The sequence below is a fragment of the Ovis canadensis genome, chromosome 22, assembly GCF_042477335.2.
Source record: "Ovis canadensis isolate MfBH-ARS-UI-01 breed Bighorn chromosome 22, ARS-UI_OviCan_v2, whole genome shotgun sequence".
NCBI lineage: Eukaryota > Metazoa > Chordata > Mammalia > Artiodactyla > Bovidae > Ovis > Ovis canadensis.
Window position 1 is genome coordinate 3,517,285 of NC_091266.1, and position 142,004 is coordinate 3,659,288.

The window sequence follows — 142,004 nt, forward strand, 5'->3', positions numbered from 1 at the left end:
GAACTTCCAAAGGGTCCTTCACACCCTTGCTGCAACTCAAGAAGTTCCCCGACATACCCGTCTCCACTCGAGAGGAAGCACGTGGGGTCCCGCACACATCCAGGGGAGCCCCGTTTCGCCTCCTAGCTCGAGATGAGGGATCCTTTCCCTGTTTCGTAGGGAAAGAATTCCCGGCGTTCCCGTCGCATCTCAAGAGGAGGCGCTCTCCACAGGAAAGGCGAGAGGAACTCCATGGTCGTGCCACCATTCCAAGAGTCCCCCAGATGTGTCAGTCCATTCCAGAGGAACCTGTTTTCCCTGCACTGCCTTGACGTTCAATCAGAGGATCGACTCCCACCATGTGTGCACGTGTGACAGCCCTGTGGGAAAGCCTCGTGGGAAAGCCTCGTGGGAAAGACTCGAGGGAAAACCATAGATCCTTTGATCCACGCGGCGGACTGCGTGACACTGCTGCTACCGCTCTGGAGGAAAGCGCAAGTGCATGCCCGCATTCGAGACGAGGACTGACTCCCCTGGGGAGACTCCAGAAGTACCCCAAGATCCATGTCAGCACTGGAGAGGAATCCTCAGTTTCCGGCCCCGACTCCACACAAGGTCTTAGGCCCTGGCATCGACGGGAGAGGAATCCCGAGAGGCCCCCCGAGGAACTCGCATGGGGACTGGCCTTTCCTGAGGCCACCAGAGCGGGTCCCTGAGGTCCCCGTCGTAAGTCGAGAGCACCTGCCGCAACTCGAGAAAATCCAGGAGGTTTTGCCCTCCAGGCGAGATGAGGCCCATTTCCGCTGAGGCTTCTCGAGGCCAATCACATCTAACCACTGGAACTTCCAAAGGGTCCTTCACACCATTGCTGCAACTCAAGAAGTTCCCCGACATACCCGTCTCCACTCGAGAGGAAGAACGTGGGTCCCGCACACATCCAGGGGAGCCCCGTTTCCGCTTCCTAGCTCGAGATGAGGGATCCTTTCCCTGTTTCGTAGGGAAAGAATTCCCGGCGTTCCCGTCGCATCTCAAGAGGAGGCGCTCTCCACAGGAAAGGCGAGAGGAACTCCAGGGTCGTGCCACCATTCCAAGAGTCCCCCAGATGTGTCAGTCCATTCCAGAGGAACCTGTTTTCCCTGCACTGCCTTGACGTTCAAGCCGAGGATCGACTCCCACCACGTGTGCACGTGGGACAGCCCTGTGGGAAAGCCTCGTGGGAAAGCCTCGTGGGAAAGACTCGAGGGAAAACCATAGATCCTTTGATCCACGCGGCGGACTGCGTGACACTGCTGCTACCGCTCTGGAGGAAAGCGCAAGTGCATGCCCGCATTCCAGACGAGGACTGACTCCCCTGGGGAGACTCCAGAAGTACCCCAAGATCCATGTCAGCACTGGAGAGGAATCCTCAGGTTCCGGCCCCGACTCCACACAAGGTCTTAGGCCCCGGCATCGACGGGAGAGGAATCCCCAGAGGCCCCCGAGGAACTCGCATGGGGACTGGCCTTTCCTGAGGCCACCAGAGCGGGTCCCTGAGGTCCCCGTCGAAAGTCGAGAGCACCTGCCGCAACTCGAGAAAATCCAGGAGGTTTTGCCCTCCAGGCGAGATGAGGCCCATTTCCGCTGAGGCTTCTCGAGGCCAATCACATCTAACCACTGGAACTTCCAAAGGGTCCTTCACACCATTGCTGTAACTCAAGAAGTTCCCCGACATAACCGTCTGCACTCGAGAGGAAGCACGTGGTGTCCCGCACACATCCAGGGGAGCCCCGTTTCCGCCTCCTAGCTCGAGATGAGGGATCCTTTCCCTGTTTCGTAGGGAAAGAATTCCCGGCGTTCCCGTCGCATCTCAAGAGGAGGCGCTCTCCACAGGAAAGGCGAGAGGAACTCCAGGGTCGTGACACCATTCCAAGAGTCCCCCAGATGTGTCAGTCCATTTCAGAGGAACCTGTTTTCCCTGCACTGCCTTGACGTTCAAGCCGAGGATCCACTCCCACCACGTGTGCACGTGGGACACCCCTGCGGGAAAGCCTCGTGGGAAAGCCTCGTGGGAAAGACTCGAGGGAAAACCATAGATCCTTTGATCCACGCGGAGGACTGCGTGACACTGCTGCTACCGCTCTGGAGGAAAGCGCAAGTGCATGCCCCCATTCGAGACGAGGACTGACTCCCCTGGGGAGACTCCAGAAGTACCCCAAGATCCATGTCAGCACTGGAGAGGAATCCTCAGGTTCCGGCCCCGACTCCACACAAGGTCTTAGGCCCCGGCATCGACGGGAGAGGAATCCCCAGAGGAACTCGCATGGGGACTGGCCTTTCCTGAGGCCACCAGAGCGGGTCCCTGAGGTCCCCGTCGAAAGTCGAGAGCACCTGCTGCAACTCGAGAAAATCCAGGAGGTTTTGCCCTCCAGGCGAGATGAGGCCCATTTCCGCTGAGGCTTCTCGAGGCTAATCACGTCTAAATACTGGAACGTCCAACGGGTCCTTCACACCCTTGCTGCAACTCAAGAAGTTCCCCGACATACCCGTCTCCACTCGAGAGGAAGCACGTGGGGTCCCGCACACATCCAGGGGAGACCCGTTTCCGATTCCTAGCTCGAGATGAGCGATCCTTTCCCTGTTTCGTAGGGAAAGAATTCCCGGCGTTCCCGTCGCATCTCAAGAGGAGGCGCTCTCCACAGGAAAGGCGAGAGGAACTCCGGGGTCGTGCCACCATTCCAAGAGTCCCCAGGATGTGTCAGTCCATTCCAGAGGAACCTGTTTTCCCTGCACTGCCTTGACGTTCAAACCGAGGATCGACTCTCACCACGTGTGCACGTGGGACAGCCCTGTGGGAAAGCCTCGTGGGAAAGACTCGAGGGAAAACCATAGATCCTTTGATCCACGCGGCGGACTGCGTGACACTGCTGCTACCGCTCAGGAGGAAAGCGCAAGTGCATGCCCGCATTCGAGACGAGGACTGACTCCCCTGGGGAGACTCCAGAAGTACCCCAAGATCCATGTCAGCACTGGAGAGGAATCCTCAGGTTCCGGCCCCGACTCCACACAAGGTCTTAGGCCCCGGCATCAATGGGAGAGGAATCCCGAGAGGCCCCCGAGGAACTCGCATGGGGACTGGCCTTTCCTGAGGCCACCAGAGCGGGTCCCTGAGGTCCCCGTCGTAAGTCGAGAGCACCTGCCGCAACTCGAGAAAATCCAGGAGGTTTTGCCCTCCAGGCGAGATGAGGCCCATTTCCGCTGAGGCTTCTCGAGGCTAATCACCTCTAAATACTGGAACTTCCAACTGGTCCTTCACACCCTTGCTGCAACTCAAGAAGTTCCCCAACATACCCGTCTCCACTCCAGAGGAAGCACGTGGGGTCCCGCACACATCCAGGGGAGCACCGTTTCCGCCTCCTAGCTCGAGATGAGGGATCCTTTCCCTGTTTCATAGGGAAAGAATTCCCGGCGTTCCCGTCGCATCTCAAGAGGAGGTGCTCTCCACAGGAAAGGGGAGAGGAACTCCAGGGTCATGCCACCATTACAAGAGACCCCCAGATATGTCAGTCCATTACAGAGGAACCTGTTTTCCCTGCACTGCCTTGACGTTCAAGCCGAGGATCGACTCCCACCACGTGTGCACGTGGGACAGCCCTGTGGGAAAGCCTCGTGGGAAAACCTCGTGGGAAAGACTCCAGGGAAAAACATAGATCCGTTGATCCACGCGGCGGACTGCGTGACACTGCTGCTACTGCTCTGGAGGAAAGCGCAAATGCATGCCCGCATTCGAGACGAGGACTGATTCCCCTGGGGAGACTCCCAAAGTACCCCAAGATCCATATCAGTACTGGAGAGGAATCCTCAGGTTCCGGCCCCGACTCCACACAAGGTCTTAGGCCCCGGCATCCACGGGAGAGGAATCCCGAAAGGCCCCCGAGGAACTCGCATGGGGACCGGCCTTTCCTGAGGCCACCAGAGCGGGTCCCTGAGGTCCTCGTCGTAAGTCGAGAGCACCTGCCGCAACTCGAGAAAATCCAGGAGGTTTTGCCCTCCAGGCGAGATGAGGCCCATTTCCGCTGAGGCTTCTCGAGGCTAATCACGTCTAAATACTGGAACGTCCAACGGGTCCTTCACACCCTTGCTGCAACTCAAGAAGTTCCCCGACATACCTGTCTCCACTCGAGAGGAAGCACGTGGGGCCCCGCACACATCCAGGGGATCCCCGTTTCCGCCTCCTAGCTCGAGATGAGGGATCCTTTCCCTGTTTCTTAGGGAAAGAATTCACGGCGTTCCCGTCGCATCTCAAGAGGAGGCGCTCTCCACAGGAAAGTTGAGAGGAACTCCAGGGTCGTGCCACCATTCCAAGAGTCCCCCAGATGTGTCAGTCCATTCCAGAGGAACCTGTTTTCCCTGCACTGCCTTGACTTTCAAGCCAAGGATCGACTCCCACCACGTGTGCACGTGGGACAGCCCTGTGGGAAAGCCGCGTGGGAAAGACTCGAGGGAAAACCATAGATCCTTTGATCCACGCGGCGGACTGCGTGACACTGCTGCTACCGCTCTGGAGGAAAGCGCAAGTGCATGCCCGCATTCGAGACGAGGACTGACTCCCCTGGGGAGACTCCAGAAGTACCCCAAGATCCATGTCAGCACTGGAGAGGAATCCTCAGGTTCCGGCCCCGACTCCACACAAGGTCTTAGGCCCCGGCATCGACGGGAGAGGAATCCCGAGAGGCCCCCGAGGAACTCGCATGGGGACTGGCCTTTCCTGAGGCCACCAGAGCGGGTCCCTGAGGTCCCCGTCGAAAGTCGAGAGCACCTGCCGCAACTCGAGAAAATCCAGGAGGTTTTGCCCTCCAGGCGAGATGAGGCCCATTTCCGCTGAGGCTTCTCGAGGCCAATCACATCGAACCACTGGAACTTCCAAAGGGTCCTTCACACCCTTGCTGCAGCTCAAGAAGTTCCCCGACATACCCGTCTCCACTCGAGAGGAAGCACGTGGTGTCCCGCACACATCCAGGGGAGCCCCGTTTCGCCTCCTAGCTCGAGATGAGGGATCCTTTCCCTGTTTCGTAGGGAAAGAATTCCCGGCGTTCCCGTCGCATCTCAAGAGGAGGCGCTCTCCACAGGAAAGGGGAGAGGAACTGAAGGGTCGTGCCACCATTCCAAGAGACCCCCAGATGTGTCAGTCCATTACAGAGGAACCTGTTTTCCCTGCACTGCCTTGACTTTCAAGCCGAGGATCGACTCCCACCACGTGTGCACGTGGGACAGCCCTGTGGGAAAGCCTCGTGGGAAAGCCTAGTGGGAAAGACTCGAGGGAAAACCATAGATCCTTTGATCCACGCGGCGGGCTCCGTGACACTGCTGCTACGGCTCTGGAGGAAAGCGCAAGTGCATGCCCGCATTCGAGACGTGGACTGACTCCCCTGGGGAGACTCCAGAAGTACCCCAAGATCCATGTCAGCACTGGAGAGGAATCCTCAGGTTCCGGCCCCGACTCCCACAAGGACTTAGGCCCCGGCATCGACGGGAGAGGGATCCCGAGAGGCCCCCGAGGAACTCGCATGGGGACTGGCTTTTCCTGAGGCCACCAGAGCGGGTCCCTGAAGTCCCCGTCGTAAGTCGAGATCACCTGCCGCAACTCGAGAAAATCCAGGCGGTTTTGCCCTCCAGGCGAGATGAAGCCCATTTCCGCTGAGGCTTCTCGAGGCCAATCACATCTAACCACTGGAAATTCCAAAGGGTCCTTCACACCCTTGCTGCAACTCAAGAAGTTCCCCGACATACCCGTCTCCACTCGAGAGGAAGCACGTGGAGTCCGGCACACATCCAGGGGAGCCCCTTTTCCGCCTCCTAGCTCGAGATGAGGGATCCTTTCCCTGTTTCGTAGGGAAAGAATTCCCGGCGTTCCCATCGCATCTCAAGAGGTGGCGCTCTCCACAGGAAAGGCGAGAGGAACTCCAGGGTCGTGCCACCATTCCAAGAGTCCCCCAGATGTGTCAGTCCATTCCAGAGGAACCTGTTTTCCCTGCACTGCCTTGACGTTCAAGCCGAGGATCGACTCTCACCACGTATGCACGTGGGACAGCCCTGTGGGAAAGCCTCGTGGGAAAGCCTCGTGGGAAAGACTCGAGGGAAAACCATAGATCCTTTGATCCACGCGGCGGACTGCGTGAGACTGCTGCTACCGCTCTGGAGGAAAGCGCAAGTGCATGCCCGCATTCGAGACGAGGACTGACTCCCCTGGGGAGACTCCAGAAGTACCCCAAGATCCATGTCAGCACTGGAGAGGAATCCTCAGGTTCCGGCCCCGACTCCACACAAGGTCTTAGGCCCCGGCATCGACGGGAGAGGAATCCCGAGAGGCCCCCGAGGAACTCGCATGGGGACTGGCCTTTCCTGAGGCCACCAGAGCGGGTCCCTGTGTTCCCCGTCGTAAGTCGAGAGCACCTGCCGCAACTCGAGAAAATCCAGGAGGTTTTGCCCTCCAGGCGAGATGAGGCCCATTTCCGCTGAGGCTTCTCGAGGCTAATCACATCTAACCACTGGAACTTCCAAAGGGTCCTTCACACCCTTGCTGCAGCTCAAGAAGTTCCCCGACATACCCGTCTCCACTCGAGAGGAAGCACGTGGTGTCCCGCACACATCCAGGGGAGCCCCGTTTCGCCTCCTAGCTCGAGATGAGGGATCCTTTCCCTGTTTCGTAGGGAAAGAATTCCCGGCGTTCCCGTCGCATCTCAAGAGGAGGCGCTCTCCACAGGAAAGGGGAGAGGAACTCCAGGGTCGTGCCACCATTCCAAGAGACCCCCAGATGTGTCAGTCCATTACAGAGGAACCTGTTTTCCCTGCACTGCCTTGACTTTCAAGCCGAGGATCGACTCCCACCACGTGTGCACGTGGGACAGCCCTGTGGGAAAGCCTCGTGGGAAAGCCTAGTGGGAAAGACTCGAGGGAAAACCATAGATCCTTTGATCCACGCGGCGGGCTCCGTGACACTGCTGCTACGGCTCTGGAGGAAAGCGCAAGTGCATGCCCGCATTCGAGACGAGGACTGACTCCCCTGGGGAGACTCCAGAAGTACCCCAAGATCCATGTCAGCACTGGAGAGGAATCCTCAGGTTCCGGCCCCGAGTCCACACAAGGACTTAGGCCCCGGCATCGACGGGAGAGGGATCCCGAGAGGCCCCCGAGGAACTCGCATGGGGACTGGCTTTTCCTGAGGCCACCAGAGCGGGTCCCTGAGGTCCCCGTCGTAAGTCGAGATCACCTGCCGCAACTCGAGAAAATCCAGGCGGTTTTGCCCTCCAGGCGAGATGAGGCTCATTTCCGCAGAGGTTTTCGAGGCTAATCACGTCTAAACACTGGAACTTCCAAAGGGTCCTTCACACCCTTGCTGCAACTCAAGAAGTTCCCCGACATACCCGTCTCCACTCGAAAGGAAGCACGTGGGGTCCCGCACACATCCAGGGGAGCCCCGTTTCCGCCTCCTAGCTCGAGATGAGGGATCCTTTCCCTGTTTCGTAGAGAAAGAATTCCCGGCGTTCCCGTCGCATCTCAAGAGGAGGCGCTCTCCACAGGAAAGGCGAGAGGAACTCCAGGGTCGTGCCACCATTCCAAGAGTCCCCCAGATGTGTTAGTCCATTCCAGAGGAACCTGTTTTCCCTGCACTGCCTTGACGTTCAAGCCGAGGATCGACTCCCACCACGTGTGCACGTGGCACAGCCCTGAGGGAAAGCCTCGTGGGAAAGCCTCGTGGGAAAGCCTCGAGGGAAAACCATAGATCCTTTGATCCATTGGGAGGACTGGGTGACACTGCTGCTACCGCTCTGGAGGAAAGCGCAAGTGCATGCCCGCATTCGAGACGAGGACTGACTCCCCTGGGGAGACTCCAGAAGTACCCCAAGATCCATGTCAGCACTGGAGAGGAATCCTCAGGTTCCGGCCCCGACTTCACACAAGGTCTTAGGCCCCGGCATCGACGGGAGAGGAATCCCCAGAGGAACTCGCATGCGGACTGGCCTTTCCTGAGGCCACCAGACCGGGTCCCTGAGGTCCTCGTCGTAAGTCGAGAGCACCTGCCGCAACTCGAGAAAATCCAGGCGGTTTTGCCCTCCAGGCGAGATGAAGCCCATTTCCGCTGAGGCTTCTCGAGGCCAATCACATCTAACCACTGGAACTTCCAAAGGGTCCTTCACACCCTTGCTGCAACTCAAGAAGTTCCCCGACATACCCGTCTCCACTCGAGAGGAAGCACGTGGGGTCCGGCACACATCCAGGGGAGCCCCTTTTCCGCCTCCTAGCTCGAGATGAGGGATCCTTTCCCTGTTTCGTAGGGAAAGAATTCCCGGCGTTCCCGTCGCATCTCAAGAGGAGGCGCTCTCCACAGGAAAGGCGAGAGGAACTCCAGGGTCGTGCCACCATTCCAAGAGTCCCCCAGATGTGTCAGTCCATTCCAGAGGAACCTGTTTTCCCTGCACTGCCTTGACGTTCAAGCCGAGGATCCACTCCCACCACGTGTGCACGTGGGACAGCCCTGCGGGAAAGCCTCGTGGGAAAGCCTCGTGGGAAAGACTCGTGGGAAAGACTCGAGGGAAAACCATAGATCCTTTGATCCACGCGGCGGACTGCGTGACACTGCTGCTACCGCTCTGGAGGAAAGCGCAAGTGCATGCCCGCATTCGAGACGAGGACTGACTCCCCTGGGGAGACTCCAGAAGTACCCCAAGATCCATGTCAGCACTGGAGAGGAATCCTCAGGTTCCGGCCCCGTCTCCACACAAGGTCTTAGGCCCCGGCATCGACGGGAGAGGAATCCCGAGAGGCCCCCGAGGAACTCGCATGGGGACTGGCCTTTCCTGAGGCCACCAGAGCGGGTCCCTGAGGTCCCCGTCGTAAGTCGAGAGCACCTGCCGCAACTCGAGAAAATCCAGGAGGTTTTGCCCTCCAGGCGAGATGAGGCCCATTTCCGCTGAGGCTTCTGGAGCCTAATCACGTCTAACCACTGGAACTTCCAAAGGGTCCTTCACACCCTTGTTGCAACTCAAGAATTTCCACGACATACACGTCTCCACTCGAGAGGAAGCACGTGGGGTCCCGCACACATCCAGGGGAGCCCCGTTTCCGCCTCCTAGCTCGAGATGAGGGATCCTTTCCCTGTTTCGTAGGGAAAGAATTCCCGGCGTTCCCGTCGCATCTCAAGAGGAGGCGCTCTCCACAGGAAAGGCGAGAGGAACTCCAGGGTCGTGCCACCATTCCAAGAGTCCCCCAGATGTGTCAGTCCATTCCAGAGGAACCTGTTTTCCCTTCACTGCCTTGACGTTCAAGCCGAGGATCGACTCCCACCACGTGTGCACGTGGGACAGCCCTGTGGGAAAGCCTCGTGGGAAAGCCTCGTGGGAAAGACTCGAGGGAAAACCATAGATCCTTTGATCCACGCGGCGGACTGCGTGACACTGCTGCTACCGCTCTGGAGGAAAGTGCAAGTGCATGCCCGCATTCGAGACGAGGACTGACTCCCCTGGGGAGGCTCCAGAAGTACCCCAAGATCCATGTCAGCACTGGAGAGGAATCCTCAGGTTCCGGCCCCGACTCCACACAAGGTCTTAGGCCCCGGCATCGACGGGAGAGGAATGCCGAGAGGCCCCCGAGGAACTCGCATGGGGACTGGCCTTTCCTGAGGCCACCAGAGCGGGTCCCTGAGGTCCCCATCTTAAGTCGAGAGCACCTGCCACAACTCGAGAAAATCCAGGAGGTTTTGCCCTCCAGGCGAGATGAGGCCCATTTCCGCTGAGGCTTCTCGAGGCTAATCACGTCTAACCACTGGAACTTCCATAGGGTCCTTCACACCCTTGCTGTATCTCAAGAAGTTCCCCGACATACCCGTCTCCACTCGAGAGGAAGCACGTGGGGTCCCGCACACATCCAGGGGAGCCCCGTTTCCGCCTCCTAGCTCGAGATGAGGGATCCTTTCCCTGTTTCGTAGGGAAAGAATTCCCGGCGTTCTCGTCGCATCTCAAGAGGAGGCGCTCTCCACAGGAAAGGCGAGAGGAACTCCAGGGTCGTGCCACCATTCCAAGAGTCGCCCAGATGTGTCAGTCCATTCCAGAGGAACCTGTTTTCCCTGCACTGTCTTGACGTTCAAGCCGAGGATCGACTCCCACCACGTGTGCACGTGGGACAGCCCTGTGGGAAAGCCTCGTGGGAAAGCCTCGTGGGAAAGACTCGAGGGAAAACCATAGAACCTTTGATCCACGCGGCGGACTGCGTGACACTGCTGCTACGGCTCTGGAGGAAAGCGCAAGTGCATGCCCGCATTCGAGACGAGGACTGACTCCCCTGGGGAGACTCCCGAAGTACCCCAAGATCCATGTCAGCACTGGAGAGGAATCCTCAGGTTCCGGCCCCGACTCCACACAAGGTCTTAGGCCCCGGCATCGACGGGAGAGGAATGCCGAGAGGCCCCCGAGGAACTCGCATGGGGACTGGCCTTTCCTGAGGCCACCAAAGCGGTCCCTGAGGTCCCCGTCGTAAGTCGAGAGCACCTGCCGCAACTCGAGAAAATCCAGGAGGTTTTGCCCTCCAGGCGAGATGAGGCCCATTTCCGCTGAGGCTTCTCGAGGCTAATCACGTCTAACCACTGGAACTTCCAAAGGGTCCTTCACGCCCTTGCTGCAACTCAAGAAGTTCCCCGACATACCCGTCTCCACTCGAGAGGAAGCACGTGGGGTCCCGCACACATCCAGGGGAGCCCCGTTTCCGCCTCCTAGCTCGAGATGAGGGATCCTTTCCCTGTTTCGTAGGGAAAGAATTCCCGGCGTTCCCGTCGCATCTCAAGAGGAGGCGCTCTCCACAGGAAAGGCGAGAGGAACTCCAGGGTCGTGCCACCATTCCAAGAGTCCCCCAGATGTGTCAGTTCATTCCAGAGGAACCTGTTTTCCCTGCACTGCCTTGACGTTCAAGCCGAGGATCGACTCCCACCTCGTGTGCACGTGGGACAGCCCTGTGGGAAAGCCTCGTGGGAAAGCCTCGTGGGAAAGACTCGAGGGAAAACCATAGATCCTTTGATCCACGCGGCGGACTGCGTGACACTGCTGCTACCGCTCTGGAGGAAAGCGCAAGTGCATGCCCGCATTCGAGACGAGGACTGACTCCCCTGGGGAGACTCCAGAAGTACCCCAAGATCCATGTCAGCACTGGAGAGGAATCCTCAGGTTCCGGCCCCGACTCCACACAAGGTCTTAGGCCCCGGCATCGACGGGAGAGGAATCCCGAGAGGCCCCCGAGGAACTCGCATGGGGACTGGCCTTTCCTGAGGCCACCAGAGCGGGTCCCTGAGGTCCCCGTCGTAAGTCGAGAGCACCTGCCGCAACTCGAGAAAATCCAGGAGGTTTTGCCCTCCAGGCGAGATGAGGCCCATTTCCGCTGAGGCTTCTCGAGGCTAATCACGTCTAACCACTGGAACTTCCATAGGGTCCTTCACACCCTTGCTGCATCTCAAGAAGTTCCCCGACATACCCGTCTCCACTCGAGAGGAAGCACGTGGGGTCCCGCACACATCCAGGGGAGCCCCGTTTCCGCCTCCTAGCTCGAGATGAGGGATCCTTTCCCTGTTTCCTAGGGAAAAAATTCCCGGCGTTCTCGTCGCATCTCAAGAGGAGGCGCTCTCCACAGGAAAGGCGAGAGGAACTCCAGGGTCGTGCCACCATTCCAAGAGTCGCCCAGATGTGTCAGTCCATTCCAGAGGAACCTGTTTTCCCTGCACTGTCTTGACGTTCAAGCCGAGGATCGACTCCCACCACGTGTGCACGTGGGACAGCCCTGTGGGAAAGCCTCGTGGGAAAGCCTCGTGGGAAAGACTCGAGGGAAAACCATAGATCCTTTGATCCACGCGGCGGACTGCGTGACACTGCTGCTACCGCTCTGGAGGAAAGCGCAAGTGCATGCCCGCATTCGAGACGAGGACTGACTCCCCTGGGGAGACTCCCGAAGTACCCCAAGATCCATGTCAGCACTGGAGAGGAATCCTCAGGTTCCGGCCCCGACTCCACACAAGGTCTTAGGCCCCGGCATCGACGGGAGAGGAATGCCGAGAGGCCCCCGAGGAACTCGCATGGGGACTGGCCTTTCCTGAGGCCACCAGAGCGGTCCCTGAGGTCCCCGTCGTAAGTCGAGAGCACCTGCCGCAACTCGAGAAAATCCAGGAGGTTTTGCCCTCCAGGCGAGATGAGGCCCATTTCCGCTGAGGCTTCTCGAGGCTAATCACGTCTAACCACTGGAACTTCCAAAGGGTCCTTCACACCCTTGCTGCAACACAAGAAGTTCCCCGACATACCCGTCTCCACTCGAGAGGAAGCACGTGGGGTCCCGCACACATCCAGGGGAGCCCCGTTTCCGCCTCCTAGCTCGAGATGAGGGATCCTTTCCCTGTTTCGTAGGGAAAGAATTCCCGGCGTTCCCGTCGCATCTCAAGAGGAGGCGCTCTCCACAGGAAAGGCGAGAGGAACTCCAGGGTCGTGCCACCATTCCAAGAGTACCCCAGATGTGTCAGTTCATTCCAGAGGAACCTGTTTTCCCTGCACTGCCTTGACGTTCAAGCCGAGGATCGACTCCCACCTCGTGTGCACGTGGGACAGCCCTGTGGGAAAGCCTCGTGGGAAAGCCTCGTGGGAAAGACTCGAGGGAAAACCATAGATCCTTTGATCCACGCGGCGGACTGCGTGACACTGCTGCTACCGCTCTGGAGGAAAGCGCAAGTGCATGCCCGCATTCGAGAAGAGGAATGACTCCCCTGGGGAGACTCCAGAAGTACCCCAAGATCCATGTCAGCACTGGAGAGGAATCCTCAGGTTCCGGCCCCGACTCCACACAAGGTCTTAGGCCCCGGCATCGACGGGAGAGTAATCCCGAGAGGCCCCCGAGGAACTCGCATGGGGACTGCCCTTTCCTGAGGCCACCAGAGCGGGTCCCTGAGGTCCCCGTCGTAAGTCGAGAGCAACTGCCGCAACTCGAGAAAATCCAGGAGGTTTTGCCTTCCAGGCGAGATGAGGCCCATTTCCGCTGAGGCTTCTCGAGGCTAATCACGTCTAACCACTGGAACTTCCAAAGGTCCTTCACACCCTTGCTGCAGCTCAAGAAGTTCCACGACATACCCGTCTCCACTCGAGAGGAAGCACGTGGGGTCCCGCACACATCCAGGGGAGCCCCGTTTCCGCCTCCTAGCTCGAGATGAGGGATCCTTTCCCTGTTTCGTAGGGAAAGAATTCCCGGGTTTCCCGTCGCATCTCAAGAGGAGGCGCTCTCCACAGGAAAGGCGAGAGGAACTCCAGGGTCGTGCCACCATTCCAAGAGTCCCTCAGATGTGTCAGTCCATTCCAGAGGAACCTGTTTTCCCTGCACTGCCTTGACGTTCAAGCCGAGGATCCACTCCCACCACGTGTGCACGTGGGACAGCCCTGTGGGAAAGCCTCGTGGGAAAGCCTCGTGGGAAAGACTCGAGGGAAAACCATAGATCCTTTGATCCACGCGGCGGACTGCGTAACACTGCTGCTACCGCTCTGGAGGAAAGCGCAAGTGCATGCCCGCATTCGAGACGAGGACTGACTCCCCTGGGGAGACTCCAGAAGTACCCCAAGATCCATGTCAGCACTGGAGAGGAATCCTCAGGTTCCGGCCCCGACTCCACACAAGGTCTTAGGCCCCGGCATCGACGGGAGAGGAATCCCGAGAGGCCCCCGAGGAACTCGCATGGGGACTGGCCTTTCCTGAGGCCACCAGAGCGGGTCCCTGAGGTCCCCGTCGAAAGTCGAGAGCACCTGCCGCAACTCGAGAAAATCCAGGAGGTTTTGCCCTCCAGGCGAGATGAGGCCCATTTCCGCTGAGGCTTCTCGAGGCCAATCACATCGAACCACTGGAACTTCCAAAGGGTCCTTCACACCCTTGCTGCAGCTCAAGAAGTTCCCCGACATACCCGTCTCCACTCGAGAGGAAGCACGTGGTGTCCCGCACACATCCAGGGGAGCCCCGTTTCGCCTCCTAGCTCGAGATGAGGGATCCTTTCCCTGTTTCGTAGGGAAAGAATTCCCGGCGTTCCCGTCGCATCTCAAGAGGAGGCGCTCTCCACAGGAAAGGGGAGAGGAACTGAAGGGTCGTGCCACCATTCCAAGAGACCCCCAGATGTGTCAGTCCATTACAGAGGAACCTGTTTTCCCTGCACTGCCTTGACTTTCAAGCCGAGGATCGACTCCCACCACGTGTGCACGTGGGACAGCCCTGTGGGAAAGCCTCGTGGGAAAGCCTAGTGGGAAAGACTCGAGGGAAAACCATAGATCCTTTGATCCACGCGGCGGGCTCCGTGACACTGCTGCTACGGCTCTGGAGGAAAGCGCAAGTGCATGCCCGCATTCGAGACGTGGACTGACTCCCCTGGGGAGACTCCAGAAGTACCCCAAGATCCATGTCAGCACTGGAGAGGAATCCTCAGGTTCCGGCCCCGACTCCCACAAGGACTTAGGCCCCGGCATCGACGGGAGAGGGATCCCGAGAGGCCCCCGAGGAACTCGCATGGGGACTGGCTTTTCCTGAGGCCACCAGAGCGGGTCCCTGAAGTCCCCGTCGTAAGTCGAGATCACCTGCCGCAACTCGAGAAAATCCAGGCGGTTTTGCCCTCCAGGCGAGATGAAGCCCATTTCCGCTGAGGCTTCTCGAGGCCAATCACATCTAACCACTGGAAATTCCAAAGGGTCCTTCACACCCTTGCTGCAACTCAAGAAGTTCCCCGACATACCCGTCTCCACTCGAGAGGAAGCACGTGGAGTCCGGCACACATCCAGGGGAGCCCCTTTTCCGCCTCCTAGCTCGAGATGAGGGATCCTTTCCCTGTTTCGTAGGGAAAGAATTCCCGGCGTTCCCATCGCATCTCAAGAGGTGGCGCTCTCCACAGGAAAGGCGAGAGGAACTCCAGGGTCGTGCCACCATTCCAAGAGTCCCCCAGATGTGTCAGTCCATTCCAGAGGAACCTGTTTTCCCTGCACTGCCTTGACGTTCAAGCCGAGGATCGACTCTCACCACGTATGCACGTGGGACAGCCCTGTGGGAAAGCCTCGTGGGAAAGCCTCGTGGGAAAGACTCGAGGGAAAACCATAGATCCTTTGATCCACGCGGCGGACTGCGTGAGACTGCTGCTACCGCTCTGGAGGAAAGCGCAAGTGCATGCCCGCATTCGAGACGAGGACTGACTCCCCTGGGGAGACTCCAGAAGTACCCCAAGATCCATGTCAGCACTGGAGAGGAATCCTCAGGTTCCGGCCCCGACTCCACACAAGGTCTTAGGCCCCGGCATCGACGGGAGAGGAATCCCGAGAGGCCCCCGAGGAACTCGCATGGGGACTGGCCTTTCCTGAGGCCACCAGAGCGGGTCCCTGTGTTCCCCGTCGTAAGTCGAGAGCACCTGCCGCAACTCGAGAAAATCCAGGAGGTTTTGCCCTCCAGGCGAGATGAGGCCCATTTCCGCTGAGGCTTCTCGAGGCTAATCACATCTAACCACTGGAACTTCCAAAGGGTCCTTCACACCCTTGCTGCAGCTCAAGAAGTTCCCCGACATACCCGTCTCCACTCGAGAGGAAGCACGTGGTGTCCCGCACACATCCAGGGGAGCCCCGTTTCGCCTCCTAGCTCGAGATGAGGGATCCTTTCCCTGTTTCGTAGGGAAAGAATTCCCGGCGTTCCCGTCGCATCTCAAGAGGAGGCGCTCTCCACAGGAAAGGGGAGAGGAACTCCAGGGTCGTGCCACCATTCCAAGAGACCCCCAGATGTGTCAGTCCATTACAGAGGAACCTGTTTTCCCTGCACTGCCTTGACTTTCAAGCCGAGGATCGACTCCCACCACGTGTGCACGTGGGACAGCCCTGTGGGAAAGCCTCGTGGGAAAGCCTAGTGGGAAAGACTCGAGGGAAAACCATAGATCCTTTGATCCACGCGGCGGGCTCCGTGACACTGCTGCTACGGCTCTGGAGGAAAGCGCAAGTGCATGCCCGCATTCGAGACGAGGACTGACTCCCCTGGGGAGACTCCAGAAGTACCCCAAGATCCATGTCAGCACTGGAGAGGAATCCTCAGGTTCCGGCCCCGAGTCCACACAAGGACTTAGGCCCCGGCATCGACGGGAGAGGGATCCCGAGAGGCCCCCGAGGAACTCGCATGGGGACTGGCTTTTCCTGAGGCCACCAGAGCGGGTCCCTGAGGTCCCCGTCGTAAGTCGAGATCACCTGCCGCAACTCGAGAAAATCCAGGCGGTTTTGCCCTCCAGGCGAGATGAGGCTCATTTCCGCAGAGGTTTTCGAGGCTAATCACGTCTAAACACTGGAACTTCCAAAGGGTCCTTCACACCCTTGCTGCAACTCAAGAAGTTCCCCGACATACCCGTCTCCACTCGAAAGGAAGCACGTGGGGTCCCGCACACATCCAGGGGAGCCCCGTTTCCGCCTCCTAGCTCGAGATGAGGGATCCTTTCCCTGTTTCGTAGAGAAAGAATTCCCGGCGTTCCCGTCGCATCTCAAGAGGAGGCGCTCTCCACAGGAAAGGCGAGAGGAACTCCAGGGTCGTGCCACCATTCCAAGAGTCCCCCAGATGTGTTAGTCCATTCCAGAGGAACCTGTTTTCCCTGCACTGCCTTGACGTTCAAGCCGAGGATCGACTCCCACCACGTGTGCACGTGGCACAGCCCTGAGGGAAAGCCTCGTGGGAAAGCCTCGTGGGAAAGCCTCGAGGGAAAACCATAGATCCTTTGATCCATTGGGAGGACTGGGTGACACTGCTGCTACCGCTCTGGAGGAAAGCGCAAGTGCATGCCCGCATTCGAGACGAGGACTGACTCCCCTGGGGAGACTCCAGAAGTACCCCAAGATCCATGTCAGCACTGGAGAGGAATCCTCAGGTTCCGGCCCCGACTTCACACAAGGTCTTAGGCCCCGGCATCGACGGGAGAGGAATCCCCAGAGGAACTCGCATGGGGACTGGCCTTTCCTGAGGCCACCAGACCGGGTCCCTGAGGTCCTCGTCGTAAGTCGAGAGCACCTGCCGCAACTCGAGAAAATCCAGGCGGTTTTGCCCTCCAGGCGAGATGAAGCCCATTTCCGCTGAGGCTTCTCGAGGCCAATCACATCTAACCACTGGAACTTCCAAAGGGTCCTTCACACCCTTGCTGCAACTCAAGAAGTTCCCCGACATACCCGTCTCCACTCGAGAGGAAGCACGTGGGGTCCGGCACACATCCAGGGGAGCCCCTTTTCCGCCTCCTAGCTCGAGATGAGGGATCCTTTCCCTGTTTCGTAGGGAAAGAATTCCCGGCGTTCCCGTCGCATCTCAAGAGGAGGCGCTCTCCACAGGAAAGGCGAGAGGAACTCCAGGGTCGTGCCACCATTCCAAGAGTCCCCCAGATGTGTCAGTCCATTCCAGAGGAACCTGTTTTCCCTGCACTGCCTTGACGTTCAAGCCGAGGATCCACTCCCACCACGTGTGCACGTGGGACAGCCCTGCGGGAAAGCCTCGTGGGAAAGCCTCGTGGGAAAGACTCGTGGGAAAGACTCGAGGGAAAACCATAGATCCTTTGATCCACGCGGCGGACTGCGTGACACTGCTGCTACCCCTCTGGAGGAAAGCGCAAGTGCATGCCCGCATTCGAGACGAGGACTGACTCCCCTGGGGAGACTCCAGAAGTACCCCAAGATCCATGTCAGCACTGGAGAGGAATCCTCAGGTTCCGGCCCCGTCTCCACACAAGGTCTTAGGCCCCGGCATCGACGGGAGAGGAATCCCGAGAGGCCCCCGAGGAACTCGCATGGGGACTGGCCTTTCCTGAGGCCACCAGAGCGGGTCCCTGAGGTCCCCGTCGTAAGTCGAGAGCACCTGCCGCAACTCGAGAAAATCCAGGAGGTTTTGCCCTCCAGGCGAGATGAGGCCCATTTCCGCTGAGGCTTCTGGAGCCTAATCACGTCTAACCACTGGAACTTCCAAAGGGTCCTTCACACCCTTGTTGCAACTCAAGAATTTCCACGACATACACGTCTCCACTCGAGAGGAAGCACGTGGGGTCCCGCACACATCCAGGGGAGCCCCGTTTCCGCCTCCTAGCTCGAGATGAGGGATCCTTTCCCTGTTTCGTAGGGAAAGAATTCCCGGCGTTCCCGTCGCATCTCAAGAGGAGGCGCTCTCCACAGGAAAGGCGAGAGGAACTCCAGGGTCGTGCCACCATTCCAAGAGTCCCCCAGATGTGTCAGTCCATTCCAGAGGAACCTGTTTTCCCTTCACTGCCTTGACGTTCAAGCCGAGGATCGACTCCCACCACGTGTGCACGTGGGACAGCCCTGTGGGAAAGCCTCGTGGGAAAGCCTCGTGGGAAAGACTCGAGGGAAAACCATAGATCCTTTGATCCACGCGGCGGACTGCGTGACACTGCTGCTACCGCTCTGGAGGAAAGTGCAAGTGCATGCCCGCATTCGAGACGAGGACTGACTCCCCTGGGGAGGCTCCAGAAGTACCCCAAGATCCATGTCAGCACTGGAGAGGAATCCTCAGGTTCCGGCCCCGACTCCACACAAGGTCTTAGGCCCCGGCATCGACGGGAGAGGAATGCCGAGAGGCCCCCGAGGAACTCGCATGGGGACTGGCCTTTCCTGAGGCCACCAGAGCGGGTCCCTGAGGTCCCCATCTTAAGTCGAGAGCACCTGCCACAACTCGAGAAAATCCAGGAGGTTTTGCCCTCCAGGCGAGATGAGGCCCATTTCCGCTGAGGCTTCTCGAGGCTAATCACGTCTAACCACTGGAACTTCCATAGGGTCCTTCACACCCTTGCTGTATCTCAAGAAGTTCCCCGACATACCCGTCTCCACTCGAGAGGAAGCACGTGGGGTCCCGCACACATCCAGGGGAGCCCCGTTTCCGCCTCCTAGCTCGAGATGAGGGATCCTTTCCCTGTTTCGTAGGGAAAGAATTCCCGGCGTTCTCGTCGCATCTCAAGAGGAGGCGCTCTCCACAGGAAAGGCGAGAGGAACTCCAGGGTCGTGCCACCATTCCAAGAGTCGCCCAGATGTGTCAGTCCATTCCAGAGGAACCTGTTTTCCCTGCACTGTCTTGACGTTCAAGCCGAGGATCGACTCCCACCACGTGTGCACGTGGGACAGCCCTGTGGGAAAGCCTCGTGGGAAAGCCTCGTGGGAAAGACTCGAGGGAAAACCATAGAACCTTTGATCCACGCGGCGGACTGCGTGACACTGCTGCTACGGCTCTGGAGGAAAGCGCAAGTGCATGCCCGCATTCGAGACGAGGACTGACTCCCCTGGGGAGACTCCCGAAGTACCCCAAGATCCATGTCAGCACTGGAGAGGAATCCTCAGGTTCCGGCCCCGACTCCACACAAGGTCTTAGGCCCCGGCATCGACGGGAGAGGAATGCCGAGAGGCCCCCGAGGAACTCGCATGGGGACTGGCCTTTCCTGAGGCCACCAAAGCGGTCCCTGAGGTCCCCGTCGTAAGTCGAGAGCACCTGCCGCAACTCGAGAAAATCCAGGAGGTTTTGCCCTCCAGGCGAGATGAGGCCCATTTCCGCTGAGGCTTCTCGAGGCTAATCACGTCTAACCACTGGAACTTCCAAAGGGTCCTTCACGCCCTTGCTGCAACTCAAGAAGTTCCCCGACATACCCGTCTCCACTCGAGAGGAAGCACGTGGGGTCCCGCACACATCCAGGGGAGCCCCTTTTCCGCCTCGTAGCTCGAGATGAGGGATCCTTTCCCTGTTTCGTAGGGAAAGAATTCCCGGCGTTCCCGTCGCATCTCAAGAGGAGGCGCTCTCCACAGGAAAGGCGAGAGGAACTCCAGGGTCGTGCCACCATTCCAAGAGTCCCCCAGATGTGTCAGTCCATCCCAGAGGAACCTGTTTTCCCTGCACTGCCTTGACGTTCAAGCCGAGGATCCACTCCCACCACGTGTGCACGTGGGACAGCCCTGTGGGAAAGCCTCGTGGGAACGCCTCGTGGGAAAGACTCGAGGGAAAACCATAGATCCTTTGATCCACGCGGCGGACTGCGTGACACTGCTGCTACCGCTCTGGAGGAAAGCGCAAGTACATGCCCGCATTCGAGACGAGGACTGACTCCCCTGGGGAGACTCCAGAAGTACCCCATGATCCATGTCAGCACTGGAGAGGAATACTCAGGTTCCGGCCCCGACTCGACACAAGGTCTTAGGCCCCGGCATCAATGGGAGAGGAATCCCGAGAGGCCCCCGAGGAACTCGCATGGGGACTGGCCTTTCCTGAGGTCACCAGAGCGGGTCACTGATGTCCCCGTCGTAAGTCGAGAGCACATGCCGCAACTCGAGAAAATCCAGGAGGTTTTGCCCTCCAGGCGAGATGAGGCCCATTTCCGCTGAGGCTTCTCGAGGCTAATCACATCTAACCACTGGAACTTCCAAAGGGTCCTTCACACCCTTGCTGCAACTCAAGAAGTTCCCCGACATACCCGTCTCCACTCGAGAGGAAGCACGTGGGGTCCCGCACACATCCAGGGGTGCCCCTTTTCCGCCTCCTAGCTCGAGATGAGGGATCCTTTCCCTGTTTCTTAGGGAAAGAATTCCCGGCGTTCCCGTCGCATCTCAAGAGGAGGCGCTCTCCACAGGAGAGGCGAGAGGAGCTCCAGGGTCGTGCCACCATTCCAAGAGACGCCCAGATGGGTCAGTCCATTCCAGAGGAACCTGTTTTCCCTGCACTGCCTTGACGTTCAAGCCGAGGATCGACTCCCACCACCTGTGCACGTGGGACAGCCCTGTGGGAAAGCCTCGTGGGAAAGCCTCGTGGGAAAGACTCGAGGGAAAACCATAGATCCTTTGATCCACGCGGCGGACTGCGTGACACTGCTGCTACCGCTTTGGAGGAAAGCGCAAGTGCATGCCCGCATTCGAGACGAGGACTGACTCCCCTGGGGAGACTCCAGAAGTACCCCAAGATCCATGTCAGCACTGGAGAGGAATCCTCAGGTTCCGGCCCCGACTCCACACAAGGTCTTAGGCCCCGGCATCGACGGGAGAGCAATCCCGAGAGGCCCCCGAGGAACTCGCATGGGGACTGGCCTTTCCTGAGGCCACCAGAGCTGGTCCCTGAGGTCCCCGTCGTAAGTCGAGAGCACCTGCCGCAACTCGAGAAAATCCAGGAGGTTTTGCCCTCCAGGCGAGATGAGGCCCATTTCCGCTGAGGCTTCTCGAGGCTAATCACATCTAACCACTGGAACTTCCAAAGGGTCCTTCACACCCTTGCTGCAACTCAAGAAGTTCCCCGACATACCCGTCTCCACTCGAGAGGAAGCACGTGGGGTCCCGCACACATCCAGGGGAGCCCCGTTTCCGCCTCCTAGCTCGAGATGAGGGATCCTTTCCCTGTTTCTTAGGGAAAGAATTCCCGGCGTTCCCGTCGCATCTCAAGAGGAGGCGCTCTCCACAGGAGAGGCGAGAGGAACTCCAGGGTCGTGCCACCATTCCAAGAGACGCCCAGATGGGTCAGTCCATTCCAGAGGAACCTGTTTTCCCTGCACTGCCTTGACGTTCAAGCCGAGGATCGACTCCCACCACCTGTGCACGTGGGACAGCCCTGTGGGAAAGCCTCGTGGGAAAGCCTCGTGGGAAAGACTCGAGGGAAAACCATAGATCCTTTGATCCACGCGGCGGACTGCGTGACACTGCTGCTACCGCTCTGGAGGAAAGCGCAAGTGCATGCCCGCATTCGAGACGAGGACTGACTCCCCTGGGGAGACTCCAGAAGTACCCCAAGATCCATGTCAGCACTGGAGAGGAATCCTCAGGTTCCAGCCCCGACTCCACACAAGGTCTTAGGCCCCGGCATCGACGGGAGAGGAATCCCGAGAGGCCCCCGAGGAACTCGCATGGGGACTGGCCTTTCCTGAGGCCACCAGAGCGGGTCCCTGAGGTCCCCGTCGTAAGTCGAGTGCACCTGCCGTAACTCGAGAAAATCCAGGAGGTTTTGCCCTCCAGGCGAGATGAGGCACATTTCCGCTGAGGCTTCTCGAGGCCAATCACATCTAACCACTGGAACTTCCAAAGGGTCCTTCACACCCTTGCTGCTACTCAAGAAGTTCAACCGACATACCCGTCTCCACTCGATAGGAAGCACGTGGGGTCCCGCACACATCCAGGGGAGCCCCGTTTCCGCCTCCTAGCTCGAGATGAGGGATCCTTTCCCTGTTTCGTAGGGAAAGAATTCCCGGCGTTCCCGTCGCATCTCAAGAGGAGGCGCTCTCCACAGGAAAGGCGAGAGGAACTCCAGGGTCGTGCCACCATTCCAAGAGTCCCCCAGATGTGTCAGTCCATTCCAGAGGAACCTGTTTTCCCTGCACTGCCTTGACGTTCAAGCCGAGGATCGACTCCCACCACGTGTGCACGTGGGACAGCCCTGTGGGAAAGCCTCGTGGGAAAGCCTCGTGGGAAAGACTCGAAGGAAAACCATAGATCCTTTGATCCACGCGGCGGACTGCGTGACACTGCTTCTACCGCTCTGGAGGAAAGCGCAAGTACATGCCCGCATTCGAGACGAGGACTGACTCCCCTGGGGAGACTCCAGAAGTACCCCATGATCCATGTCAGTACTGGAGAGGAATCCTCAGGTTCCGGCCCCCACTCCACACAAGGTCTTAGGCCCCGGCATCAATGGGAGAGGAATCCCGAGAGGCCCCCGAGGAACTCGCATGGGGACTGGCCTTTCCTGAGGTCACCAGAGCGGGTCACTGAGGTCCCCGTCGTAAATCGAGAGCACATGCCGCAACTCGAGAAAATCCAGGAGGTTTTGCCCTCCAGGCGAGATGAGGCCCATTTCCGCTGAGGCTTCTCGAGGCTAATCACATCTAACCACTGGAACTTCCAAAGGGTCCTTCACACCCTTGCTGCAACTCAAGAAGTTCCCCGACATACCCGTCTCCACTCGAGAGGAAGCACGTGGGGTCCCGCACACATCCAGGGGAGCCCCGTTTCCGCCTCCTAGCTCGAGATGAGGGATCCTTTCCCTGTTTCTTAGGGAAAGAATTCCCGGCGTTCCCGTCGCATCTCAAGAGGAGGCGCTCTCCACAGGAGAGGCGAGAGGAACTCCAGGGTCGGGCCACCATTCCAAGAGACGCCCAGATGTGTCAGTCCATTCCAGAGGAACCTGTTTTCCCTGCACTGCCTTGATGTTCAAGCCGAGGATCGACTCCCACCACCTGTGCACGTGGGACAGCCCTGTGGGAAAGCCTCGTGGGAAAGCCTCGTGGGAAAGACTTGAGGGAAAAACATAGATCCTTTGATCCACGCGGCGGACTGCGTGACACTGCTGCTACCGCTCTGGAGGAAAGGGCAAGTGCATGCCCGCATTCGAGACGAGGACTGACTCCCCTGGGGAGACTCCAGAAGTACCCCAAGATCCATGTCAGCACTGGAGAGGAATCCTCAGGTTCCGGCCCCGACTCCACACAAGGTCTTAGGCCCCGGCATCGACGGGAGAGGAATCCCGAGAGGCCCCCGAGGAACTCGCATGGGGACTGGCTTTTCCTGAGGCCACCAGAGCGGGTCCCTGAGGTCCCCGTCGTAAGTCGAGAGCACCTGCCGCAACTCGAGAAAATCCAGGAGGTTTTGCCCTCCAGGCGAGATGAGGCCCATTTCCGCTGAGTCTTCTCGAGGCTAATCACGTCTAACCACTGGAACTTCCAAAGGGTCCTTCACACCCTTGCTGCAACTCAAGAAGTTCCCCGACATACCCGTCTCCACTCGAGAGGAAGCACGTGGGGTCCCGCACACATCCAGGGGAGCCCCGTTTCCGCCTCCTAGCTCGAGATGAGGGATCCTTTCCCTGTTTCGTAGGGAAAGAATTCCCGGCGTTCCCGTCGCATCTCAAGAGGAGGCGCTCTCCACAGGAAAGGCGAGAGGAACTCCAGGGTCGTGCCACCATTCCAAGAGTCCCCCAGATGTGTCAGTCCATTCCAGAGGAACCTGTTTTCCCTGCACTGCCTTGACGTTCAAGCCGAGGATCGACTCCCACCACCTGTGCACGTGGGACAGCCCTGTGGGAAAGCCTCGTGGGAAAGCCTCGTGGGAAAGACTCGAGGGAAAACCATAGATCCTTTGATCCACGCGGCGGACTGCGTGACACTGCTGCTACCGCTCTGGAGGAAAGCGCAAGTGCATGCCCGCATTCGAGACGAGGACTGACTCCCCTGGGGAGACTCCAGAAGTACCCCAAGATCCATGTCAGCACTGGAGAGGAATCCTCAGGTTCCGGCCCCGACTCCACACAAGGTCTTAGGCCCCGGCATCGACGGGAGAGGAATCCCGAGAGGCCCCCGAGGAACTCGCACGGGGACTGGCCTTTCCTGAGGCCACCAGAGCGGGTCCCTGAGGTCCCGGTCGTAAGTCGAGAGCACCAGCCGTAACTCGAGAAAATCCAGGAGGTTTTGCCCTCCAGGCGAGATGAGGCCCATTTCCGCTGAGGCTTCTCGAGGCCAATCACATCTAACCACTGGAACTTCCAAAGGGTCCTTCACACCCTTGCTGCTACTCAAGAAGCTCCCCGACATACCCGTCTCCACTCGATAGGAAGCACGTGGTATCCCGCACACATCCAGCGGAGCCCCGTTTCCGCCTCCTAGCTCGAGATGAGGGATCCTTTCACTGTTTCGTAGGGAAAGAATTCCCGGCGTTCCCGTCGCATCTCAAGAGGAGGCGCTCTCCACAGGAAAGGCGAGAGGAACTCCAGGGTCGTGCCACCATTCCAAGAGTCCCCCAGATGTGTCAGTCCATTCCAGAGGAACCTGTTTTCCCTGCACTTCCTTGACGTTCAAGCCGAGGATCCACTCCCACCACGTGTGCACGTGGGACAGCCCTGTGGGAAAGCCTCGTGGGAAAGCCTCGTGGGAAAGACTCGAGGGAAAACCATAGATCCTTTGATCCACGCGGCGGACTGCGTGACACTGCTGCTACCGCTCTGGAGGAAAGCGCAAGTGCATGCCCGCATTCGAGACGAGGACTGACTCCCCTGGGGAGGCTCCAGAAGTACCCCAAGATCCATGTCAGCACTGGAGAGGAATCCTCAGGTTCCGGCCCCGACTCCACACAAGGTCTTAGGCCCCGGCATCAATGGGAGAGGAATGCCGAGGGGCCCCCGAGGAACTCGCATGGGGACTGGCCTTTCCTGAGGTCACCTGAGCGGGTCCCTGAGGTCCCCGTCGTAAGTCGAGAGCACATGCCGCAACTCGAGAAAATCCAGGAGGTTTTGCCCTCCAGGCGAGATGAGGCCCATTTCCGCTGAGGCTTCTCGAGGCTAATCACATCTAACCAATGGAACTTCCAAAGGGTCCTTCACACCCTTGCTGCAACTCAAGAAGTTCCCCGACATACCCGTCTCCACTCGAGAGGAAGCACGTGGGGTCCCGCACACATCCAGGGGAGCCCCGTTTCCGCCTCCTAGCTCGAGATGAGGGATCCTTTCCCTGTTTCTTAGGGAAAGAATTCCCGGCGTTCCCGTCGCATCTCAAGAGGAGGCGCTCTCCACAGGAGAGGCGAGAGGAACTCCAGTGTCGTGCCACCATTCCAAGAGACGCCCAGATGGGTCAGTCCATTCCAGAGGAACCTGTTTTCCCTGCACTGCCTTGACGTTCAAGCCGAGGATCGACTCCCAGCACGTGTGCACGTGGGACAGCCCTGTGGGAAAGCCTCGTGGGAAAGCCTCGTGGGAAAGACTCGAGGGAAAACCATAGATCCTTTGATCCACGCGGCGGACTGCGTGACACTGCTGCTACCGCACTGGAGGAAAGCGCAAGTGCATGCCCGCATTCGAGACGAGGACTGACTCCCCTGGGGAGACTCCAGAAGTACCCCAAGATCCATGTCAGCACTGGAGAGGAATCCTCAGGTTCCGGCCCCAACTCCACACAAGGTCTTAGGCCCCGGCAACGACGGGAGAGGAATCCCGAGAGGCCCCCGAGGAACTCGCATGGGGACTGGCCTTTCCTGAGGCCACCAGAGCGGGTCCCTGAGGTCCCCGTCGTAAGTCGAGAGCACCTGCCGCAACTCGAGAAAATCCAGGAGGTTTTGCCCTCCAGGCGAGATGAGGCCCATTTCCGCTGAGGCTTCTCGAGGCTAATCACGTCTAACCACTGGAACTTCCAAAGGGTCCTTCACACCCTTGCTGCTACTCAAGAAGTTCAACCGACATACCCGTCTCCACTCGATAGGAAGCACGTGGGGTCCCGCACACATCCAGGGGAGCCCCGTTTCCGCCTCCTAGCTCGAGATGAGGGATCCTTTCCCTGTTTCGTAGGGAAAGAATTCCCGGCGTTCCCGTCGCATCTCAAGAGGAGGCGCTCTCCACAGGAAAGGCGAGAGGAACTCCAGGGTCGTGCCACCATTCCAAGAGTCCCCCAGATGTGTCAGTCCATTCCAGAGGAACCTGTTTTCCCTGCACTGCCTTGACGTTCAAGCCGAGGATCGACTCCCACCACGTGTGCACGTGGGACAGCCCTGTGGGAAAGCCTCGTGGGAAAGCCTCGTGGGAAAGACTCGAAGGAAAACCATAGATCCTTTGATCCACGCGGCGGACTGCGTGACACTGCTTCTACCGCTCTGGAGGAAAGCGCAAGTACATGCCCGCATTCGAGACGAGGACTGACTCCCCTGGGGAGACTCCAGAAGTACCCCATGATACATGTCAGCACTGGAGAGGAATCCTCAGGTTCCGGCCCCCACTCCACACAAGGTCTTAGGCCCCGGCATCAATGGGAGAGGAATCCCGAGAGGCCCCCGAGGAACTCGCATGGGGACTGGCTTTTCCTGAGGCCACCAGAGCGGGTCCCTGAGGTCCCCGTCGTAAGTCGAGAGCACCTGCCGCAACTCGAGAAAATCCAGGAGGTTTTGCCCTCCAGGCGAGATGAGGCCCATTTCCGCTGAGTCTTCTCGAGGCTAATCACGTCTAACCACTGGAACTTCCAAAGGGTCCTTCACACCCTTGCTGCAACTCAAGAAGTTCCCCGACATACCCGTCTCCACTCGAGAGGAAGCACGTTGGGTCCCGCACACATCCAGGGGAGCCCCGTTTCCGCCTCCTAGCTCGAGATGAGGGATCCTTTCCCTGTTTCGTAGGGAAAGAATTCCCGGCGTTCCCGTCGCATCTCAAGAGGAGGCGCTCTCCACAGGAAAGGCGAGAGGAACTCCAGGGTCGTGCCACCATTCCAAGAGTCCCCCAGATGTGTCAGTCCATTCCAGAGGAACCTGTTTTCCCTGCACTGCCTTGACGTTCAAGCCGAGGATCGACTCCCACCACCTGTGCACGTGGGACAGCCCTGTGGGAAAGCCTCGTGGGAAAGCCTCGTGGGAAAGACTCGAGGGAAAACCATAGATCCTTTGATCCACGCGGCGGACTGCGTGACACTGCTGCTACCGCTCTGGAGGAAAGCGCAAGTGCATGCCCGCATTCGAGACGAGGACTGACTCCCCTGGGGAGACTCCAGAAGTACCCCAAGATCCATGTCAGCACTGGAGAGGAATCCTCAGGTTCCGGCCCCGACTCCACACAAGGTCTTAGGCCCCGGCATCGACGGGAGAGGAATCCCGAGAGGCCCCTGAGGAACTCGCACGGGGACTGGCCTTTCCTGAGGCCACCAGAGCGGGTCCCTGAGGTCCCGGTCGTAAGTCGAGAGCACCTGCCGTAACTCGAGAAAATCCAGGAGGTTTTGCCCTCCAGGCGAGATGAGGCCCATTTCCGCTGAGGCTTCTCGAGGCCAATCACGTCTAACCACTGGAACTTCCAAAGGGTCCTTCACACCCTTGCTGCTACTCAAGAAGTTCCCCGACATACCCGTCTCCACTCGATAGGAAGCACGTGGTATCCCGCACACATCCAGGGGAGCCCCGTTTCCGCCTCCTAGCTCGAGATGAGGGATCCTTTCACTGTTTCGTAGGGAAAGAATTCCCGGCGTTCCCGTCGCATCTCAAGAGGAGGCGCTCTCCACAGGAAAGGCGAGAGGAACTCCAGGGTCGTGCCACCATTCCAAGAGTCCCCCAGATGTGTCAGTCCATTCCAGAGGAACCTGTTTTCCCTGCACTTCCTTGACGTTCAAGCCGAGGATCCACTCCCACCACGTGTGCACGTGGGACAGCCCTGTGGGAAAGCCTCGTGGGAAAGCCTCGTGGGAAAGACTCGAGGGAAAACCATAGATCCTTTGATCCACGCGGCGGACTGCGTGACACTGCTGCTACCGCTCTGGAGGAAAGCGCAAGTGCATGCCCGCATTCGAGACGAGGACTGACTCCCCTGGGGAGGCTCCAGAAGTACCCCAAGATCCATGTCAGCACTGGAGAGGAATCCTCAGGTTCCGGCCCCGACTCCACACAAGGTCTTAGGCCCCGGCATCAATGGGAGAGGAATGCCGAGGGGCCCCCGAGGAACTCGCATGGGGACTGGCCTTTCCTGAGGTCACCTGAGCGGGTCCCTGAGGTCCCCGTCGTAAGTCGAGAGCACATGCCGCAACTCGAGAAAATCCAGGAGGTTTTGCCCTCCAGGCGAGATGAGGCCCATTTCCGCTGAGGCTTCTCGAGGCTAATCACATCTAACCAATGGAACTTCCAAAGGGTCCTTCACACCCTTGCTGCAACTCAAGAAGTTCCCCAACATACCCGTCTCCACTCGAGAGGAAGCACGTGGGGTCCCGCACACATCCAGGGGAGCCCCGTTTCCGCCTCCTAGCTCGAGATGAGGGATCCTTTCCCTGTTTCTTAGGGAAAGAATTCCCGGCGTTCCCGTCGCATCTCAAGAGGAGGCGCTCTCCACAGGAGAGGCGAGAGGAACTCCAGGGTCGTGCCACCATTCCAAGAGACGCCCAGATGGGTCAGTCCATTCCAGAGGAACCTGTTTTCCCTGCACTGCCTTGACGTTCAAGCCGAGGATCGACTCCCACCACGTGTGCACGTGGGACAGCCCTGTGGGAAAGCCTCGTGGGAAAGCCTCGTGGGAAAGACTCGAGGGAAAACCATAGATCCTTTGATCCACGCGGCGGACTGCGTGACACTGCTGCTACCGCACTGGAGGAAAGCGCAAGTGCATGCCCGCATTCGAGACGAGGACTGACTCCCCTGGGGAGACTCCAGAAGTACCCCAAGATCCATGTCAGCACTGGAGAGGAATCCTCAGGTTCCGGCCCCGACTCCACACAAGGTCTTAGGCCCCGGCATCGACGGGAGAGGAATCCCGAGAGGCTCCCGAGGAACTCGCATGGGGACTGGCCTTTCCTGAGGCCACCAGAGCGGGTCCCTGAGGTCCCCGTCGTAAGTCGAGAGCACCTGCCGCAACTCGAGAAAATCCAGGAGGTTTTGCCCTCCAGGCGAGATGAGGCCCATTTCCGCTGAGGCTTCTCGAGGCTAATCACGTCTAACCACTGGAACTTCCAAAGGGTCCTTCACACCCTTGCTGCAACTCAAGATGTTCCCCGACATACCCGTCTCCACTGGAGAGGAAGCACGTGGGGTCCCGCACACATCCAGGGGAGCCCCGTTTCCGCCTCCTAGCTCGAGATGAGGGATCCTTTCCCTGTTTCGTAGGTAAAGAATTCCCGGCGTTCCCGTCGCATCTCAAGAGGAGGCGCTCTCCACAGGAAAGGCGAGAGGAACTCCAGGGTCGTGCCACCATTCCAAGAGTCCCACAGATGTGTCAGTCCATTCCAGAGGAACCTGTTTTCCCTGCACTGCCTTGACGTTCAAGCCGAGGATCGACTCCCACCACGTGTGCACGTGGGACAGCCCTGTGGGAAAGCCTCGTGGGAAAGCCTCGTGGGAAAGACTCGAGGGAAAACCATAGATCCTTTGATCCACGCGGCGGACTGCGTGACACTGCTGCTACCGCTCTGGAGGAAAGCGCAAGTGCATGCCCGCATTCGAGACGAGGACTGACTCCCCTGGGGAGACTCCAGAAGTACCCCAAGATCCATGTCAGCACTGGAGAGGAATCCTCAGGTTCCGGCCCCGACTCCACACAAGGTCTTAGGCCCCGGCAACGACGGGAGAGGAATCCCGAGATGCCCCCGAGGAACTCGCATGGGGACTGGCCTTTCCTGAGACCACCAGAGAGGGTCCCTGAGGTCCCCGTCGTAAGTCGAGGGCACCTGCCGCAACTCGAGAAAATCCAGGAGGTTTTGCCCTCCAGGCGAGATGAGGCCCATTTCCGCTGAGGCTTCTCGAGGCTAATCACGTCTAACCACTGGAACTTCCAAAGGGTCCTTCACACCCTTGCTGCAACTCAAGAAGTTCCCCGACATACTCGTCTCCACTCGAGAGGAAGCACGTGGGTTCCCGCACACATCCAGGGGAGCCCCGTTTCCGCCTCCTAGCTCGAGATGAGGGATCCTTTCCCTGTTTCGTAGGGAAAGAATTCCCGGCGTTCCCGTCGCATCTCAAGAGGAGGCGCTCTCCACAGGAAAGGCGAGAGGAACTCCAGGGTTGTGCCACCATTCCAAGAGTCCCCCAGATGTGTCAGTCCATTCCAGTGGAACCTGTTTTCCCTGCACTGCCTTGACGTTCAAGCCGAGGATCGACTCCCACCACGTGTGCACGTGGGACAGCCCTGTGGGAAAGCCTCGTGGGAAAGCCTCGTGGGAAAGACTCGAGGGAAAACCATAGATCCTTTGATCCACGCGGCGGACTCTGTGACACTGCTGCTACCGCTCTGGAGGAAAGCCCAAGTGCATGCCCGCATTCGAGACGAGGACTGACTCCCCTGGGGAGACTCCAGAAGTACCCCAAGATCCATGTCAGCACTGGAGAGGAATCCTCAGGTTCCGGCCCCGACTCCACACAAGGTCTTAGGCCCCGGCATCGACGGGAGAGGAATCCCGAGAGGCCCCCGAGGAACTCGCATGGGGACTGGCCTTTCCTGAGGCCACCAGAGCGGGTCTCTGAGGTCCCCGTCGTAAGTCGAGAGCACCTGCCGCAACTCGAGAAAATCCAGGAGGTTTTGCCCTCCAGGCGAGATGAGGCCCATTTCCGCTGAGGCTTCTCGAGGCTAATCACGTCTAACCACTGGAACTTCCAAAGGGTCCTTCACACCCTTGCTGCAACTCAAGAAGTTCCCCGACATACCCGTCTCCACTCGAGAGGAAGCACGTGGGGTCCCGCACACATCCAGGGGAGCCCCGTTTCCGCCTCCTAGCTCGAGATGAGGGATCCTTTCCCTGTTTCGTAGGGAAAGAATTCCCGGCATTCCCGTCGCATCTCAAGAGGAGGCGCTCTCCACAGGAAAGGCGAGAGGAACTCCAGGGTCGTGCCACCATTCCAAGAGTCCCCCAGATGTGTCAGTCCATTCCAGAGGAACCTGTTTTCCCTGCACTGCCTTGACGTTCAAGCCGAGGATCGACTCCCACCACGTGTGCACGTGGGACAGCCCTGTGGGAAAGCCTCGTGGGAAAGCCTCGTGGGAAAGACTCGAGGGAAAACCATAGATCCTTTGATCCACGCGGCGGACTGCGTGACACTGCTGCTACCGCTCTGGAGGAAAGCCCAAGTGCATGCCCGCATTCGAGACGAGGACTGACTCCCCTGGGGAGACTCCAGAAGTACCCCAAGATCCATGTCAGCACTGGAGAGGAATCCTCAGGTTCCGGCCCCGACTCCACACAAGGTCTTAGGCCCCGGCATCAATGGGAGAGGAATCCCGAGAGGCCCCCGAGGAACTCGCATGGGGACTGGCCTTTCCTGAGGCCACCAGAGCGGGTCCCTGAGGTCCCGGTCGTAAGTCGAGAGCACCTGCCGTAACTCGAGAAAATCCAGGAGGTTTTGCCCTCCAGGCGAGATGAGGCCCATTTCCGCTGAGGCTTCTCGAGGCCAATCACATCTAACCACTGGAACTTCCAAAGGGTCCTTCACACCCTTGCTGCTACTCAAGAAGTTCCCCGACATACCCGTCTCCACTCGATAGGAAGCACGTGGTATCCCGCACACATCCAGGGGAGCCCCGTTTCCGCCTCCTAGCTCGAGATGAGGGATCCTTTCACTGTTTCGTAGGGAAAGAATTCCCGGCGTTCCCGTCGCATCTCAAGAGGAGGCGCTCTCCACAGGAAAGGCGAGAGGAACTCCAGGGTCGTGCCACCATTCCAAGAGTCCCCCAGATGTGTCAGTCCATTCCAGAGGAACCTGTTTTCCCTGCACTTCCTTGACGTTCAAGCCGAGGATCCACTCCCACCACGTGTGCACGTGGGACAGCCCTGTGGGAAAGCCTCGTGGGAAAGCCTCGTGGGAAAGACTCGAGGGAAAACCATAGATCCTTTGATCCACGCGGCGGACTGCGTGACACTGCTGCTACCGCTCTGGAGGAAAGCGCAAGTGCATGCCCGCATTCGAGACGAGGACTGACTCCCCTGGGGAGGCTCCAGAAGTACCCCAAGATCCATGTCAGCACTGGAGAGGAATCCTCAGGTTCCGGCCCCGACTCCACACAAGGTCTTAGGCCCCGGCATCAATGGGAGAGGAATGCCGAGGGGCCCCCGAGGAACTCGCATGGGGACTGGCCTTTCCTGAGGTCACCTGAGCGGGTCCCTGAGGTCCCCGTCGTAAGTCGAGAGCACATGCCGCAACTCGAGAAAATCCAGGAGGTTTTGCCCTCCAGGCGAGATGAGGCCCATTTCCGCTGAGGCTTCTCGAGGCTAATCACATCTAACCAATGGAACTTCCAAAGGGTCCTTCACACCCTTGCTGCAACTCAAGAAGTTCCCCGACATACCCGTCTCCACTCGAGAGGAAGCACGTGGGGTCCCGCACACATCCAGGGGAGCCCCGTTTCCGCCTCCTAGCTCGAGATGAGGGATCCTTTCCCTGTTTCTTAGGGAAAGAATTCCCGGCGTTCCCGTCGCATCTCAAGAGGAGGCGCTCTCCACAGGAGAGGCGAGAGGAACTCCAGGGTCGTGCCACCATTCCAAGAGACGCCCAGATGGGTCAGTCCATTCCAGAGGAACCTGTTTTCCCTGCACTGCCTTGACGTTCAAGCCGAGGATCGACTCCCACCACGTGTGCACGTGGGACAGCCCTGTGGGAAAGCCTCGTGGGAAAGCCTCGTGGGAAAGACTCGAGGGAAAACCATAGATCCTTTGATCCACGCGGCGGACTGCGTGACACTGCTGCTACCGCACTGGAGGAAAGCGCAAGTGCATGCCCGCATTCGAGACGAGGACTGACTCCCCTGGGGAGACTCCAGAAGTACCCCAAGATCCATGTCAGCACTGGAGAGGAATCCTCAGGTTCCGGCCCCGACTCCACACAAGGTCTTAGGCCCCGGCATCGACGGGAGAGGAATCCCGAGAGGCTCCCGAGGAACTCGCATGGGGACTGGCCTTTCCTGAGGCCACCAGAGCGGGTCCCTGAGGTCCCCGTCGTAAGTCGAGAGCACCTGCCGCAACTCGAGAAAATCCAGGAGGTTTTGCCCTCCAGGCGAGATGAGGCCCATTTCCGCTGAGGCTTCTGGAGGCTAATCACGTCTAACCACTGGAACTTCCAAAGGGTCCTTCACACCCTTGCTGCAACTCAAGATGTTCCCCGACATCCCCGTCTCCACTGGAGAGGAAGCACGTGGGGTCCCGCACACATCCAGGGGAGCCCCGTTTCCGCCTCCTAGCTCGAGATGAGGGATCCTTTCCCTGTTTCGTAGGTAAAGAATTCCCGGCGTTCCCGTCGCATCTCAAGAGGAGGCGCTCTCCACAGGAAAGGCGAGAGGAACTCCAGGGTCGTGCCACCATTCCAAGAGTCCCACAGATGTGTCAGTCCATTCCAGAGGAACCTGTTTTCCCTGCACTGCCTTGACGTTCAAGCCGAGGATCGACTCCCACCACGTGTGCACGTGGGACAGCCCTGTGGGAAAGCCTCGTGGGAAAGCCTCGTGGGAAAGACTCGAGGGAAAACCATAGATCCTTTGATCCACGCGGCGGACTGCGTGACACTGCTGCTACCGCTCTGGAGGAAAGCGCAAGTGCATGCCCGCATTCGAGACGAGGACTGACTCCCCTGGGGAGACTCCAGAAGTACCCCAAGATCCATGTCAGCACTGGAGAGGAATCCTCAGGTTCCGGCCCCGACTCCACACAAGGTCTTAGGCCCCGGCAACGACGGGAGAGGAATCCCGAGATGCCCCCGAGGAACTCGCATGGGGACTGGCCTTTCCTGAGGCCACCAGAGAGGGTCCCTGAGGTCCCCGTCGTAAGTCGAGGGCACCTGCCGCAACTCGAGAAAATCCAGGAGGTTTTGCCCTCCAGGCGAGATGAGGCCCATTTCCGCTGAGGCTTCTCGAGGCTAATCACGTCTAACCACTGGAACTTCCAAAGGGTCCTTCACACCCTTGCTGCAACTCAAGAAGTTCCCCGACATACTCGTCTCCACTCGAGAGGAAGCACGTGGGTTCCCGCACACATCCAGGGGAGCCCCGTTTCCGCCTCCTAGCTCGAGATGAGGGATCCTTTCCCTGTTTCGTAGGGAAAGAATTCCCGGCGTTCCCGTCGCATCTCAAGAGGAGGCGCTCTCCACAGGAAAGGCGAGAGGAACTCCAGGGTCGTGCCACCATTCCAAGAGTCCCCCAGATGTGTCAGTCCATTCCAGTGGAACCTGTTTTCCCTGCACTGCCTTGACGTTCAAGCCGAGGATCGACTCCCACCACGTGTGCACGTGGGACAGCCCTGTGGGAAAGCCTCGTGGGAAAGCCTCGTGGGAAAGACTCGAGGGAAAACCATAGATCCTTTGATCCACGCGGCGGACTCTGTGACACTGCTGCTACCGCTCTGGAGGAAAGCCCAAGTGCATGCCCGCATTCGAGACGAGGACTGACTCCCCTGGGGAGACTCCAGAAGTACCCCAAGATCCATGTCAGCACTGGAGAGGAATCCTCAGGTTCCGGCCCCGACTCCACACAAGGTCTTAGGCCCCGGCATCGACGGGAGAGGAATCCCGAGAGGCCCCCGAGGAACTCGCATGGGGACTGGCCTTTCCTGAGGCCACCAGAGCGGGTCTCTGAGGTCCCCGTCGTAAGTCGAGAGCACCTGCCGCAACTCGAGAAAATCCAGGAGGTTTTGCCCTCCAGGCGAGATGAGGCCCATTTCCGCTGAGGCTTCTCGAGGCTAATCACGTCTAACCACTGGAACTTCCAAAGGGTCCTTCACACCCTTGCTGCAACTCAAGAAGTTCCCCGACATACCCGTCTCCACTCGAGAGGAAGCACGTGGGGTCCCGCACACATCCAGGGGAGCCCCGTTTCCGCCTCCTAGCTCGAGATGAGGGATCCTTTCCCTGTTTCGTAGGGAAAGAATTCCCGGCATTCCCGTCGCATCTCAAGAGGAGGCGCTCTCCACAGGAAAGGCGAGAGGAACTCCAGGGTCGTGCCACCATTCCAAGAGTCCCCCAGATGTGTCAGTCCATTCCAGAGGAACCTGTTTTCCCTGCACTGCCTTGACGTTCAAGCCGAGGATCGACTCCCACCACGTGTGCACGTGGGACAGCCCTGTGGGAAAGCCTCGTGGGAAAGCCTCGTGGGAAAGACTCGAGGGAAAACCATAGATCCTTTGATCCACGCGGCGGACTGCGTGACACTGCTGCTACCGCTCTGGAGGAAAGCCCAAGTGCATGCCCGCATTCGAGACGAGGACTGACTCCCCTGGGGAGACTCCAGAAGTACCCCAAGATCCATGTCAGCACTGGAGCGGAATCCTCAGGTTCCGGCCCCGACTCCACACAAGGTCTTAGGCCCCGGCATCGACGGGAGAGGAATCCCGAGAGGCCCCCGAGGAACTCGCATGGGGACTGGCCTTTCCTGAGGCCACCAGAGCGGGTCCCTGAGGTCCCCGTCGTAAGTCGAGAGCACCTGCCGCAACTCGAGAAAATCCAGGAGGTTTTGCCCTCCAGGCGAGATGAGGCCCATTTCCGCTGAGGCTTCTCGAGGCTAATCACGTCTAACCACTGGAACTTCCAAAGGGTCCTTCACACCCTTGCTGCAACTCAAGAAGTTCCCCGACATACCCGTCTCCACTCGAGAGGAAGCACATGGGGTCCCGCACACATCCAGGGGAGCCCCGTTTCCGCCTCCTAGCTCGAGATGAGGGATCCTTTCCCTGTTTCGTAGGGAAAGAATTCCCGGCGTTCCCGTCGCATCTCAAGAGGAGGCGCTCTCCACAGGAAAGGCGAGAGGAACTCCAGGGTCGTGCCACCATTCCAAGAGTCCCCCAGATGTGTCAGTCCATTCCAGAGGAACCTGTTTTCCCTGCACTGCCTTGACGTTCAAGCCGAGGATCGACTCCCACCACGTGTGCACGTGGGACAGCCCTGTGGGAAAGCCTCGTGGGAAAGCCTCGTGGGAAAGACTCGAGGGAAAACCATAGATCCTTTGATCCACGCGGCGGACTGCGTGACACTGCTGCTACCGCTCTGGAGGAAAGCGCAAGTACATGCCGGCATTCGAGACGAGGACTGACTCCCCTGGGGAGACTCCAGAAGTACCCCATGATCCATGTCAGCACTGGAGAGGAATCCTCAGGTTCCGGCCCCGACTCCACACAAGGTCTTAGGCCCCGGCATCAATGGGAGAGGAATCCCGAGAGGCCCCCGAGGAACTCGCATGGGGACTGGCCTTTCCTGAGGTCACCAGAGCGGGTCCCTGAGGTCCCCGTCGTAAGTCGAGAGCACCTGCCGCAACTCGAGAAAATCCAGGAGGTTTTGCCCTCCAGGCGAGATGAGGCCCATTTCCGCTGAGGCTTCTCGAGGCTAATCACGTCTAACCACTGGAACTTCCAAAGGGTCCTTCACACCCTTGCTGCAACTCAAGAAGTTCCCCGACATACCCGTCTCCACTCGAGAGGAAGCACGTGGGGTCCCGCACACATCCAGGGGAGCCCCGTTTCCACCTCCTAGCTCGAGATTAGGGATCCTTTCCCTGTTTCGTAGGGAAAGAATTCCCGGCGTTCCCGTCGCATCTCAAGAGGAGGCGCTCTCCACAGGAAAGGCGAGAGGAACTCCAGGGTCGTGCCACCATTCCAAGAGTCCCCCAGATGTGTCAGTCCATTCCAGAGGAACCTGTTTTCCCTGCACTGCCTTGACGTTCAAGCCGAGGATCGACTCCCACCACGTGTGCACGTGGGACAGCCCTGTGGGAAAGCCTCGTGGGAAAGCCTCGTGGGAAAGACTCGAGGGAAAACCATAGATCCTTTGATCCACACGGCGGACTGCGTGACACTGCTGCTACCGCTCTGGAGGAAAGCCCAAGTGCATGCCCGCATTCGAGACGAGGACTGACTCCCCTGGGGAGACTCCAGAAGTACCCCAAGATCCATGTCAGCACTGGAGAGGAATCCTCAGGTTCCGGCCCCGACTCCACACAAGGTCTTAGGCCCCAGCATCGACGGGAGAGGAATCCCGAGAGGCCCCCGATGAACTCGCATGGGGACTGGCCTTTCCTGAGGCCACCAGAGCGGGTCCCTGAGGTCCCCGTCGTAAGTCGAGAGCACCTGCCGCAACTCGAGAAAATCCAGGAGGTTTTGCCCTCCAGGCGAGATGAGGCCCATTTCCGCTGAGGCTTCTCTAGGCTAATCACGTCTAACCACTGGAACTTCCAAAGGGTCCTTCACACCCTTGCTGCAACTCAAGAAGTTCCCAGACATACCCGTCTCCACTCGAGAGGAAGCACATGGGGTCCCGCACACATCCAGGGGAGCCCCGTTTCCGCCTCCTAGCTCGAGATGAGGGATCCTTTCCCTGTTTCGTAGGGAAAGAATTCCCGGCGTTCCCGTCGCATCTCAAGAGGAGGCACTCCCACAGGAAAGGCGAGAGGAACTCCAGGGTCGTTCCACCATTCCAAGAGACCCCATAGGTGTCAGTCCATTCCAGAGGAACCTGTTTTCCCTGCACTGCCTTGACGTTCAAGCCGAGGATCGACTCCCACCACGTGTGCACGTGGCACAGCCCTGTGGGAAAGCCTCGTGGGAAAGCCTCGTGGGAAAGACTCGAGGGAAAACCATAGATCCTTTGATCCACGCGGCGGACTGCGTGACACTGCTGCTACCGCTCTGGAGGAAAGCGCAAGTGCATGCCCGCATTCGAAACGAGGACTGACTCCCCTGGGGAGACTCCAGAAGTACCCCAAGATCCATGTCAGCACTGGAGAGGAATCTTCTGGTTCCGGCCCCGACTCCACACAAGGTCTTAGGCCCCGGCATCGACGGGAGAGGAATCCCGAGAGGCCCCCGAGGAACTCGCCTGGGGACTGCCCTTTCCTGAGGCCACCAGAGCGGGTCCCTGAGGTCCCCGTCGTAAGTCGAGAGCACCTGCCGCAACTCGAGAAAATCCATTAGGTTTTGCCCTCCAGGCGAGATGAGGCCCATTTCCGCTGAGGCTTCTCGAGGCTAATCACGTCTAACCACTGGAACTTCCAAAGGGTCCTTCACACCCTTGCTGCAACTCAAGAAGTTCCCAGACATACCCGTCTCCACTCGAGAGGAAGCACATGGGGTCCCGCACACATCCAGGGGAGCCCCGTTTCCGCCTCCTAGCTCGAGATGAGGGTTTCCTTTCCCTGTTTCGTAGGGAAAGAATTCCCGGCGTTCCCGTCGCATCTCAAGAGGAGGCGCTCTCCACAGGAAAGGCGAGAGGAACTCCAGGGTCGTGCCACCATTCCAAGAGTCCCCCAAATGTGTCAGTCCATTCCAGAGGAACCTGTTTTCCCTGCACTGCCTTGTCGTTCAAGCCGAGGATCGACTCCCACCACGTGTGCACGTGGGACAGCCCTGTGGGAAAGCCTCGTGGGAAAGCCTCGTGGGAAAGACTCGAGGGAAAACCATAGAACCTTTGATTCACGCGGCGGACTGCGTGACACTGCTGCTACCTCTCTGGAGGAAAGCACAAGTGCATGCCCGCATTCGAGACGAGGACTGACTCCCCTGGGGAGACTCCAGAAGTACCCCAAGATCCATGTCAGCACTGGAGAGGAATCCTCAGGTTCCGGCCCCGACTCCACACAAGGTCTTAGGCCCCGGCATCGACGGGAGAGGAATCCCGAGAGGCCCCCGAGGAACTCGCATGGGGACTGGCCTTTCCTGAGGCCACCAGAGCGGGTCCCTGAGGTCCCCGTCGTAAGTCGAGAGCACCTGCCGCAACTCGAGAAAATCCAGGAGGTTTTGCCCTCCAGGCGAGATGAGGCCCATTTCCGCTGAGGCTTCTCGAGGCTAATCACGTCTAACCACTGGAACTTCCAAAGGGTCCTTCACACCCTTGCTGCAACTCAAGAAGTTCCCCGACATACCCGTCTCCACTCGAGAGGAAGCACATGGGGTCCCGCACACATCCAGGGGAGCCCCGTTTCCGCCTCCTAGCTCGAGATGAGGGATCCTTTCCCTGTTTCGTAGGGAAAGAATTCCCGGCGTTCCCGTCGCATCTCAAGAGGAGGCGCTCTCCACAGGAAAGGCGAGAGGAACTCCAGGGTCGTGCCACCATTCCAAGAGTCCCACAGATGTGTCAGTCCATTCCAGAGGAACCTGTTTTCCCTGCACTGCCTTGACGTTCAAGCCGAGGATCGACTCCCACCACGTGTGCACGTGGGACAGCCCTGTGGGAAAGCCTCGTGGGAAAGCCTCGTGGGAAAGACTCGAGGGAAAACCATAGATCCTTTGATCCACGCGGCGGACTGCGTGACACTGCTGCTACCGCTCTGGAGGAAAGCGCAAGTGCATGCCCGCATTCGAGACGAGGACTGACTCCCCTGGGGAGACTCCAGAAGTACCCCAAGATCCATGTCAGCACTGGAGAGGAATCCTCAGGTTCCGGCCCCGACTCCACACAAGGTCTTAGGCCCCGGCAACGACGGGAGAGGAATCCCGAGATGCCCCCGAGGAACTCGCATGGGGACTGGCCTTTCCTGAGGCCACCAGAGAGGGTCCCTGAGGTCCCCGTCGTAAGTCGAGGGCACCTGCCGCAACTCGAGAAAATCCAGGAGGTTTTGCCCTCCAGGCGAGATGAGGCCCATTTCCGCTGAGGCTTCTCGAGGCTAATCACGTCTAACCACTGGAACTTCCAAAGGGTCCTTCACACCCTTGCTGCAACTCAAGAAGTTCCCCGACATACTCGTCTCCACTCGAGAGGAAGCACGTGGGTTCCCGCACACATCCAGGGGAGCCCCGTTTCCGCCTCCTAGCTCGAGATGAGGGATCCTTTCCCTGTTTCGTAGGGAAAGAATTCCCGGCGTTCCCGTCGCATCTCAAGAGGAGGCGCTCTCCACAGGAAAGGCGAGAGGAACTCCAGGGTCGTGCCACCATTCCAAGAGTCCCCCAGATGTGTCAGTCCATTCCAGTGGAACCTGTTTTCCCTGCACTGCCTTGACGTTCAAGCCGAGGATCGACTCCCACCACGTGTGCACGTGGGACAGCCCTGTGGGAAAGCCTCGTGGGAAAGCCTCGTGGGAAAGACTCGAGGGAAAACCATAGATCCTTTGATCCACGCGGCGGACTCTGTGACACTGCTGCTACCGCTCTGGAGGAAAGCCCAAGTGCATGCCCGCATTCGAGACGAGGACTGACTCCCCTGGGGAGACTCCAGAAGTACCCCAAGATCCATGTCAGCACTGGAGAGGAATCCTCAGGTTCCGGCCCCGACTCCACACAAGGTCTTAGGCCCCGGCATCGACGGGAGAGGAATCCCGAGAGGCCCCCGAGGAACTCGCATGGGGACTGGCCTTTCCTGAGGCCACCAGAGCGGGTCTCTGAGGTCCCCGTCGTAAGTCGAGAGCACCTGCCGCAACTCGAGAAAATCCAGGAGGTTTTGCCCTCCAGGCGAGATGAGGCCCATTTCCGCTGAGGCTTCTCGAGGCTAATCACGTCTAACCACTGGAACTTCCAAAGGGTCCTTCACACCCTTGCTGCAACTCAAGAAGTTCCCCGACATACCCGTCTCCACTCGAGAGGAAGCACGTGGGGTCCCGCACACATCCAGGGGAGCCCCGTTTCCGCCTCCTAGCTCGAGATGAGGGATCCTTTCCCTGTTTCGTAGGGAAAGAATTCCCGGCATTCCCGTCGCATCTCAAGAGGAGGCGCTCTCCACAGGAAAGGCGAGAGGAACTCCAGGGTCGTGCCACCATTCCAAGAGTCCCCCAGATGTGTCAGTCCATTCCAGAGGAACCTGTTTTCCCTGCACTGCCTTGACGTTCAAGCCGAGGATCGACTCCCACCACGTGTGCACGTGGGACAGCCCTGTGGGAAAGCCTCGTGGGAAAGCCTCGTGGGAAAGACTCGAGGGAAAACCATAGATCCTTTGATCCACGCGGCGGACTGCGTGACACTGCTGCTACCGCTCTGGAGGAAAGCCCAAGTGCATGCCCGCATTCGAGACGAGGACTGACTCCCCTGGGGAGACTCCAGAAGTACCCCAAGATCCATGTCAGCACTGGAGCGGAATCCTCAGTTTCCGGCCCCGACTCCACACAAGGTCTTAGGCCCCGGCATCGACGGGAGAGGAATCCCGAGAGGCCCCCGAGGAACTCGCATGGGGACTGGCCTTTCCTGAGGCCACCAGAGCGGGTCCCTGAGGTCCCCGTCGTAAGTCGAGAGCACCTGCCGCAACTCGAGAAAATCCAGGAGGTTTTGCCCTCCAGGCGAGATGAGGCCCATTTCCGCTGAGGCTTCTCGAGGCTAATCACGTCTAACCACTGGAACTTCCAAAGGGTCCTTCACACCCTTGCTGCAACTCAAGAAGTTCCCCGACATACCCGTCTCCACTCGAGAGGAAGCACATGGGGTCCCGCACACATCCAGGGGAGCCCCGTTTCCGCCTCCTAGCTCGAGATGAGGGATCCTTTCCCTGTTTCGTAGGGAAAGAATTCCCGGCGTTCCCGTCGCATCTCAAGAGGAGGCGCTCTCCACAGGAAAGGCGAGAGGAACTCCAGGGTCGTGCCACCATTCCAAGAGTCCCCCAGATGTGTCAGTCCATTCCAGAGGAACCTGTTTTCCCTGCACTGCCTTGACGTTCAAGCCGAGGATCGACTCCCACCACGTGTGCACGTGGGACAGCCCTGTGGGAAAGCCTCGTGGGAAAGCCTCGTGGGAAAGACTCGAGGGAAAACCATAGATCCTTTGATCCACGCGGCGGACTGCGTGACACTGCTGCTACCGCTCTGGAGGAAAGCGCAAGTACATGCCGGCATTCGAGACGAGGACTGACTCCCCTGGGGAGACTCCAGAAGTACCCCATGATCCATGTCAGCACTGGAGAGGAATCCTCAGGTTCCGGCCCCGACTCCACACAAGGTCTTAGGCCCCGGCATCAATGGGAGAGGAATCCCGAGAGGCCCCCGAGGAACTCGCATGGGGACTGGCCTTTCCTGAGGCCACCAGAGCGGGTCCCTGAGGTCCCCGTCGTAAGTCGAGAGCACCTGCCGCAACTCGAGAAAATCCAGGAGGTTTTGCCCTCCAGGCGAGATGAGGCCCATTTCCGCTGAGGCTTCTCGAGGCTAATCACGTCTAACCACTGGAACTTCCAAAGGGTCCTTCACACCCTTGCTGCAACTCAAGAAGTTCCCCGACATACCCGTCTCCACTCGAGAGGAAGCACGTGGGGTCCCGCACACATCCAGGGGAGCCCCGTTTCCACCTCCTAGCTCGAGATTAGGGATCCTTTCCCTGTTTCGTAGGGAAAGAATTCCCGGCGTTCCCGTCGCATCTCAAGAGGAGGCGCTCTCCACAGGAAAGGCGAGAGGAACTCCAGGGTCGTGCCACCATTCCAAGAGTCCCCCAGATGTGTCAGTCCATTCCAGAGGAACCTGTTTTCCCTGCACTGCCTTGACGTTCAAGCCGAGGATCGACTCCCACCACGTGTGCACGTGGGACAGCCCTGTGGGAAAGCCTCGTGGGAAAGCCTCGTGGGAAAGACTCGAGGGAAAACCATAGATCCTTTGATCCACACGGCGGACTGCGTGACACTGCTGCTACCGCTCTGGAGGAAAGCCCAAGTGCATGCCCGCATTCGAGACGAGGACTGACTCCCCTGGGGAGACTCCAGAAGTACCCCAAGATCCATGTCAGCACTGGAGAGGAATCCTCAGGTTCCGGCCCCGACTCCACACAAGGTCTTAGGCCCCAGCATCGACGGGAGAGGAATCCCGAGAGGCCCCCGATGAACTCGCATGGGGACTGGCCTTTCCTGAGGCCACCAGAGCGGGTCCCTGAGGTCCCCGTCGTAAGTCGAGAGCACCTGCCGCAACTCGAGAAAATCCAGGAGGTTTTGCCCTCCAGGCGAGATGAGGCCCATTTCCGCTGAGGCTTCTCTAGGCTAATCACGTCTAACCACTGGAACTTCCAAAGGGTCCTTCACACCCTTGCTGCAACTCAAGAAGTTCCCAGACATACCCGTCTCCACTCGAGAGGAAGCACATGGGGTCCCGCACACATCCAGGGGAGCCCCGTTTCCGCCTCCTAGCTCGAGATGAGGGATCCTTTCCCTGTTTCGTAGGGAAAGAATTCCCGGCGTTCCCGTCGCATCTCAAGAGGAGGCACTCCCACAGGAAAGGCGAGAGGAACTCCAGGGTCGTTCCACCATTCCAAGAGACCCCATAGGTGTCAGTCCATTCCAGAGGAACCTGTTTTCCCTGCACTGCCTTGACGTTCAAGCCGAGGATCGACTCCCACCACGTGTGCACGTGGCACAGCCCTGTGGGAAAGCCTCGTGGGAAAGCCTCGTGGGAAAGACTCGAGGGAAAACCATAGATCCTTTGATCCACGCGGCGGACTGCGTGACACTGCTGCTACCGCTCTGGAGGAAAGCGCAAGTGCATGCCCGCATTCGAAACGAGGACTGACTCCCCTGGGGAGACTCCAGAAGTACCCCAAGATCCATGTCAGCACTGGAGAGGAATCTTCTGGTTCCGGCCCCGACTCCACACAAGGTCTTAGGCCCCGGCATCGACGGGAGAGGAATCCCGAGAGGCCCCCGAGGAACTCGCCTGGGGACTGCCCTTTCCTGAGGCCACCAGAGCGGGTCCCTGAGGTCCCCGTCGTAAGTCGAGAGCACCTGCCGCAACTCGAGAAAATCCATTAGGTTTTGCCCTCCAGGCGAGATGAGGCCCATTTCCGCTGAGGCTTCTCGAGGCTAATCACGTCTAACCACTGGAACTTCCAAAGGGTCCTTCACACCCTTGCTGCAACTCAAGAAGTTCCCAGACATACCCGTCTCCACTCGAGAGGAAGCACATGGGGTCCCGCACACATCCAGGGGAGCCCCGTTTCCGCCTCCTAGCTCGAGATGAGGGTTTCCTTTCCCTGTTTCGTAGGGAAAGAATTCCCGGCGTTCCCGTCGCATCTCAAGAGGAGGCGCTCTCCACAGGAAAGGCGAGAGGAACTCCAGGGTCGTGCCACCATTCCAAGAGTCCCCCAAATGTGTCAGTCCATTCCAGAGGAACCTGTTTTCCCTGCACTGCCTTGTCGTTCAAGCCGAGGATCGACTCCCACCACGTGTGCACGTGGGACAGCCCTGTGGGAAAGCCTCGTGGGAAAGCCTCGTGGGAAAGACTCGAGGGAAAACCATAGAACCTTTGATTCACGCGGCGGACTGCGTGACACTGCTGCTACCTCTCTGGAGGAAAGCACAAGTGCATGCCCGCATTCGAGACGAGGACTGACTCCCCTGGGGAGACTCCAGAAGTACCCCAAGATCCATGTCAGCACTGGAGAGGAATCCTCAGGTTCCGGCCCCGACTCCACACAAGGTCTTAGGCCCCGGCATGGACGGGAGAGGAATCCCGAGAGGCCCCCGAGGAACTCGCATGGGGACTGGCCTTTCCTGAGGCCACCAGAGCGGGTCCCTGAGGTCCCCGTCGTAAGTCGAGAGCACCTGCCGCAACTCGAGAAAATCCAGGAGGTTTTGCCCTCCAGGCGAGATGAGGCCCATTTCCGCTGAGGCTTCTCGAGGCTAATCACGTCTAACCACTGGAACTTCCAAAGGGTCCTTCACACCCTTGCTGCAACTCAAGAAGTTCCCCGACATACCCGTCTCCACTCGAGAGGAAGCACATGGGGTCCCGCACACATCCAGGGGAGCCCCGTTTCCGCCTCCTAGCTCGAGATGAGGGATCCTTTCCCTGTTTCGTAGGGAAAGAATTCCCGGCGTTCCCGTCGCATCTCAAGAGGAGGCGCTCTCCACAGGAAAGGCGAGAGGAACTCCAGGGTCGTGCCACCATTCCAAGAGTCCCCCAGATGTGTCAGTCCATTCCAGAGGAACCTGTTTTCCCTGCACTGCCTTGACGTTCAAGCCGAGGATCGACTCCCACCACGTGTGCACGTGGGACAGCCCTGTGCGAAAGCCTCGTGGGAAAGCCTCGTGGGAAAGACTCGAGGGAAAACCATAGATCCTTTGATCCACGCGGCGGACTGCGTGACACTGCTGCTACCGCTCTGGAGGAAAGCGCAAGTACATGCCGGCATTCGAGACGAGGACTGACTCCCCTGGGGAGACTCCAGAAGTACCCCATGATCCATGTCAGCACTGGAGAGGAATCCTCAGGTTCCGGCCCCGACTCCACACAAGGTCTTAGGCCCCGGCATCAATGGGAGAGGAATCCCGAGAGGCCCCCGAGGAACTCGCATGGGGACTGGCCTTTCCTGAGGCCACCAGAGCGGGTCCCTGAGGTCCCCGTCGTAAGTCGAGAGCACCTGCCGCAACTCGAGAAAATCCAGGAGGTTTTGCCCTCCAGGCGAGATGAGGCCCATTTCCGCTGAGGCTTCTCGAGGCTAATCACGTCTAACCACTGGAACTTCCAAAGGGTCCTTCACACCCTTGCTGCAACTCAAGAAGTTCCCCGACATACCCGTCTCCACTCGAGAGGAAGCACGTGGGGTCCCGCACACATCCAGGGGAGCCCCGTTTCCACCTCCTAGCTCGAGATTAGGGATCCTTTCCCTGTTTCGTAGGGAAAGAATTCCCGGCGTTCCCGTCGCATCTCAAGAGGAGGCGCTCTCCACAGGAAAGGCGAGAGGAACTCCAGGGTCGTGCCACCATTCCAAGAGTCCCCCAGATGTGTCAGTCCATTCCAGAGGAACCTGTTTTCCCTGCACTGCCTTGACGTTCAAGCCGAGGATCGACTCCCACCACGTGTGCACGTGGGACAGCCTTGTGGGAAAGCCTCGTGGGAAAGCCTCGTGGGAAAGACTCGAGGGAAAACCATAGATCCTTTGATCCACACGGCGGACTGCGTGACACTGCTGCTACCGCTCTGGAGGAAAGCCCAAGTGCATGCCCGCATTCGAGACGAGGACTGACTCCCCTGGGGAGACTCCAGAAGTACCCCAAGATCCATGTCAGCACTGGAGAGGAATCCTCAGGTTCCGGCCCCGACTCCACACAAGGTCTTAGGCCCCAGCATCGACGGGAGAGGAATCCCGAGAGGCCCCCGATGAACTCGCATGGGGACTGGCCTTTCCTGAGGCCACCAGAGCGGGTCCCTGAGGTCCCCGTCGTAAGTCGAGAGCACCTGCCGCAACTCGAGAAAATCCAGGAGGTTTTGCCCTCCAGGCGAGATGAGGCCCATTTCCGCTGAGGCTTCTCTAGGCTAATCACGTCTAACCACTGGAACTTCCAAAGGGTCCTTCACACCCTTGCTGCTACTCAAGAAGTTCCCCGACATACCCGTCTCAACTAAATAGGAAGCACGTGGTATCCCGCACACATCCAGGGGAGCCCCGTTTCCGCCTCCTAGCTCGAGATGAGGGATCCTTTCCCTGTTTCGTAGGGAAAGAATTCCCGGCGTTCCCGTCGCATCTCAAGAGGAGGCGCTCTCCACAGGAAAGGCGAGAGGAACTCCAGGGTCGTGCCACCATTCCAAGAGTCCCCCAGATGTGTCAGTCCATTCCAGAGGAACCTGTTTTCCCTGCACTGCCTTGACGTTCAAGCCGAGGATCGACTCCCACCACGTGTGCACGTGGGACAGCCCTGTGGGAAAGCCTCGTGGGAAAGCCTCGTGGGAAAGACTCGAGGGAAAACCATAGATCCTTTGATCCACTCGGCGGACTGCGTGACACTGCTGCTACCGCTCTGGAGGAAAGCGCAAGTACATGCCCGCATTCGAGACGAGGACTGACTCCCCTGGGGAGACTCCAGAAGTACCCCAAGATCCATGTCAGAACTGGAGAGGAATCCTCAGGTTCCGGCCCCGACTCCACACAAGGTCTTAGGCCCCGGCCTCGACGGGAGAGGAATGCCGAGAGGCCCCCGTGGAACTCGCATGGGGACTGGCCTTTCCTGAGGCCACCAGAGCGGGTCCCTGTGGTCCCCGTCGTAAGTCGAGAGCACCTGCCGCAACTCGAGAAAATCCAGGAGGTTTTCCCCTCCAGGCGAGATGAGGCCCATTTCCGCTGAGGCTTCTCGAGGCCAATCACATCTAACCACTGGAACTTCCAAAGGGTCCTTCACACCCTTGCTGCAACTCAAGAAGTTCCCCGACATACCCGTCTCCACTCGAGAGGAAGCACGTGGTGTCCCGCACACATCCAGGGGAGCCCCGTTTCCGCCTCCTAGCTCGAGATGAGTGATCCTTTCCCTGTTTCGTAGGGAAAGAATTCCCGGCGTTCCCGTCGCATCTCAAGAGGAGGCGCTCTCCACAGGAAAGGCGAGAGGAACTCCAGGGTCGTGCCACCATTCCAAGAGTCCCCCAGATGTGTCAGTCCATTCCAGAGGAACCTGTTTTCCCTGCACTGCCTTGACGTTCAAGCCGAGGATCGACTCCCACCACCTGTGCACGTGGGAGAGTCCTGTGGGAAAGACTCGTAGGAAAGCCTCGTGGGAAAGACTCGAGGGAAAACCATAGATCATTTGATCCACGCGGCGGACTGCGTGTCACTGCTGCTACCGCTCTGGAGGAAAGCGCAAGTGCATGTCCGCATTCGAGAGGAGGACTGACTCCCCTGGGGAGACTCCAGAAGTACCCCAAGATCCATGTCAGCACTGGAGAGGAATCCTCAGGTTCCGGCCCCGACTCCACACAAGGTCTTAGGCCCCGGCATCGACGGGAGAGGAATCCCGAGAGGCCCCCGAGGAACTCGCATGGGTACTGGCCTTTCCTGAGGCCACCAGAGCGGGTCCCTGAGGTCCCCGTCGTAAGTCGAGAGCACCTGCCGCAACTCGAGAAAATCCAGGAGGTTTTGCCCTCCAGGCGAGATGAGGCCCATTTCCGGTGAGGCTTCTCGAGGCCAATCACATCTAACCACTGGAACTTCCAAAGGGTCCTTCACACCCTTGCTGCAACTCAAGAAGTTCCCCGACATACCCGTCTGCACTCGAGAGGAAGCACGTGGGGTCCCGCACACATCCAGGGGAGCCCCGTTTCCGCCTCCTAGCTCGAGATGAGGGATCCTTTCCCTGTTTCGTAGGGAAAGAATTCCCGGCGTTCCCGTCGCATCTCAAGAGGAGGCGCTCTCCACAGGAAAGGCGAGAGGAACTCCAGGGACATGCCACCATTTCAAGAGTCCCCCAGATGTTCAGTCCATTCCAGAGGAACCTGTTTTCCCTGCACTGCCTTGACGTTCAAGCCGAGGATCGACTCCCACAACGTGTGCACGTGGGACAGCCCTGTGGGAAAGCCTCGTGGGAAAGCCTCGTGGGAAAGACTCGAGGGAAAACCATAGATCCTTTGATCCACGCGGTGGACTGCGTGACACTGCTGCTACCGCTCTGGAGGAAAGCGCAAGTGCATGACCGCATTCGAGACGAGGACTGACTCCCCTGGGGAGACTCCAGAAGTACCCCAAGATCCATGTCAGCACTGGAGAGGAATCCTCAGGTTCCGGCCCCGACTCCACACAAGGTCTTAGGCCCCGGCACCGACGGGAGAGGAATCCCGAGAGGCCCCCGAAGAACTCGCTTGGGGACTGGCCTTTCCTGAGGCCACCAGAGCGGGTCCCTGAGGTCCCCGTCGTAAGTCGAGAGCACCTGCCGCAACTCGAGAAAATCCAGGATGTTTTGCCCTCCAGGCGAGATGAGGCCCATTTCCGCTCAGGCTTCTCGAGGCTAATCACGTCTAACCACTGGAACTTCCAAAGGGTCCTTCACACCCTTGCTGCAACTCAAGAAGTTCCCCGACATACCCGTCTCCACTCGAGAGGAAGCACGTGGTGTCCCGCACACATCCAGGGGAGCCCCGTTTCCGCCTCCTAGCTCGAGATGAGGGATCCTTTCCCTGTTTCGTAGGGAAAGAATTCCAGGCGTTCCCGTCGCATCTCAAGAGGAGGCGCTCTCCACAGGAAAGGCGAGAGGAACTCCAGGGTCGTGCCACCATTCCAAGAGTCCTCCAGATGTGTCAGTCCATTCCAGAGGAATCTGTTTTCCCTGCACTGCCTTGACGTTCAAGCCGAGGATCGACTCCCACCACGTGTGCACGTGGCACAGCCCTGTGGGAAAGCCTCGTGGGAAAGCCTCGTGGGAAAGACTCGAGGGAAAACCATAGATCCTTTGATCCACGCGGCGGACTGCGTGACACTGCTGCTACCGCTCTGGAGGAAAGCGCAAGTGCATACCCGCATTCGAGACGAGGACTGACTCCCCTGGGGAGACTCCAGAAGTACCCCAAGATCCATGTCAGCACTGGAGAGGAATCCTCAGGTTCCGGCCCCGACTCCACACAAGGTCTTAGGCCCCGGCCTCGACGGGAGAGGAATCCCGAGAGGCCCCCGAGGAACTCGCATGGGGACTGGCCTTTCCTGAGGCCACCAGAGCGGGTCCCTGAGGTCCCGGTCGTAAGTCGAGAGCACCTGCCGCAACTCGAGAAAATCCAGGAGGTTTTGCCCTCCAGGTGAGATGAGGCCCATTTCCGCTGAGGCTTCTCGAGGCTAATCACGTCTAACCACTGAACTTCCAAAGGGTCATTCACACCCTTGCTGCAACTCAAGAAGATCCCCGACATACCGTCTCCACTCGAGACGAAGCACGTGGGTCCCGCACACATCCAGGGGAGCCCCGTTTCCGCCTCCTAGCTCGAGATGAGGGATCCTTTCCCTGTTTCGTAGGGAAAAAATTCCCGGCGTTCCCGTCGCATCTCAAGAGGAGGCGCTCTCCACAGGAAAGGCGAGAGGAACTCCAGGGTCGTGCCACCATTCCAAGAGTCCCCCAGATGTGTCAGTCCATTCCAGAGGAACCTGTTTTCCCTGCACTGCCTTGACGTTCAAGCCGAGGATCGACTCCCACCACGTGTGCACGTGGGACAGCCCTGTGGGAAAGCCTCGTGGGAAAGCCTCGTGGGAAAGACTCGAGGGAAAACCATAGATCCTTTGATCCACGCGGCGGACTGCGTGACATTGCTGCTACCGCTCTGGAGGAAAGCACAAGTGCATGCCCGCATTCGAGACGAGGACTGACTCCCCTGGGGAGACTCCAGAAGTACCCCAAGATCCATGTCAGCACTGGAGAGGAATCCTCAGGTTCCGGCCCCGACTCCACACACGGTCTTAGGCCCCGGCATCGACGGGAGAGGAATGCCGACAGGCCCCGGAGGAACTCACATGGGGACTGGCCTTTCCTGAGGCCACCAGAGCGGGTCCCTGAGGTCCCCGTCGTAAGTCGAGAGCACCTGCCGCAACTCGAGAAAATCCAGGAGGTTTTGCCCTCCAGGCGAGATGAGGACCATTTCCGCTGAGGCTTCTCGAGGCTAATCACATCTAACCATTGGAACTTCCAAAGGGTCCTTCACACCATTGCTGCAACTCAAGAAGTTCCCCGACATACCCGTCTCCACTCGAGAGGAAGCACGTGGTGTCCCGCACACATCCAGGGGAGACCCTTTTCCGCCTCCTAGCTCGAGATGAGGGATCCTTTCCCTGTTTCGTAGGGAAAGAATTCCCGGCGTTCCCGTCGCATCTCAAGAGGAGGCACTCTCCACAGGAAAGGCGAGAGGAACTCCAGGGTCGTGCCACCATTCCAAGAGTCCCCCAGATGTGTCAGTCCATTCCAGAGGAACCTGTTTTCCCTGCACTGCCTTGACGTTCAAGCCGAGGATCGACTCCCACCACGTGTGCACGTGGACAGCCCTGTGGGAAAGCCTCGTGGGAAAGCCTCGTGGGAAAGACTCGAGGGAAAACCGTAGATCCTTTGATCCACGCGGCGGACTGCGTGACACTGCTGCTACCGCTCTGGAGGAAAGCGCAAGTGCATGCCCGCGTTCGAGACGAGGACTGACTTCCCTGGGGAGACTCCAGAAGTACCCCAAGATCCATGTCAGCACTGGAGAGGAATCCTCAGGTTCCGGCCCCTACTCCACACAAGGTTTTAGGTCCCGGGATCGAAGGGAGAGGAATCCCGAGAGGCCCCCGAGGAACTCGCATGGGGACTGGCCTTTCCTGAGGCCACCAGAGCGGGTCCCTGAGGTCCCCGTCGTAAGTCGAGAGCACCTGCCGCAACTCGAGAGAATCCAGGAGGTTTTGCCCTCCAGGCGAGATGAGGCCCATTTCCGCTGAGGCTTCTCGTGGCTAATCATGTCTAACCACTGGAACTTCCAAAGGGTCCTTGACACCCTTGCTGCAACTCAAGAAGTTCCCCGACATACCCGTCTCCACTCATGAGGAAGCACGTGGGTCCCGCACACATCCAGGGGAGCCCCGTTTCCGCCTCCTAGCTCGAGATGAGGGATCCTTTCCCTGTTTCGTAGGGAAAGAATTCCCGGCGTTCCCGTCGCATCTCAAGAGGAGGCGCTCTCCACAGGAAAGGGAGAGGAACTCCAGGGTCGTGACACCATTCCAAGAATCCCCCAGATTTGTCAGTCCATTCCAGAGGAACCTGTTTTCCCTGCACTGCCTTGACGTTCAAGCCGAGGATCGACTCCCACCCCGTGTGCACGTGGGACAGCCCTGTGGGAAAGCCTCGTGGGAAAGCCTCGTGGGAAAGACTCGAGGGAAAACCATAGATCCTTTGATCCACGCGGCGGACTGCGTGACACTGCTGCTACCGCTCTGGAGGAAAGCACAAGTGCATGCCCGCATTCGAGACAAGGACTGACTCCCCTGGGGAGACTCCAGAAGTACCCCAAGATCCATGTCAGCACTGGAGAGGAATCCTCAGGTTCCGGCCCCGACTCCACACAAGGTCTTAGGCCCCGGGAACGACGGGAGAGGTATCCCGAGAGGCCCCCGTGGAACTCGCATGGGGACTGGCCTTTCCTGAGGCCACCAGAGCGGTTCCCTGAGGTCCCCGTCGTAAGTCGAGAGCACCTGCCGCAACTCGAGAAAATCCAGGAGGTTTTGCCCTCCAGGCGAGATGAGGCCCATTTCCGCTGAGGCTTCTCGAGGCCAATCATGTCTAACCACTGGAACTTCCAAAGGGTCCTTCACACCCTTGCTGCAACTCAAGAAGTTCCCCGACATACCCATCTCCACTCGAGAGGAAGCACGTGGTGTCGCGCACACATCCAGGGGAGCCCCGTTTCCGCCTCCTAGCTGGAGATGAGGGATCCTTTCCCTGTTTCGTAGGGAAAGAATTCCCGGCGTTCCCGTCGCATCTCAAGAGGAGGCGCTCTCCACAGGAAAAGTGAGAGGAACTCCAGGGTCGTGCCACCATTCCAAGAGTCCTCCAGATGTGTCAGTCTATTCCAGAGGAATCTGTTTTCCCTGCACTGCCTTGACGTTCAAGCCGAGGATCGACTCCCACCACGTGTGCACGTGGGACAGCCCTGTGGGAAAGCCTCGTGGGAAAGCCTCGTGGGAAAGACTCGAGGGAAAACCATAGATCCTTTGATCCACGCGGCGGACTGCGTGACACTGCTGCTACCGCTCTGGAGGAAAGCGCAAGTGCATGCCCGCATTCGAGACGAGGACTGACTCCCCTGGGGAGACTCCAGAAGTACCCCAAGATCCATGTCAGCACTGGAGAGGAATCCTCAGGTTCCGGCCCCGACTCCACACAAGGTCTTAGGCCCCGGCCTCGACGGGAGAGGAATCCCGAGATGCCCCCGAGGAACTCGCATGGGGACTGGCCTTTCCTGAAGCCACCAGAGCGGGTCCCTGAGGTCCCCGTCGTAAGTCGAGAGCACCTGCCGCAACTCGAGAAAATCCAGGAGGTTTTGCCCTCCAGGCGAGATGAGGACCATTTCCGCTGAGGCTTCTCGAGGCTAATCACATCTAACCATTGGAACTTCCAAAGGGTCCTTCACACCCTTGCTGCAACTCAAGAAGTTCCCCGACATACCCGTCTCCACTCGAGAGGAAGCACGTGGTGTCCCGCACACATCCAGGGGAGACCCGTTTCCGCCTCCTAGCTCGAGATGAGGGATCCTTTCCCTGTTTCGTAGGGAAAGAATTCCCGGCGTTCCCGTCGCATCTCAAGAGGAGGCACTCTCCACAGGAAAGGCGAGAGGAACTCCAGGGTCGTGCCACCATTCCAAGAGTCCCCCAGATGTGTCAGTCCATTCCATAGGAACCTGTTTTCCCTGCACTGCCTTGACGTTCAAGCCGAGGATCGACTCCCACCACGTGTGCACGTGGGACAGCCCTGTGGGAAAGCCTCGTGGGAAAGCCTCGTGGGAAAGACTCGAAGGAAAACCATAGATCCTTTGATCCACGCGGCGGACTGCGTGACACTGCTGCTACCGCTCTGGAGGAAAGCGCAAGTGCATGCCCGCATTCGAGACGAGGACTGACTCCCCTGGGGAGACTCCAGAAGTACCCCAAGATCCATGTCAGCACTGGAGAGGAATCCTCAGGTTCCGGCCCCGACTCCACACAAGGTCTTAGGACCCGGCATCGACGGGAGTGGAATCCTGAGAGGCCCCCGAGGAACTCGCATGGGGACTGGCCTTTCCTGACGCCACCAGAGCGGGTCCCTGAGGTCCCCGTCGTAAGTCAAGAGCACCTGCCGCAACTCGAGAAAATCCAGGAGGTTTTGCCCTCCAGGCGAGATGAGGCCCATTTCCGCTGAGGCTTCTCGTGGCTAATCATGTCTAACCACTGGAACTTCCAAAGGGTCCTTGACACCCTTGCTGCAACTCAAGAAGTTCCCCGACATATCCGTCTCCACTCGTGAGGAAGCACGTGGGTCCCGCACACATCCAGGGGAGCCCCGTTTCCGCCTCCTAGCTCGAGATGAGGGATCCTTTCCCTGTTTCGTAGGGAAAGAATTCCCGGCGTTCCCGTCGCATCTCAAGAGGAGGCGCTCTCCACAGGAAAGGGAGAGGAACTCCAGGGTCGTGACACCATTCCAAGAATCCCCCAGATGTGTCAGTCCATTCCAGAGGAACCTGTTTTCCCTGCACTGCCTTGACGTTCAAGCCGAGGATCGACTCCCACCCCGTGTGCACGTGGGACAGCCCTGTGGGAAAGCCTCGTGGGAAAGCCTCGTGGGAAAGACTCGAGGGAAAACCATAGATCCTTTGATCCACGCGGCGGACTGCGTGACACTGCTGCTACCGCTCTGGAGGAAAGCGCAAGTGCATGCCCGCATTCGAGACGAGGACTGACTCCCCTGGGGAGACTCCAGAAGTACCCCAAGATCCATGTCAGCACTGGAGAGGAATCCTCAGGTTCCGGCCCCGACTCCACACAAGGTCTTAGGCCCCGGCATCAACGGGAGAGGAATCCTGAGAGGCCCCCGTGGAACTCGCATGGGGACTGGCCTTTCCTGAGGCCACCAGAGCGGTTCCCTGAGGTCCCCGTCGTACGTCGAGAGCACCTGCCGCAACTCGAGAAAATCCAGGAGGTTTTGCCCTCCAGGCGAGATGAGGCCCATTTCCGCTGAGGCTTCTCAAGGCCAATCACATCTAACCACTGGAACTTCCAAAGGGTCCTTCACACCATTGCTGCAACTCAAGAAGTTCCCCGACATACCGTCTCCACTCGAGAGGAAGCACGTGGGGTCCCGCACACATCCAGGGGAGCTCCGTTTCCGCCCCCTAGCTCGAGATCAGGGATCCTTTCCCTGTTTCGTAGGGAAAGAATTCCCGGCGTTCCCGTCGCATCTCAAGAGGAGACGCTCTCCACAGGAAAGGCGAGAGGAACTCCAGGGTCGTGCCACCATTCCAAGAGTCCCCCAGATGTGTCAGTCCATTCCAGAGGAACCTGTTTTCCCTGCACTGCCTTGACGTTCAAGCCGAGGATCGACTCCCACCACGTGTGCACGTGGGACAGCCCTGTGGGAAAGCCTCGTGGGAAAGCCTCGTGGGAAAGACTCGAGGGAAAACCATAGATCCTTTGATCCACGCGGCGGACTGCGTGACACTGCTGCTACCGCTCTGGAGGAAAGCGCAAGTGCATGACCGCATTCGAGACGAGGACTGACTCCCCTGGGGAGACTCCAGAAGTACCCCAAGATCCATGTCAGCACTGGAGAGGAAACCTCAGGTTCCGGCCCCGACTCCACACAAGGTCTTAGGTCCCGGCATCGACGGGAGAGGAATCCCGAGAGGCCCCCGAGGAACTCGCATGGGGACTGGCCTTTCCTGAGGTCACCAGAGCGGGTCCCTGAGGTCCCCGTCGTAAGTCGAGAGCACCTGCCGCAACTCGAGAAAATCCAGGAGGTTTTGCCCTCCAGGCGAGATGAGGCCCATTTCCGCTGAGGCTTTTCGTGGCTAATCACGTCTAACCACTGGAACTTCCAAAGGGTCCTTCACACCCTTGCTGCAACTCAAGAAGTTCCCCGACATACCCGTCTCCACTCGAGAGGAAGCACGTGGGTCCCGCCCACATCCAGGGGAGCCCCGTTTCCGCCTCCTAGCTCGAGATGAGGGATCCTTTCCCTGTTTCGTAGGGAAAGAATTCCCGGCGTTCCCGTCGCATCTCAAGAGGAGGCGCTCTCCACAGGAAAGGCGAGAGGAACTCCAGGGTCGTGACACCATTCCAAGATTCCCCCAGATTTGTCAGTCCATTCCAGAGGAACCTGTTTTCCCTGCACTGCCTTGACGTTCAAGCCGAGGATCGACTCCCACCACGTGTGCACGTGGGACAGCCCTGTGGGAAAGCCTCGTGGGAAAGCCTCGTGGGAAAGACTCGAGGGAAAACCATAGATCCTTTGATCCACGCGGCGGACTGCGTGACACTGCTGCTACCGCTCTGGAGGAAAGCGCAAGTGCATGCCCGCATTCGAGACGAGGACTGACTCCCCTGGGGAGACTCCAGAAGTACCCCAAGATCCATGTCAGCACTGGAGAGGAATCCTCAGGTTCCGGCCCCGACTCCACACAAGGTCTTAGGCCCCGGCATCGACGGGAGAGGAATCCCGAGAGGCCCCCGAGGAACTCGCATGGGGACTGGCCTTTCCTGAGGCCACCAGAGCGGGTCCCTGAGGTCCCCGTCGTACGTCGAGAGCACCTGCCGCAACTCGAGAAAATCCAGGAGGTTTTGCCCTCCAGGCGAGATGAGGCCCATTTCCAAAGACGCTTCTCGAGGCTAATCACATCTAACCACTGGAACTTCCAAAGGGCCCTTCACACCGTTGCTGCAACTCAAGAAGTTCCCCGACATACCCTTCTCCACTGGAGAGGAAGCACGTCGGTCCCGCACACATCCAGGGGAGCCCCGTTTCCGCCTCCTAGCTCGACATGAGTGATCCTTTCCCTGTTTCGTAGGGAAAGAATTCCCGGCGTTCCCGTCGCATTTCAAGAGGAGGCGCTCTCCACAGGAAAGACGAGAGGAACTCCAGGGTCGTGCCACCATTCCAAGAGTACCCCAGATGTGTCAGTCCATTCAAGAGGAACCTGTTTTCCCTTCACTGCCTTGACGTTCAAGCCGAGGATCGACTCCCACCACGTGTGCACGTGGGACAGCCCTGTGGGAAAGCCTCGTGGGAAAGCCTCGTGGGAAAGACTCGAGGGAAAACCATAGATCCTTTGATCCACGTGGCGGACTGCGTGACACTGCTGCTACCGCTCTGGAGGAAAGCGCAAGTGCATGCCCGCATTCGAGACGAGGACTGACTCCCCTGGGGAGACTCCAGAAGTACCCCAAGATCCATGTCAGCACTGGAGAGGAATCCTCAGGTTCCGGCCCCGACTCCACACAAGGTCTTAGGCCCTTGCATTGACGGGAGAGGAATCCTGAGAGGCCCCCGATGAACTCGCATGGGGACTGGCCTTTTCTGAGGCCACCAGAGCGGGTCCCTGAGGTCCCCGTCGTAAGTCGAGAGCACCTGCCACAACTCGAGAAAATCCAGGAGGTTTCGCCCTGAGGCGAGATGAGGCCCATTTCCGATGAGGCTTCTCGAGGCCAATCACATCTAACCACTGGAACTTCCAAACGGTCCTTCACACCCTTCCTGCAACTCAAGAAGTTCCCCGACATACCTCTCTCCACTGGAGAGGAAGCACGTGGGGTCCCGCACACATCCAGGGGAGCCCCGTTTCCGCCTCCTAGCTCGAGATGAGGGATCCTTTCCCTGTTTCGTAGGGAAAGAATTCCCGGCGTTCCCGTGGCATCTCAAGAGGAGGCGCTCTCCACAGGAAAGGCGAGAGGAACTCCAGGGTCGTGACACCATTCCAAGAGTCCCCCAGATGTGTCAGTCCATTCCAGAGGAACCTGTTTTTCCTGCACTGCCTTGACGTTCAAGCCGAGGATCCACTCCCACCACGTGTGCACGTGGGACAGTCCTGTGGGAAAGCCTCGTGGGAAAGACTCGAGGGAAAACCATAGATCCTTTGATCCACGCGGCGGACTGCGTGACACTGCTGCTACCGCTCTGGAGGAAAGCGCAAGTGCATGCCCGCATTCGAGACGAGGACTGACTCCCCTGAGGAGACTCCAGAAGTACCCCAAGATCCATGTCAGCACTGGAGAGGAATCCTCAGGTTCCGGCCCCGACTCCACACAAGGTCTTAGGCACCGGCATCGACGGGAGAGGAATCCCGAGAGGCCCCCGAGGAACTCGCATGGGGACTGGCCTTTCCTGAGGCCACCAGAGCGGGTCCCTGAGGTCCCCGTCGTAAGTCGAGAGCACCTGCCGCAACTCGAGAAAATCCAGGAGGTTTTGCCCTCCAGGCGAGATGAGGCCCATTTCCGCTGAGGCTTCTCGTGGCCAATCACATCTAACCACTGGAACTTCCAAAGGGTCCTTCACACCCTTGCTGCAACTCAAGAAGTTCCCCGACATACCCGTCTGCACTCGAGAGGAAGCACGTGGGGTCCCGCACACATCCAGGGGAGCCCCGTTTCCGCCTCCTAGCTCGAGATGAGGGATCCTTTCCCTGTTTCGTAGGGAAAGAATTCCCGGCGTTCCCGTCGCATCTCAAGAGGAGGCGCTCTCCACAGGAAAGGCGAGAGGAACTCCAGGGACATGCCACCATTTCAAGAGTCCCCCAGATGTGTCAGTCCATTCCAGAGGAACCTGTTTTCCCTGCACTGCCTTGACGTTCAAGCCGAGGATCGACTCCCACAACGTGTGCACGTGGGACAGCCCTGTGGGAAAGCCTCGTGGGAAAGCCTCGTGGGAAAGACTCGAGGGAAAACCATAGATCCTTTGATCCACGTGGCGGACTGCGTGACACTGCTGCTACCGCTCTGGAGGAAAGCGCAAGTGCATGACCGCATTCGAGACGAGGACTGACTCCCCTGGGGAGACTCCAGAAGTACCCCAAGATCCATGTCAGCACTGGAGAGGAATCCTCAGGTTCCGGCCCCGACTCCACACAAGGTCTTAGGCCCCGGCATTGACGGGAGAGGAATCCCGAGAGGCCCCCGAAGAACTCGCTTGGGGACTGGCCTTTCCTGAGGCCACCAGAGCGGGTCCCTGAGGTCCCCGTCGTAAGTCGAGAGCACCTGCCACAACTCGAGAAAATCCAGGATGTTTTGCCCTCCAGGCGAGATGAGGCCCATTTCCGCTGAGGCTTCTCGAGGCTAATCACGTCTAACCACTGAACTTCCACAGGGTCATTCACACCCTTGCTGCAACTCAAGAAGTTCCCCGACATACACGTCTCCACTCGAGACGAAGCACGTGGGTCCCGCACACATCCAGGGGAGCCCCGTTTCCGCCTCCTAGCTCGAGATGAGGGATCCTTTCCCTGTTTCGTAGGGAAAGAATTCCCGGCGTTCCCGTCGCATCTCAAGAGGAGGCGCTCTCCACAGGAAAGGCGAGAGGAACTCCAGGGTCGTGCCACCATTCCAAGAGTCCCCCAGATGTGTCAGTCCATTCCAGAGGAACCTGTTTTCCCTGCACTGCCTTGACGTTCAAGCCGAGGATCGACTCCCACCACGTGTGCACGTGGGACAGCCCTGTGGGAAAGCCTCGTGGGAAACCCTCGTGGGAAAGACTCGAGGGAAAACCATAGATCCTTTGATCCACGCGGCGGACTGCGTGACACTGCTGCTACCGCTCTGGAGGAAAGCGCAAGTGCATGCCCGCATTCGAGACGAGGACTTACTCCCCTGGGGAGACTCCAGAAGTACCCCAAGATCCATGTCAGCACTGGAGAGGAATCCTCAGGTTCCGGCCCCGACTCCACACAAGGTCTTAGGCCCCGGCATCGACGGGAGAGGAATCCCGAGAGGCCCTCGAGGAACTCGCATGGGGACTGGCCTTTCCTGACGCCACCAGAGCGGGTCCCTGAGGTCCCCGTCGTAAGTCGAGAGCACCTGCCGAAACTCGAGAAAATCCAGGAGGTTTTGCCCTCCAGGCGAGATGAGGCCCATTTCCGCTGAGGCTTCTCGAGGCCAATCACATCTAACCACTGGAACTTCCAAAGGGTCCTTCACACCCTTGCTGCAACTCAAGAAGTTCCCCGACATACCCGTCTCCACTCGTGAGGAAGCACGTGGTGTCCCGCACACATCCAGGGGAGCCCCGTTTCCGCCTCCTAGCTCGAGATGAGGGATCCTTTCCCTGTTTCGTAGGGAAAGAATTCCCGGCGTTCCCGTCGCATCTCAAGAGGAGGCGCTCTCCACAGGAAAGGCGAGAGGAACTCCAGGGTCGTGCCACCATTCCAAGAGTCCCCCATATGTGTCAGTCCATTCCAGAGGAATCTGTTTTCCCTGCACTGCCTTGACGTTCAAGCCGAGGATCGACTCCCACCACGTGTGCACGTGGGACAGCCCTGTGGGAAAGCCTCGTGGGAAAGCCTCGTGGGAAAGACTCGAGGGAAAACCATAGATCCTTTGATCCACGCGGCGGACTGCGTGACACTGCTGCTACCGCTTTGGAGGAAAGCGCAAGTGCATGCCTGCATTCGAGACGAGAACTGACTCCCCTGGGGAGACTCCAGAAGTACCCCAAGATCCATGTCAGCACTGGAGAGGAATCCTCAAGTTCCGGCCCCGACTCCACACAAGGTCTTAGGCCCCGGCATCGACGGGAGAGGAATCCCGAGAGGCCCCCGAGGAACTCGCATGGGGACTGGCCTTTCCTGAGGCCACCAGAGCGGGTCCCTGAGGTCCCCGTCGTAAGTCGAGAGCACCTGCCGCAACTCGAGAAAATCCAGGAGGTTTTCACCTCCAGGCGAGATGAGGCCCATTTCCGCTGAGGCTTCTCGAGGCCAATCAAATCTAACCACTGGAACTTCCAAAGGGTCCTTCACACCCTTGCTGCAACTCAAGAAGTTCCCCGACATACCCGTCTGCACTCGAGAGGAAGCACGTGGTGTCCCGCACACATCCAGGGTAGCCCCGTTTCCGCCTCCTAGCTCGAGATGAGGGATCCTTTCCCTGTTTCGTAGGGAAAGAATTCCCGGCGTTCCCGTCGCATCTCAAGAGGAGGGGCTCTCCACAGGTAAGGCGAGAGGAACTCCAGGGTCATGCCACCATTCCAAGAGTCCCCCAGATGTGTCAGTCCATTCCAGAGGAACCTGTTTTCCCTGCACTGCCTTGACGTTCAAGCCGAGGATCGACTCCCACCACGTGTGCACGTGGGACAGCCCTGTGGGAAAGCCTCGTGGGAAAGCCTCGTGGGAAAGACTCGAGGGAAAACCATAGATCCTTTGATCCACGCGGCGGACTGCGTGACACTGCTGCTACCGCTCTGGAGGAAAGCGCAAGTGCATGCCCGCATTCGAGACGAGGACTGACTCCCCTGGGGAGACTCCAGAAGTACCCCAAGATCCATGTCAGCACTGGAGAGGAATCCTCAGGTTCCGGCCCCGACTCCACACAAGGTCTTAGGCCCCGGCATCGACGGGAGAGGAATCCCGAGAGGCTCCCGAAGAACTCGCTTGGGGACTGGCCTTTCCTGAGGCCACCAGAGCGGGTCCCTGAGGTCCCCGTCGTAAGTCGAGAGCACCTGCCGCAACTCGAGAAAATCCAGGAGGTTTTGCCCTCCAGGCGAGATGACGCCCATTTCCGCTGAGGCTTCTCGAGGCCAATCACATCTAACCACTGGAACTTCCAAAGGGTCCTTCACACCCTTGCTGCAACTCAAGAAGTTCCCCGACATACCCGTCTGCACTCGAGAGGAAGCACGTGGGGTCCCGCACACATCCAGGGGAGCCCCGTTTCCGCCTCCTAGCTCGAGATGAGGGATCCTTTCCCTGTTTCGTAGGGAAAGAATTCCCGGCGTTCCCGTCGCATCTCAAGAGGAGGCGCTCTCCACAGGAAAGGCGAGAGAAACTCCAGGGACATGCCACCATTTCAAGAGTCCCCCAGATGTGTCAGTCCATTCCAGAGGAACCTGTTTTCCCTGCACTGCCTTGACGTTCAAGCCGAGGATCGACTCCCACAACGTGTGCACGTGGGACAGCCCTGTGGGAAAGCCTCGTGGGAAAGCCTCGTGGGAAAGACTCGAGGGAAAACCATAGATCCTTTGATCCACGCGGCGGACTGCGTGACACTGCTGCTACCGCTCTGGAGGAAAGCGCAAGTGCATGACCGCATTCGAGACGAGGACTGACTCCCCTGGGGAGACTCCAGAAGTACCCCAAGATCCATGTCAGCACTGGAGAGGAATCCTCAGGTTCCGGCCCCGACTCCACACAAGGTCTTAGGCCCGGCACTGACGGGAGAGGAATCCCGAGAGGCCCCCGAAGAACTCGCTTGGGGACTGGCCTTTCCTGAGGCCACCAGAGCGGGTCCCTGAGGTCCCCGTCGTAAGTCGAGAGCACCTGCCACAACTCGAGAAAATCCAGGATGTTTTGCCCTCCAGGCGAGATGAGGCCCATTTCCGCTGAGGCTTCTCGAGGCTAATCACGTCTAACCACTGAACTTCCACAGGGTCATTCACACCCTTGCTGCAACTCAAGAAGTTCCCCGACATACACGTCTCCACTCGAGACGAAGCACGTGGGTCCCGCACACATCCAGGGGAGCCCCGTTTCCGCCTCCTAGCTCGAGATGAGGGATCCTTTCCCTGTTTCGTAGGGAAAGAATTCCCGGCGTTCCCGTCGCATCTCAAGAGGAGGCGCTCTCCACAGGAAAGGCGAGAGGAACGCCAGGGTCGTGCCACCATTCCAAGAGTCCCCCAGATGTGTCAGTCCATTCCAGAGGAACCTGTTTTCCCTGCACTGCCTTGACGTTCAAGCCGAGGATCGACTCCCACCACGTGTGCACGTGGGACAGCCCTGTGGGAAAGCCTCGTGGGAAACCCTCGTGGGAAAGACTCGAGGGAAAACCATAGATCCTTTGATCCACGCGGCGGACTGCGTGACACTGCTGCTACCGCTCTGGAGGAAAGCGCAAGTGCATGCCCGCATTCGAGACGAGGACTTACTCCCCTGGGGAGACTCCAGAAGTACCCCAAGATCCATGTCAGCACTGGAGAGGAATCCTCAGGTTCCGGCCCCGACTCCACACAAGGTCTTAGGCCCCGGCATCGACGGGAGAGGAATCCCGAGAGGCCCCCGAGGAACTCGCATGGGGACTGGCCTTTCCTGAGGCCACCAGAGCGGGTCCCTTAGGTCCCCGTCGTAAGTCGAGAGCACCTGCCGCAACTCGAGAAAATCCAGGAGGTTTTGCCCTCCAGGCGAGATGAGGCCCATTTCCGCTGAGGCTTCTCGAGGCCAATCACATCTAACCACTGGAACTTCCAAAGGGTCCTTCACACGCTTGCTGCAACTCAAGAAGTTCCCCGACATACCCGTCTCCACTCGAGAGGAAGCACGTGGTGTCCCGCACACATCCAGGGGAGCCCCGTTTCCGCCTCCTAGCTCGAGATGAGGGATCCTTTCCCTGTTTCGTAGGGAAAGAATTCCCGGCGTTCCCGTCGCATCTCAAGAGGAGGCGCTCTCCACAGGAAAGGCGAGAGGAACTCCAGGGTCGTGCCACCATTCCAAGAGTCCCCCAGATGTGTCAGTCCATTCCAGAGGAACCTGTTTTCCCTGCACTGCCTTGACGTTCAAGCCGAGGATCGACTCCCACCACGTGTGCACGTGGGACAGCCCTGTGGGAAAGCCTCGTGGGAAAGCCTCGTGGGAAAGACTCGAGGGAAAACCATAGATCCTTTGATCCACGCGGCGGACTGCGTGACACTGCTGCTACCGCTCTGGAGGAAAGCGCAAGTGCATGCCCGCATTCGAGACGAGGACTGACTCCCCTGGGGAGACTCCAGAAGTACCCCAAGATCCATGTCAGCACTGGAGAGGAATCCTCAGGTTCCAGCCCCGACTCCACACAAGGTCTTAGGCCCCGGCATGGACGGGAGAGGAATCCCGAGACGCCCCCGAGGAACTCGCATGGGGACTGGCCTTTCCTGAGGCCACCAGAGCGGGTCCCTGAGGTCCCCGTCGTAAGTCGAGAGCACCTGCCGCAACTCGTGAAAATCCAGGAGGTTTTGCCCTCCAGGCGAGATGAGGCCCATTTCCGCTGAGGCTTCTCGAGGCCAATCACATCTAACCATTGGAACTTCCAAAGGGTCCTTCACACCCTTGCTGCAACTCAAGAAGTTCCCCGACATACCCGTCTCCACTCGAGAGGAAGCACGTGGTGTCCCGCACACATCCAGGGGAGCGCCATTTCCGCCTCCTAGCTCGAGATGAGGGATCCTTTCCCTGTTTGGTAGGGAAAGAATTCCCGGCGTTCCCGTCGCATCTCAAGAGGAGGCGCTCTCCACAGGAAAGGCGAGAGGAACTCCAGGGTCGTGCCACCATTCCAAGAGTCCCCCAGATGTGTCAGTCCATTCCAGAGGAACCTTTTTTCCCTGCACTGCCTTGACGTTCAAGCCGAGGATTGACTCCCACCACGTGTGCACGTGGGACAGCCCTGTGGGAAAGCCTCGTGGGAAAGCCTCGTGGGAAAGACTCGAGGGAAAACCATAGATCCTTTGATCCACGCGGCGGACTGCGTGACACTGCTGCTACCGCTCTGGAGGAAAGCGCAAGTGCATGCCCGCATTCGAGACGAGGACTGACTCCCCTGGGGAGACACCAGAAGTACCCCAAGATCCATGTCAGCACTGGAGAGGAATCCTCAGGTTCCGGCCCCGACTCCACACAAGGTCTTAGGCCCCGGCATCGACGGGAGTGGAATCCTGAGAGGCCCCCGAGGAACTCGCATCGGGACTGGCCTTTCCTGAGGCCACCAGAGCGGGTCCCTGAGGTCCCCGTCGTAAGTCGAGAGCACCTGCCGCAACTCGAGAAAATCCAGGAGGTTTTGCCCTCCAGGCGAGATGAGGCCCATTTCCGCTGAGGCTTCTCGTCGCTAATCATGTCTAACCACTGGAACTTCCAAAGGGTCCTTGACACCCTTGCTGCAACGCAAGAAGTTCCCCGACATACCCGTCTCCACTCGTGAGGAAGCACGTGGGTCCCGCACACATCCAGGGGAGCCCCGTTTCCGCCTCCTAGCTCGAGATGAGGGATCCTTTCCCTGTTTCATAGGGAAAGAATTCCCGGCGCTCCCGTCGCATCTCAAGAGGAGGCCCTCTCCACAGGAAAGGGAGAGGAACTCCAGGGTCGTGACACCATTCCAAGAGTCCCCCAGATTTGTCAGTCCATTCCAGAGGAACCTGTTTCCCCTGCACTGCCTTGACGTTCAAGCCGAGGATCGACTCCCACCACGTGTGCACGTGGGACAGCCCTGTGGGAAAGCCTCGTGGGAAAGCCTCGTGGGAAAGACTCGAGGGAAAACCATAGATCCTTTGATCCACGCGGCGGACTGCGTGACACTGCTGCTACCGCTCTGGAGGAAAGCACAAGTGCATGCCCGCATTCGAGACAAGGACTGACTCCCCTGGGGAGACTCCAGAAGTACCCCAAGATCCATGTCAGCACTGGAGAGGAATCCTCAGGTTCCGGCCCCGACTCCACACAAGGTCTTAGGCCCCGGCATCGACGGGAGAGGAATCCCGAGAGTCCCCCGAGGAACTCGCATGGGGACTGGCCTTTCCTGAGGCCACCAGAGCGGGTCCCTTAGGTCCCCGTCGTAAGTCGAGAGCACCTGCCGCAACTCGAGAAAATCCAGGAGGTTTTGCCCTCCAGGCGAGATGAGGCCCATTTCCGCTGAGGCTTCTCGAGGCCAATCACATCTAACCACTGGAACTTCCAAAGGGACCTTCACACCCTTGCTGCAACTCAAGAAGTTCCCCGACATACCCGTCTCCACTCGAGAGGAAGCACGTGGTGTCCCGCACACATCCAGGGGAGCGCCGTTTCCGCCTCCTAGCTCGAGATGAGGGATCCTTTCCCTGTTTCGTAGGGAAAGAATTCCCGGCGTTCCCGTCGCATCTCAAGAGGAGGCGCTCTCCACAGGAAAGGCGAGAGGAACTCCAGGGTCGTGCCACCATTCCAAGAGTCCCCCAGATGTGTCAGTCCATTCCAGAGGAACCTTTTTTCCCTGCACTGCCTTGACGTTCAAGCCGAGGATTGACTCACACCACGTGTGCACGTGGGACAGCCCTGTGGGAAAGCCTCGTGGGAAAGCCTCGTGGGAAAGACTCGAGGGAAAACCATAGATCCTTTGATCCACGCGGCGGACTGCGTGACACTGCTGCTACCGCTCTGGAGGAAAGCGCAAGTGCATGCTCGCATTCGAGACGAGGACTGACTCCCCTGGGGAGACTCCAGAAGTACCCCAAGATCCATGTCAGCACTGGAGAGGAATCCTCAGGTTCCGGCCCCGACTCCACACAAGGTCTTAGGCCCCGGCATCGACGGGAGTGGAATCCTGAGAGGCCCCCGAGGAACTCGCATCGGGACTGGCCTTTCCTGAGGCCACCAGAGCGGGTCCCTGAGGTCCCCGTCGTAAGTCGAGAGCACCTGCCGCAACTCGAGAAAATCCAGGAGGTTTTGCCCTCCACGTGAGATGAGGCCCATTTCCTCTGAGGCTTCTCGAGGCCAATCACATCTAACCACTGGAACTTCCAAAGGGTCCTTCACACCATTGCTGCAACTCAAGAAGTTCCCCGACATACCGTCTCCACTCGAGAGGAAGCACGTGGGGTCCCGCACACATCCAGGGGAGCTCCGTTTCCGCCCCCTAGCTCGAGATGAGGGATCCTTTCCCTGTTTCGTAGGGAAAGAATTCCCGGCGTTCCCGTCGCATCTCAAGAGGAGACGCTCTCCACAGGAAATGCGAGAGGAACTCCAGGGTCGTGCCACCATTCCAAGAGACGCCCAGATGTGTCAGTCCATTCCAGAGGAACCTGTTTTCCCTGCACTGCCTTGACGTTCAAGCCGAGGATCGACTCCCACCACGTGTGCACGTGGGACAGCCCTGTGGGAAAGCCTCGTGGGAAAGCCTCGTGGGAAAGACTCGAGGGAAAACCATAGATCCTTTGATCCACGCGGCGGACTGCGTGACACTGCTGCTACCGCTCTGGAGGAAAGCGCAAGTGCATGCCCGCATTCGAGACGAGGACTGACTCCCCTGGGAGACTCCAGAAGTACCCCAAGATCCATGTCAGCACTGGAGAGGAATCCTCAGGTTCCGGCCCCGACTCCACACAAGGTCTTAGGTCCCGGCATCGACGGGAGAGGAATCCCGAGAGGCCCCCGAGGAACTCGCATGGGGACTGGCCTTTCCTGAGGCCACCAGAGCGGGTCCCTGAGGTCCCCGTCGTAAGTCGAGAGCACCTGCCGCAACTCGAGAAAATCCAGGAGGTTTTGCCCTCCAGGCGAGATGAGGCCCATTTCCGCTGAGGCTTCTCGAGGCCAATCACATCTAACCACTGGAACTTCCAAAGGGTCCTTCACACCCTTGCTGCAACTCAAGAAGTTCCCCGACATACCCGTCTCCACTCGAGAGGAAGCACGTGGTGTCCAACACACATCCAGGGGAGCCCCGTTTCCGCCTCCTAGCTCGAGATGAGGGATCCTTTCCCTGTTTCGAAGGGAAAGAATTCCCGGCGTTCCCGTCGCATCTCAAGAGGAGGCGCTCTCCACAGGAAAGGCGAGAGGAACTCCAGGGTCGTGACACCATTCCAAGAGTCCCCCAGATTTGTCAGTCCATTCCAGAGGAACCTGTTTTCCCTGCACTGCCTTGACGTTCAAGCCGAGGATCGACTCCCAACACGTGAGCACGTGGGACAGCCCTGTGGGAAAGCCTCGAGGGAAAGCCTCGTGGGAAAGACTCGAGGGAAAACCATAGATCCTTTGATCCACGCGGCAGAAGCGTTACACTGCTGCTACCGCTCTGGAGGAAAGCGCAAGTGCATGCCCGCATTCGAGACGAGGACTGACTCCCCTGGGGAGACTCCAGAAGTACCCCAAGATCCATGTCAGCACTGGAGAGGAATCCTCAGGTTCCGGCCCCGACTCCACACAAGGTCTTAGGCCCCGGCATCGACGGGAGAGGAATCCCGAGAGGCCCCCGAGGAACTCGCATGGGGACTGGCCTTTCCTGAGGCCACCAGAGCGGGTCCCTGAGGTCCCCGTCGTAAGTCGAGAGCACCTGCCGCAACTTGAGAAAATCCAGGAGGTTTTGCCCTCCAGGCGAGATGAGGCCCATTTCCGCTGAGGCTTCTCGAGGCCAATCACATCTAACCACTGTAACTTCCAAAGGGTCCTTCACACCCTTGCTGCAACTCAAGAAGTTCCCCGACATACCCGTCTCCACTCGAGAGGAAGCACGTGGTGTCCCGCACACATCCAGGGGAGCCCCGTTTCCGCCTCCTAGCTCGAGATGAGGGATCCTTTCCCTGTTTCGTAGGGAAAGAATTCCCGGCGTTCCCGTCGCATCTCAAGAGGAGGCGCTCTCCACAGGAAATGCGAGAGGAACTCCAGGGTCATGCCACCATTCCAAGAGTTCCCCAGATGTGTCAGTCCATTCCAGAGGAACCTGTTTTCCCTGCACTGCCTTGACGTTCAAGCCGAGGTTCGACTCCCACCACGTGTGCACGTGGGACAGCCCTGTGGGAAAGCCTCGTGGGAAAGCCTCGTGGGAAAGACTCGAGGGAAAACCATAGATCCTTTGATCCACGCGGCGGACTGCGTGACACTGCTGCTACCGCTCTGGAGGAAAGCGCAAGTGCATGCCCGCATTCGAGACGAGGACTGACTCCCCTGGGGAGACTCCAGAAGTACCCCAAGATCCATGTCAGCACTGGAGAGGAATCCTCAGGTTCCGGCCCCGACTCCACACAAGGTCTTAGGCCCCGGCATCGACGGGAGAGGAATCCCGAGACGCCCCCGAGGAACTCGCATGGGGACTGGCCTTTCCTGAGGCCACCAGAGCGGGTCCCTGAGGTCCCCGTCGTAAGTCGAGAGCACCTGCCGCAACTCGAGAAAATCCAGGAGGTTTTGCCCTCCAGGCGAGATGAGGCCCATTTCCGCTGAGGCTTCTCGAGGCCAATCACATCTAACCACTGGAACTTCCAAAGGGTCCTTCACACCCTTGCTGCAACTCAAGAAGTTCCCCGACATACCCGTCTCCACTCGAGAGGAAGCACGTGGTGTCCCGCACACATCCAGGGGAGCGCCGTTTCCGCCTCCTAGCTCGAGATGAGGGATCCTTTCCCTGTTTGGTAGGGAAAGAATTCCCGGCGTTCCCGTCGCATCTCAAGAGGAGGCGCTCTCCACAGGAAAAGCGAGAGGAACTCCAGGGTCGTGCCACCATTCCAAGAGTCCCCCAGATGTGTCAGTCCATTCCAGAGGAACCTTTTTTCCCTGCACTGCCTTGACGTTCAGGCCGAGGATTGACTCCCACCACGTGTGCACGTGGGACAGCCCTGTGGGAAAGCCTCGTGGGAAAGCCTCGTGGGAAAGACTCGAGGGAAAACCATAGATCCTTTGATCCACGCGGCGGACTGCGTGACACTGCTGCTACCGCTCTGGAGGAATGCGCAAGTGCATGCCCGCATTCGAGACGAGGACTGACTCCCCTGGGGAGACTCCAGAAGTACCCCAAGATCCATGTCAGCACTGGAGAGGAATCCTCAGTTTCCGGCCCCGACTCCACACAAGGTCTTAGGCCCCGGCATCGACGGGAGTGGAATCCTGAGAGGCCCCCGAGGAACTCGCATCGGGACTGGCCTTTCCTGAGGCCACCAGAGCGGGTCCCTGAGGTCCCCGTCGTAAGTCGAGAGCACCTGCCGCAACTCGAGAAAATCCAGGAGGTTTTGCCCTCCAGGCGAGATGAGGCCCATTTCCGCTGAGGCTTCTCGTCGCTAATCATGTCTAACCACTGGAACTTCCAAAGGGTCCTTGACACCCTTGCTGCAACGCAAGAAGTTCCCCGACATACCCGTCTCCACTCGTGAGGAAGCACGTGGGTCCCGCACACATCCAGGGGAGCCCCGTTTCCGCCTCCTAGCTCGAGATGAGGGATCCTTTCCCTGTTTCATAGGGAAAGAATTCCCGGCGTTCCCGTCGCATCTCAAGAGGAGACGCTCTCCACAGGAAATGCGAGAGGAACTCCAGGGTCGTGCCACCATTCCAAGAGACGCCCAGATGTGTCAGTCCATTCCAGAGGAACCTGTTTTCCCTGCACTGCCTTGACGTTCAAGCCGAGGATCGACTCCCACCACGTGTGCACGTGGGACAGCCCTGTGGGAAAGCCTCGTGGGAAAGCCTCGTGGGAAAGACTCGAGGGAAAACCATAGATCCTTTGATCCACGCGGCGGACTGCGTGACACTGCTGCTACCGCTCTGGAGGAAAGCACAAGTGCATGCCCGCATTCGAGACAAGGACTGACTCCCCTGGGGAGACTCCAGAAGTACCCCAAGATCCATGTCAGCACTGGAGAGGAATCCTCAGGTTCCGGCCCCGACTCCACACAAGGTCTTAGGCCCCGGCATCGACGGGAGAGGAATCCCGAGAGGCCCCCGAGGAACTCGCATGGGGACTGGCCTTTCCTGAGGCCACCAGAGCGGGTCCCTTAGGTCCCCGTCGTAAGTCGAGAGCACCTGCCGCAACTCGAGAAAATCCAGGAGGTTTTGCCCTCCAGGCGAGATGAGGCCCATTTCCGCTGAGGCTTCTCGAGGCCAATCACATCTAACCACTGGAACTTCCAAAGGGACCTTCACACCCTTGCTGCAACTCAAGAAGTTCCCCGACATACCCGTCTCCACTCGAGAGGAAGCACGTGGTGTCCCGCACACATCCAGGGGAGCGCCGTTTCCGCCTCCTAGCTCGAGATGAGGGATCCTTTCCCTGTTTCGTAGGGAAAGAATTCCCGGCGTTCCCGTCGCATCTCAAGAGGAGGCGCTCTCCACAGGAAAGGCGAGAGGAACTCCAGGGTCGTGCCACCATTCCAAGAGTCCCCCAGATGTGTCAGTCCATTCCAGAGGAACCTTTTTTCCCTGCACTGCCTTGACGTTCAAGCCGAGGATTGACTCCCACCACGTGTGCACGTGGGACAGCCCTGTGGGAAAGCCTCGTGGGAAAGCCTCGTGGGAAAGACTCGAGGGAAAACCATAGATCCTTTGATCCACGCGGCGGACTGCGTGACACTGCTGCTACCGCTCTGGAGGAAAGCGCAAGTGCATGCTCGCATTCGAGACGAGGACTGACTCCCCTGGGGAGACTCCAGAAGTACCCCAAGATCCATGTCAGCACTGGAGAGGAATCCTCAGGTTCCGGCCCCGACTCCACACAAGGTCTTAGGCCCCGGCATCGACGGGAGTGGAATCCTGAGAGGCCCCCGAGGAACTCGCATCGGGACTGGCCTTTCCTGAGGCCACCAGAGCGGGTCCCTGAGGTCCCCGTCGTAAGTCGAGAGCACCTGCCGCAACTCGAGAAAATCCAGGAGGTTTTGCCCTCCACGTGAGATGAGGCCCATTTCCTCTGAGGCTTCTCGAGGCCAATCCCATCTAACCACTGGAACTTCCAAAGGGTCCTTCACACCATTGCTGCAACTCAAGAAGTTCCCCGACATACCGTCTCCACTCGAGAGGAAGCACGTGGGGTCCCGCACACATCCAGGGGAGCTCCGTTTCCGCCCCCTAGCTCGAGATGAGGGATCCTTTCCCTGTTTCGTAGGGAAAGAATTCCCGGCGTTCCCGTCGCATCTCAAGAGGAGACGCTGTCCACAGGAAATGCGAGAGGAACTCCAGGGTCGTGCCACCATTCCAAGAGACGCCCAGATGTGTCAGTCCATTCCAGAGGAACCTGTTTTCCCTGCACTGCCTTGACGTTCAAGCCGAGGATCGACTCCCACCACGTGTGCACGTGGGACAGCCCTGTGGGAAAGCCTCGTGGGAAACCCTCGTGGGAAAGACTCGAGGGAAAACCATAGATCCTTTGATCCACGCGGCGGACTGCGTGACACTGCTGCTACCGCTCTGGAGGAAAGCGCAAGTGCATGCCCGCATTCGAGACGAGGACTGACTCCCCTGGGGAGACTCCAGAAGTACCCCAAGATCCATGTCAGCACTGGAGAGGAATCCTCAGGTTCCGGCCCCGACTCCACACAAGGTCTTAGGTCCCGGCATCGACGGGAGAGGAATCCCGAGAGGCCCCCGAGGAACTCGCATGGGGACTGGCCTTTCCTGAGGCCACCAGAGCGGGTCCCTGAGGTCCCCGTCGTAAGTCGAGAGCACCTGCCGCAACTCGAGAAAATCCAGGAGGTTTTGCCCTCCAGGCGAGATGAGGCCCATTTCCGCTGAGGCTTCTCGAGGCCAATCACATCTAACCACTGGAACTTCCAAAGGGTCCTTCACACCCTTGCTGCAACTCAAGAAGTTCCCCGACATACCCGTCTCCACTCGAGAGGAAGCACGTGGTGTCCCACACACATCCAGGGGAGCCCCGTTTCCGCCTCCTAGCTCGAGATGAGGGATCCTTTCCCTGTTTCGAAGGGAAAGAATTCCCGGCGTTCCCGTCGCATCTCAAGAGGAGGCGCTCTCCACAGGAAAGGCGAGAGGAACTCCAGGGTCGTGACACCATTCCAAGAGTCCCCCAGATTTGTCAGTCCATTCCAGAGGAACCTGTTTTCCCTGCACTGCCTTGACGTTCAAGCCGAGGATCGACTCCCAACACGTGAGCACGTGGGACAGCCCTGTGGGAAAGCCTCGTGGGAAAGCCTCGTGGGAAAGACTCGAGGGAAAACCATAGATCCTTTGATCCACGCGGCGGACTGCGTGACACTGCTGCTACCGCTCTGGAGGAAAGCGCAAGTGCATGCCCGCATTCGAGACGAGGACTGACTCCCCTGGGGAGACTCCAGAAGTACCCCAAGATCCATGTCAGCACTGGAGAGGAATCCTCAGGTTCCAGCCCCGACTCCACACAAGGTCTTAGGCCCCGGCATGGACGGGAGAGGAATCCCGAGACGCCCCCGAGGAACTCGCATGGGGACTGGCCTTTCCTGAGGCCACCAGAGCGGGTCCCTGAGGTCCCCGTCGTAAGTCGAGAGCACCTGCCGCAACTCGAGAAAATCCAGGAGGTTTTGCCCTCCAGGCGAGATGAGGCCCATTTCCGCTGAGGCTTCTCGAGGCCAATCACATCTAACCACTGGAACTTCCAAAGGGTCCTTCACACCCTTGCTGCAACTCAAGAAGTTCCCCGACATACCCGTCTCCACTCGAGAGGAAGCACGTGGTGTCCCGCACACATCCAGGGGAGCGCCGTTTCCGCCTCCTAGCTCGAGATGAGGGATCCTTTCCCTGTTTCGTAGGGAAAGAATTCCCGGCGTTCCCGTCGCATCTCAAGAGGAGGCGCTCTCCACAGGAAAGGCGAGAGGAACTCCAGGGTCGTGCCACCATTCCAAGAGTCCCCCAGATGTGTCAGTCCATTCCAGAGGAACCTTTTTTCCCTGCACTGCCTTGACGTTCAAGCCGAGGATTGACTCCCACCACGTGTGCACGTGGGACAGCCCTGTGGGAAAGCCTCGTGGGAAAGCCTCGTGGGAAAGACTCGAGGGAAAACCATAGATCCTTTGATCCACGCGGCGGACTGCGTGACACTGCTGCTACCGCTCTGGAGGAAAGCGCAAGTGCATGCCCGCATTCGAGACGAGGACTGACTCCCCTGGGGAGACTCCAGAAGTACCCCAAGATCCATGTCAGCACTGGAGAGGAATCCTCAGGTTCCGGCCCCGACTCCACACAAGGTCTTAGGCCCCGGCATCGCCGGGAGTGGAATCCTGAGAGGCCCCCGAGGAACTCGCATCGGGACTGGCCTTTCCTGAGGCCACCAGAGCGGGTCCCTGAGGTCCCCGTCGTAAGTCGAGAGCACCTGCCGCAACTCGAGAAAATCCAGGAGGTTTTGCCCTCCACGCGAGATGAGGCCCATTTCCTCTGAGGCTTCTCGAGGCCAATCACATCTAACCACTGGAACTTCCAAAGGGTCCTTCACACCATTGCTGCAACTCAAGAAGTTCCCCGACATACCGTCTCCACTCGAGAGGAAGCACGTGGGGTCCCGCACACATCCAGGGGAGCTCCGTTTCCGCCCCCTAGCTCGAGATGAGTGATCCTTTCCCTGTTTCGAAGGGAAAGAATTCCCGGCGTTCCCGTCGCATCTCAAGAGGAGGCGCTCTCCACAGGAAAGGCGAGAGGAACTCCAGGGCCGTGCCACCATTCCAAGAGTCCCCCAGATGTGTCAGTCCATTCCAGAGGAACCTGTTTTCCCTGCACTGCCTTGACGTTCAAGCCGAGGATCGACTCCCACCACGTGTGCACGTGGGACAGCCTTGTGGGAAAGCCTCGTGGGAAAGCCTCGTGGGAAAGACTCGAGGGAAAACCATAGATCCTTTGATCCACGCGGCGGACTGCGTGACACTGCTCCTACCGCTCTGGAGGAAAGCGCAAGTGCATGCCCGCATTCGAGACGAGGACTGACTCCCCTGGGGAGACTCCAGAAGTACCCCAAGATCCATGTCAGCACTGGAGAGGAATCCTCAGGTTCCGGCCCCGACTCCACACAAGGTCTTAGGCCCCGGCATCGACGGGAGAGGAATCCCCAGAGGCCCCCGAGGAACTCGCATGGGGACTGGCCTTTCCTGAGGCCACCAGAGCGGGTCCCTGAGGTCCCCGTATTAAGTCGAGAGCACCCGCCGCAACTCGAGAAAATCCAGGAGGTTTTGCCCTCCAGGCGAGATGAGGCCCATTTCCGCTGAGGCTTCTCGAGCCTAATCACCTCTAACCACTGGAACTTCCAAAGGGTCTTTCACACCCTTGCTGCAACTCAAGAAGTTCCCCGACATACCCGTCTCCACTCGAGAGGAAGCACGTGGTGTCCCGCACACATCCAGGGGAGCCCCGTTTCCGCCTCCTAGCTCGAGATGAGGGATCCTTTCCCTGTTTCGTAGGGAAAGAATTCCCGGCGTTCCCATCGCATCTCAAGAGGAGGCGCTCTCCACAGGAAAGGCGAGAGGAACTCCAGGGTCGTGGCACCATTCCAAGAGACCCCCAGATGTGTCAGTCCATTCCAGAGGAACCTGTTTTCCCTGCACTGCCTTGACGTTCAAGCCGAGGATCGACTCCCACCACGTGTGCACGTGGGACAGCCCTGTGGGAAAGCCTCGTGGGAAAGCCTCGTGGGAAAGACTCGAGGGAAAACCATAGATCCTTTGATCCACGCGGAGGACTGCGTGACACTGCTGCTACCGCTCTGGAGGAAAGCGCAAGTGCATGCCCGCATTCGAGACGAAGACTGACTCCCCTGGGGAGACTGCAGAAGTACCCCAAGATCCATGTCAGCACTGGAGAGGAATCCTCAGGTTCCGGCCCCGACTCCACACAAGGTCTTAGGCCCCGGCATCGAAGGGAGAGGAATCCCGAGAGGCCCCCGAGGAACTCGCATGGGGACTGGCCTTTCCTGAGGCCACCATAGCGGGTCCCTGAGGTCCCCGTCGTAAGTCGAGAGCACCTGCCGCAACTCGAGAAAATCCAGGAGGTTTTGCCCTCCAGGCGAGATGAGGCCCATTTCCGCTGAGGCTTCTCGAGGCTATTCACGTCTAACCACTGGAACTTCCAAAGGGTCCTTCACACCCTTGCTGCAACTCAAGATGTTCCCCGACATACCCGTCTCAACTCGAGAGGAAGCACGTGGGGTCCCGCACACATCCAGGGGAGCCCCGTATCCGCCTCCTAGCTCGAGATGAGGGATCCTTTCCCTGTTTCGTAGGGAAAGAATTCCCGGCGTTCCCGTCGCATCTCAAGAGGAGGCGCTCTCCACAGGAAAGGCGAGAGGAACTCCAGGGTCGTGCCACCATTCCAAGAGTCCCCCAGATGTGTCAGTCCATTCCAGAGGAACCTGTTTTCCCTGCACTGCCTTGATGTTCAAGCCGAGGATCGACTCCCACCACGTGTGCACGTGGGACAGCCCTGTGGGAAAGCCTCGTGGGAAAGCCTCGGGGGAAAGACTCGAGGGAAAACCATAGATCCTTTGATCCACGCGGCGGACTGCGTGACACTGCTGCTACCGCTCTGGAGGAAAGCGCAAGTGCATGCCCGCATTCGAGACGAGGACTGACTACCCTGGGGAGACTCCAGAAGTACCCCAAGATCCATGTCAGCACTGGAGAGGAATCCTCAGGTTCCGGCCCCAACTCCACACAAGGTCTTAGGCCCCGGCATCGACGGGAGAGGAATGCCGAGAGGCCCCCGAGGAACTCGCATGGGGACTGGCCTTTCCTGAGGCCACCAGAGCGCGTCCCTGAGGTCCCCGTCGTAAGTCGAGAGCACCTGCCGCAACTCGAGAAAATCCAGGAGGTTTTGCCCTCCAGGCGAGATGAGGCCCATTTCCGCTGAGGCTTCTCGAGGCTAATCACATCTAACCACTGGAACTTCCAAAGGGTCCTTCACACCCTTGCTGCAACGGAAGCAGTTCCGCGACATACCCTTCTCCACTCGAGAGGAAGCACGTGGGGTCCCGCACACATCCAGGGGAGCCCCGTTTCCGCCTCCTAGCTCGAGATGAGGGATCCTTTCCCTGTTTCGTAGGGAAAGAATTCCGGCGTTCCCATCGCATCTCAAGAGGTGGCGCTCTCCACAGGAAAGGCGAGAGGAACTCCAGGGTCGTGCCACCATTCCAAGAGTCCCCCAGATGTGTCAGTCCATTCCAGAGGAACCTGTTTTCCCTGCACTGCCTTGACGTTCAAGCCGAGGATCGACTCCCACCACGTATGCACGTGGGACAGCCCTGTGGGAAAGCCTCGTGGGAAAGCCTCTTGGGAAAGACTCGAGGGAAAACCATAGATCCTTTGATCCACGCGGCGGACTGCGTGACACTGCTGCTACCGCTCTGGAGGAAAGCGCAAGTGCATGCCCGCATTCGAAACGAGGACTGACTCTCCTGGGGAGACTCCAGAAGTACCCCAAGATCCATGTCAGCTCTGGAGAGGAATCCTCAGGTTCCGGCCCCGACTCCACACAAGGTCTTAGGCCCCGGCATCGACGGGAGAGGAATCCCGAGAGGCCCCCGAGGAACTCGCATGTGGACTGGCCTTTCCTGAGGCCACCAGAGCGGGTCCCTGAGGTCCCCGTCGTAAGTCGAGAGCACCTGCCGCAACTCGAGAAAATCCAGGAGGTTTAGCCCTCCAGGCGAGATGAGGCCCATTTCCGCTGAGGCTTCTCGAGGCTAATCACGTCTAAACACTGGAACTTCCAAAGGGTCCTTCACACCCTTGCTGCAACTGAAGCAGTTCCGCGACATACCCGTGTCCACTCGAGAGGAAGCACTTGGGGTCCCGCACACATCCAGGGGAGCCCCGTTTCCGCCTCCTAGCTCGAGATGAGGGATCCTTTCCCTGTTTCGTAGGGAAAGAATTCCCGGCGTTCCCGTCGCATCTCAAGAGGAGGCGCTCTCCACAGGAAAGGCGAGAGGAACTGCAGGGTCGTGCCACCATTCCAAGAGTCCCCCAGATGTGTCAGTCCATTCCAGAGGAACCTGTTTTCCCTGCACTGCCTTGACGTTCAAGCCGAGGATCGACTCCCACCACGTGTGCACGTGGGACAGCCCTGTGGGAAAGCCTCGTGGGAAATCCTCATGGGAAAGACTCGAGGGAAAACAATAGATCCTTTGATCCACGCGGCGGACTGCGTGACACTGCTGCTACCGCTCTGGAGGAAAGCGCAAGTGCATGCCCGCATTCGAGACGAGGACTGACTCTCCTGGGGAGACTCCAGAAGTACCCCAAGATCCATGTCAGCACTGGAGAGGAATCCTCACGTTCCGGCCCCGACTCCACACAAGGTCTTAGGCCCCGGCATCGACGGGAGAGGAATGCCGAGAGGCCCCCGAGGAACTCGCATGGGGACTGGCCTTTCCTGAGGCCACCAGAGCGGGTCCCTGAGGTCCCCGTCGTAAGTCGAGAGCACCTGCCGCAACTCGAGAAAATCCAGGAGGTTTTGCCCTCCAGGCGAGATGAGGCCCATTTCCGCTGAGGTTTCTCGAGGCTAATCACGTCTAAACACTGGAACTTCCAAAGGGTCCTTCACACCCTTGCTGTAACTGAAGCAGTTCCACGACATACCCGTCTCCACTCGAGAGGAAGCACGTGGGGTCCCGCACACATCCAGGGCAGCCCCGTTTCCACCTCCTAGCTCGAGATGAGGGATCCTTTCCCTGTTTCGTAGGGAAAGAATTCCCGGCGTTCCCGTCGCATCTCAAGAGGAGGCGCTCTCCACAGGAAAGGCGAGAGGAACTCCAGGGTCGTGCCACCATTCCAAGAGACCCCCAGATGTGTCAGTCCATTTCAGAGGAACCTGTTTTCCCTGCACTGCCTTGACGTTCAAGCCGAGGATCGACTCCCACCACGTGTGCACGTGGGACAGCCCTGTGGGAAAGCCTCGTGGGAAAGCCTCGTGGGAAAGACTCGAGGGAAAACCATAGATCCTTTGATCCACGCGGGGGACTGCGTGACACTGCTGCTACCGCTCTGGAGGAAAGCGCAAGTGCATGCCCGCATTCGAGACGAGGACTGACTCCCCTGGGGAGACTCCAGAAGTACCCCAAGATCCATGTCAGCACTGGAGAGGAATCCTAAGGTTCCGGCCCCGACTCCACACAAGGACTTAGGCCCCGGCATCGACGGGAGAGGAATCCCGAGAGGCCCCCGAGGAACTCGCATGGGGACTGGCCTTTCCTGAGGCCACCAGAGCGGGTCCCTGAGGTCCCCGTCGTAAGTCGAGAGCACCTGCCGCAACTCGAGAAAATCCAGGAGGTTTTGCCCTCCAGGCGAGATGAGGCCCATTTCCGCTGAGGCTTCTCGAGGCTAATCACGTCTAACCACTGGAACTTCCAAAGGGTCCTTCACACCCTTGCTGCAACTCAAGAAGTTCCCCGACATACCCGTCTCCACTCGAGAGGAAGCACGTGGGGTCCCGCACACATCCAGGGGAGCCCCGTTTCCGCCTCCTAGCTCGAGATGAGGGATCCTTTCCCTGTTTCGTAGGGAAAGAATTCCCGGCGTTCCCGTCGCATCTCAAGAGGAGGCGCTCTCCACAGGAAAGGCGAGAGGAACTCCAGGGTCGTGCCACCATTCCAAGAGTCCCCCAGATGTGTCAGTCCATTCCAGAGGAACCTGTTTTCCCTGCACTGCCTTGACGTTCAAGCCGAGGATCGACTCCAACCACGTGTGCACGTGGGACAGCCCTGTGGGAAAGCCTCGTGGGAAAGCCTCGTGGGAAAGACTCGAGGGAAAACCATAGATCCTTTGATCCACGCGGCGGACTGCGTGACACTGCTGCTACCGCTCTGGAGGAAAGCGCAAGTGCATGCCCGCATTCGAGACGAGGACTGACTCCCCTGGGGAGACTCCAGAAGTGCCCCAAGATCCATGTCAGCACTGGAGAGGAATCCTCAGGTTCCGGCCCCGACTCCACACAAGGTCTTAGGCCCCGGCATCGACGGGAGAGGAATCCCGAGAGGCCCCCAAGGAACTCGCATTGGGACTGGCCTTTCCTGAGGCCACCAGAGCGGGTCCCTGAGGTCCCCGTCGTAAGTCGAGAGCACCTGCCGCAACTCGAGAAAATCCAGGAGGTTTTGCCCTCCAGGCGAGATGAGGCCCATTTCCGCTGAGGCTTCTCGAGGCTAATCATATCTAACCACTGGAACTTCCAAAGGGTCCTTCACACCCTTGCTGCAACTGAAGCAGTTCCGCGACATACCCGTCTCCACTCGAGAGGAAGCACGTGGGGTCCCGCACACATCCAGGGGAGCCCCGTTTCCGCCTCCTAGCTCGAGATGAGGGATCCTTTCCCTGTTTCGTAGGGAAAGAATTCCCGGCGTTCCCGTCGCATCTCAAGAGGAGGCGCTCTCCACAGGAAAGGCGAGAGGAACTCCAGGGTCGTGCCACCATTCCAAGAGACCCCCAGATGTGTCAGTCCATTACAGAGGAACCTGTTTTCCCTGCACTGCCTTGACGTTCAAGCCGAGGATCCACTCCCACCACGTGTGCACGTGGGACAGCCCTGTGGGAAAGCCTCGTGGGAAAGACTCGAGGGAAAACCATAGATCCTTTGATCCACGCGGCGGACTGCGTGACACTGCTGCTACCGCTCTGGAGGAAAGCGCAAGTGCATGACCGCATTCGAGACGAGGACTGACTCCCCTGGGGAGACTCCAGAAGTACCCCAAGATCCATGTCAGCACTGGAGAGGAATCCTCAGGTTCCGGCCCCGACTCCACACAAGGTCTTAGGCCCCGGCATCGACGGGAGAGGAATCCCGAGAGGCCCCCGAGGAACTCGCATGGGGACTGGCCTTTCCTGAGGCCACCAGAGCGGGTCCCTGAGGTCCCCGTCGTAAGTCGAGAGCACCTGCCGCAACTCGAGAAAATCCAGGAGGTTTTGCCCTCCAGGCGAGATGAGGCCCATTTCCGCTGAGGCTTCTCGAGGCTAATCACGTCTAACCACTGGAACTTCCAAAGGGTCCTTCACACCCCTGCTGCAACTCAAGAAGTTCCCCGACATACCCGTCTCCACTCGAGAGGAAGCACGTGGGGTCCCGCACACATCCAGGGGAGCCCCGTTTCCGCCTCCTAGCTCGAGATGAGGGATCCTTTCCCTGTTTCGTAGGGAAAGAATTCCCGGCGTTCCCGTCGCATCTCAAGAGGAGGCGCTCTCCACAGGAAAGGCGAGAGGAACTCCAGGGTCGTGCCACCATTCCAAGAGTCCCCCAGATGTGTCAGTCCATTCCAGAGGAACCTGTATTCCCTGCACTGCCTTGACGTTCAAGCCGAGGATCGACTCCCACCACGTGTGCACGTGGGACAGCCCTGTGGGAAAGCCTCGTGGGAAAGCCTCGTGGGAAAGACTCGAGGGAAAACCATAGATCCTTTGATCCACGCGGCGGACTGCGTGACACTGCTGCTACCGCTCTGGAGGAAAGCGCAAGTGCATGCCCGCATTCGAGACGAGGACTGACTCCCCTGGGGAGACTGCAGAAGTACCCCAAGATCCATGTCAGCACTGGAGAGGAATCCTCAGGTTCCGGCCCCGACTCCACACAAGGTCTTAGGCCCCGGCATCGACGGGAGAGGAATGCCGAGAGGCCCCCGAGGAACTCGCATGGGGACTGGCCTTTCCTGAGGCCACCAGAGCGGTTCCCTGAGGTCCCCGTCGTAAGTCGAGAGCACCTGCCGCAACTCGAGAAAATCCAGGAGGTTTTGCCCTCCAGGCGAGATGAGGCCCATTTCCGCTGAGGCTTCTCGAGGCTAATCACGTCTAACCACTGGAACTTCCAAAGGGTGCTTCACACCCTTGCTGCAACTGAAGCAGTTCCGCGACATACCCGTCTCCACTCGAGAGGAAGCACGTGGGGTCCCGCACACATCCAGGGGAGCCCCGTTTCCCCCTCCTAGCTCGAGATGAGGGACCCTTTCCCTGTTTCGTAGGGAAAGAATTCCCGGCGTTCCCGTCGCATCTCAAGAGGTGGCGCTCTCCACAGGAAAGGCGAGAGGAACTCCAGGGTCGTGCCACCATTCCAAGAGACCCCCAGATGTGTCAGTCCATTCCAGAGGAACCTGTTTTCCCTGCACTGCCTTGACGTTCAAGCCGAGGATCGACTCCCACCTCGTGTGCACGTGGGACAGCCCTGTGGGAAAGCCTCGTGGGAAAGCCTCGTGGGAAAGACCCGAGGGAAAACCATAGATCCTTTGATCCACGCGGCGGACTGCGTGACACTGCTGCTACCGCTCTGGAGGAAAGCGCAAGTGCATGCCCGCATTCGAGACGAGGACTGACTCCCCTGGGGAGACTCCAGAAGTACCCCAAGATCCATGTCAGCACTGGAGAGGAATCCTCAGGTTCCGGCCCCGACTCCACACAAGGTCTTAGGCCCCGGCATCGACGGGAGAGGAATCCCGAGAGGCCCCCGAGGAACTCGCATGGGGAATGGCCTTTCCTGAGGCCACCAGAGCGGGTCCCTGAGGTCCCCGTCGTAAGTCGAGAACACCTGCCGCAACTCGAGCAAATTCAGGAGGTTTTGCCCTCCAGGCGAGATGAGGCCCATTTCCGCTGAGGCTTCTCGAGGCTAATCACGTCTAACCACTGGAACTTCCAAAGGGTCCTTCACACCCTTGCTGCAACTCAAGAAGTTCCCCGACATACCCGTCTCCACTCGAGAGGAAGCACGTGGGGTCCCGCACACATCCAGGGGAGCCCCGTTTCCGCCTCCTAGCTCGAGATGAGGGATCCTTTCCCTGTTTCGTAGGGAAAGAATTCCCGGCGTTCCCGTCGCATCTCCAGAGGAGGCGCTCTCCACAGGAAAGGCGAGAGGAACTCCAGGGTCGTGCCACCATTCCAAGAGTCCCCCAGATGTGTCAGTCCATTCCAGAGGAACCTGTTTTCCCTGCACTGCCTTGACGTTCAAGCCGAGGATCGACTCCCACCACGTGTGCACGTGGGACAGCCCTGTGGGAAAGCCTCGTGGGAAAGCCTCGTGGGAAAGACTCGAGGGAAAACCATAGATCCTTTGATCCACGCGGCGGACTGCGTGACACTGCTGCTACCGCTCTGGAGGAAAGCGCAAGTGCATGCCCGCATTGGAGACGAGGACTGACTCCCCTGGGGAGACTCCAGAAGTACCCCAAGATCCAGGTCAGCACTGGAGAGGAATCCTCAGGTTCCGGCCCCGACTCCACACAAGGTCTTAGGCCCCGGCATCGACGGGAGAGGAATCCCGAGAGGCCCCCGAGGAACTCGCATGGGGACTGGCCTTTCCTGAGGCCAACAGAGCGGGTCCCTGAGGTCCCCGTCGTAAGTCGAGAGCACCTGCCGCAACTCGAGAAAATCCAGGAGGTTTTGCCCTCCAGGCGAGATGAGGCCCATTTCCGCTGAGGCTTCTCGAGGCTAATCACGTCTAACCACTGGAACTTCCAAAGGGTCCTACACCCTTGCTGCAACTGAAGCAGTTCCGCGACATACCCGTCTCCACTCGAGAGGAAGCACGTGGGGTCCCGCACACATCCAGGTGAGCCCCGTTTCCGCCTCCTAGCTCGAGATGAGGAATCCTTTCCCTGTTTCGTAGGGAAAGAATTCCCGGCGTTCCCGTGGCATCTCAAGAGGTGGCGCTCTCCACAGGAAAGGCGAGAGGAACTCCAGGGTCGTGCCACCATTCCAAGACACCCCCAGATGTGTCAGTCCATTCCAGAAGAACCTGTTTTCCCTGCACTGCCTTGACGTTCAAGCCGAGGATCGACTCCCACCACGTGTGCACGTGGGACAGCCCTGTGGGAAAGCCTCGTGGGAAAGCCTCGTGGGAAAGACTCGAGGGAAAAACATAGATCCTTTGATCCACACGGCGGACTGCGTGACACTGCTGCTACCGCTCTGGAGGAAAGCGCAAGTGCATGCCCGCATTCGAGACGAGGACTGACTCCCCTGGGGAGACTCCAGAAGTACCCCAAGATCCATGTCAGCACTGGAGAGGAATCCTCAGGTTCCGGCCCCGACTCCACACAAGGTCTTAGGCCCCGGCATCGACGGGAGAGGAATCCCGAGAGGCCCCCGAGGAACTCGCATGGGGACTGGCCTTTCCTGAGGCCACCAGAGCGGGTCCCTGAAGTCCCCGTCGTAAGTCGAGAGCACCTGCCGCAACTCGAGAAAATCCAGGAGGTTTTGCCCTCCAGGCGAGATGAGGCCCATTTCCGCTGAGGCTTCTCGAGGCTAATCACGTCTAACCACTGGAACTTCCAAAGGGTCCTTCACACCCTTGCTGCAACTCAAGAAGTTCCCCGACATACCCGTCTCCACTCGAGAGGAAACACGTGGGGTCCCGCACACATCCAGGGGAGCCCCGTTTCCGCCTCCTAGCTCGAGATGAGGGATCCTTTCCCTGTTTCGTAGGGAAAGAATTCCCGGCGTTCCCGTCGCATCTCAAGAGGAGGCGCTCTCCACAGGAAAGACGAGAGGAACTCCAGGGTCGTGCCACCATTCCAAGAGTCCCCCAGATGTGTCAGTCCATTCCAGAGGAACCTGTTTTCCCTGCACTGCCTTGACGTTCAAGCCGAGGATCGACTCCCACCACGTGTGCACGTGGGACAGCCCTGTGGGAAAGCCTCGTGGGAAAGCCTCGTGGGAAAGACTCGAGGGAAAACCATAGATCCTTTGATCCACGCGGCGGACTGCGTGACACTGCTGCTACCGCTCTGGAGGAAAGCGCAAGTGCATGCCCGCATTCGAGACGAGGACTGACTCCCCTGGGGAGACTCCAGAAGTACCCCAAGATCCATGACAGCACTGGAGAGGAATCCTCAGGTTCCGGCCCCGACTCCACACAAGGTCTTAGGCCCCGGCATCGACGGGAGAGGAATCCCGAGAGGCCCCCGAGGAACTCGCATGGGGACTGGCCTTTCCTGAGGCCACCAGAGCGGGTCCCTGAGGTCCCCGCCGTAAGTCGAGAGCACCTGCCGCAACTCGAGAAAATCCAGGAGGTTTTGCCGTCCAGGCGAGATGAGGCCCATTTCCGCTGAGGCTTCTCGAGGCTAATCACGTCTAACCACTGGAACTTCCAAAGGGTCCTTCACACCCTTGCTGCAACTCAAGAAGTTCCCCGACATACCCGTCTCCACTCGAGAGGAAGCACATGGGGTCCCGCACACATCCAGGGGAGCCCCGTTTCCGCCTCCTAGCTCGAGATGAGGGATCCTTTCCCTGTTTCGTAGGGAAAGAATTCCCGGCGTTCCCGTCTCATCTCAAGAGGAGGAGCTCTCCACAGGAAAGGGGAGAGGAACTCCAGGGTCACGCCACCATTCCAAGAGTCCCCCAGATGTGTCAGTCCATTCCAGAGGAACCTGTTTTCCCTGCACTGCCTTGACGTTCAAGCCGAGGATCGACTCCCACCACGTGTGCACGTGGGACAGCCCTGTGGGAAAGCCTCGTGGGAAAGCCTCGTGGGAAAGACTCGAGGGAAAACCATAGATCCTTTGATCCACGCGGCGGACTGCGTGACACTGCTGCTACCGCTCTGGAGGAAAGCGCAAGTGCATGCCCGCATTCGAGACGAGGACTGACTCCCCTGGGGAGACTCCAGAAGTACCCCAAGATCCATGTCAGCACTGGAGAGGAATCCTCAGGTTCCGGCCCCGACTCCACACAAGGTCTTAGGCCCCGGCATCGACGGGAGAGGAATCCCGAGAGGCCCCCGAGGAACTCGCATGGGGAATGGCCTTTCCTGAGGCAACCAGAGCGGGTCCCTGAGGTCCCCGTCGTAAGTCGAGAACACCTGCCGCAACTCGAGCAAATTCAGGAGGTTTTGCCCTCCAGGCGAGATGAGGCCCATTTCCGCTGAGGCTTCTCGAGGCTAATCACGTCTAACCACTGGAACTTCCAAAGGGTCCTTCACACCCTTGCTGCAACTCAAGAAGTTCCCCGACATACCCGTCTCCACTCGAGAGGAAGCACGTGGGGTCCCGCACACATCCAGGGGAGCCCCGTTTCCGCCTCCTAGCTCGAGATGAGGGATCCTTTCCCTGTTTCGTAGGGAAAGAATTCCCGGCGTTCCCGTCGCATCTCCAGAGGAGGCGCTCTCCACAGGAAAGGCGAGAGGAACTCCAGGGTCGTGCCACCATTCCAAGAGTCCCCCAGATGTGTCAGTCCATTCCAGAGGAACCTGTTTTCCCTGCACTGCCTTGACGTTCAAGCCGAGGATCGACTCCCACCACGTGTGCACGTGGGACAGCCCTGTGGGAAAGCCTCGTGGGAAAGCCTCGTGGGAAAGACTCGAGGGAAAACCATAGATCCTTTGATCCACGCGGCGGACTGCGTGACACTGCTGCTACCGCTCTGGAGGAAAGCGCAAGTGCATGCCCGCATTGGAGACGAGGACTGACTCCCCTGGGGAGACTCCAGAAGTACCCCAAGATCCAGGTCAGCACTGGAGAGGAATCCTCAGGTTCCGGCCCCGACTCCACACAAGGTCTTAGGCCCCGGCATCGACGGGAGAGGAATCCCGAGAGGCCCCCGAGGAACTCGCATGGGGACTGGCCTTTCCTGAGGCCAACAGAGCGGGTCCCTGAGGTCCCCGTCGTAAGTCGAGAGCACCTGCCGCAACTCGAGAAAATCCAGGAGGTTTTGCCCTCCAGGCGAGATGAGGCCCATTTCCGCTGAGGCTTCTCGAGGCTAATCACGTCTAACCACTGGAACTTCCAAAGGGTCCTACACCCTTGCTGCAACTGAAGCAGTTCCGCGACATACCCGTCTCCACTCGAGAGGAAGCACGTGGGGTCCCGCACACATCCAGGTGAGCCCCGTTTCCGCCTCCTAGCTCGAGATGAGGAATCCTTTCCCTGTTTCGTAGGGAAAGAATTCCTGGCGTTCCCGTGGCATCTCAAGAGGTGGCGCTCTCCACAGGAAAGGCGAGAGGAACTCCAGGGTCGTGCCACCATTCCAAGACACCCCCAGATGTGTCAGTCCATTCCAGAAGAACCTGTTTTCCCTGCACTGCCTTGACGTTCAAGCCGAGGATCGACTCCCACCACGTGTGCACGTGGGACAGCCCTGTGGGAAAGCCTCGTGGGAAAGCCTCGTGGGAAAGACTCGAGGGAAAAACATAGATCCTTTGATCCACACGGCGGACTGCGTGACACTGCTGCTACCGCTCTGGAGGAAAGCGCAAGTGCATGCCCGCATTCGAGACGAGGACTGACTCCCCTGGGGAGACTCCAGAAGTACCCCAAGATCCATGTCAGCACTGGAGAGGAATCCTCAGGTTCCGGCCCCGACTCCACACAAGGTCTTAGGCCCCGGCATCGACGGGAGAGGAATACCGAGAGGCCCCCGAGGAACTCGCATGGGGACTGGCCTTTCCTGAGGCCACCAGAGCGGGTCCCTGAAGTCCCCGTCGTAAGTCGAGAGCACCTGCCGCAACTCGAGAAAATCCAGGAGGTTTTGCCCTCCAGGCGAGATGAGGCCCATTTCCGCTGAGGCTTCTCGAGGCTAATCACGTCTAACCACTGGAACTTCCAAAGGGTCCTTCACACCCTTGCTGCAACTCAAGAAGTTCCCCGACATACCCGTCTCCACTCGAGAGGAAACACGTGGGGTCCCGCACACATCCAGGGGAGCCCCGTTTCCGCCTCCTAGCTCGAGATGAGGGATCCTTTCCCTGTTTCGTAGGGAAAGAATTCCCGGCGTTCCCGTCGCATCTCAAGAGGAGGCGCTCTCCACAGGAAAGGCGAGAGGAACTCCAGGGTCGTGCCACCATTCCAAGAGTCCCCCAGATGTGTCAGTCCATTCCAGAGGAACCTGTTTTCCCTGCACTGCCTTGACGTTCAAGCCGAGGATCGACTCCCACCACGTGTGCACGTGGGACAGCCCTGTGGGAAAGCCTCGTGGGAAAGCCTCGTGGGAAAGACTCGAGGGAAAACCATAGATCCTTTGATCCACGCGGCGGACTGCGTGACACTGCTGCTACCGCTCTGGAGGAAAGCGCAAGTGCATGCCCGCATTCGAGACGAGGACTGACTCCCCTGGGGAGACTCCAGAAGTACCCCAAGATCCATGACAGCACTGGAGAGGAATCCTCAGGTTCCGGCCCCGACTCCACACAAGGTCTTAGGCCCCGGCATCGACGGGAGAGGAATCCCGAGAGGCCCCCGAGGAACTCGCATGGGGACTGGCCTTTCCTGAGGCCACCAGAGCGGGTCCCTGAGGTCCCCGCCGTAAGTCGAGAGCACCTGCCGCAACTCGAGAAAATCCAGGAGGTTTTGCCGTCCAGGCGAGATGAGGCCCATTTCCGCTGAGGCTTCTCGAGGCTAATCACGTCTAACCACTGGAACTTCCAAAGGGTCCTTCACACCCTTGCTGCAACTCAAGAAGTTCCCCGACATACCCGTCTCCACTCGAGAGGAAGCACGTGGGGTCCCGCACACATCCAGGGGAGCCCCGTTTCCGCCTCCTAGCTCGAGATGAGGGATCCTTTCCCTGTTTCGTAGGGAAAGAATTCCCGGCGTTCCCGTCGCATCTCAAGAGGAGGAGCTCTCCACAGGAAAGGGGAGAGGAACTCCAGGGTCACGCCACCATTCCAAGAGTCCCCCAGATGTGTCAGTCCATTCCAGAGGAACCTGTTTTCCCTGCACTGCCTTGACGTTCAAGCCGAGGATCGACTCCCACCACGTGTGCACGTGGGACAGCCCTGTGGGAAAGCCTCGTGGGAAAGCCTCGTGGGAAAGACTCGAGGGAAAACCATAGATCCTTTGATCCACGCGGCGGACTGCGTGACACTGCTGCTACCGCTCTGGAGGAAAGCGCAAGTGCATGCCCGCATTCGAGACGAGGACTGACTCCCCTGGGGAGACTCCAGAAGTACCCCAAGATCCATGTCAGCACTGGAGAGGAATCCTCAGGTTCCGGCCCCGACTCCACACAAGGTCTTAGGCCCCGGCATCGACGGGAGAGGAATCCCGAGAGGCCCCCGAGGAACTCGCATGGGGAATGGCCTTTCCTGAGGCCACCAGAGCGGGTCCCTGAGGTCCCCGTCGTAAGTCGAGAACACCTGCCGCAACTCGAGCAAATTCAGGAGGTTTTGCCCTCCAGGCGAGATGAGGCCCATTTCCGCTGAGGCTTCTCGAGGCTAATCACGTCTAACCACTGGAACTTCCAAAGGGTCCTTCACACCCTTGCTGCAACTCAAGAAGTTCCCCGACATACCCGTCTCCACTCGAGAGGAAGCACGTGGGGTCCCGCACACATCCAGGGGAGCCCCGTTTCCGCCTCCTAGCTCGAGATGAGGGATCCTTTCCCTGTTTCGTAGGGAAAGAATTCCCGGCGTTCCCGTCGCATCTCCAGAGGAGGCGCTCTCCACAGGAAAGGCGAGAGGAACTCCAGGGTCGTGCCACCATTCCAAGAGTCCCCCAGATGTGTCAGTCCATTCCAGAGGAACCTGTTTTCCCTGCACTGCCTTGACGTTCAAGCCGAGGATCGACTCCCACCACGTGTGCACGTGGGACAGCCCTGTGGGAAAGCCTCGTGGGAAAGCCTCGTGGGAAAGACTGGAGGGAAAACCATAGATCCTTTGATCCACGCGGCGGACTGCGTGACACTGCTGCTACCGCTCTGGAGGAAAGCGCAAGTGCATGCCCGCATTGGAGACGAGGACTGACTCCCCTGGGGAGACTCCAGAAGTACCCCAAGATCCAGGTCAGCACTGGAGAGGAATCCTCAGGTTCCGGCCCCGACTCCACACAAGGTCTTAGGCCCCGGCATCGACGGGAGAGGAATCCCGAGAGGCCCCCGAGGAACTCGCATGGGGACTGGCCTTTCCTGAGGCCAACAGAGCGGGTCCCTGAGGTCCCCGTCGTAAGTCGAGAGCACCTGCCGCAACTCGAGAAAATCCAGGAGGTTTTGCCCTCCAGGCGAGATGAGGCCCATTTCCGCTGAGGCTTCTCGAGGCTAATCACGTCTAACCACTGGAACTTCCAAAGGGTCCTACACCCTTGCTGCAACTGAAGCAGTTCCGCGACATACCCGTCTCCACTCGAGAGGAAGCACGTGGGGTCCCGCACACATCCAGGTGAGCCCCGTTTCCGCCTCCTAGCTCGAGATGAGGAATCCTTTCCCTGTTTCGTAGGGAAAGAATTCCCGGCGTTCCCGTGGCATCTCAAGAGGTGGCGCTCTCCACAGGAAAGGCGAGAGGAACTCCAGGGTCGTGCCACCATTCCAAGACACCCCCAGATGTGTCAGTCCATTCCAGAAGAACCTGTTTTCCCTGCACTGCCTTGACGTTCAAGCCGAGGATCGACTCCCACCACGTGTGCACGTGGGACAGCCCTGTGGGAAAGCCTCGTGGGAAAGCCTCGTGGGAAAGACTCGAGGGAAAACCATAGATCCTTTGATCCACGCGGCGGACTGCGTGACACTGCTGCTACCGCTCTGGAGGAAAGCGCAAGTGCATGCCCGCATTCGAGACGAGGACTGACTCCCCTGGGGAGACTCCAGAAGTACCCCAAGATCCATGTCAGCACTGGAGAGGAATCCTCAGGTTCCGGCCCAGACTCCACACAAGGTCTTAGGCCCCGGCATCGACGGGAGAGGAATCCCGAGAGGCCCCCGAGGAACTCGCATGGGGACTGGCCTTTCCTGAGGCCACCAGAGCGGGTCCCTGAGGTCACCGTCGTAAGTCGAGAGCACCTGCCGCAACTCGAGAAAATCCAGGAGGTTTTGCCCTCCAGGCGAGATGAGGCCCATTTCCGCTGAGGCTTCTCGAGGCTAATCACGTCTAACCACTGGAACTTCCAAGGGTCCTTCACACCCTTGCTGCAACTCAAGAAGTTCCCCGACATACCCGTCTCCACTCGAGAGGAAGCACGTGAGGTCCCGCACACATCCAGTAGAGCCCCATTTCCGAATCCTAGCTCGAGATGAGGGATCCTTTCCCTGTTTCGTAGGGAAAGAATTCCCGGCATTCCCGTCGCATCTCAAGAGGAGGCTTTCTCCACAGGAAAGGCGAGAGGAACTCCAGGGTCGTGCCACCATTCCAAGAGTCCCCCAGATGTGTCAGTCCATTCCAGAGGAACCTGTTTTCCCTGCACTGCCTTGACGTTCAAGCCGAGGATCGACTCCCACCACGTGTGCACGTGGGACAGCCCTGTGGGAAAGCCTCGTGGGAAAGCCTCGTGGGAAAGACTCGAGGGAAAACCATAGATCCTTTGATCCACGCGGCGGACTGCGTGACACTGCTGCTACCGCTCTGGAGGAAAGCGCAAGTGCATGCCCGCATTCGAGACGAGGACTGACTCCCCTGGGGAGACTCCAGAAGTACCCCAAGATCCATGTCAGCACTGGAGAGGAATCCTCAGGTTCCGGCCCCGACTCCACACAAGGTCTTAGGCCCCGGCATCGACAGGAGAGGAATCCTGAGAGGCCCCCGAGGAACTCGCATGGGGACTGGCCTTTCCTGAGGCCACCAGAGCGGGTCCCTGAGGTCCCCGTCGTAAGTCGAGAGCACCTGCCGCAACTCGAGAAAATCCAGGAGGTTTTGCCCTCCAGGCGAGATGAGGCCCATTTCCGCTGAGGCTTCTCGAGGCTAATCAGGTCTAACCACTGGAACTTCCAACGGGTCCTTCACACCCTTGCTGCAACTCAAGAAGTTCCCCGACATACCCGTCTCCACTCGAGAGGAAGCACGTGGGGTCCCGCACACATCCAGGGGAGCCCCGTTTCCGCCTCCTAGCTCGAGATGAGGGATCCTTTCCCTGTTTCGTAGGGAAAGAATTCCCGGCGTTCCCGTCGCATCTCAAGAGGAGGCGCTCTCCACAGGAAAGGCGAGAGGAACTCCAGGGTCGTGCCACCATTCCAAGAGTCCCGCAGATGTGTCAGTCCATTCCAGAGGAACCTGTTTTCCCTGCACTGCCTTGACGTTTAAGCCGATGATCGACTTCCAACACGTGTGCACGTGGGACAGCCCTGTGGGAAAGCCTCGTGGGAAAGCCTTGTGGGAAAGACTGGAGGGAAAACCATAGATCCTTTGACCCACGCGGCGGACTGCGTGACACTGCTGCTACCGCTCTGGAGGAAAGCGCAATTGCATGCCCGCATTCGAGAAGAGGACTGACTCCCCTGGGGAGACTCCAGAAGTACCCCAAGATCCAGGTCAGCACTGGAGAGGAATCCTCAGGTTCCGGCCCCGACTCCACACAAGGACTTAGGCCCCGGCATCGACGGCAGAGGAATCCCTAAGGGCCCACTAGGAACTCGCATGGGGACTGGCCTTTCCTTAGGCCACCAGAGCGGGTCCCTGAGGTCCCCGTCGTAAGTCGAGAGCACCTGCCGCAACTCGATAAAATCCAGGATGATTTGCCCTCCAGGCGAGATGAGGCCCATTTCCGCTGAGGCTCTCGAGGCTAATCACATCTAACCACTGGAACTTCCAAAGGGTCCTTCACACCCTTGCTGCAACTCAAGCAGTTCCCCGACATACCCGTCTCCACTCGAGAGGAAGCACGTGGGGTCCCGCACACATCCAGGGGAGCCCCGTTTCCGCCTCCTAGCTCGAGATGAGGGATCCTTTCCCTGTTTCGTAGGGAAAGAATTCCCGGCGTTCCCGTCGCATCTCAAGAGGAGGCGCTCTCCACAGGAAAGGCGAGAGGAACTCCAGGGTCGTGCCACCATTCCAAGAGTCCCCCAGATGTGTCAGTCCATTCCAGAGGAACCTGTTTTCCCTGCACTGCATTGACGTTCAAGCCTAGGATCGACTCCCACCACGTGTGCACGTGGGACAGCCCTGTGGGAAAGCCTCGTGGGAAAGCCTCGTGGGAAAGACTCGAGGGAAAACCATAGATCCTTTGATCCACGCGGCGGACTGCGTGACACTGCTGCTACCGCTCTGGAGGAAAGCGCAAGTGCATGCCCGCATTCGAGACGAGGACTGACTCCCCTGGGGAGACTCCAGAAGTACCCCAAGATCCATGTCAGCACTGGAGAGGAATCCTCAGGTTCCGGCCCCGACTCCACACAAGGTCTTAGGCCCCGGCATCGACGGGAGAGGAATCCCGAGAGGCCCCCGAGGAACTCGCATGGGGACTGGCCTTTCCTGAGGCCACCAGAGCGGGTCCCTGAGGTCCCCGTCGTAAGTCGAGAGCACCTGCCGCAACTCGAGAAAATCCAGGAGGTTTTGCCCTCCAGGCGAGATGAGGCCCATTTACGCTGAGGCTTCTCGAGGCTAATCACGTCTAACCACTGGAACTTCCAAAGGGTCCTACACCCTTGCTGCAACTGAAGCAGTTCCGCGACATACCTGTCTCCACTCGAGAGGAAGCACGTGGGGTCCCGCACACATCCAGGGGAGCCCCGTTTCCGCCTCCTAGCTCGAGATGAGGGATCCTTTCCCTGTTTCGTAGGGAAAGAATTCCCGGCGTTCCCGTCTCATCTCAAGAGGAGGAGCTCTCCACAGGAAAGGGGAGAGGAACTCCAGGGTCACGCCACCATTCCAAGAGTCCCCCAGATGTGTCAGTCCATTCCAGAGGAACCTGTTTTCCCTGAACTGCCTTGACGTTCAAGCCGAGGATCGACTCCCACCACGTGTGCACGTGGGACAGCCCTGTGGGAAAGCCTCGTGGGAAAGCCTCGTGGGAAAGACTCGAGGGAAAACCATAGATCCTTTGATCCACGCGGCGGACTGCGTGACACTGCTGCTACCGCTCTGGAGGAAAGCGCAAGTGCATGCCCGCATTCGAGACGAGGACTGACTCCCCTGGGGAGACTCCAGAAGTACCCCAAGATCCATGACAGCACTGGAGAGGAATCCTCAGGTTCCGGCCCCGACTCCACACAAGGTCTTAGGCCCCGGCATCGACGGGAGAGGAATCCCGAGAGGCCCCCGAGGAACTCGCATGGGGACTGGCCTTTCCTGAGGCCACCAGAGCGGGTCCCTGAGGTCACCGTCGTAAGTCGAGAGCACCTGCCGCAACTCGAGAAAATCCAGGAGGTTTTGCCCTCCAGGCGAGATGAGGCCCATTTCCGCTGAGGCTTCTCGAGGCTAATCACGTCTAACCACTGGAACTTCCATGGGTCCTTCACACCCTTGCTGCAACTCAAGAAGTTCCCCGACATACCCGTCTCCACTCGAGAGGAAGCACGTGGGGTCCCGCACACATCCAGTAGACCCCATTTCCGAATCCTAGCTCGAGATGAGGGATCCTTTCCCTGTTTCGTAGGGAAAGAATTCCCGGCATTCCCGTCGCATCTCAAGAGGAGGCGCTCTCCACAGGAAAGGCGAGAGGAACTCCAGGGTCGTGCCACCATTCCAAGAGTCCCCCAGATGTGTCAGTCCATTCCAGAGGAACCTGTTTTCCCTGCACTGCCTTGACGTTCAAGCCGAGGATCGACTCCCACCACGTGTGCACGTGGGACAGCCCTGTGGGAAAGCCTCGTGGGAAAGCCTCGTGGGAAAGACTCGAGGGAAAACCATAGATCCTTTGATCCACGCGGCGGACTGCGTGACACTGCTGCTACCGCTCTGGAGGAAAGCGCAAGTGCATGCCCGCATTCGAGACGAGGACTGACTCCCCTGGGGAGACTCCAGAAGTACCCCAAGATCCATGTCAGCATTCGAGAGGAATCCTCAGGTCCCGGCCCCGACTCCACACAAGGTCTTAGGCCCCGGCATCGACGGGAGAGGAATCCCGAGAGGCCCCCGAGGAACTCGCATGGGGACTGGCCTTTCCTGAGGCCACCAGAGCGGGTCCCTGAGGTCCCCTTCGTAAGTCGAGAGCACCTGCCGCAACTCGAGAAAATCCAGGAGGTTTTGCCCTCCAGGCGAGATGAGGCACATTTCCGCTGAGGCTTCTCGAGCCTAATCACGTCTAACCACTGGAACTTCCAAAGGGTCCTTCACACCATTGCTGCAACTCAAGAAGTTCCCCGACATACCCGTCTCCACTCGAGAGGAAGCACGTGGGGTCCCGCACACACCCAGGGGAGCCCCGTTTCCGCCTCCTAGCTCGAGATGAGGGATCCTTTCCCTGTTTCGTAGGGAAAGAATTCCCGGCGTTCCCGTCGCATCTCAAGAGGAGGCGCTCTCCACAGGAAAGGCGAGAGGAACTCCAGGGTCGTGCCACCATTCCAAGAGTCCCGCAGATGTGTCAGTCCATTCCAGAGGAACCTGTTTTCCCTGCACTGCCTTGACGTTCAAGCCGAGGATCGACTTCCAACACGTGTGCACGTGGGACAGCCCTGTGGGAAAGCCTCGTGGGAAAGCCTCGTGGGAAAGACTCGAGGGAAAACCATAGATGCTTTGACCCACGCGGCGGACTGCGTGACGCTGCTGCTACCGCTCTGGAGGAAAGCGCAAGTGCATGCCCGCATTCGAGACGAGGACTGACTCCCCTGGGGAGACTCCAGAAGTACCCCGAGATCCATGTCAGCACTGGAGAGGAATCCTCAGGTTCCGGCCCCGACTCCACACAAGGTCTTAGGCCCCGGCATCGACGGTAGAGGAATCCCTAAGGGCCCACTAGGAACTCGCATGGGGACTGGCCTTTCCTTAGGCCACCAGAGCGGGTCCCTGAGGTCCCCGTCGTAAGTCGAGAGCACCTGCCGCAACTCGATAAAATCCAGGAGGATTTGCCCTCCAGGCGAGATGAGGCCCATTTCCGCTGAGGCTCTCGAGGCTAATCACATCTAACCACTGGAACTTCCAAAGGGTCCTTCACACCCTTGCTGCAACGGAAGCAGTTCCGCGACATACCCGTCTCCACTCGAGAGGAAGCACGTGGGGTCCCGCACACATCCAGGGCAGCCCCGTTTCCGCCTCCTAGCTCGAGATGAGGGATCCTTTCCCTGTTTCGTAGGGAAAGAATTCCCGGCGTTCCCGTCGCATCTCAAGAGGTGGCGCTCTCCACAGGAAAGGCGAGAGGAACTCCAGGGTCGTGGCACCATTCCAAGAGACCCCCAGATGTGTCAGTCCTTTCCAGAGGAACCTGTTTTCCCTGCACTGCCTTGACGTTCAACCCGAGGATCGACTCCCACCACGTGTGCACGTGGGACAGCCCTGTGGGAAAGCCTCTTGGGAAAGCCTCGTGGAAAAGACTCGAGGGAAAACCATAGATCCTTTGATCCACGCGGCGGACTGCGTGACACTGCTCCTACCGCTCTGGAGGAAAGCGCAAGTGCATGCCCGCATTCGAGACGAGGACTGACTCCCCTGGGGAGACTCCAGAAGTACCCCAAGATCCATGTCAGCACTGGAGAGGAATCCTCAGGTTCCGGCCCCGACTCCACACAAGGTCTTAGGCCCCGGCATCGACGGGAGAGGAATCCCCAGAGGCACCCGAGGAACTCGCATGGGGACTGGCCTTTCCTGAGGCCACCAGAGCGGGTCCCTGAGGTCCCCGTCGTAAGTCGAGAGCACCTGCCGCAACTCGAGAAAATCCAGGAGGTTTTGCCCTCCAGGCGAGATGAGGCCCATTTCCGCTGAGGCTTCTCGAGGCTAATCACGTCTAACCACTGGAACTTCCAAAGGGTCCTTCACACCCTTGCTGCAACTGAAGCAGTTCCGCGACATACCCGTCTCCACTCGAGACGAAGCACGTGGGGTCCCGCACACATCCAGGGCAGCCCCGTTTCCGCCTCCTAGCTCGAGATGAGGGATCCTTTCCCTGTTTCGTAGGGAAAGAATTCCCGGCGTTCCCGTCGCATCTCAAGAGGTGGCGCTCTCCACAGGAAAGGCGAGAGGAACTCCAGGGTCGTGCCACCATTCCAAGAGACCCCCAGATGTGTCAATCCATTCCAGAGGAACCTGTTTTCCCTGCACTGCCTTGACGTTCAAGCCGAGGATCGACTCCCACCACGTGTGCACGTGGGACAGCCCTGTGGGAAAGCCTCGTGGGAAAGCCTCGTGGGAAAGACTCGAGGGAAAACCATAGATCCTTTGATCCACGCGGCGGACTGCGTGACACTGCTGCTACCGCTCTGGAGGAAAGCGCAAGTGCATGCCCGCATTCGAGACGAGGACTGACTCCCCTGGGGAGACTCCAGAAGTACCCCAAGATCCATGTCAGCACTGGAGAGGAATCCTCAGGTTCCGGCCCCGACTCCACACAAGGTCTTAGGCCCCGGCATCGACGGGAGAGGAATGCCGAGAGGCCCCCGAGGAACTCGCATGGGGACTGGCCTTTCCTGAGGCCACCAGAGCGGGTCCCTGAGGTCCCCGTCGTAAGTCGAGAGCACCTGCCGCAACTCGAGAAAATCCAGGAGGTTTTGCCCTCCAGGCGAGATGAGGCCCATTTCCGCTGAGGCTTCTCGAGGCTAATCACGTCTAACCACTGGAACTTCCAAAGGGTCTTTCACACCCTTGCTGCAACTGAAGCAGTTCCGCGACATACCCGTCTCCACTCGAGACGAAGCACGTGGGGTCCCGCACACATCCAGGGCAGCCCCGTTTCCGCCTCCTAGCTCGAGATGAGGGATCCTTTCCCTGTTTCGTAGGGAAAGAATTCCCGGCGTTCCCGTCGCATCTCAAGAGGTGGCGCTCTCCACAGGAAAGGCGAGAGGAACTCCAGGGTCGTGCCACCATTCCAAGAGACCCCCAGATGTGTCAATCCATTCCAGAGGAACCTGTTTTCCCTGCACTGCCTTGACGTTCAAGCCGAGGATCGACTCCCACCACGTGTGCACGTGGGACAGCCCTGTGGGAAAGCCTCGTGGGAAAGCCTCGTGGGAAAGACTCGAGGGAAAACCATAGATCCTTTGATCCACGCGGCGGACTGCGTGACACTGCTGCTACCGCTCTGGAGGAAAGCGCAAGTGCATGCCCGCATTCGAGACGAGGACTGACTCCCCTGGGGAGACTCCAGAAGTACCCCAAGATCCATGTCAGCACTGGAGAGGAATCCTCAGGTTCCGGCCCCGACTCCACACAAGGTCTTAGGCCCCGGCATCGACGGGAGAGGAATGCCGAGAGGCCCCCGAGGAACTCGCATGGGGACTGGCCTTTCCTGAGGCCACCAGAGCGGGTCCCTGAGGTCCCCGTCGTAAGTCGAGAGCACCTGCCGCAACTCGAGAAAATCCAGGAGGTTTTGCCCTCCAGGCGAGATGAGGCCCATTTCCGCTGAGGCTTCTCGAGGCTAATCACGTCTAACCACTGGAACTTCCAAAGGGTCCTTCACACCCTTGCTGCAACTCAAGAAGTTCCCCGACATACCCGTCTCCACTCGAGAGGAAGCACGTGGGGTCCCGCACACATCCAGGGGAGCCCCGTTTCCGCCTCCTAGCTCGAGATGAGGGATCCTTTCCCTGTTTCGTAGGGAAAGAATTCCCGGCGTTCCCGTCGCATCTCAAGAGGAGGCGCTCTCCACAGGAAAGGCGAGAGGAACTCCAGGGTCGTGCCACCATTCCAAGAGTCCCCCAGATGTGTCAGTCCATTCCAGAGGAACCTGTTTTCCCTGCACTGCCTTGACTTTCAAGCCGAGGATCGACCCCCACCACGTGTGCACGTGGGACAGCCCTGTGGGAAAGCCTCGTGGGAAAGCCTCGTGGGAAAGACTCGAGGGAAAACCGTAGATCCTTTGATCCACGCGGCGGACTGCGTGACACTGCTGCTACCGCCCTGGAGGAAAGCGCAAGTGCATGCCCGCATTCGAGACGAGGACTGACTCCCCTGGGGAGACTCCAGAAGTACCCCAAGATCCATGTCAGCTCTGGAGAGGAATCCTCAGGTTCCGGCCCCGACTCCACACAAGGTCTTAGGCCCCGGCATCGACGGGAGAGGAATGCCCAGAGGCCCCCGAGGAACTCGCATGGGGACTGGCCTTTCCTGAGGCCACCAGAGCGGGTCCCTGAGGTCCCCGTCGTAAGTCGAGAGCACCTGCCGCAACTCGAGAAAATCCATGAGGTTTTGCCCTCCAGGCGAGATGAGGCCCATTTCCGCTGAGGCTTCTCGAGGCTAATCACATCTAACCACTGGAACTTCCAAAGGGTCCTTCACACCCTTGCTGCAACGGAAGCAGTTCCGCGACATACCCGTCTCCACTCGAGAGGAAGCACGTGGGGTCCCGCACACATCCAGGGGAGCCCCGTTTCCGCCTCCTAGCTCGAGATGAGGGATCCTTTCCCTGTTTCGTAGGGAAAGAATTCCCGGCGTTCCCGTCGCATCTCAAGAGGTGGCGCTCTCCACAGGAAAGGCGAGAGGAACTCCAGGGTCGTGCCACCATTCCAAGAGTCCCCCAGATGTGTCAGTCCATTCCAGAGGAACCTGTTTTCCCTGCACTGCCTTGACGTTCAAGCCGAGGATCGACTCCCACCACGTGTGCACGTGGGACAGCCCTGTGGGAAAGCCTCGTGGGAAAGCCTCGTGGGAAAGACTCGAGGGAAAACCGTAGATCCTTTGATCCACGCGGCGGACTGCGTGACACTGCTGCTACCGCTCTGGAGGAAAGCGCAAGTGCATGCCCGCATTCGAGACGAGGACTGACTCCCCTGGGGAGACTCCAGAAGTACCCCAAGATCCATGTCAGCTCTGGAGAGGAATCCTCAGGTTCCGGCCCCGACTCCACACAAGGTCTTAGGCCCCGGCATCGACGGGAGAGGAATGCCCAGAGGCCCCCGAGGAACTCGCATGGGGACTGGCCTTTCCTGAGGCCACCAGAGCGGGTCCCTGAGGTCCCCGTCGTAAGTCGAGAGCACCTGCCGCAACTCGAGAAAATCCAGGAGGTTTTGCCCTCCAGGCGAGATGAGGCCCATTTCCGCTGAGGCTTCTCGAGGCTAATCACGTCTAACCACTGGAACTTCCAAAGGGTCCTTCACACCCTTGCTGCAACTGAAGCAGTTCCGCGACATACCCGTCTCCACCGAGAGGAAGCACGTGGGGTCCCGCACACATCCAGGGCAGCCCCGTTTCCGCCTCCTAGCTCGAGATGAGGGATCCTTTCCCTGTTTCGTAGGGAAAGAATTCCCGGCGTTCCCGTCGCATCTCAAGAGGTGGCGCTCTCCACAGGAAAGGCGAGAGGAACTCCAGGGACGTGCCACCATTCCAAGAGACCCCCAGATGTGTCAGTCCATTCCAGAGGAACCTGTTTTCCCTGCACTGCCTTGACGTTCAAGCCGAGGATCGACTCCCACCACGTGTGCACGTGGTACAGCCCTGTGGGAAAGCCTCGTGGGAAAGCCTCGTGGGAAAGACTCGAGGGAAAACCATAGATCCTTTGATCCACGCGGCGGACTGCGTGACACTGCTGCTACCGCTATGGAGGAAAGCGCAAGTGCATGCCCGCATTCGAGACGAGGACTGACTCCCCTGGGGAGACTCCAGAAGTACCCCAAGATCCATGTCAGCACTGGAGAGGAATCCTCAGGTTCCGGCCCCGACTCCACACAAGGTCTTAGGCCCCGGCATCGACGGGAGAGGAATCCCGAGAGGCCCCCGAGGAACTCGCATGGGGACTGGCCTTTCCTGAGGCCACCAGAGCGGGTCCCTGAGGTCCCCGTCGTAAGTCGAGAGCACCTGCCGCAACTCGAGAAAATCCAGGAGGTTTTGCCCTCCAGGCGAGATGAGGCCCATTTCCGCTGAGGCTTCTCGAGGCTAATCACGTCTAACCACTGGAACTTCCAAAGGGTCCTTCACACCCTTGCTGCAACTCAAGAAGTTCCCCGACATACCCGTCTCCACTCGAGAGGAAGCACGTGGGGTCCCGCACACATCCAGGGGAGCCCCGTTTCCGCCTCCTAGCTCGAGATGAAGGATCCTTTCCCTGTTTCGTAGGGAAAGAATTCCCGGCGTTCCCGTCGCATATCAAGAGGAGGCGCTCTCCACAGGAAAGGCGAGAGGAACTCCAGGGTCGTGCCACCATTCCAAGAGACCCCCAGATGTGTCAGTCCATTCCAGAGGAACATGTTTTCCCTGCACTGCCTTGACGTTCAAGCCGAGGATCCACTCCCACCACGTGTGCACGTGGGACAGCCCTGTGGGAAAGCCTCGTGGGAAAGCCTCGTGGGAAAGACTCGAGGGAAAACCATAGATCCTTTGATCCACGCGGCGGACTGCGTGACACTGCTGTTACCGCTCTGGAGGAAAGCGCAAGTGCATGCCCGCATTCGAGACGAGGACTGACTCCCCTGGGGAGACTCCAGAAGTACCCCAAGATCCATGTCAGCACTGGAGAGGAATCCTCAGGTTCCGGCCCCGACTCCACACAAGGTCTTAGGCCCCGGCATCGACGGGAGAGGAATCCCGAGAGGCCCCCGAGGTACTCGCATGGGGACTGGCCTTTCTTGAGGCCACCAGAGCGGGTCCCTGAGGTCCCCGTCGTAAGTCGAGAGCACCTGCCGCAACTCGAGAAAATCCAGGAGGTTTTGCCCTCCAGGCGAGATGAGGCCCATTTCCGCTGAGGCTTCTCAAGGCTAATCACGTCTAACCACTGGAACTTTCATGGGTCCTTCACACCCTTGCTGCAACTCAAGAAGTTCCCCGACATACCCGTCTCCACTCGAGAGGAAGCACGTGGGGTCCCGCACACATCCAGGGGAGCCCCGTTTCCGCCTCCTAGCACGAGATGAGGGATCCTTTCCCTGTTTCGTAGGGAAAGAATTCCCGGCGTTCCCGTCGCATCTCAAGAGGAGGCGCTCTCCACAGGAAAGGCGAGAGGAACTCCAGGGTCGTGCCACCATTCCAAGAGTCCCCCAGATGTGTCAGTCCATTCCAGAGGAACCTGTTTTCCCTGCACTGCCTTGACGTTCAAGCCGAGGATCGACTCCCACCACGTGTGCACGTGGGACAGCCCTGTGGGAAAGCCTCGTGGGAAAGCCTCGTGGGAAAGACTCGAGGGAAAACCATAGATCCTTTGATCCATGCGGCGGAATGCGTGACACTGCTGCTACCGCTCTGGAGGAAAGCGCAAGTGCATGCCCGCATTCGAGACGAGGACTGACTCCCCTGGGGAGACTCCAGAAGTACCCCAAGATCCATGTCAGCACTGGAGAGGAATCCTCAGGTTCCGGCCCCGACTCCACACAAGGTCTTAGGCCCCGGCATCGACGGGAGAGAAATCCCGAGAGGCCCCCGAGGAACTCGCATGGGGACTGGCCTTTCCTGAGGCCACCAGAGCGGGTCCCTGAGGTCACCGTCGTAAGTCGAGAGCACCTGCCGCAACTCGAGAAAATCCAGGAGGTTTTGCCCTCCAGGCGAGATGAGGCCCATTTCCGCTGAGGCTTCTCAAGGCTAATCACGTCTAACCACTGGAACTTCCATGGGTCTTTCACACCCTTGCTGCAACTCAAGAAGTTCCCCGACATACCCGTCTCCACTCGAGAGGAAGCACGTGGGGTCCCGCACACATCCAGGGGAGCCCCGTTTCCGCCTCCTAGCTCGAGATGAGTGATCCTTTCCCTGTTTCGTAGGGAAAGAATTCCTGGCGTTCCCGTCGCATCTCAAGAGGAGGCGCTCTCCACAGGAAAGGCGAGAGGAACTCCAGGGTCGTGCCACCATTCCAAGAGTCCCCCAGATGTGTCAGTCCATTCCAGAGGAACCTGTTTTCCCTGCACTGCCTTGACGTTCAAGCCGAGGATCCACTCCCACCACGTGTGCACGTGGGACAGCCCTGTGGGAAAGCCTCGTGGGAAAGCCTCGTGGGAAAGACTCGAGGGAAAACCATAGATTGTTTGATCCACGCGGGGGACTGCGTGACACTGCTGCTACCGCTCTGGAGGAAAGCGCAAGTGCATGCCCGCATTCGAGACGAGGACTGACTCCCCTGGGGAGACTCCAGAAGTACCCCAAGATCCATGTCAGCTCTGGAGAGGAATCCTCAGGTTCCGGCCCCGACTCCACACAAGGTCTTAGGCCCCGGCATCGACGGGAGAGGAATCCCGAGAGGCCCCCGAGGAACTCGCATGGGGACTGGCCTTTCCTGAGGCCACCAGAGCGGGTCCCTGAGGTCCCCGTCATAAGTCGAGAGCACCTGCCGCAACTCGAGAAAATCCAGGAGGTTTTGCCCTCCAGGCGAGATGAGGCCCATTTCCGCTCAGGCTTCTCGAGGCTAATCACGTCTAACCACTGGAACTTCCAAAGGGTCCTTCACACCCTTGCTGCAACTCAAGAAGTTCCCCGACATACCCGTCTCCACTCGAGAGGAAGCACGTGGGGTCCCGCACACATCCAGGGGAGCCCCGTTTCCGCCTCCTAGCTCGAGATGATGGATCCTTTCCCTGTTTCGTAGGGAAAGAATTCCCGGCGTTCCCGTCGCATCTCAAGAGGAGGCGCTCTCCACAGGAAAGGCGAGAGGAACTCCAGGGTCGTGCCACCATTCCAAGAGTCCCCCAGATGTGTCAGTCCATTCCAGAGGAACCTGTTTTCCCTGCACTGCCTTGACGTTCAAGCCGAGGATCGACTCCCACCACGTGTGCACGTGGGACAGCCCTGTGGGAAAGCCTCGTGGGAAAGCCTCGTGGGAAAGACTCGAGGGAAAACCATAGATCCTTTGATCCACGCGGCGGACTGCGTGACACTGCTGCTACCGCTCTGGAGGAAAGCGCAAGTGCATGCCCGCATTCGAGACGAGGACTGACTCCCCTGGGGAGACTCCAGAAGTACCCCAAGATCCATGTCAGCACTGGAGAGGAATCCTCAGGTTCCGGCCCCGACTCCACACAAGGTCTTAGGCCCCGGCATCGACGGGAGAGGAATGCCGAGAGGCCCCCGAGGAACTCGCATGGGGACTGGCCTTTCCTGAGGCCACCAGAGCGGGTCCCTGAGGTCCCCATCGTAAGTCGAGAGCACCTGCCGCAACTCGAGAAAATCCAGGAGGTTTTGCCCTCCAGGCGAGATGAGGCCCATTTCCGCTGAGGCTTCTCGAGGCTAATCACATCTAACCACTGGAACTTCCAAAGGGTCCTTCACACCCTTGCTGCAACTGAAGCAGTTCCGCGACATACCCGTCTCCACTCGAGAGGAAGCACGTGGGGTCCCGCACACATCCAGGGGAGCCCCGTTTCCGCCTCCTAGCTCGAGATGAGGGATCCTTAGAATTCCCGGCGTTCCCGTCGCATCTCAAGAGGAGGCGCTCTCCACAGGAAAGGCGAGAGGAACTCCAGGGTCGTGCCACCATTCCAAGAGTCCCCCAGATGTGTCAGTCCATTCCAGAGGAACCTGTTTTCCCTGCACTGCCTTGACCTTCAAGCCGAGGATCGACTCCCACCACGTGTGCACGAGGGACAGCCCTGTGGGAAAGCCTCGTGGGAAAGCCTCGTGGGAAAGACTCGAGGGAAAACCATAGATCCTTTGATCCACGCGGCGGACTGCGTGACACTGCTGCTACCGCTCTGGAGGAAAGCGCAAGTGCATGCCCGCATTCGAGACGAGGACTGACTCCCCTGGGGAGACTCCAGAAGTACCCCAAGATCCATGTCAGCACTGGAGAGGAATCCTCAGGTTCCGGCCCCGACTCCACACAAGGTCTTAGGCCCCGGCATCGACGGGAGAGGAATGCCGAGAGGCCCCCGAGGAACTCGCATGGGGACTGGCCTTTCCTGAGGCCACCAGAGCGGGTCCCTGAGGTCCCCATCGTAAGTCGAGAGCACCTGCCGCAACTCGAGAAAATCCAGGAGGTTTTGCCCTCCAGGCGAGATGAGGCCCATTTCCGCTGAGGCTTCTCGAGGCTAATCACATCTAACCACTGGAACTTCCAAAGGGTCCTTCACACCCTTGCTGCAACTGAAGCAGTTCCGCGACATACCCGTCTCCACTCGAGAGGAAGCACGTGGGGTCCCGCACACATCCAGGGGAGCCCCGTTTCCGCCTCCTAGCTCGAGATGAGGGATCCTTAGAATTCCCGGCGTTCCCGTCGCATCTCAAGAGGAGGCGCTCTCCACAGGAAAGGCGAGAGGAACTCCAGGGTCGTGCCACCATTCCAAGAGTCCCCCAGATGTGTCAGTCCATTCCAGAGGAACCTGTTTTCCCTGCACTGCCTTGACCTTCAAGCCGAGGATCGACTCCCACCACGTGTGCACGAGGGACAGCCCTGTGGGAAAGCCTCGTGGGAAAGCCTCGTGGGAAAGACTCGAGGGAAAACCATAGATCCTTTGATCCACGCGGCGGACTGCGTGACACTGCTGCTACCGCTCTGGAGGAAAGCGCAAGTGCATGCCCGCATTCGAGACGAGGACTGACTCCCCTGGGGAGACTCCAGAAGTACCCCAAGATCCATGTCAGCGCTGGAGAGGAATCCTCAGGTTCCGGCCCCGACTCCACACAAGGTCTTAGGCCCCGGCATCGACGAGAGAGGAAACCCGAGAGGCCCCCGAGGAACTCTCATGGGGGCTGGCCTTTCCTGAGGCCACCAGAGCGGTTCCCTGAGGTCCCCGTCGTAAGTCGAGAGCACCTGCCGCAACTCGAGAAAATCCAGGAGGTTTTGCCCTCCAGGTGAGATGAGGCCCATTTCCGCTGAGGCTTTTCGAGGCTAATCACGTCTAACCACTGGAACTTCCAAAGGGTCCTTCACACCCTTGCTGCAACTCAAGAAGTTCCCCGACATACCCGTCTCCACTCGAGAGGAAGCACGTGGGGTCCCGCACACATCCAGGGAAGCCCCGTTTCCGCCTCCTAGCTCGAGATGAGGGATCCTTTCCCTGTTTCGTAGGCAAAGAATTCCCGGCGTTCCCGTCGCATTTCCAGAGGAGGCGCTCTCCACAGGAAAGGCGAGAGGAACTCCAGGGTCGTGCCACCATTCCAAGAGTCCCCCAGATGTGTCAGTCCATTCCAGAGGAACCTGTTTTCCCTGCACTGCCTTGACGTTCAAGCCGAGGATCCACTCCCACCACGTGTGCAAGTGGGACAGCCCTGTGGGAAAGCCTCCTGGGAAAGACTCGAGGGAAAACCATAGATCCTTTGATCCACGCGGCGGACTGCGTGACACTGCTGCTACCGCTCTGGAGGAAAGCGCAAGTGCATGCCCGCATTCGAGACGAGGACTGACTCCCCTGGGGAGACTCCAGAAGTACCCCAAGATCCATGTCAGCACTGGAGAGGAATCCTCAGGTTCCGGCCCCGACTCCACACAAGGTCTTAGGCCCCGGCATCGACGGGAGAGGAATCCCGAGAGGCCCCCGAGGAACTCGCATGGGGACTGGCCTTTCCTGAGGCCACCAGAGCAGGTCCCTGAGGTCACCGTCGTAAGTCGAGAGCACCTGCCGCAACTCGAGAAAATCCAGGAGGTTTTGCCCTCCAGGCAAGATGAGGCCCATTTCCGCTGAGGCTTCTCGAGGCTAATCACGTCTAACCACTGGAACTTCCATGGGTCCTTCACACCCTTGCTGCAACTCAAAAGTTCCCCGACATACCCGTCTCCACTCGAGAGGAAGCACGTGGGGTCCCGCACACATCCAGGGGAGCCCCGTTTCCGCCTCCTAGCTCGAGATGAGGGATCCTTTCCCTGTTTCTTAGGGAAAGAATTCCCGGCGTTCCCGTCGCATCTCCAGAGGAGGCGGTCTCCACAGGAAAGGCGAGAGGAACTCCAGGGTCGTGCCACCATTCCAAGAGTCCCCCAGATGTGTCAGTCCTTTCCAGAGGAACCTGTTTTCCCTGCACTGCCTTGACGTTCAAGCCGAGGATCGACTCCCACCACGTGTGAACGTGGGACAGCCCTGTGGGAAAGCCTCGTGGGAAAGCCTCGTGGGAAAGACTCGAGGGAAAACCATAGATCCTTTGACCCACGCGGCGGACTGCGTGACACTGCTGCTACCGGTCTGGAGGAAAGCGCAAGTGCATGCCCGCATTCGAGACGAGGACTGACTCCCCTGGGGAGACTCCAGAAGTACCCCAAGATCCATGTCAGCACTGGAGAGGAATCCTCAGGTTCCGGCCCCGACTCCACACAAGGTCTTAGGCCCCGGCATCGACGGGAGAGGAATCCCTAAGGGCCCCCTAGGAACTAGCATGGGGACTGGCCTTTCCTTAGGCCACCAGAGCGGGTCCCTGAGGTCCCCGTCGTAAGTCGAGAGCACCTGCCGCAACTCGAGAAAATCCAGGAGGATTTGCCCTCCAGGCGAGGTGAGGCCCATTTCCGTTGAGGCTTCTCGAGGCTAATCACATCTAACCACTGGAACTTCCAAAGGGTCCTTCACACCCTTGCTGCAACTCAAGCAGTTCCCCAACATACCCGTCTCCACTCGAGAGGAAGCACGTGGGGTCCCGCACACATCCAGGGGAGCCCCGTTTCCGCCTCCTAGCTCGAGATGAGGGATCCTTTCCCTGTTTCGTAGGGAAAGAATTCCCCGCATTCCCTTCGCAACTCAAGAGGTGGCGCTCTTCACAGGAAAGGCGAGAGGAACCGAAGGGTCGTGGCACCATTCCAAGAGAGGCCCAGATGTGTCAGTCCATTCCAGAGGAAACTGTTTTCCCTGCACTGCCTTGACGTTCAAGCCGAGGATCGACTCCCACCACGTGTGCACGTGGGACAGCCCTGTGGGAAAGCATCGTGGGAAAGCCTCGTGGGAAAGACTCGAGGGAAAACCATAGATCCTTTGATCCACGCGGCGGACTGCGTGACACTGCTGCTACCGCTCTGGAGGAAAGCGCAAGTGCATGCCCGCATTCGAGACGAGGACTGACTCCCCTGGGGAGACTCCAGAAGTACCCCAAGATCCATGTCAGCACTGGAGAGGAATCCTCAGGTTCCGGCCCCGACTCCACACAAGGTCTTAGGCCCCGGCATCGACGGGAGAGGAATCCCGAGAGGCCCCCGAGGAACTCGCATGGGGACTGGCCTTTCCTGAGGCCACCAGAGCGGGTCCCTGAGGTCCCCGTCGTAAGTCGAGAGCACCTGCCGCAACTCGAGAAAATCCAGGAGGTTTTGCCCTCCAGGCGAGATGAGGCCCATTTCCGCTGAGGCTTCTCGAGGCTAATCACGTCTAACCACTGGAACTTCCAAAGGGTCCTTCACACCCTTGCTGCAACTCAAGAACTTCCCCGACATACCCGTCTCCACTCGAGAGGAAGCACGTGGGGTCCCGCACACATCCAGGGGAGCCCCGTTTCCGCCTCCTAGCTCGAGATGAGGGATCCTTTCCCTGTTTCGTAGGGAAAGAATTCCCGGCGTTCCCGTCGCATCTCCAGAGGAGGCGCTCTCCACAGGAAAGGCGAGAGGAACTCCAGGGTCGTGCCACCATTCCAAGAGTCCCCCAGATGTGTCAGTCCATTCCAGAGGAACCTGTTTTCCCTGCACTGCCTTGACGTTCAAGCCGAGGATCGACTCCCAACACGTGTGCACGTGGGACAGCCCTATGGGAAAACCTCGTGGGAAAGCCTCGTGGGAAAGACTCGAGGGAAAACCATAGATCCTTTGATCCACGCGACGGACTGCGTGACACTGCTGCTACCGCTCTGGAGAAAAGCGCAAGTGCATGCGCGCATTCGAGACGAGGACTGACTCCCCTGGGGAGACTCCAGAAGTACCCCAAGATCCATGTCAGCACTGGAGAGGAATCCTCAGGTTCCGGCCCCGACTCCACACAAGGTCTTAGGCCCCAGCATCGACGGGAGAGGAATCCCCAGAGGCCCCCGAGGAACTCGCATGGGGACTGGCCTTTCCTGAGGCCACCAGAGCGGGTCCCTGAGGTCCCCGTCGTAAGTCGAGAGCACCTGCCGCAACTCGAGAAAATCCAGGAGGTTTTGCCCTCCAGGCGAGATGAGGCCCATTTCCGCTGAGGCTTCTCGAGGCTAATCACGTCTAACCACTGGAACTTCCAAAGGGTCCTTCACACCCTTGCTGCAACTCAAGAAGTTCCCCGACATACCCGTCTCCACTCGAGAGGAAGCACGTGGGGTCCCGCACACATCCAGGGGAGCCCCGTTTCCGCCTCCTAGCTCGAGATGAGGGATCCTTTCCCTGTTTCGTAGGGAAAGAATTCCCGGCGTTCCCGTCGCATCTCCAGAGGAGGCGCTCTCCACAGGAAAGGCGAGAGGAACTCCAGGGTCGTGGCACCATTCCAAGAGACCCCCTGATGTGTCAGTCCATTCCAGAGGAACCTGTTTTCCCTGCATTGCCTTGACGTTCAAGCCGAGGATCGACTCCCACCACGTGTGCACGTGGGACAGCCCTGTGGGAAAGCCTCGTGGGAAAGCCTCGTGGGAAAGACTCGAGGGAAAACCATAGATCCTTTGATCCACGCGGCGGACTGCGTGACACTGCTGCTACCGCTCTGGAGGAAAGCGCAAGTGCATGCCCGCATTCGAGACGAGGACTGACTCCCCTGGGGAGACTCCAGAAGTACCCCAAGATCCATGTCAGCACTGGAGAGGAATCCTCAGGTTCCGGCCCCGACTCCACACAAGGTCTTAGGCCCCGGCATCGACGGGAGAGGAATCCCGAGAGGCCCCCGAGGAACTCGCATGGGGACTGGCCTTTCCTGAGGCCACCAGAGCGGGTCCCTGAGGTCCCCGTCGTAAGTCGAGAGCACCTGCCGCAACTCGAGAAAATCCAGGAGGTTTTGCCCTCCAGGCGAGATGAGGCCCATTTCCGCTGAGGCTTCTCGAGGCTAATCACGTCTAACCACTGGAACTTCCAAAGGGTCCTTCACACCCTTGCTGCAACTCAAGAAGTTCCCCGACATACCCGTCTCCACTCGAGAGGAAGCACGTGGGGTCCCGCACACATCCAGGGGAGCCCCGTTTCCGCCTCCTAGCTCGAGATGAGGGATCCTTTCCCTGTTTCGTAGGGAAAGAATTCCCGGCGTTCCCGTCGCATCTCCAGAGGAGGCGCTCTCCACAGGAAAGGCGAGAGGAACTCCAGGGTCGTGCCACCATTCCAAGAGTCCCCCAGATGTGTCAGTCCATTCCAGAGGAACCTGTTTTCCCTGCACTGCCTTGACGTTCAAGCCGAGGATCGACTCCCAACACGTGTGCACGTGGGACAGCCCTGTGGGAAAACCTCGTGGGAAAGCCTCGTGGGAAAGACTCGAGGGAAAACCATAGATCCTTTGATCCACGCGACGGACTGCGTGACACTGCTGCTACCGCTCTGGAGAAAAGCGCAAGTGCATGCCCGCATTCGAGACGAGGACTGACTCCCCTGGGGAGACTCCAGAAGTACCCCAAGATCCATGTCAGCACTGGAGAGGAATCCTCAGGTTCCGGCCCCGACTCCACACAAGGTCTTAGGCCCCAGCATCGACGGGAGAGGAATCCCCAGAGGCCCCCGAGGAACTCGCATGGGGACTGGCCTTTCCTGAGGCCACCAGAGCGGGTCCCTAAGGTCCCCGTCGTAAGTCGAGAGCACCTGCCGCAACTCGAGAAAATCCAGGAGGTTTTGCCCTCCAGGCGAGATGAGGCCCATTTCCGCTGAGGCTTCTCGAGGCTAATCACGTCTAACCACTGGAACTTCCAAAGGGTCCTTCACACCCTTGCTGCAACTCAAAAGTTCCCCGACATACCCGTCTCCACTCGAGAGGAAGCACGTGGGGTCCCGCACACATCCAGGGGAGCCCCGTTTCCGCCTCCTAGCTCGAGATGAGGGATCCTTTCCCTGTTTCGTAGGGAAAGAATTCCCGGCGTTCCCGTCGCATCTCCAGAGGAGGCGCTCTCCACAGGAAAGGCGAGAGGAACTCCAGGGTCGTGGCACCATTCCAAGAGACCCCCTGATGTGTCAGTCCATTCCAGAGGAACCTGTTTTCCCTGCATTGCCTTGACGTTCAAGCCGAGGATCGACTCCCACCACGTGTGCACGTGGGACAGCCCTGTGGGAAAGCCTCGTGGGAAAGCCTCGTGGGAAAGACTCGAGGGAAAACCATAGATCCTTTGATCCACGCGGCGGACTGCGTGACACTGCTGCTACCGCTCTGGAGGAAAGCGCAAGTGCATGCCCGAATTCGAGACGAGGACTGACTCCCCTGGGGAGACTCCAGAAGTACCCCAAGATCCATGTCAGCACTGGAGAGGAATCCTCAGGTTCCGGCCCCGACTCCACACAAGGTCTTAGGCCCCGGCATCGACGGGAGAGGAATCCCGAGAGGCCCCCGAGGAACTCGCATGGGGACTGGCCTTTCCTGAGGCCACCAGAGCGGGTCCCTGAGGTCCCCGTCATAAGTCGAGAGCACCTGCCGCAACTCGAGAAAATCCAGGAGGTTTTGCCCTCCAGGCGAGATGAGGCCCATTTCCGCTGAGGCTTCTCGAGGCTAATCACGTCTAACCACTGGAACTTCCAAAGGGTCCTTCACACCCTTGCTGCAACTCAAAAGTTCCCCGACATACCCGTCTCCACTCGAGAGGAAGCACGTGGGGTCCCGCACACATCCAGGGGAGCCCCGTTTCCGCCTCCTAGCTCGAGATGAGGGATCCTTTCCCTGTTTCGTAGGGAAAGAATTCCCGGCGTTCCCGTCGCATCTCAAGAGGAGGCGCTCTCCACAGGAAAGGCGAGAGGAACTCCAGGGTCGTGCCACCATTCCAAGAGTCCCCCAGATGTGTCAGTCCATTCCAGAGGAACCTGTTTTCCCTGCACTGCCTTGACGTTCAAGCCGAGGATCCACTCCCACCACGTGTGCACGTGGGACAGCCCTGTGGGAAAGCCTCGTGGGAAAGCCTCGTGGGAAAGACTCGAGGGAAAACCATAGATCCTTTGATCCACGCGGCGGACTGCGTGACACTGCTGCTACCGCTCTGGAGGAAAGTGCAAGTGCATGCCCGCATTCGAGACGAGGACTGACTCCCCTGGGGAGACTCCAGAAGTACCCCAAGATCCATGTCAGCACTGGAGAGGAATCCTCAGGTTCCGGCCCCGAATCCACACAAGGTCTTAGGCCCCGGCATCGACGGGAGAGGAATCCCGAGAGGCCCCCGAGGAACTCGCATGGGGACTGGCCTTTCCTGAGGCCACCAGAGCGGGTCCCTGAGGTCCCCGTCGTAAGTCGAGAGCACCTGCCGCAACTCGAGAAAATCCAGGAGGTTTTGCCCTCCAGGCGAGATGAGGCCCATTTCCGCTGAGGCTTCTCGAGGCTAATCACGTCTAACCACTGGAACTTCCAAAGGGTCCTTCACACCCTTGCTGCAACTGAAGCAATTCCGCGACATACCCGTCTCCACTCGAGAGGAAGCACGTGGGGTCCCGCACACATCCAGGGGAGCCCCGTTTCCGCCTACTAGCTCGAGATGAGGGATCCTTTCCCTGTTTCGTAGGGAAAGAATTCCCGGCGTTCCCGTCGCATCTCAAGAGGTGGCGCTCTCCACAGGAAAGGCGAGAGGAACTCCAGGGTCGTGGAACCATTCCAAGAGACCCCCAGATGTGTGAGTCCATTCCAGAGGAACCTGTTTTCCCTGCACTGCCTTCACGTTCAAGCCGAGGATCGAGTCCCACCACGTGTGCACGTGGGACAGCCCTGTGGGAAAGCCTCGTGGGAAAGCCTCGTGGGAAAGATTCGAGGGAAAACCATAGATCCTTTGATCCACGCGGCGGACTGCGTGACACTGCTGCTACCGCTCTGGAGGAAAGCGCAAGTGCATGCCCGCATTCGAGACGAGGACTGACTCCCCTGGGGAGACTCCAGAAGTACCCCAAGATCCATGTCAGCACTGGAGAGGAATCCTCAGGTTCCGGTCCCGACTCCACACAAGGTCTTAGGCCCCAGCATCGAAGGGAGAGGAATCCCGAGAGGCCCCCGTGGAACTCGCATGGGGACTGGCCTTTCCTGAGGCCACCAGAGCGGGTCCCTGAGGTCCCCGTCGTAAGTCGAGAGCACCTGCCGCAACTCGAGAAATTCCAGGAGGTTTTGCCCTCCAGACGAGATGAGGCCCATTTCCGCTGAGGCTTCTCGAGGCTCATCACGTCTAACCACTGGAACTTCCAAAGGGTCCTTCACACCCTTGCTGCAACTCAAGAAGTTCCCCGACATACCCGTCTCCACTCGAGAGGAAGCACGTGGGGTCCCGCACACATCCAGGGGAGCCCCGTTTCCGCCTCCTAGCTCGAGATGAGGGATCCTTTCCCTGTTTCGTAGGGAAAGAATTCCCGGCGTTCCCGTCGCATCTCAAGAGGAGGCGCTCTCCACAGGAAAGGCGAGAGGAACTCCAGGGTCGTGCCACCATTCCAAGAGTCCCCCAGATGTGTCAGTCCATTCCAGAGGAACCTGTATTCCCTGCACTGCCTTGACGTTCAAGCCGAGGATCGACTCCCACCACGTGTGCACGTGGGACGGCCCTGTGGGAAAGCCTCGTGGGAAAGCCTCGTGGGAAAGACTCGAGGGAAAACCATAGATCCTTTGATCCACGCGGCGGACTGCGTGACACTGCTGCTACCGCTCTGGAGAAAAGCGCAAGTGCATGCCCGCATTCGAGACGAGGACTGACTCCCCTGGGGAGACTCCAGAAGTACCCCAAGATCCATGTCAGCACTGGAGAGGAATCCTCAGGTTCCGGCCCCGACTCCACACAAGGTCTTAGGCCCCAGCATCGACGGGAGAGGAATACCGAGAGGCCCCCGAGGAACTCGCATGGGGACTGGCCTTTCCTGAGGCCACCAGAGCGGGTCCCTGAGGTCCCCGTCGTAAGACGAGAGCACCTGCCGCAACTCGAGAAAATCCAGGAGGTTTTGCCCTCCAGGCGAGATGAGGCCCATTTCCGCTGAGGCTTCTCGAGGCTAATCACGTCTAACCACTGGAACTTCCAAAGGGTCCTTCACACCCTTGCTGCAACTCAAGAAGTTCCCCGACATACCCGTCTCCACTCGAGAGGAAGCACGTGGGTCCCGCACACATCCAGGGGAGCCCCGTTTCCGCCTCTTAGCTCGAGATGAGGGATCCTTTCCCTGTTTCGTAGGGAAAGAATTCCGGCGTTCCCGTCGCATCTCAAAGGGAGGCGTTCTCCACAGGAAAGGCGAGAGGAACTCCAGGGTCGTGACACCATTCCAAGAGTCCCCCAGATGTGTCAGTCCATTCCAGAGGAACCTGTTTTCCCTGCACTGCCTTGACGTTCAAGCCGAGGATCGACTCCCACCACGTGTGCACGTGGGACAGCCCTGTGGGAAAGCCTCGTGGGAAAGCCTCGTGGGAAAGACTCGAGGGAAAACCATAGATCCTTTGATCCACGCGGCGGACTGCGTGACACTGCTGCTACCGCACTGGAGGAAAGCGCAAGTGCATGCCCGCATTCGAGACGAGGACTGACTCCCCTGGGGAGACTCCAGAAGTACCCCAAGATCCATGTCAGCACTGGAGAGGAATCCTCAGGTTCCGGCCCCGACTCCACACAAGGTCTTAGGCCCCGGCATCAACGGGAGAGGAATCCCGAGAGGCCCCCGAGGAACTCGCATGGGGACTGGCCTTTCCTGAGGCCACCAGAGCGGGTCCCTGAGGTCCCCGTCGTAAGTCGAGAGCACCTGCCGCAACTCGAGAAAATCCAGAAGGTTTTGCCCTCCAGGCGAGATGAGGCCCATTTCCGCTGAGGCTTCTCAAGGCCAATCACATCTAACCACTGGAACTTCCAAAGGGTCCTTCACACCCTTTCTGCAACTCAAGAAGTTCCCCGACATACCCGTCTGCACTCGAGAGGAAGCACGTGGTGTCCCGCACACATCCAGGGGAGCCCCGTTTCCGCCTCCTATCTCGAGATGAGGGATCCTTTCCCTGTTTCGTAGGGTAAGAATTCCCGGCATTCCCGTCGCATCTCAAGAGGAAGCGCTCTCCACAGGAAAGGAAAGAGGAACTCCAGGGTCATGCCACCATTCCAAGAGTCCCCCAGATGTATCAGTCCATTCCAGAGGAACCTGTTTTCCCTGCACTGCCTTGACGTTCAGGCCGAGGATCGACTCCCACCACGTGTGCACGTGGGACAGCCCTGTGGTAAAGCCTCGTGGGAAAGCCTCGTGGGAAAGACTCGAGGGAAAACCATAGATCCTTTGATCCACGCGGCGGACTGCGTGACACTGCTGCTACAGCTCTGGAGGAAAGTGCAAGTGCATGCGCGCATTCGAGACGAGGACTGACTCCCCTGGGGAGACTCCAGAAGTACCCCAAGATCCATGTCAGCACTGGAGAGGAATCCTCAGGTTCCGGCCCCGACTCCACAAAAGGTCTTAGGCCCCGGCATCGAGGGGAGAGGAATCCCGAGAGGCCCCCGAGGAACTCGCATGGGGACTGGCCTTTCCTGAGGCCACCAGAGCGGTTCCCTGCGGTCCCCGTCGTAAGTCGAGAGCACCTGCCGCAACTCGAGAAAATCCAGGAGGTTTTGCCCTCCAGGCGAGATGAGGCCCATTTCCGCTGAGGCTTCTCGAGGCCAATCACGTCTAACCACTGGAACTTCCAAAGGGTCCTTCACACCCTTGCTGCAACTGAAGCAATTCCGCGACATACCCGTCTCCACTCGAGAGGAAGCACGTGGGGTCCCGCACACATCCAGGGGAGCCCCGTTTCCGCCTACTAGCTCGAGATGAGGGATCCCTTCCCTGTTTCGTAGGGAAAGAATTCCCGGCGTTCCCGTCGCATCTCAAGAGGTGGTGCTCTCCACAGGAAAGGCGAGAGGAACTCCAGGGTCGTGCCACCATTCCAAGAGACCCCCAGATGTGTCAGTCCATTCCAGAGGAACCTGTTTTCCCTGCACTGCCTTGACATTCAAGCCGAGGATCGACTTCCAACACGTGTGCACGTGGGACAGCCCTGTGGGAAAGCCTCGTGGGAAAGCCTCGTGGGAAAGATTCGAGGGAAAACCATAGATCCTTTGATCCACGCGGCGGACTGCGTGACACTGCTGCTACCGCTCTGGAGGAAAGCGCAAGTGCATGCCCGCATTCGAGACGAAGACTGACTCCCCTGGGGAAACTCCAGAAGTACCCCAAGATCCATGTCAGCACTGGAGAGGAATCCTCAGGTTCCGGCCCCGACTCCACACAAGGTCTTAGGCCCCAGCATCGAAGGGAGAGGAATCCCGAGAGGCCCCCGAGGAACTCGCATGGGGACTGGCCTTTCCTGAGGCCACCAGAGCGGGTCCCTGAGGTCCCCGTCGTAAGTCGAGAGCACCTGCCGCAACTCGAGAAATTCCAGGAGGTTTTGCCCTCCAGGCGAGATGAGGCCCATTTCCGCTGAGGCTTCTAGAGGCCAATCACATCTAACCACTGGAACTTCCAAAGGGTCCTTCACACCCTTGCTGCAACTCAAGAAGTTCCCCGACATACCCGTCTGCACTCGAGAGGAAGCACGTGGTGTCCCGCACACATCCAGGGGAGCCCCGTTTCCGCCTCCTAGCTCGAGATGAGGGATCCTTTCCCTGTTTCGTAGGGAAAGAATTCCCGGCGTTCCCGTCGCATCTCAAGAGGAGGCGCTCTCCACAGGAAAGGCGAGAGGAACTGCAGGGTCATGCCACCATTCCAAGAGTCCCCCAGATGTGTCAGTCCATTCCAGAGGAACCTGTTTTCCCTGCACTGCCTTGACGTTCAAGCCGAGGATCGACTCCCACCACGTGTGCACGTGGGACAGCCCTGTGGGAAAGCCTCGTGGGAAAGCCTCGTGGGAAAGACTCGAGGGAAAACCATAGATCCTTTGATCCACGCGGCGGACTGCGTGACACTGCTGCTACCGCTCTGGAGGAAAGCGCAAGTGCATGCCCGCATTCGAGACGAGGACTGACTCCCCTGGGGAGACTCCAGAAGTACCCCAAGATCCATGTCAGCACTGGAGAGGAATCCTCAGGTTCCGGCCCCGACTCCACACAAGGTCTTAGGCCCCGGCATCGTCGGGAGAGGAATCCCGATAGGCCCCCGAGGAACTCGCATGGGGACTGGCCTTTCCTGAGGCCACCAGAGCGGGTCCCTGAGGTCCCCGTCGTAAGTCGAGAGCACCTGCCGCAACTCGAGAAAATCCAGGAGGTTTTGCCCTCCAGGCGAGATGAGGCCCATTTCCGCTGAGGCTTCTCGAGGCCAATCACATCTAACCACTGGAACTTCCAAAGGGTCCTTCACACCCTTGCTGCAACTCAAGAAGTTCCCCGACATACCCGTCTGCACTCGAGAGGAAGCACGTGGTGTCCCGCACACATCCAGGAGAGCCCCGTTTCCGCCTCCTAGCTCGAGATGAGGGATCCTTTCCCTGTTTCGTAGGGAAAGAATTCCCGGCGTTCCCGTCGCATCTCAGGAGGAGGCGCTCTCCACAGGAAAGGCGAGAGGAACTCCAGGGTCATGCCACCATTCCAAGAGTCCCCCAGATGTGTCAGTCCATTCCAGAGGAACCTGTTTTCCCTGCACTGCCTTGACGTTCAAGCCGAGGATCGACTCCCACCACGTGTGCACGTGGGACAGCCCTGTGGGAAAGCCTCGTGGGAAAGCCTCGTGGGAAAGACTCGAGGGAAAACCATAGATCCTTTGATCCACGCGGCGGACTGCGTGACACTGCTGCTACAGCTCTGGAGGAAAGCGCAAGTGCATGCCCGCATTCGAGACGAGGACTGACTCCCCTGGGGAGACTCCAGAAGTACCCCAAGATCCATGTCAGCACTGGAGAGGAATCCTCAGGTTCCGGCCCCGACTCCACACAAGGTCTTAGGCCCCGGCATCGACGGGAGAGGAATCCCGAGAGGCCCCCGAGGAACTCGCATGTGGACTGGCCTTTCCTGAGGCCACCAGAGCGGGTCCCTGAGGTCCCCGGCGTAAGTCGAGAGCACCTGAAGCAACTCGAGAAAATCCAGGAGGTTTTGCCCTCCAGGCGAGATGAGGCCCATTTCCGCTTAGTCTTCTCGAGGCCAATCACGTCTAACCACTGGAACTTCCAAAGGGTCCTTCACACCCTTGCTGCAACTCAAGAAGTTCCCCGACATACCCGTCTGCACTCGAGAGGAAGCACGTGGGGTCCCGCACACATCCAGGGGAGCCCCGTTTCCGCCTCCTAGCTCGAGATGAGGGATCCTTTCCCTGTTTCGTAGGGAAAGAATTCCCGGAGTTCCCATCGCATCTCAAGAGGAGGCGCTCTCCACAGGAAAGGCGAGAGGAACTCCAGGGTCGTGCCACCATTCCAAGAGTCCCCCAGATGTGTCAGTCCATTCCAGAGGAACCTGTTTTCCCTGCACTGCCTTGACGTTCAAGCCGAGGATCGACTCCCACCACGTGTGCACGTGGGACAGCCCTGTGGGAAAGCCTCGTGGGAAAGCCTCGTGGGAAAGACTCGAGGGAAAACCATAGATCCTTTGATCCACGCGGCGGACTGCGTGACACTGCTGCTTCCGCTCTGGAGGAAAGCGCAAGTGCATGCCCGCATTCGAGACGAGGACTGACTCCCCTGGGGTGACTCCAGAAGTACCCCAAGATCCATGTCAGCACTGGAGAGGAATCCTCAGGTTCCGGCCCCGACTCCACACAAGTTCTTAGGCCCCGGCATCGACGGGAGAGGAATCCCGAGAGGCCCCCGAGGAACTCGCATGGGGACTGGCCTTTCCTGAGGTCACCAGAGCGGGTCCCTGAGGTCCCCGTCGTAAGTCGAGAGCACCTGCCGCAACTCGAGAAAATCCAGGAGGTTTTGCCCTCCAGGCGAGATGAGGCCCATTTCCGCTGAGGCTTCTCGAGGCCAATCACATCTAACCACTGGAACTTCCAAAGGGTCCTTCACACCCTTGCTTCAACTCAAGAAGTTTCCCGACATACCCGTCTCCACTCGAGAGGAAGCACGTGGTGTCCCGCACACATCCAGGGGATCGCCGTTTCCGCCTCATAGCTCGAGATGAGGGATCCTTTCCCTGTTTCGTAGGGAAAGAATTCCCGGCATTCCCGTCGCATCTCAAGAGGAGGCGCTCTCCACAGGAAAGGCGAGAGGAACTCCAGGGTCGTGCCACCATTCCAAGAGTCCCCCAGATGTGTCAGTCCATTCCAGAGGAACCTGTTTTCCCTGCACTGCCTTGACGTTCAAGCCGAGGATCGACTCCCACCACGTGTGCACGTGGGACAGCCCTGTGGGAAAGCCTCGTGGGAAAGCCTCGTGGGAAAGACTCGAGGGAAAACCATAGATCCTTTGATCCACGCGGCGGACTGCGTGACACTGCTGCTACCGCTCTGGAGGAAAGCGCAAGTGCATGCCCGCATTCGAGACGAGGACTGACTCCCCTGGGGAGACTCCAGAAGTTCCCCAAGATCCATGTCAGCACTGGAGAGGAATCCTCAGGTTCCGGCCACGACTCCTCACAAGGTCTTAGGCCCCGGCATCGACGGGAGAGGAATCCCGAGACGCCCCCGAGGAACTCGCATGGGGACTGGCCTTTCCTGAGGCCACCAGAGCGGGTCCCTGAGGTCCCCGTCGTAAGTCGAGAGCACCTGCCGCAACTCGAGAAAATCCAGGAGGTTTTGCCCTCCAGGCGAGATAAGGCCCATTTCCGCTGAGGCTTCTCGAGGCCAATCACATCTAACCACTGGAACTTCCAAAGGGTCCTTCACACCCTTGCTGCAACTCAAGAAGTTCCCCGACATACCCGTCTGCCCTCGAGAGGAACCACGTGGTGTCCCGCACACATCCAGGGGAGCCCCGTTTCCGCCTCCTAGCTCGAGATGAGGGATCCTTTACCTGTTTCGTAGGGAAAGAATTCCCGGCGTTCCCGTCGCATCTCAAGAGGAGGCGCTCTCCACAGGAAAGGCGAGAGGAACTCCAGGGTCGTGCCACCATTCCAAGAGTCCCCCAGATGTGTCAGTCCATTCCAGAGGAACCTGTTTTCCCTGCACTGCCTTGACGTTCAAGCCGAGGATCGACTCCCACCACGTGTGCACGTGGGACAGCCCTGTGGGAAAGCCTCGTGGGAAAGTCTCGTGGGAAAGACTCGAGGGAAAAACATAGATCCTTTGATCCACGCGGCGGACTGCGTGACACTGCTGCTACCGCTCTGGAGGAAAGCGCAAGTGCATGCCCGCATTCGAGACGAGGACTGACTCCCCTGGGGAGACTCCAGACGTACCCCAAGATCCATGTCAGCACTGGGGAGGAATCCTCAGGTTCCGGCCCCGACTCCACACAAGGTCTTAGGCCCCGGCATCGACGGGAGAGGAATCCCGAGAGGCCCCCGAGGAACTCGCATGGGGACTGGCCTTTCCTGAGGCCACCAGAGCGGGTCCCTGTGGTCCCCGTCGTACGTCGAGAGCACCTGCCGCAACTCGAGAAAATCCAGGAGGTTTTGCCCTCCAGGCGAGATGAGGCCCATTTCCGCTGAGGCTTCTCGAGGCCAATCACATCTAACCACTGGAACTTCCAAAGGGTCCTTCACACCCTTGCTGCAACTCAAGAAGTTCCCCGACATACCCGTCTCCACTCGAGAGGAAGCACGTGATGTCCCGCACACATCCAGGGGAGCCCCGTTTCCGCCTCCTAGCTCGAGATGAGGGATCCTTTCCCTGTTTCGTAGGGAAAGAATTCCCGGCGTTCCCGTCGCATCTCAAGAGGAGGCGCTCTCCACAGGAAAGGCGAGAGGAACTCCAGGGTCGTGCCACCATTCCAAGAGTCCCCCAGATGTGTCAGTCCATTCCAGAGGAACCTGTTTTCCCTGCACTGCCTTGACGTTCAAGCCGAGGATCGACTCCTACCACGTGTGCACGTGGGACAGCCCTGTGGGAAAGCCTCGTGGGAAAGCCTCGTGGGAAAGACTCGAGGGAAAACCATAGATCCTTTGATCCACGCGGCGGACTGCGTGACACTGCTGCTACCGCTCTGGAGGAAAGCGCAAGTGCATGCCCGCATTCGAGACGAGGACTGACTCCCCTGGGGACACTCCAGAAGTACCCCAAGATCCATGTCAGCACTGGAGAGGAATCCTCAGGTTCCGGCCCCGACTCCACACAAGGTCTTAGGCCCCGGCATCGACGGGAGAGGAATCCCGAGAGGCCCCCGAGGAACTCGCATGGGGACTGGCCTTTCCTGAGGCCACCAGAGCGGGTCCCTGAGGTCCCCGTCGTAAGTCGAGAGCACCTGCCGCAACTCGAGAAAATCCAGGAGGTTTTGCCCTCCAGGCGAGATGAGGCCCATTTCCGCTGAGGCTTCTCGAGGCCAATCACATCTAACCACTGGAACTTCCAAAGGGTCCTTCACACCCTTGCTGCAACTCAAGAAGTTCCCCGACATACCCGTCTGCACTCGAGAGGAAGCACGTGGTGTCCCGCACACATCCAGGAGAGCACTGTTTCCGCCTCCTAGCTCGAGATGAGGGATCCTTTCCCTGTTTCGTAGGGAAAGAATTCCCGGCGTTCCCGTCGCATCTTAGGAGGAGGCGCTCTCCACAGGAAAGGCGAGAGGAACTCCAGGGTCATGCCACCATTCCAAGAGTCCCCCAGATGTGTCAGTCCATTCCAGAGGAACCTGTTTTCCCTGCACTGCCTTGACGTTCAAGCCGAGGATCGACTCCCACCACGTGTGCACGTGGGACAGCCCTGTGGGAAAGCCTCGTGGGAAAGCCTCGTGGGAAAGACTCGAGGGAAAACCATAGATCCTTTGATCCACGCGGCGGACTGCGTGACACTGCTGCTACAGTTCTGGAGGAAAGCGCCAGTGCATGCCCGCATTCGAGACGAGGACTGACTCCCCTGGGGAGACTCCAGAAGTACCCCAAGATCCATGTCATCACTGGAAAGGAATCCTCAGGTTCCAGCCCCGACTCCACACAAGGTCTTAGGCCCCGGCATCGACGGGAGAGGAATCCCGAGAGGCCCCCGAGGAACTCACATGGGGACTGGCCTTTCCTGAGGCCACCAGAGCGGGTCCCTGAGGTCCCCGTCGTAAGTCGAGAGCACCTGCCGCAACTCGAGAAAATCCAGGAGGTTTTGCCATCCAGGCGAGATGAGGCCCATTTCCGCTGAGGCTTCTCGAGGCTAATCACGTCTAACCACTGGAACTTCCAAAGGGTCCTTCACACCCTTGCTGCAACTCAAGAAGTTCCCCGACATACCCGTCTCCACTCGAGAGGAAGCACGTGGGTCCCGCACACATCCAGGGGAGCCCCGTTTCCGCCTCCTAGCTCGAGATGAGGGATCCTTTCCCTGTTTCGTAGGGAAAGAATTCCCGGCGTTCCCGTCGCATCTCAAGAGGAGGCGCTCTCCACAGGAAAGGGGAGAGGAACTCCATGGTCGTGCCACCATTCTAAGAGTCCCCCAGATGTGTCAGTCCATTCCAGAGGAACCTGTTTTCCCTGCACTGCCTTGACGTTCAAGCCGAGGATCGACTCCCACCACGTGTGCACGTGGGACAGCCCTATGGGAAAGACTCGTGGGGAAGCCTCGTGGGAAAGACTCGAGGGAAACCATAGATCCTTTGATCCACGCGGCGGACTGCGTGACACTGCTGCTACCGCTCTGGAGGAAAGCGCAATGCATGCCCGCATTCGAGACGAGGACTGACTCCCCTGGGGAGACTCCAGAAGTACCCCAAGATCCATGTCAGCACTGGAGAGGAATCCTCAGGTTCCGGCCCCGACTCCACACAAGGTCTTAGGCCCCGGCATCGACGGGAGAGGAATCCCGAGACGCCCCCGAGGAACTCGCTTGGGGACTGGCCTTTCCTGAGGCCACCAGAGCGGTTCCCTGAGGTCCCCGTCGTAAGTCGAGAGCACCTGCCGCAACTCGAGAAAATCCAGGAGGTTTTGCCCTCCAGGCGAGATGAGGCCCATTTCCGTTGAGGCTTCTCGAGGCCAATCACATCTAACCACTGGAACTGCCAAAGGGACTTCACACCATTGCTGCAACTCAAGAAGTTCCCCGACATACCCGTCTGCACTCGAGAGGAAGCACGTGGTGTCCCGCACACATCCAGGGGAGCCCCGTTTCCGCCTCCTAGCTCGAGATGAGGGATCCTTTCCCTGTTTCATAGGGAAAGAATTCCCGGCGTTCCCGTCGCATCTCAAGAGGAGGCGCTCTCCACAGGAAAGGCGAGAGGAACTCCAGGGTCGTGCCACCATTCCAAGAGTCCCCCAGATGTGTCAGTCCATTCCAGAGGAACCTGTTTTCCCTGCACTGCCTTGACGTTCAAGCCGAGGATCGACTCCCACTACGTGTGCACGTGGGAAAGCCCTGTGGGAAAGCCTCGTGGGAAAGACTCGAGGGAAAACCATAGATCCTTTGATCCACGCGGCGGACTGCGTGACACTGCTGCTACAGCTCTGGAGGAAAGCGCAATGCATGCCCGCATTCTAGACGAGGACTGACTCCCCTGGGGAGACTCCAGACGTACACCAAGATCCATGTCAGCACTGGAGAGGAATCCTCAGGTTCCGGCCCCGACTCCACACAAGGTCTTAGGCCCCGGCATCGACGGGAGAGGAATCCCGAGAGGCCCCAGAGGAACTCGCATGGGGACTGGCCTTTCCTGAGGCCACCAGAGCGGTTCCCTGAGGTCCCCGTCGTAAGTCGAGAGCACCTGCCGCAACTCGAGAAAATCCAGGAGGTTTTGCCCTCCAGGCGAGATGAGGCCCATTTCCGCTGAGGCTTCTTGAGGCCAATCACATCTTACCACTGGAACTTCCAAAAGGTCCTTCACATCATTGCTGCAACTCAAGAAGTTCCCCGACATACCCGTCTCCACTCGAGAGGAAGCACGTGGGGTCCCGCACACATCCAGGGGAGCCCCGTTTCCGCCTCCTAGCTCGAGATGAGGGATCCTTTCCCTGTTTCGTAGGGAAAGAATTCCCGGCGTTCCCGTCGCATCTCAAGAGGAGGCGCTCTCCACAGGAAAGGCGAGAGGAACTCCAGGGTCGTGCCACCATTCCACGAGTCCCCCAGATGTGTCAGTCCTTTCCAGAGGAACCTGTTTTCCCTGCACTGCCTTGACGTTCAAGCCGAGGATCGACTCCCACCACGTGTGCACGTGGGACAGCCCTGTGGGAAAGCCTCGTGGGAAAGCCTCGTGGGAAAGACTCGAGGGAAAACCATAGATCCTTTGATCCACGCGGCGGACTGCGTGACACTGCTGCTACCGCTCTGGAGGAAAGCGCAATGCATGCCCGCATTCGAGACGAGGAATGACTCCCCTGGGGAGACTCCAGAAGTACCCCAAGATCCATGTCAGCACTGGAGAGGAATCCTCAGGTTCCGGCCCCGACTCCACACAAGGTCTTAGGCCCCGGCATCGACGGGAGAGGTATCCCGAGTGGCCCCCAAGGAACTCGCATGGGGACTGGCCTTTCCTGAGGCCACCTGAGCGGGTCCCTGAGGTCCCCGTCGTAAGTCGAGATCACCTGCCGCAACTCGAGAAAATCCAGGAGGTTTTGCCCTCCAGGCGAGATGAGGCCCATTTCCGCTGAGGCTTCTCGAGGCCAATCACATCTAACCACAGGAACTTCCAAAGGGTCCTTCACACCCTTGCTGCAACTCAAGAAGTTCCCCGACATACCCGTCTCCACTCGAGGGGAAGCACGTGGGTTCCCGCACACATCCAGGGGAGCCCCGTTTCCGCCTCCTAGCTCGAGATGAGGGATCCTTTCCCTGTTTCGTAGGGAAAGAATTCCCGGCGTTCCCGTCGCATCTCAAGAGGAGGCGCTCTCCACAGGAAAGGCGAGAGGAACTCCAGGGTCGTGACACCATTCCAAGAGTCCCCCAGATGTGTCAGTCCATTCCAGAGGAACCTGTTTTCCCTGCACTGCCTTGACGTTCAAGCCGAGGATCGACTCCCACCACGTGTGCACGTGGGACAGCCCTGTGGGAAAGCCTCGTGGGAAAGCCTCGTGGGAAAGACTCGAGGGAAAACCATAGATCTTTTGATCCACGTGGCGGACTGCGTGCCACTGCTGCTACCGCTCTGGAGGAAAGCGCAAGTGCATGCCCGCATTCGAGACGAGGACTGACTCCCCCGGGGAGACTCCAGAAGTACCCCAAGATCCATGTCAGCACTGGAGAGGAATCCTCAGTTTCCGGCCCCGACTCCACACAAGGTCTTAGGCCCCGGCATCGACGGGAGAGGAATCCCGATAGGCCCCCGAGGAACTCGCATGGGGACTGGCCTTTCCTGAGGCCACCAGAGCGGGTCCCTGAGGTCCCCGTCGTAAGTCGAGAGCACCTGCCACAACTCGAGAAAATCCAGGAGGTTTTGCCCTCCAGGCGAGATGAGGCCCATTTCCGCTGAGGCTTCTCGAGGCCAATCACATCTAACCACTGGAACTTCCAAAGGGTCCTTCACACCCTTTCTGCAACTCAAGAAGTTCCCCGACATACCCGTCTGCACTCGAGAGGAAGCACGTGGTGTCCCGCACACATCCAGGAGAGCCCCGTTTCCGCCTCCTAGCTCGAGATGAGGGATCCTTTCCCTGTTTCGTAGGGAAAGCATTCCCGGCGTTCCCGTCGCATCTCAGGAGGAGGCGCTCTCCACAGGAAAGGCGAGAGGAACTCCAGGGTCATGCCACCATTCCAAGAGTCCCCCAGATGTGTCAGTCCATTCCAGAGGAACCTGTTTTCCCTGCACTGCCTTGACGTTCAAGCCGAGGATCGACTCCCACCACGTGTGCACGTGGGACAGCCCTGTGGGAAAGCCTCGTGGGAAAGCCTCGTGGGAAAGACTCGAGGGAAAACCATAGATCCTTTGATCCACGCGGCGGACTGCGTGACACTGCTGCTACAGCTCTGGAGGAAAGCGCAAGTGCATGCCCGCATTCGAGACGAGGACTGACTCCCCTGGGGAGACTCCAGAAGTACCCCAAGATCCATGTCAGCACTGGAAAGGAATCCTCAGGTTCCAGCCCCGACTCCACACAAGGTCTTAGGCCCCGGCATCGACGGGAGAGGAATCCCGAGAGGCCCCCGAGGAACTCACATGGGGACTGGCCTTTCCTGAGGCCACCAGAGCGGGTCCCTGAGGTCCCCGTCGTAAGTCGAGAGCACCTGCCGCAACTCGAGAAAATCCAGGAGGTTTTGCCATCCAGGCGAGATGAGGCCCATTTCCGCTGAGGCTTCTCGAGGCTAATCACGTCTAACCAGTGGAACTTCCAAAGGGTCCTTCACACCCTTGCTGCAACTCAAGAAGTTCCCCGACATACCCGTCTCCACTCGAGAGGAAGCACGTGGGTCCCGCACACATCCAGGGGAGCCCCGTTTCCGCCTCCTAGCTCGAGATGAGGGATCCTTTCCCTGTTTCGTAGGGAAAGAATTCCCGGCGTTCCCGTCGCATCTCCAGAGGAGGCGCTCTCCACAGGAAAGGGGAGAGGAACTCCATGGTCGTGCCACCATTCCAAGAGTCCCCCAGATGTGTCAGTCCATTCCAGAGGAACCTGTTTTCCCTGCACTGCCTTGACGTTCAAGCCGAGGATCGACTCCCACCACGTGTGCACGTGGGACAGCCCTATGGGAAAGACTCGTGGGGAAGCCTCGTGGGAAAGACTCGAGGGAAAACCATAGATCCTTTGATCCACGCGGCGGACTGCGTGACACTGCTGCTACCGCTCTGGAGGAAAGCGCAATGCATGCCCGCATTCGAGACGAGGACTGACTCCCCTGGGGAGACTCCAGAAGTACCCCAAGATCCATGTCAGCACTGGAGAGGAATCCTCAGGTTCCGGCCCCGACTCCACACAAGGTCTTAGGCCCCGGCATCGACGGGAGAGGAATCCCGAGAGGCCCCCGAAGAACTCGCATGGGGACTGGCCTTTCCTGAGGCCACCAGAGCGGTTCCCTGAGGTCCCCGTCGTAAGTCGAGAGCACCTGCCGCAACTCGAGAAAATCCAGGAGGTTTTGACCTCCAGGCGAGATGAGGCCCATTTCCGCTGAGGCTTCTCTAGGCTAATCACGTCTAACCACTGGAACTTCCAAAGGGTCCTTCACACCCTTGCTGCAACTCAAGAAGTTCCCCGACATACCCGTCTCCACTCGAGAGGAAGCACGTGGGTCCCGCACACATCCAGGGGAGCCCCGTTTCCGCCTCCTAGCTCGAGATGAGGGATTCTTTCCCTGTTTCGTAGGGAAAGAATTCCCGGCGTTCCCGTCGCATCTCAAGAGGAGGCACTCTCCACAGGAAAGGCGAGAGGAACTCCAGGGTCGTGCCACCATTCCAAGAGTCCCCCAGATGTGTCAGTCCATTCCAGAGGAACCTGTTTTCCCTGCACTGCCTTGACGTTCAAGCCGAGGATCGACTCCCACCACGAGTGCACGTGGGTCAGCCCTGTGGGAAAGCCTCGTGGAAAGCCTCGTGGGAAAGCCTCGAGGGAAAACCGTAGATCCTTTGATCCACGTGGCGGACTGCGTGACACTGCTGCTACCGCTCTGGAGGAAAGCGCAAGTGCAGGCCCGCATTCGAGACGAGGACTGACTCCCCTGGGGAGACTCCAGAAGTACCCCAAGATCCATGTCAGCACTGGAGAGGAATCCTCAGGTTCCGGCCCCGACTCCACACAAGGTCTTAGGCCCCGGCATCGACGGGAGAGGAATCCCGAGACGCCCCCGAGGAACTCGCTTGGGGACTGGCCTTTCCTGAGGCCACCAGAGCGGTTCCCTGAGGTCCCCGTCGTAAGTCGAGAGCACCTGCCGCAACTCGAGAAAATCCAGGAGGTTTTGCCCTCCAGGCGAGATGAGGCCCATTTCCGTTGAGGCTTCTCGAGGCCAATCACATCTAACCACTGGAACTGCCAAAGGGACTTCACACCATTGCTGCAACTCAAGAAGTTCCCCGACATACCCGTCTGCACTCGAGAGGAAGCACGTGGTGTCCCGCACACATCCAGGGGAGCCCCGTTTCCGCCTCCTAGCTCGAGATGAGGGATCCTTTCCCTGTTTCGTAGGGAAAGAATTCCCGGCGTTCCCGTCGCATCTCAAGAGGAGGCGCTCTCCACAGGAAAGGCGAGAGGAACTCCAGGGTCGTGCCACCATTCCAAGAGTCCCCCAGATGTGTCAGTCCATTCCAGAGGAACCTGTTTTCCCTGCACTGCCTTGACGTTCAAGCCGAGGATCGACTCCCACTACGTGTGCACGTGGGAAAGCCCTGTGGGAAAGCCTCGTGGGAAAGACTCGAGGGAAAACCATAGATCCTTTGATCCACGCGGCGGACTGCGTGACACTGCTGCTACAGCTCTGAAGGAAAGCGCAATGCATGCCCGCATTCGAGACGAGGACTGACTCCCCTGGGGAGACTCCAGACGTACCCCAAGATCCATGTCAGCACTGGAGAGGAATCCTCAGGTTCCGGCCCCGACTACACACAAGGTCTTAGGCCCCGGCATCGACGGGAGAGGAATCCCGAGAGGCCCCAGAGGAACTCGCATGGGGACTGGCCTTTCCTGAGGCCACCAGAGCGGTTCCCTGAGGTCCCCGTCGTAAGTCGAGAGCACCTGCCGCAACTCGAGAAAATTCAGGAGGTTTTGCCCTCCAGGCGAGATGAGGCCCATTTCCGCTGAGGCTTCTCGAGGCCAATCACATCTTACCACTGGAACTTCCAAAGGGTCCTTCACATCACTGCTGCAACTCAAGAAGTTCCCCGACATACCCGTCTCCACTCGAGAGGAAGCACGTGGGGTCCCGCACACATCAAGGGGAGCCCCGTTTCCGCCTCCTAGCTCGAGATGAGGGATCCTTTCCCTGTTTCGTAGGGAAAGAATTCCCGGCGTTCCCGTCGAATCTCAAGAGGAGGCGCTCTCCACAGGAAAGGCGAGAGGAACTCCAGGGTCGTGCCACCATTCCAAGAGTCCCCCAGATGTGTCAGTCCATTCCAGAGGAACCAGTTTTCTCTGCACTGCCTTGACGTTCAAGCTGAGGATCGACTCCCACCACGTGTGCACGTGGGACAGCCTCGTGGGAAAGCCTCGTGGGAAAGACTCGAGGGAAAACCATAGATCCTTTGATCCACGCGGCGGACTGCGTGACACTGCTGCTACCGCTCTGGAGGAAAGCGCAAGTGCATGCCCGCATTCGAGACGAGGACTGACTCCCCTGGGGAGACTCCAGAAGTACCCCAAGATCCATGTCAGCACTGGAGAGGAATCCTCAGGTTCCGGCCCCGACTCCACACAAGGTCTTAGGCCCCGGCATCCACGGGAGAGGAATCCCGAGAGGCCCCCGAGGAACTCGCATGGGGACTGGCCTTTCCTGAGGCCACCAGAGCGGGTCCCTGAGGTCCCCGTCGTAAGTCGAGAGCACCTGCCGCAACTCGAGAAAATCCAGGAGGTTTTGCCCTCCAGGCGAGATGAGGCCCATTTCCGCTGTGGCTTCTCGAGGCCAATCACATCTAACCACTGGAACTTCGAAAGGGTCCTTCACACCCTTGCTGCAACTCAAGAATTTCCCCGACATACCAGTCTCCACTCGAGAGGAAGCACGTGGGGTCCCGCACACATCCAGGGGAGCCCCGTTTCCGCCTCCTAGCTCGAGATGAGGGATCCTTTCCCTGTTTCGTAGGGAAAGAATTCCCGGCGTTCCCGTCGCATCTCAAGAGGAGGCGCTCTCCACAGGAAAGGCGAGAGGAACTCCAGGGTCGTGCCACCATTCCAAGAGTCCCCCAGATGTGTCAGTCCATTCCAGAGGAACCTGTTTTCCCTGCACTTGACGTTCAAGCCGAGGATCGACTCCCACCACGTGTGCACGTGGGACAGCCCTGTGGGAAAGCCTCGTGGGAAAGCCTCGTGGGAAAGACTCGAGGGAAAACCATAGATCCTTTGATCCACGCGGCGGACTGCGTGACACTGCTGCTACCGCTCTGGAGGAAAGCGCAATGCATGCCCGCATTCGAGACGCGGACTGACTCCCCTGGGGAGACTCCAGAAGTACCCCAAGATCCATGTCAGCACTGGAGAGGAATCCTCAGGTTCCGGCCCCGACTCCACACAAGGTCTTAGGCCCCGGCATCGACGGGAGAGGAATCCCGAGACGCCCCCGAGGAACTCGCATGGGGACTGGCCTTTCCTGAGGCCACCAGAGCGGGTCCCTGAGGTCCCCGTCGTAAGTCGAGAGCACCTGCCGCAACTCTAGAAAATCCAGGAGGTTTTGCCCTCCAGGTGAGATGAGGCCCATTTCCGCTGAGGCTTCTCGAGGCCAATCACATCTAACCACTGGAACTTCCAAAGGGTCCTTCACACCCTTGCTGCAACTCAAGAAGTTCCTCAACATACCCGTTTGCACTCGAGAGGAAGCACGTGGGGTCCCGCACACATCCAGGGGAGCCCCGTTTCCGCCTCCTAGCTCGAGATGAGGGATCCTTTCCTTGTTTCGTAGGGAAAGAATTCCCGGCGTTCCCGTCGCATCTCAAGAGGAGGAGCTCTCCACAGGAAAGGCGAGAGGAACTCCAGGGTCGTGCCACCATTCCAAGAGTCCCCCAGATGTGTCAGTCCATTCCAGAGGAACCTGTTTTCCCTGCACTGCCTTGACGTTCAAGCCGAGGATCGACTCCGACCACGTGTGCACGTGGGACAGCCCTGTGGGAAAGCCTCGTGGGAAAGCCTCGTGGGAAAGACTCGAGGGAAAACCATAGATCCTTTGATCCACGCGGCGGACTGCGTGACACTGCTGCTACCACTCTGGAGGAAAGCGCAAGTGCATGCCCGCATTCGAGACGAGGACTGACTCCCCTGGGGAGACTCCAGAAGTACTCCAAGATCCATGTCAGCACTGGAGAGGAATCCTCAGGTTCCGTCCCCGACTCCACACAAGGTCTTAGGCCCCGCCATCGACGGGAGAGGAATCCCGAGAGGCCCCCGAGGAACTCGCATGGGGACTGGCCTTTCCTGAGGCCACCAGAGCGGGCCCTGAGGTCCCCGTCGTAAGTCGAGAGCACCTGCCGCAACTCGAGAAAATCCAGGAGGTTTTGCCCTCCAGGCGAGATGAGGCCCATTTCCGCTGAGGCTTCTCGAGGCCAATCACGTCTAACCACTGGAACTTCCAAAGGGTCCTTCACACCCTTGCTGCAACTCAAGAAGATCCCCGACATACCCGTCTCCACTCGAGAGGAAGCACGTGGGGTCCCGCACACATCCAGGGGAGCCCCGTTTCCGCCTCCTAGCTCGAGATGAGGGATCCTTTCCCTGTTTCGTAGGGAAAGAATTCCCGGCTTTCCCGTCGCATCTCAAGAGGTGGCGCTGTCCACAGGAAAGGCGAGAGGAACTCCAGGGTCGTAACACCATTCCAAGAGTCCCCCAGATGAGTCAGTCCATTCCAGAGGAACCTGTTTTCCCTGCACTGCCTTGACGTTCAAGCCGAGGATCGACTCCCACCACGTGTGCACGTGGGACAGCCCTGTGGGAAAGCCTCGTGGGAAAGCCTCGTGGGAAAGACTCGAGGGAAAACCATAGATCCTTTGATCCACGCGGCGGACTGCGTGACACTGCTGCTACCGCTCTGGAGGAAAGCGCAAGTGCATGCCCGCATTCGAGACGAGGACTGACTCCCCTGGGGAGACTCCAGAAGTACCCCAAGATCCATGTCAGCACTGGAGAGGAATCCTCAGGTTCCGGCCCCGACTACACACAAGGTCTTAGGCCCCGGCATCGACGGGAGAGGAATCCCGAGAGGCCCCCGAGGAATTCGCATGGGGACTGGCCTTTCCTGAGGCCACCAGAGCGGGTCCCTGAGGTCCCCGTCGTAAGTCGAGAGCACCTGCAGCAACTCGAGAATATCCAGGAGGTTTTGCCCTCCAGGCGAGATGAGGCCGATTTCCGCTGAGGCTTCTCGAGGCCAATCACGTCTAACCACTGGAACTTCCAAAGGGTCCTTCACAACCTTGCTGCAACTCAAGAAGTTCCCCGACATACCCGTCTCCACTCGAGAGGAAGCACGTGGGTCCCGCACACATCCAGGGTAGCCCCGTTTCCGCCTCCTAGCTCGAGATGAGGGATCCTTTCCCTGTTTCGTAGGGAAAGAATTCCCGGCGTCCCGTCGCATCTCAAGAGGAGGAGCTCTCCACAGGAAAGGCGAGAGGAACTCCAGGGTCGTGCCACCATTCCAAGAGTCCCCCAGATGTGCCAGTCCATTCCAGAGGAACCTGTTTTCCCTGCACTGCCTTGACGTTCAAGCCGAGGATCGACTCCCACCACGTGTGCACGTGGGACAGCCCTGTGGGAAAGCCTCGTGGGAAAGCCTCGTGGGAAAGACTCGAGGGAAAACCATAGATCCTTTGATCCACGCGGCGGACTGCGTGACACTGCTGCTACCGCTCTGGAGGAAAGTGCAAGTGCATGACCGCATTCGAGACGAGGACAGACTCCCCTGGGGAGACTCCAGAAGTACCCCAAGATCCATGTCAGCACTGGAGAGGAATCCTCAGGTTCCGGCCCCGACTCCACACAAGGTCTTAGGCCCCGGCATCGACGGGAGAGGAATCCCCAGAGGCCCCCGAGGAACTCGCATGGGGACTGGCCTTTCCTGAGGCCACCAGAGCGGGTCCCTGAGGTCCCCGTCGTAAGTCGAGAGCACCTGCCGCAACTCGAGAAAATCCAGGAGGTTTTGCCCTGCAGGCGAGATGAGGACCATTTCCGCTGAGGCTTCTCGAGGCCAATCACATGTAACCACTGGAACTTCCAAAGGGTCCTTCACACCCTTGCTGCAACTCAAGAAGTTCCCCGACATACCCGTCTCCACTGGAGAGGAAGCACGTGGTGTCCCACACACATCCAGGGGAGCCCCGTTTCCGCCTCCTAGCTCGAGATGAGGGATCCTTTCCCTGTTTCGTAGGGAAAGAATTCCCGGCTTTCCCATCGCATCTCAAGAGGAGGCGCTCTCCACAGGAAAGGCGAGAGGAACTCCAGGGTCGTGCCACCATTCCAAGAGTCCCCCAGATGTGCCAGTCCATTCCAGAGGACCCTGTTTTCCCTGCACTGCCTTGACGTTCAAGCCGAGGATCGACTCCCAACACGTGTGCACGTGGAACAGCCCTGTGGGAAAGCCTCGTGGGAAAGCCTCGTGGGAAAGACTCGAGGGAAAACCATAGATCCTTTGATCCACGCGGCGGACTGCGTGACACTGCTGCTACCGCTCTGGAGGAAAGCGCAAGTGCATGCCCGCATTCGAGAAGAGGACTGACTCCCCTGGGGAGACTCCAGAAGTACCCCAAGATCCATGTCAGCACTGGAGAGGAATCCTCAGGTTCCGGCCCCGACTCCACACAAGGTCTTAGGCCCCGGCATCGACGGGAGAGGAATCCCGAGAGGCCCCCGAGGAAATCGCATGGGGACTGGCCTTTCCTGAGGCCACCAGAGCGGGTCCCTGAGGTCCCCGTCGTAAGTCGAGAGCACCTGCCGCAACTCGAGAGAATCCAGGAGGTTTTGCCCTCCAGGCGAGATGAGGCCCATTTCCGCTGAGGCTTCTCGAGGCTAATCACGTCTAACCACTGGAACTTCCAAAGGGTCCTTCACACCCTTGCTGCAACTCAAGAAGTTTCCCGACATACCCGTCTCCACTCGAGAGGAAGCACCTGGGTCACGCACACATCCAGGGGAGCCCCCTTTCCGCCTCCTAGCTCGAGATGAAGGATCCTTTCCCTGTTTCGTAGGGAAAGAATTCCCGGCGTTCCCGTCGCATCTCAAGAGGAGGCGCTCTCCACAGGAAAGGCGAGAGGAACTCCAGTGTCGTGCCACCATTCCAAGAGTCCCCCAGATGTGTCAGTCCATTCCAGAGGAACCTGTTTTCCCTGCACTGCCTTGACGTTCAAGCCGAGGATCGACTCCCACCACGTGTGCACGTGGGACAGCCCTGTGGGAAAGCCTCGTGGGAAAGCCTCATGGGAAAGACTCGAGGGAAAACCAAACATCCTTTGATCCACGCGGCGGACTGCGTGACACTGCTGCTACCGCTCTGGAGGGAAGCGCAAGTGCATGCCCGCATTCGAGACGAGGACTGACTCCCCTGGGGAGACTCCAGAAGTACCCCAAGATCCATGTCAGCCCTGTAGAGGAATCCTCAGGTTCCGGCCCCGACTCCACACAAGGTCTTGGCACCGGCATCGACAGGAGAGGAATCCCGAGACGCCCCCGAGGAACTTGCATGGGGACTGGCCTTTCCTGAGGCCACCAGAGCGTTTCCCTGAGGTCCCCGTCGTAAGTCGAGAGCATCTGCCGCAACTCGAGAATATCCAGGAGGTTTTGCCCTCCATGCGAGATGAGACCCATTTCCGCTGAGGCTTCTCGAGGCCAATCACGTCTAACCACTGGAACTTCCAAAGGGTCCTTCACACCCTTGCTGCAACTCAAGAAGTTCCCCGACATACCCGTCTCCACTCGAGAGGAAGCACGTGGGTCCCGCACACATCCAGGGGAGCCCCGTTTCCGCCTCCTAGCCCGAGATGAGGGATCCTTTCCCTGTTTCGTAGGGAAAGAATTCCCGGCGTTCCCGTCGCATCTCAAGAGGAGGCGCTCTCCACAGGAAAGGCGAGAGGAACTCCAGGGTCGTGCCACCATTCCAAGAGTCCCCCAGATGTGCCAGTCCATTCCAGAGGACCCTGTTTTCCCTGCACTGCCTTGACGTTCAAGCCGAGGATCGACTCCCACCACGTGTGCACTTGGGACAGCCCTGTGGGAAAGCCTCGTGGGAAAGCCTCGTGGGAAAGACTCGAGGGAAAACCATAGATCCTTTGATCCACGCGGCGGACTGCGTGACACTGCTGCTACCGCTCTGGAGGAAAGCGCAAGTGCATGCCCGCATTCGAGAAGAGGACTGACTCCCCTGGGGAGACTCCAGAAGTACCCCAAGATCCATGTCAGCACTGGAGAGGAATCCTCAGGTTCCGGCCCCGACTACACACAAGGTCTTAGGCCCCGGCATCGACGGGAGAGGAATCCCGAGAGGCCCCCGAGGAAATCGCATGGGGACTGGCCTTTCCTGAGGCCACCAGAGCGGGTCCCTGAGGTCCCCGTCGTAAGTCGAGAGCACCTGCCGTAACTCGAGAAAATCCAGGAGGTTTTGCCCTCCAGGCGAGATGAGGCCCATTTCCGATGAGGCTTCTCGAGGCTAATCACGTCTAACCACTGGAACTTCCAAAGGGTCCTTCACACCCTTGCTGCAACTCAAGAAGTTCCCCGACATACCCGTCTCCACTCGAGAGGAAGCACGTGGGTCCCGCACACATCCAGGGGAGCCCCGTTTCCGCCTCCTAGCTCGAGATGAAGGATCCTTTCCCTGTTTCGTAGGGAAAGAATTCCCGGCGTTCCCGTCGCATCTCAAGAGGAGGCGCTCTCCACAGGAAAGGCGAGAGGAACTCCAGGGTCGTGCCACCATTCCAAGAGTCCCCCAGATGTGTCAGTCCATTCCAGAGGAACCTGTTTTCCCTGCACTGCCTTGACGTTCAAGCCGAGGATCGACTCCCACCACGTGTGCACGTGGGACAGCCCTGTGGGAAAGCCTCGTGGGAAAGCCTCATGGGAAAGACTCGAGGGAAAACCAAACATCCTTTGATCCACGCGGCGGACTGCGTGACACTGCTGCTACCGCTCTGGAGGGAAGCGCAAGTGCATGCCCGCATTCGAGACGAGGACTGACTCCCCTGGGGAGACTCCAGAAGTACCCCAAGATCCATGTCAGCACTGGAGAGGAATCCTCAGGTTCCGGCCCCGACTCCACACAAGGTCTTGGCCCCGGCATCGACAGGAGAGGAATCCCGAGACGCCCCCGAGGAACTTGCATGGAGACTGGCCTTTCCTGAGGCCACCACAGCGTTTCCCTGAGGTCCCCGTCGTAAGTCGAGAGCATCTGCCGCAACTCGAGAAAATCCAGGAGGTTTTGCCCTCCAGGCGAGATGAGGCCCATTTCCGCTGAGGCTTCTCGAGGCCAATCACATCTAACCACTGGAACTTCCAAAGGGTCCTTCACACCATTGCTGCAACTCAAGAAGTTCCCCGACATACCCGTCTCCACTCGAGAGGAAGCACGTGGGGTCCCGCACACATCCAGGGGAGACCCGTTTCCGCCTCCTAGCTCGAGATGAGGGATCCTTTCCCTGTTTCGTAGGGAAAGAATTCCCGGCGTTCCCGTCGCATCTCAAGAGGAGGCGCTCTCCACAGGAAAGGCGAGAGGAACTCCAGGGTCGTTCCACCATTCCAAGAGTCCCCCAGATGTGTCAGTCCATTCCAGAGGAACCTGTTTTCCCTGCACTGCGTTGAAGTTCAAGCCGAGGATCGACTCCCACCACGTGTGCACGTGGGACAGCCCTGTGGGAAAGCCTCGTGGGAAAGCCTCGTGGGAAAGACTCGAGGGAAAACCATAGATCCTTTGATCCACGCGGCGGACTGCGTGACACTGCTGCTACCGCTCTGGAGGAAAGCGCAAGTGCATGCCCGCATTCGAGACGAGGACTGACTCCCCTGGGGAGACTCCAGAAGTACCCCAAGATCCATGTCAGCACTGGAGAGGAATCCTCAGGTTCCGGCCCCGACTCCACACAAGGTCTTAGGCCCCGGCATCGACGGGAGAGGAATCCCGAGAGGACCCGAGGAATTCGCATGGGGACTGGCCTTTCCTGAGGCCACCAGAGCGGGTCCCTGAGGTCCCCGTCGTAAGTCGAGAGCACCTGCCGCAACTCGAGAATATCCAGGAGGTTTTGCCCTCCAGGCGAGATGAGGCCCATTTCCGCTGAGGCTTCTCGAGGCCAATCACGTCTAACCACTGGAACTTCCAAAGGGTCCTTCACACCCTTGCTGCAACTCAAGAAGTTCCCCGACATACCCGTCTCCACTCGAGAGGAAGCACGTGGGTCCCGCACACATCCAGGGGAGCCCCGTTTCCGCCTCCTAGCTCGAGATGAGGGATCCTTTCCCTGTTTCGTAGGGAAAGAATTCCCGGCGTTCCCGTCGCATCTCAAGAGGAGGAGCTCTCCACAGGAAAGGCGAGAGGAACTCCAGGGTCGTGCCACCATTCCAAGAGTCCCCCAGATGTGCCAGTCCATTCCAGAGGAACCTGTTTTCCCTGCACTGCCTTGACGTTCAAGCCGAGGATCGACTCCCACCACGTGTGCACGTGGGACAGCCCTGTGGGAAAGCCTCGTGGGAAAGCCTCGTGGGAAAGACTCGAGGGAAAACCATAGATCCTTTGATCCACGCGGCGGACTGCGTGACACTGCTGCTACCGCTCTGGAGGAAAGCGCAAGTGCATGCCCGCATTCGAGACGAGGACTGACTCCCCTGGGGAGACTCCAGAAGTACCCCAAGATCCATGTCAGCACTGGAGAGGAATCCTCAGGTTCCGGCCCCGACTACACACAAGGTCTTAGGCCCCGGCATCGACGGGAGAGGAATCCCGAGAGGCCCCCGAGGAATTCGCATGGGGACTGGCCTTTCCTGAGGCCACCAGAGCGGGTCCCTGAGGTCCCCGTCGTAAGTCGAGAGCACCTGCCGCAACTCGAGAAAATCCAGGAGGTTTTGCCCTCCAGGCGAGATGAGGCCCATTTCCGCTGAGGCTTCTCGAGGCCAATCACGTCTAACCACTGGAACTTCCAAAGGGTCCTTCACACCCTTGCTGCAACTCAAGAAGTTCCCCGACATACCCGTCTCCACTCGAGAGGAAGCACGTGGGTCCCGCACACATCCAGGGGAGCCCCGTTTCCGCCTCCTAGCTCGAGATGAGGGATCCTTTCCCTGTTTCGTAGGGAAAGAATTCCCGGCGTTCCCGTCGCATCTCAAGAGGAGGAGCTCTCCACAGGAAAGGCGAGAGGAACTCCAGGGTCGTGCCACCATTCCAAGAGTCCCCCAGATGTGCCAGTCCATTCCAGAGGAACCTGTTTTCCCTGCACTGCCTTGACGTTCAAGCCGAGGATCGACTCCCACCACGTGTGCACGTGGGACAGCCCTGTGGGAAAGCCTCGTGGGAAAGCCTCGTGGGAAAGACTCGAGGGAAAACCATAGATCCTTTGATCCACGCGGCGGACTGCGTGACACTGCTGCTACCGCTCTGGAGGAAAGCGCAAGTGCATGACCACATTCGAGACGAGGACTGACTCCCCTGGGGAGACTCCAGAAGTACCCCAAGATCCATGTCAGCACTGGAGAGGAATCCTCAGGTTCCGGCCCCGACTCCACACAAGGTCTTAGGCCCCGGCATCGACGGGAGAGGAATCCCGCGAGGCCCCCGAGGAACTCGCATGGGGACTGGCCTTTCCTGAGGCCACCAGAGCGGGTCCCTGAGGTCCCCGTCGTAAGTCGAGAGCACCTGCCGCAACTCGAGAAAATCCAGGAGGTTTTGCCCTCCAGGCGAGATGAGGCCCATTTCCGCTGAGGCTTCTCGAGGCCAATCACATTTAACCACTGGAACTTCCAAAGGGTCCTTCACACCATTGCTGCAACTCAAGAAGTTCCCCGACATACCCGTCTCCACTCGAGGGGAAGCACGAGGGTCCCCCACACATCCAGGGGAGCCCCGTTTCCACCTCCTAGCTCGAGATGAGGGATCCTTTCCCTGTTTCGTAGGGAAAGAATTCCCGGCGTTCCCGTCGCATCTCAAGAGGAGGCGCTCTCCACAGGAAAGGCGAGAGGAACTCCAGGGTCGTGCCACCATTCCAAGAGTCCCCCAGATGTGTCAGTCCATTCCAGAGGAACCTGTTTTCCCTGCACTGCCTTGACGTTCAAGCCGAGGATCGACTCCCACCACGTGTGCACGTGGGACAGCCCTGTGGGAAAGCCTCGTGGGAAAGCCTCGTGGGAAAGACTCGAGGGAAAACCATAGATCCTTTGATCCACGCGGCGGACTGCGTGACACTGCTACTACCGCTCTGGAGGAAAGCGCAAGTGCATGCCCGCATTCGAGACGAGGACTGACTCCCCTGGGGAGACTCCAGAAGTACCCCAAGATCCATGTCAGCACTGGAGAGGAATCCTCAGGTTCCGGCCCCGACTCCACACAAGGTCTTAGGCCCCGGCATCGACGGGAGAGGAATCCCGAGAGGCCCCCGAGGAACTCGCATGGGGACTGGCCTTTCCTGAGGCCACCAGATCGGGTCCCTGAGGTCCCCGTCGTAAGTCGAGAGCACCTGCCACAACTCGAGAAAATCCAGGAGGTTTTGCCCTCCAGGCGAGATGAGGCCCATTTCCGCTGAGGCTTCTCGAGGCCAATCACATCTAACCAATGGAACTTCCAAAGGGTCCTTCACACCATTGCTGCAACTCAAGAAGTTCCCCGACATACCCGTCTCCACTCGAGAGGAAGCACGTGGGGTCCCGCACACATCCAGTGGAGCCCCGTTTCCGCCTCCTAGCTCGAGATGAGGGATCCTTTCCCTGTTTCGTAGGGAAAGAATTCCCGGCGTTCCCATCGCATCTCAAGAGGAGGCGCTCTCCACAGGAAAGGCGAGAGGAACTCCAGGGTCGTGCCACCATTCCAAGAGTCCCCCAGATGTGTCAGTTCATTCCAGAGGAACCTGTTTTCCCTGCACTGCCTTGACGTTCAAGCCGAGGATCGACTCCCACCACGTGTGCACGTGGGACAGCCCTGTGGGAAAGCCTCGTGGGAAAGCCTCGTGGGAAAGACTCGAGGGAAAACCATAGATCCTTTGATCCACGCGGCGGACTGCGTGACACTGCTGCTACCGCTCTGGAGGAAAGCGCAAGTGCATGCCCGCATTCGAGACGAGGACTGACGCCCCTGGGGAGACTCCAGAAGTACCCCAAGATCCATGTCAGCACTGGAGAGGAATCCTCAGGTTCCGGCCCCGACTCCACACAAGGTCTTGGCCCCGGCATCGACGGGAGATGAATCCCGAGACGCCCCCGAGGAACTCGCATGGGGACTGGCCTTTCCTGAGGCCACCAGAGCGGTTCCCTGAGGTCCCCGTCGTAAGTCGAGAGCACCTGCCGCAACTCGAGAAAATCCAGGAGGTTTTGCCCTCCAGGCGAGATGAGGCCCATTTCCGCTGAGGCTTCTCGAGGCTAATCACGTCTAACCACTGGAACTTCCAAAGGGTCCTTCACACCCTTGCTGCAACTCAAGAAGTTCCCCGACATACCCGTCTCCACTCGAGAGGAAGCACGTGGGGTCCCGCACACATCCAGGGGAGCCCCGTTTCCGCCTCCTAGCTCGAGATGAGGTATCCTTTCCCTTTTTCGTAGGGAAAGAATTCCCGGCGTTCCCGTCGCATCTCAAGAGGAGGCGCTCTCCACAGGAAAGGCGAGAGGAACTCCAGGGTCGTGCCACCATTCCAAGAGTCCCCCAGATGTGTCAGTCCATTCCAGAGGAACCTGTTTTCCCTGCACTGCCTTGACGTTCAAGCCGAGGATCGACTCCCACCACGTGTGCACGTGGGACAGCCCTGTGGGAAAGCCTCGTGGGAAAGCCTCGTGGGAAAGACTCGAGGGAAAACCATAGATCCTTTGATCCACGCGACGGACTGCGTGACACTGCTGCTACCGCTCTGGAGAAAAGCGCAAGTGCATGCCCGCATTCGAGACGAGGACTGACTCCCCTGGGGAGACTCCAGAAGTACCCCAAGATCCATGTCAGCACTGGAGAAGAATCCTCAGGTTCCGGCCCCGACTCGACACAAGGTCTTAGTCCCAGGCATCGACGGGAGAGTGGCCCCCGAGGAACTCGCATGGGGACTGGCCTTTCCTGAGGCCACCAGAGCGGGTCCCTGAGGTCCCCGTCGTAAGTCGAGAGCACCTGCCGCAACTCGAGAAAATCCAGGAGGTTTTGCCCTCCAGGCGAGATGAGGCCCATTTCCGCTGAGGCTTCTCGAGGCTAATCACGTCTAACCACAGGAACTTCCAAAGGGTCCTTCACACCCTTGCTGCAACTGAAGCAGTTCCGCGACATACCCGTCTCCACTCGAGACGAAGCACGTGGTGTCCCGCACACATCCAGGGCAGCCCCGTTTCCGCCTCCTAGCTCGAGATGAGGGATCCTTTCCCTGTTTCGTAGGGAAAGAATTCCCGGCGTTCCCGTCGCATCTCAAGAGGTGGCGCTCTCCACAGGAAAGGCGAGAGGAACTCCAGGGTCGTGCCACCATTCCAAGAGACCCCCAGATGTGTCAATCCATTCCAGAGGAACCTGTTTTCCCTGCACTGCCTTGACGTTCAAGCCGAGGATCGACTCCCACCACGTGTGCACGTGGGACAGCCCTGTGGGAAAGCCTCGTGGGAAAGACTCGAGGGAAAACCATAGATCCTTTGATCCACGCGGCGGACTGCGTGACACTGCTGCTACCGCTCTGGAGGAAAGCGCAAGTGCATGCCCGCATTCGAGACGAGGACTGACTCCCCTGGGGAGACTCCAGAAGTACCCCAAGATCCATGTCAGCAATGGAGAGGAATCCTCAGGTTCCGGCCCCGACTCCACACAAGGTCTTAGGCCCCGGCATCGACGGGAGAGGAATGCCGAGAGGCCCCCGAGGAACTCGCATGGGGACTGGCCTTTCCTGAGGCCACCAGAGCGGGTCCCTGAGGTCCCCGTCGTAAGTCGAGAGCACCTGCCGCAACTCGAGAAAATCCAGGAGGTTTTGCCCTCCAGGCGAGATGAGGCCCATTTCCGCTGAGGCTTCTCGAGGCTAATCACGTCTAACCACTGGAACTTCCAAAGGGTCCTTCACACCCTTGCTGCAACTCAAGAAGTTCCCCGACATACCCGTCTCCACTCGAGAGGAAGCACGTGGGGTCCCGCACACATCCAGGGGAGCCCCGTTTCCGCCTCCTAGCTCGAGATGAGGGATCCTTTCCCTGTTTCGTAGGGAAAGAATTCCCGGCGTTCCCGTCGCATCTCAAGAGGAGGCGCTCTCCACAGGAAAGGCGAGAGGAACTCCAGGGTCGTGCCACCATTCCAAGAGTCCCCCAGATGTGTCAGTCCATTCCAGAGGAACCTGTTTTCCCTGCACTGCCTTGACGTTCAAGCCGAGGATCGACTCCCACCACGTGTGCACGTGGGACAGCCCTGTGGGAAAGCCTCGTGGGAAAGCCTCGTGGGAAAGACTCGAGGGAAAACCATAGATCCTTTGATCCACGCGACGGACTGCGTGACACTGCTGCTACCGCTCTGGAGAAAAGCGCAAGTGCATGCCCGCATTCGAGACGAGGACTGACTCCCCTGGGGAGACTCCAGAAGTACCCCAAGATCCATGTCAGCACTGGAGAGGAATCCTCAGTTTCCGGCCCCGACTACACACAAGGTCTTAGGCCCCGGCATCGACGGGAGAGGAATCCCGAGAGGCCCCCGAGGAATTCGCATGGGGACTGGCCTTTCCTGAGGCCACCAGAGCGGTTCCCTTAGGTCCCCGTTGTAAGTCGAGAGCACCTGCCGCAACTCGAGAAAATCCAGGAGGTTTTGCCCTCCAGGCGAGATGAGGCCCATTTCCGCTGAGGCTTCTCGAGGCCAATCACGTCTAACCACTGGAACTTCCAAAGGGTCCTTCACACCCTTTCTGCAACTCAAGAAGTTCCCCGACATACCCGTCTCCACTCGAGAGGAAGCACGTGGGTCCCGCACACATCCAGGGGAGCCCCGTTTCCGCCTCCTAGCTCGAGATGAGGGATCCTTTCCCTGTTTCGTAGGGAAAGAATTCCCGGCGTTCCCGTCGCATCTCAAGAGGAGGAGCTCTCCACAGGAAAGGCGAGAGGAACTCCAGGGTCGTGCCACCATTCCAAGAGTCCCCCAGATGTGCCAGTCCATTCCAGAGGAACCTGTTTTCCCTGCACTGCCTTGACGTTCAAGCCGAGGATCGACTCCCACCACGTGTGCACGTGGGACAGCCCTGTGGGAAAGCCTTGTGGGAAAGCCTCGTGGGAAAGACTCGAGGGAAAACCATAGATCCTTTGATCCACGCGGCGGACTGCGTGACACTGCTGCTACCGCTCTGGAGGAAAGCGCAAGTGCATGACCGCATTCGAGACGAGGACTGACTCCCCTGGGGAGACTCCAGAAGTACCCCAAGATCCATGTCAGCACTGGAGAGGAATCCTCAGGTTCCGGCCCCGACTCCACACAAGGTCTTAGGCCCCGGCATCGACGGGAGAGGAATCCCGCGAGGCCCCCGAGGAACTCGCATGGGGACTGGCCTTTCCTGAGGCCACCAGAGCGGGTCCCTGAGGTCCCCGTCGTAAGTCGAGAGCACCTGCCGCAACTCGAGAAAATCCAGGAG